Source organism: Micromesistius poutassou, assembly GCF_964030765.1.
Source record: "Micromesistius poutassou genome assembly, chromosome: 12".
Classification (NCBI taxonomy): domain Eukaryota; kingdom Metazoa; phylum Chordata; class Actinopteri; order Gadiformes; family Gadidae; genus Micromesistius; species Micromesistius poutassou.
Window position 1 is genome coordinate 7,886,404 of NC_140282.1, and position 102,500 is coordinate 7,988,903.

General features: G+C 48.3%; 4 protein-coding genes across 5 annotated transcripts; all 4 read left to right on the forward strand.

Moving 5' to 3' along the window:
• The first annotated feature begins 20,548 nt into the window (after positions 1–20,548).
• tcf12 (transcription factor 12) lies at positions 20,549–37,875 on the forward strand. Its single transcript, XM_084476280.1, has 14 exons — positions 20,549–20,688; positions 25,339–25,438; positions 25,835–25,974; positions 26,245–26,383; positions 26,508–26,578; positions 28,874–29,012; positions 31,208–31,281; positions 31,840–31,911; positions 32,441–32,632; positions 33,890–33,989; positions 34,095–34,242; positions 34,756–34,991; positions 35,491–35,609; positions 36,052–37,875. Exons 1-13 carry the CDS (start codon positions 20,620–20,622, stop codon positions 35,598–35,600), a joined length of 1,590 nt encoding a protein of 529 aa, XP_084332406.1. The 5' UTR covers positions 20,549–20,619; the 3' UTR covers positions 35,601–35,609; positions 36,052–37,875.
• A 3,435-nt stretch (positions 37,876–41,310) lies between these two features.
• Positions 41,311–69,555, forward strand: cgnl1 (cingulin-like 1). The gene is made up of 19 exons (XM_084475993.1): positions 41,311–41,476; positions 43,699–45,395; positions 45,588–45,682; positions 47,162–47,270; positions 47,478–47,582; positions 48,460–48,587; positions 49,148–49,289; positions 50,184–50,396; positions 57,412–57,618; positions 58,067–58,171; positions 58,602–58,754; positions 59,429–59,599; positions 62,464–62,625; positions 63,137–63,226; positions 65,159–65,242; positions 65,868–65,992; positions 66,977–67,085; positions 67,554–67,717; positions 68,342–69,555. Exons 2-19 carry the CDS (start codon positions 43,749–43,751, stop codon positions 68,496–68,498), a joined length of 3,966 nt encoding a protein of 1,321 aa, XP_084332119.1. The 5' UTR covers positions 41,311–41,476; positions 43,699–43,748; the 3' UTR covers positions 68,499–69,555.
• A 3,409-nt stretch (positions 69,556–72,964) lies between these two features.
• Positions 72,965–85,223, forward strand: myzap (myocardial zonula adherens protein). Of its 2 annotated transcripts, none has more exons than XM_084476448.1 (14): positions 72,965–73,308; positions 74,188–74,262; positions 77,367–77,459; positions 78,330–78,500; positions 79,065–79,157; positions 80,072–80,185; positions 80,288–80,440; positions 81,479–81,604; positions 82,325–82,453; positions 83,031–83,125; positions 83,222–83,327; positions 83,497–83,580; positions 83,807–83,913; positions 84,022–85,223. In XM_084476448.1, exons 1-14 carry the CDS (start codon positions 73,240–73,242, stop codon positions 84,437–84,439), a joined length of 1,833 nt encoding a protein of 610 aa, XP_084332574.1. In that variant the 5' UTR covers positions 72,965–73,239; the 3' UTR covers positions 84,440–85,223. The 2 variants fall into 2 exon arrangements, with proteins under 2 accessions (XP_084332574.1, XP_084332575.1); XM_084476449.1 differs by having other exon boundaries at positions 83,852–83,913.
• A 981-nt stretch (positions 85,224–86,204) lies between these two features.
• polr2m (RNA polymerase II subunit M) lies at positions 86,205–88,908 on the forward strand. The gene is made up of 4 exons (XM_084475746.1): positions 86,205–86,462; positions 87,210–87,743; positions 87,914–88,139; positions 88,595–88,908. Exons 1-4 carry the CDS (start codon positions 86,353–86,355, stop codon positions 88,736–88,738), a joined length of 1,014 nt encoding a protein of 337 aa, XP_084331872.1. The 5' UTR covers positions 86,205–86,352; the 3' UTR covers positions 88,739–88,908.
• Positions 88,909–102,500: the final 13,592 nt, after the last annotated feature.

A 102,500-nucleotide genomic window follows, 5' to 3' on the forward strand; every position in this document is an offset into this window, starting at 1 on the left:
CGAGTATTAACCCGTTAATCTCTGAAAGCTTCTGGTTCTGCCAGCTAGCGCGCTGCTCTGCCCCAGTTAAGATAATCCCTGATGGTGTCGTTCATGGGCAGGAAGGGAAAATTAACTATCAACAAAAATAGTTAAAAATGATAAATATGTAGTCACTCGACTTCTATTTCTGTATATCCCACTTCTATCTTCTTACTATGTAGAAGTGAGTTCCAGTTGGACTGGTCCTGTTGTGTGTGTGAGTAGTGGACTGACTGGCCTCTCTCTCCTGTGACAGGATTGGATGAGAGGAGCAGCCATGCCTGGACCCCTGGGGGTCCGTCCAGCCCTGAGAACCAGCCCTCCAGGGTGAGACTGTTAATGCACTACACTACACTACACCACACATCACACAAGCTGCCCCTCTAAAGAGGGCTAGCCTGTGACAGTTTATTACAGTGAATGGTTTACTATATCAATACCATTGTGTTCATGATATAATTAATGATAATTAATTCATGATATGTTATTGATGATGTATATAAATAATAATATTTAAGATTGTTTATTATATATTTATAAATGACAGATTCCTATAATCTAAATAGGATTCTAAAGGGCGATGAATGTGCATGTTTTTAGGAACGCTAAACCCTCAGTGTGTCTGTGACTTTGTGCGCTGCAGTTCATTGGATCATCGGGTGTGAAATTATGTCGTTGTCGACCGACCGGGTGTAAACATCACATCACAGCGTGTGTGTCTCTCGTGTGTTTGTGCTCCGTTCTGCCTCGGATGAATTTCATTTCATGTCAGTCTCCTGTCATTTTCCATCACGGCTGCAGAGTGTCAGCGCGGCAGTGAGCTGCGGTACCTTGTTTGTGTCTCCGTGCCCTTCCCCGGTGCACGGCTACAGGCTACGGCCGCCCCCCCCCACCCCCCCCCCCCCCCTCCACTCTGAGCTAAAGACGGGGACACTTGAGATGTCTTCGCTCGGGGTCCAGACACCAGTGTGCTGGTGACATTGCCAGTGAGAAGACAGCTGTTTCCCTCTGAATATAATAAGACAAGGAAATGTGCACGCCCGCACTCGTGCACGCTCCGCACTCGTGCACGCTCGCCCTCGTCCACGTACACTGTCGTGCACGCTCGACACTCGTGCACGCCAACGCTTCAGAGCTACGGACTTGATTCACATTCATAATGTGTCGTTATGTTTCAATCTGTATGTTGGAGGCAAATTTGGTCACAATAATTCTACAGAGATATCTCCAATTCTTTCCCAAGAGAGGTGATTGGTTTCCTAGAGAGGTGATTGGTTCCCTAGAGAGGTGATTGGTTCCCTAGAGAGGTGATTGGCTGAGGGTCTGATGGGGTGCACCTCACAGCCTATCAGGGGGAGGGGACCCCTCAGCCAAGCGTCTCCAGACCTCTGTGCTTGTTTAAGCAGGGGGGCTGCGAGGGTGTGGCCCCCGACCCCCTGCCCCCCCTCCCTGTGACCTTGGCTGGCTGCCAGCCGCTGCATCCTGGACGGCTGTGGCTGCAGGCCAGCGGCTGACAGCCAGTGCTGGGCCGACCCCCGCAGCACACACACACACACACACACACACACACACACACACACACACACACACACACACACACACACACACACACACACTCGCATATTCATCATAACCACATCGTGTTCTCTGAGCTGCCACGCACCCCCCCCCCCCCCCCTCACCTGGGAAACCACGGCAACAGATAAAGAGCTGACATCGTGGCCCGTTGTGGGCGGGGCCAGCCGCTCCACGCCTGCGTGCACACGCCTCTGCGCTGTCACACAGGCCGACGGTTGACTTCTTTACACACCCTGCTCCACCCTGCTCCCTGGAGTCGTGTGTGTGTGTGTGAGAGAGAGTCAGAGTGTGTGTATTTGAGTTTGAAAGAAATGGACAGACACACAGGAATGGAGAGAGACTGACCCTGAATGTATCCATGCCATTGTATGTGTGTGTGTGTGTGTGTGTGTGTGTGTGTGTGTGTGTGTGTGTGTGTGTGTGTGTACAAATCCGGGTACAATAGGGAATCTGGTAGGATTCCCAGACACAGCGCACAGACATTCTTCTTGATTTATAGGAAAGATTGATAATACAATATCTCTGCTACAGAAGGTCTAGTGATGTTCCATGTCCGTCCAAATTGTGTGTCGATTGAACTGATATATTCCACATATGCTGAAAACGTTTCAGTGGTTGAGTCTTAATGTTGTTCTAGTCTTGGCTTCACAGCAACAGAATAATGTTTTTGAAGGACTTCTGTACGGTATGTTGCCTTGTCGTCTATTGATGCTCTTTATAGCCAATGAGGCTGTTGTATCCCTCCATTAGCGGGCACCTGACCCCCCCCTGCCCTGTGCTCCGCCCCCAGGGGTTCACCGGGGCTCCTCATTACGCCGATCAGCTGAGTGGCAGTCGGCCGGCGCCCCTCCCCGCGCCCGCCGCGACACCTCCCACCAGCTCCAGCAGAACGGGTAAGCAGATCATTCCTGTCACTGCACCCTCCACGCCCGTAGCCGTGGAGATACGTTTAAAAATACACCTGCTACAACCCCCCTAACCCCCCTAACCCCCCCCCCCCCCATGCATCTGGAGGGAGCTCCGCAGCGGCGCTGGTGATACTCCATCAACCCCCGCCTGGTCTCCTCTCATAACCCCCGGCCTCTGACACAATGCCTCTCCCCCCACCTTAGAATTCAATTAAAACCTGAAAGGCAGAACAGCTTCCAGGCGTCCCTGATGTCGTGAGAAGCCTCGTAAGGCAGACGATTAATACCTTTTTCTTTAGTTGTGCAATTTCTGTTGAATTCACCTAATATTTTAATGTAATCATCTTGTGATCATCTTAACAATAGATGTGTGTGTATTTGGCACCATTTAAATGTATTTGACATCACATGTGTTGCTCTGAGCTCGTCTCCTGATGCTCTATGGGGACCATGTGAGGTCACTGCTTTCATCCTCAGTGGATCAGACACAATTGTGTGATTTTTTTTTTTTTTATTACACTTTATGCGTTTGATTTCTATGTTTTATGCTGCATATGCGGGAAACATGTTCTGTTGGTCTGTGTTTGATTGCAGTGTTTGTTGTTCTTTCCTGCTTTGTGATTCATCAATTAGACGGTTTGGCTTCAACCTCAGAACTACTTTATGAGTAATGTCTGAGAGCAGTGTGGCTGAGGGTCGCCAGTGAAGAATAGGATTCAGCCTCACTGCTAATGGTGCCATCTCCGGGGGGAGGGGGGGGGCCGCGACATCAGCCAAACTGGCAGTGGAGCCCGCAGGCTCCCCCTTGATCTCCACTGGTCTTACTAGTCATACTGGTCCCACTTCATCAGGCTGGCCTCTGCGATGGGGACTGGCAGGTGTCTGCAGAGTGATCTATGTTAACAGCGCACTATAACGCCGTCTCCCTCGCTGACAGCCGGGTCGACCCCTCAGATCCACCTCTCACGTGTTGGAGAGCGACTGATGCTCTGCACTCGGTCTGTTCATCCTCAGCCTGCACATGCTCTTGTTTTACAGATCAATGTTCTGGTACGATTTATAGCTTTGATCTCAGTCCTGTGTGTTGGTTCTCACTGGTTTATCCTCCAAAACAGTGTAGATTTAGTCTGTCAATAAATAGTCGCCAAATTCATTGCCATGCTAAAATAAAATGCTCTGAAATGTCAGAAAGGTGCATTTCCAATTCGATAAAGCATTCGATTCAGCACTAAAGCTGTATTAAGAGTGAAGCCATGTTTTCCTCTCTTGGTGTCGGGTTATTTTAGTTCATTGTTGTGCAGACGCGTTCCTGATGTCCTGATGAGGGAACGCCGAGCGCTGATACTGAGGGGATAGTTTGTAGCAGCAGCGTTTTGGGAATCAAGTGAATGTTCTGAAGAGTCCTTCTGTCCGCTGGTTTCAAGGACGTGTGATAAAAACTACACGCTGTGACACAAAGACCTCAGGTCACAGCTTAGAACACTTCTCCTCCAGCATCTGACCATCCCCCAGTGAGGCATTATTATCATAATGCAAGGCTTATACCATGCATAATTATCAACACCAGGACCAAAGGAGTCAGCTTTTACTCAGGAACTGAATGTTGGTGTCACTTCCAATAATAACCAATAATAACCAATAATCCAATAACAAACAATAAAGCATGTCAATAAAACAATGACATGTTACTTGCTTCTTTTCTGTGAAAGGTAATCTGTTTTTGAGAAATTAAATTCCACCCTGATAAATGACGATAGTGTCATCATAGTATTTTGTTAAGTCTGTTAACATGGAGCATCTCCGAGATGCACTTCTAGTTCTTTGCACGAGAAAATAATCCATATTCTCTCCTGCCTATTTGTCTGCCGTTGTCCCCCTAAGCCGGACTACGGATTACAGACTCCCACATCACACGGCCCCTGGCGTGTTTTAAGTGGTGCGGTTGTGCCGTGCTAATGCCCGGTCCCCTGGGGGCCCCCCCGACCGGTGGGGGCCGGGGCCAGGTGCTGCTCAGGTGTGGAGGCTCTCCCTGCAGTGCGGTTCACAGATGCTGCCAAAGCTGCTCCCACTTTACTCATTCACATCCTCCCACTCAGACATACACACACACACAGACACACACACACACACACACACACTCAGACACTCGTGAAGACATACCACCGCACACAAGTGCGTTGGCTGGTCTCAGCACTACAGCAGGATGCACTATCAGTTGGCTTATGTTAATCAAGTCTTTTTCATGGGTCACATGATCATTTGTTCTTTTAAGCGGTGGTGATCTTTAAGTCAGGAGGAGGAGGAGTCAGCATGACCGAGTGGCCTGGTGTGTGTAGTGTAGTGTAGTGTTTGTAGTGCAGTGTAGTGTAGTGTGGTGTGTGTGTGTAGTGTAGTGTGTGTAGTGTAGTGTAGTGTAGTGTAGTGTAGTGAGTGTAGTGTAGGGTGTGTAGTGTAGTGTAGTGTGTGTGGTGCAGTGTGTGTAGTGTGTGTACTGTGTGTGGTGCAGCGTGTGTAGTGTAGTGCTGTGTGTATAGTGTAGTGTAGTGTGTGTGTGGTGCTGTGGTCGTGGCCGGTCATTATGCAGAGCTGCAGGGTGCTCTTATCTGCAACTGTGCTCATGGGAGCGTGCAGACGGGCTGAAAGGCTACAAATCCCTTTTCTCCTCCCTCACACCCACCACGTCTCCCCGTTCCTGGGGCTCCCCCAGCTCCACGCTGCCCTACCCACACTCCCAGTATTCTACTGGTGAGGCTGCCCAGCTGCACTGGATCAGCTAGGGTGGGGCTTTGGGTCTTTAAGACGCAAACGAGAGCAGGGGATTGGCTAAGGTGTGGTGACATCATAGAGAGACTTATTTTTAATAGACCTCTGAAGAATAAGTCCCGCCTCCGATGCTCCGGTTCCCTCGGTCAAACGTCTATGGGGAATAACATGGGGTTTATGAATGATCATACATAACAAACTCTGTAGGTGACGAAGAAGTAAAAGCTGCGTCACATTTTGAACTACACACATTTTCCATCTAGTTTCCACTGGGATTTTGTCGGTGCCGTTAAAATAGCATTTATAATCGTTTACTACTTTTACGACAATCCAAAAAGCCATTCGAAACTAGATGGAAAATGTGTGTAGTTCAAAACGTGACACAGCTTTTACTTCTCCGCCACCTACAGAGTTTGTTATGTATGATCATTCATAAACCCCATGTTATTTCCCATAGACGTTTGACCGAGGGAACCGGAGGCGGGGCTTATTATTCAGAGGTCTATAGAGGAGTTTGAGTCACCATCTGGTCGGTGTTTCAGCCAAGAAGTCCAAATAAATACACTGGGCTCGGTGAAGGAACTAAAGTGAGATGTTAATTTGAATATGTTAGAATTTCAGACCGTGGACACCCTCATTAGCCTCAACACTGAACCATGGTGACTGCTTTAATTGATTGATTGCATGAATCTTTGATTGGTGATAAAGTATCAAATTAATAGCCAAGCTCATTAACTGCTCATTAATCGCCTGAAGATGACATAATAGTACACATTTATAGCTGATTGATCAGTTTCTACATTCAGATTATTACTATTTAACATTAAATATATATATATTTTTTTTTAATTGGACTGCATTTTATTCTCAAGCATTACATGCAAGGATTTGAGTTTTGAATTAATTGAGCTTGTTTAATGTGTTCACTTCACACGCCCACTGTTCAGTCTGTTCACTGTTCAGTCTGTTCACTGTTCAGTCTGTTCACTGTTCAGTCTGTTCACTGTACAGTCTGTTCACTGTTCAGTCTGTTCACTGTACAGTCTGTTCACTGTTCAGTCTGTTCACTGTACAGTCTGTCCACTGTTCAGTCTGTCCACTGTTCAGTCTGTTCAGTCTGTTCACTGTTCAGTCTGTTCACTGTTCAGTCTGTTCACTGTACAGTCTGTTGACTGTTCAGTCTGTTCAGTCTGTCCACTGTTCAGTCTGTTCACTGTACAGTCTGTTCACTGTTCAGTCTGTTCACTGTACAGTCTGTTGACTGTTCAGTCTGTTCAGTCTGTTCAGTCTGTTCAGTCTGTTCACTGTTCAGTCTGTTCACTGTTCAGTCTGTTCACTGTTCAGTCTGTTCAGTCTGTTCAGTCTGTTCACTGTTCAGTCTGTTCACTGTTCAGTCTGTTCACTGTTCAGTCTGTTCAGTCTGTTCAGTCTGTTCACTGTACAGTCTGTTCACTGTTCAGTCTGTTCACTGTTCAGTCTGTTCAGTCTGTTCAGTCTGTTCACTGTTCAGTCTGTCCACTGTTCAATCTGTTGACTGTTCAGTCTGTTCAGTCTGTCCACTGTTCAGTCTGTTGACTGTTCAGTCTGTTCAGTCTGTCCACTGTTCAGTCTGTCCACTGTTCAGTCTGTTCAGTCTGTCCACTGTTCAGTCTGTCCACTGTTCAGTCTGTTCAGTCTGTCCACTGTTCAGTCTGTCCCCGGCGCCGTGGGGAAGCACTTCTTAACCCAGCAGCCGAACTGGGCTGGACTGGGACCAGTTCCCCTGAACCCTCGCCTTCTACAGCCCGTCACCATTGCACCATTGCCCGTCCCAGTACAGTGGTCCCAGTACACTGGTCCCAGTACAGTGGTCCCAGTACTCCCAGTACAGTGGTCCCAGTACTCCCAGTACACTGGTCCCAGTACAGTGGTCCCAGTACACTGGTCCCAGTACACTGGTCAGTGGTCCCAGTACTCCCAGTACAGTGGTCCCAGTACACTGGTCAGTGGTCCCAGTACTCCCAGTACACTAGTCCCAGTACACTGGTCAGTGGTCCCAGTACTCCCAGTACAGTGGTCCCAGTACAGCGCTCCACTCTACATGGCGGAGGGGGGGGGGGGCTACGTTTGTGACTATGAAGTCGTCAGCCATGAACCGGTGAGTCTGGAGACGGTGGTCTCTCTCAGGTCCTCAGGGGCCCATTGATTGGTGGCCGTGTGTGTGTGCCTGATAGACTGTGAAATGGTGTGTTGGCGGCGCTGTGGCCCACCTGCGTCCCTGGAGGTGATGGATGGCTCCGGTCACGGGCACCGCTCCCATCTGCTCGGCGGTAATGCCTTTCCTCTGAACGTGTAAACAGCGACAGTAGAAGAAGAGTTAGGCAAAGAGAAGGTCAGGGCCGCGTTACAAGACGTTCCCCGCCCTGACCCCCGGTCCACCACGAGCTCTGGGATGAACCGCACAAGGAGACACTGACCATCCGGAGAGTTGGCGCCTTTCATTTAATCTGAAGGACAACGGCAGAGTTTAGTATAAACGTGCTTTCAAACACATGGTCAGTCCTCAGCCTTCAGCCCTCCTAGTCTAACGTCTCCTGTTCTGTTCTGCTCATACCGGCCCCTCTCTCGTCTCGTTCTCCTGCCTAATGACGGCTCCATCGTGGGGAATTAGAGGACGGTTTCATCACTGACGTACCGGTCGGGGAAACAAAGGAGGAGATCAAAATGCAAATAGGAACTCATTATCATTTGTGTTTAGAGTGAATAATCGTCAGTGCTGCTGACACAGCGGTAAACAGTGTTTGAGGTCCGTGGTTGGAGTGTGGAAGAGGCGTGTTTCCAGGCTGTGTCGTTGTCTGTCCACCTGTCTCCCTGTGCCTGCCGGGTCCGTCTGTCCATCCCATGTCGGCAGGGGTTTCTGGACAGTGAGTTTGGTGTGTTCTCTGCTGTCCAACACTGATCCAACCCCCGCACGCGGCCCAGTCGGTCTTTATACACCTGGCAGACGCATCAAAGGGCTTCAGAAGCACGGTGAGCACACACACTTGAGGGAAGCATTTTGAGGAGACGGTGGTTATGAGCCAAGGAGTTGAGTGAGTGGGCGTGTGTCTCTGCTAGACAGCAACGTGCGTTGATGTCAACAGTTTACTTCTAAAGAAACCCACATTTGTCGTTTATAACAGTCTGTTTTTGGAACCTTGACAAATGGCTCATATTTCAGATATATGCACACTGATTATTTCTTGTTTCTAATGAAGCTAATGGCACAACAGGCACAAACCTAGCAGACGTTTACAGTCTTCCTCCTTCATCTGTTCCCAGCTTGTTGACTCAGAGAAGGGGCTTCTCTTTGTGGCTGAGGCGTCCACTAATTGGCTCTTCTCGTGGCGGTGGCACTGACTGCCTCCCTGGAGACACTCGGGTCACTACCCCTCACATTAGTACCGACATAGAATCACCACACATAGAATCACCACACATAGAATCACCACACATAGAATCACCACACATAGAATAACCACACATAGCTGAGACATCAATATCAATTCAAGACATGCATGGCATCTATATGCCATATACATATGCCATATACAGGCCGTATATGTATATATATATATATATATATATATATATATATATATATATATATATATATATACATTTATGAATCAAAATGGGAAACAGACTAAAACGATTGTCACAGACACCCCCTTTGTTCACTGCAGCTTTCAGTGGGCATCAGGACACCATCAGTAAAGGGGCATTTGGCAACAACAAAAAAAGCTCAAATAAGAGTGAGCTGCTCATTCCCCAGGGGGTCTTTCCTCCCCGGGGGGTGTCTCCTCCTCAGGTGTTAGTGATGCTTTCTGGACCTGAGGCGTGTAGGATTGTGTTGGTGGTCTTCAGGCTTCAGGGTATGGGAGACTCAGGATCAGCTGATCAGCTGAGAGTGTGAAAGGGTGAATTCCTGAGCACCACTCTGCCCTGGTGGGATGTGAAACAACAGGTGGTCCTCCATTATTCACGGCAGACACAGTGAGTGGGAGGAAACATGCTGATGATTCATGTTGCCAGTCTTGACCAGACCTTTCAGTTATGAGGTCCTGTGAGAAGATCCGATTTACACTGAACCGACCTCCGGTAATTACATTTCACAAGGATGATGTGTGTAACATTTCAACCAAATGGTGCAAATGCTGACTGCGTTTACACCATTTGTGTAAGCCTGAATGTGTAAGCCTGCCATTGCGCCGCCTGGCTAATGACACCATTGTTTCATGTAATGTTGCATTCTATTGTGCAATTCAAATGAAAAAGGAGTTATGGCTGATTGGGTGTAGGACCACCTCTAGGCCTTCATGGTTTGTTTTTTTACACATCTAAATGGTGAAACATCGGTCTAGGTGTAAAAGGTAGCTCATATCCAGTTTGTCTTAAACCACGACATTCAAGGAACTGACACGGTTCAGCATTAGCTGAAGCGCTAACTTGCTAAATATATATAGCGCCACTTTCTTGCCAATATGACTTTGTCGTTTCAGAAGCATTTCACAGTGTATATCTTTGCATGTTCAAAGTTAAATTTCTCTAGTTAGCAATTACCATCTCTCAGGATGTTGAGACAATGAGGCTGGAGTGGAACCATTCTAAACCAGCAGGAAAACACAAGGATCTTTGTTGCAGAACCCCAAATGAATGCATTAGTAAATCAATCTCTGGAATATATAATATAAGTCATTGATATGATATATTCCAGAGATTGATTTACTAATGGAATAGTAACAGTAGGTCATTGTTAGGAACAACACAATACCGTTCCCTGTTTTTAGGACTTTTGGGGAGGATTGTTGCATCAAAGTTCTTGTTGATGGAACGCCGAGCGGCCTCTCACCTGACTGAGTCTCCTGAGACGCAGCCAGCAGATGCAGCCGCCTGTTCTGCTGCAGGACTGCACAGATAAGCACTTGTGAATCTGTGAGACCAGCCCCGCGCTCACCTGTGCACGTGGAGGCGACGCTCAGATCAGTCATTGTGCGACAAAATATCCAGACTGTGCAAGTTTTTAACTCACTAAAAATATTTACCTTTTCCCGAGAGTAAACAGAATTTAGTTGCAATGCTTGTGTCTGCGCCTCTAATGTTTTGAAGTCTGACAAAACATAATGTACGAGGTTGGGAAAGTTGTTCATCATGGTGGGAGCGCCGCGTTCATCTCTCTGCTGTTTGTTGGTTTTCCAGAGGGGTAAACCGCTGAGTGGGGATATTGTTGAGGATGATTCATGGCCTTTATTTGTCAGTTTTTTCATTTTTTCCCGCTTTTCTTTTCCCCGCCTGAATGCCTCTTTGTGAACAAGTCCACACGCGACATGTGATGGATGAGCTGCCCACGGATCTCTCTATTAGTGGGGAGGATTCATTCTGTTACATATCGATGTAGTCTACTGTGTATTACTGCAAATAAGTACCGTACTTCTTGCTATCTATACTCGTAGGGGAACATGTTGTTCTCTAGGTGTTTTTAAAATAGTTTTTCTGCTGGGTGCTGGTTTCTGTTTGCCTCCGGTAACATTGCCTTTATTCTATAGAGCTAAACTGCAGCGATAACTTTTTTAGTTTAGTATCGTTAATAAAGTTAGAGATTAATCTATTTTATGAGAAATAACACACACCTAACATGTTGTGTTATCAAATCAGAAAACAGCATTTTAACAGCATTAACATAACATAGGCCCTGTTTACACCAGAGATAAATCTAGGCTCTGCAACCGGTTTGGAATTATGATTATGTCTGGATTCAGAATCTGCTCTTTTTACACGATGGCAGCACGCGCTCATCAGCATCTCCTCGCTGTGCACACCGGGGCGGCCCACTTACAGGGCTTTGGATCACCGCAAATCAGGAGTCTGAACAGAGAATAACGCTTGTGTAAACAAGGCGATAGCTATTGACCTGATGATACCTGATATCTCTGTGGCCTTATGTCCTGTGTTTGATGTGTGTGCAGGTAGAGCAGAGAGGGCCGTGGGTCCGGGCTACGGGAGGGAGGCCGTCGGGTCTGGCTGTCAGGTGAGTTGGGGAGATTGTGAGACCTCTGACGCCTGAGGCGATAAGAGAACACAGTACTACACGAGTACATCATCACACCCTTCATTAACCTCCGGATCTATGCAACCTCTACGGATATATATATGGTTAGAAAAAGAAAGTCGATAGAAATAGCAAAGAAAGCAACCCAGAGCCTGAGGGGCACAGCCCGGTTTGGTGAATCAAGTCGTCTCATTGTATAGTTTGAAAATGGCCCTGATTGTTATACTGTTTACCATGCTGATTAATGATTGATTGATTGTTTGCTAATCTAACTTTAATTATCTTGTATAATGTATAATTACATTATATTTATATCTTATGTAACGTTTTTTACTAGCAGTTTTATCCTTGTATGATTTCGAATTTCTGTCTTTGTGTTTTCTTCTCGTAGTCAATCTTGCGATCCAGTGTTGGAACGCGTCCTACGGCAGTGAAGTCGCCGGCTCCATTCCCCTCGTTCACAGCAGCCAATCAGAGACGGCGCTCACTTCCAGAGCCTATCGGTAACGGCCTCTTCACAATCAATATACTAACTCCCTAACTAAGAGACGTCTACAGTGAACAGACCGTTGTCTATGATGTTCAAGTACATAACCCTGCTGTAATCCTCCAAGGTTGTAGTATTTGAATCTTATGCAGGTTGTTTTATGTGTAGTACCAGTCAGAGCAGATGAGTCCTCCTAATGTGTTACAGACTGTGTTACCCTAAAGAGTGGCTTCATTAAAGATGCACTCAAAGCTCAGCTCAGTGACTAAGGCTTGCATCAATGTGTGCATAATGTATTAAAAAAGCAGATAAAATATATCCATACTACTTCAAATGTTTAAAACCTCAACATCTTACTCAGTCATCATACCACACTCGAGAGTATACCCTAACTCACTGCTTCATGTTGCTGTACCTGTTTTAATATATACTATTAAATCTGCAGCCTGGTGGTGGTGAGTGGTTGTCTTTGATGTGTCTCGTTGTATCCAGTAACACGATGTTGTGTGTGGGTTCCCAACATGTTTGTTGTCCTGCTGCCTTTATCCCACCGCTGTGTGACCTGAGCTCTTTTATCTCCACAGACCCGCTGCACACAAAGAAGGTCCGCAAGGTCCCGCCCGGCCTGCCTTCCTCTGTGAGTGGACAACATCTGCTTCTCATAGCAAGAGATTCCTCTGCTCTGTCACACACACACAGCACAGACACACAGACACACAGACACACAAACACACAAACACACTGACGATGAAGCATCTCACTGTCTCACACTCAGATGACTGTCTCTGTCTCTCTGTCTGCTGTGTTTGTTCAAAGGATTGGGCCAGCTCTATGTATTTACACATAATGTATATTTAGTGTAAGCTGTGAGCATGTGTGCGTGTTTGTGTTAAATGTGTGTGTTTAATACAGTCAGTAGTGTGCGTGTTTAACACAGTCAGTTGTGTGTGTGTTTAACACAGTCAGTAGTGTGTGTGTTTAACACAGTCAGTAGTGTGCATGTTTAACACAGTCAGTAGTGTGCGTGTGCCATACGTGTGTGTGTACATGAGGTGATGGATCTCCAGCCCTGTCACTGCGCCCCCCCGCCGGGCCTCTCTGGGGGGGTGGGGGGGGGCTCAGAGCTGTCACTGTGGATCCCCTCTCCTGCTTGTTTGATGTTTAATTAGTCATTATGCTGCCCAACAGGGCGCAGACAGAGATTAATAGCGGAGTGTCTCCACGTCTATTGGAGCCGGTCCCAGCGGAGCATGAGGCATTAGGATGCAGAGAGAGGAGCTCAGCTTGCACCCGCTTGGACCTCGATGGGGGGGTGGCGTTAATATACATAAATCACCACGTCAGACGGTCATTGTTGGGTTAGCAACGGTTCTTTCTGTCAGCTCTTAACTTAAGGATGGCGAGTGGTTCTCTTTCATCCCTGTAATAAGAAGCAACATGTTAGTGGTTCTCTCTTACATCCCTGTAATAAGAAGCAACATGTTAGTGGTTCTCTCTTTCATCCCTGTAATAAGAAGCAACATGTTAGTGGTTCTCTTTGGTCCCTGTAATAAGAAGCAACATGTTAGTGGTTCTGTGCGGACTGGAGCCAGCGTTGTGGTTCTGTGTGGGCTGGAGCCAGCGTTGTGGTTCTGTGTGGGCTGGAGCCAGCGTTGCGGTTCTGTGTGGGCTGGAGCCAGCGTTGTTCTGTAGGATCACTGCGAGCTGTGGTTGTTGGGATGTGATCCAACACGCAGCGGACTGGAGGACATGGAGAGGCTGGGGCGCGTGGCTCTGGTTTAGTTTCTCCTTCTACTCCGAGTGTCCGTGTGCACGAGAGTCTGAGTCTGCCGGCTCTATGAAGTGAGTCGCTGCCTCCCCCTCACATCAGGGAGATGAGGAGGGGGGAGGAGGGGGAGGGATGGACCAGGAGGGGGGAGGGATGAGGAGGGGGGAGGAGGGATGGACCAGGAGGGGGGAGGGAGGAGGGGAGGAGGAGGAGGGGGGAGGAGGAGGAGGAGGTGGGAGGAGGGGAGGAGGAGGGAGGAGGGGGGAGGGATGGACCAGGAGGGGGGAGGAGGGAGGAGGGGAGGAGGAGGGAGGAAGGGGGAGGATGAGGAGGGGGAGGGGGGAGGGATGGACCAGAACGGAGGAGTGATGGAGGAGGGGGGAGGAGGAGAAGAGGGGAGGAGGAGGAGGAGGGGGAGAGTAGGAGAGGAGGGGAGGGAAGGGATGGACCAGGAGGGGGGAGGAGGAGGAGGAGGAGGGGAGGAGGGGAGGAGGAGGAGGAGGAGGAGGGGTGCATCAGGAGGAGGAGGGAGGAGGAGGAGGAGGAGGGGTGCATCAGGAGGGGTGGGGCGCTGTCCGGTGGCCCAGCTCTTTGTTGTGTAAATGTGCGTTAGTCTTTTATTTGTCACTACTTAACACACGGCCGCAGGTGTGGCTCTGAAACTCATAACCACACAATCAGCAGTGCGTTGTGTAGCTGTGGGGGGGCGGGGGGGGCTGGAGGAAACACACGTCCCTCGTATCCCCGCGCCGCTCAGCACGGGGGGTTGAACACACTTGGACTTTGATCCTATAAAAGAAAGATGAAGATGGTGATGATAAGGGGGAGAACAGAAGCAGTGCAGGAAGTAGAAGACAATAGAGACTGTCAGCCATAGGGGAGTGGGAGGGCGTCTGGCGGCAGGCGGAGGTGGGAGGTGGTGGTTCTGAGGGAGTGGTGGGAGGTGGTGGGAGGTGGTGGTTCTGAGGGAGTGGTGGGAGGTGGTGGTTCTGAGGGAGTGGTGTGAGGTGGTTGTTCTGAGGGAGTGGTGTGAGGTGGTGGTTCTGAGGGAGTGATGTGAGGTGCTGGTTCTGAGGGAGTGGTGTGAGGTGCTGGTTCTGAGGGAGTGGTGGTGATGGGAAGTGTCATGAACTGTTCCTAGCGCTGAGGGCTCTGCCAAGGGCCTCTCAGTGGTGCTGATTGTCCGGGTTTCTCTCTGGTTTTTCCCGAGACTGTGCGCTGGTGGCGGTGTTTGTGCTGCAGGTCACGCTCACGCGTTGTGAAGCCGTCAGCTGAAAGCGTTCATGTCGCTGGTGCTGACAGCGGAGGTAGGGGCGTTTACAGCGGAGGTAGGGGCGTTTACAGCGGAGGTAGGGGCGTTTACAGCGGAGGTAGGGGCGTTTACAGCGGAGGTAGGGGCGTTTACAGCAGAGGTAGGGGCGTTGTGAGGAGGGTGGAGGCTGAGGAGGACTGAGGCTGAGGAGGCCTGGATGCTGAGGAGGACTGAAGGCTGAGGAGGCCTGAAGTCTGAGGAGGCCTGAAGGCTGAGGAGGCTTGAGGCTGAGGAGGACTGAAGTCTGAGGAGGCCTGAAGGCTGAGGAGGCTTGAGGCTGAGGAGGCCTGGAGCCTCAGAGCAGCTGGAGGAGGCTGAAGCCCAGAGCTGAGAGGTTCAGGCTGCAGATGCGGCTGAAAGCCTTCTGCTGGTGTCAGCACCTCCGCCTCGCCACAGGCCTGAAAAGCTGCTTGATTAAAAATACATTTATAACAAAATGCTTCCTATCTTCATTTCTACCCCTGAGAGTATTTTGTATTCATGTTTTTCAACCTCCAATCTCCACTTTTTTTTTTCGTTCCCTAAGCTCTTCTTCCTCCTCAGTCTAAAAATACTTAAATCAGATGGGTAGTATGAGTTGCAAATGTGTGTGTGTGCGTGTGCGTGTGTGTGTGTGTGTGTGTGTGTGTGTGTGTGTGTGTGTGTGTATGTGTGTGTGCCAAAGCGTGTGTGTGTGTCTGTGTGTGTGTGCTAACGTGTGTGTGTGTGTGTGTGTCCTACATGAAGGAATCTAATCTAAATGTTTATGGAGGCACATCCTCTGTGCATGGAGCCTCTGACACTGCAGTCTCCATGTGAAGGCTATCTGGAGGGGCCAGCTGGTGATTGCAAACATTTAAATGTTTATAAGCCTTTTCACCTCATAGACAAACCTTTTCTAAACGTACATCCACATGTATACACCACACGTTCACATTCACATGTCCACACACATCCTAGCACAAACACACCCTCATGGTCTCACTCTACTTGTACATTCATCGTTGTTCATACCTCATTTTATCATGATTGTTTGTCATTTACATTAATCTGGTTTTAACTTGAATTTGTCTCCAAAAAACGCGGTAATTGATCTGATGTCTTGGGGAACTCGTTCATATACCGGCTTTGAAAAGATGGTTCACAGTGGGACAGATATCACAGCATCATCATGAGTAGAATGTGATTTGTTTCCTGATTTAGTGGCCGTTCCCTGATTTTGTGGGCATTCCCTGATTTTGTGGGCGTTCCCTGATTTTTTGGGTTGGCCATTCAACTGATTGACAGGCTTGATTGACAGGCCTTAATCTGTTGAATGAGTTGGAGTTGGCTCTCTCGTGTGAAGCTCTCTGTGCGTGACCTCAGATGAATGGGTGCTTGTGATTGGTTGGGTGGATGGCTCCGGGCCTGTGAACTGGGCAGTGCCCACAGGATGAGTTCATGTAGCTTCTCAGGAGGCCCCTGCTTACCCAAAGCTAAGGGCTGATAGCTGACCATGTCTATTGATAAGGTCAGCTCTGATAGCAGCTGATCATGTCCATTGATACGGTCGGCTCTCTGGACGGCTGCAGAGTGGAGCAGAGATGGAGGGTTGTTGGGAATGTGAGGAGATGTGGGACAAGGGTTCAAGTCTTATGCGTGTGTCTGCATGCGTGTATTGGAATCTATATTTTAGTGTGACACTACACTCGGATATATTTCGGGAGCACAATAGCTCTTGTTCTCAGGATGAGGCTGGTTGTGTGTGTCTGTGTGTGTGTGTCTGTTTGTGTGTGTGTGTGTGTGTGTGTGTGTGTGCGCGTGTGTGTGTGTGTGTGTGGGATTGCGCTTCAGGGATTTCCAAAGCAGTATCTCAGTGTGCGGTGGTGGATTGTGTGTGCATGACCAAAAGGATTGACATTAGCTTTGTGACAGATCACATCAGACAACATCAGCTCTGGTGCTCACGGTTCCAAGACAGAGAGAGCCGGCCTGGGGCAGAGGCTCAGAGCCGGGCGGACGGGTGACATTCAGAGGAGAGGAGGAGGAGGAGACAGACTGCTCACTGACTCCTTGTGGCTCACGCCCTCACACTGATGATCTCTGCTCCTCTCTTTCTCCCTGGTTGTCATGGTTAACAGGTATTTAAGCAGACTTTGAAAAATATGCTTGCAGTTAAGTTAGACTTTTGTCTTTTTGGTCGAAGAGAAGCAGAGGTTGATGTGTTGGTTAAATGTGTTTGTGTTTGTAACGGCCATTTGATTCCTTCCGTCATTCATTCCTAAATGGGTAAAATGATATGTTGTCTCATTGTGAGTTTACAAGTCAGTCTGATTTGTGAGAGTAACTCCAATACTACACCACTATACCAGCAGTACGGTCAGGACTTATAGTCCTCAACGTTTCTGTTTCTTTCCTTTCAACTAATGAGATACTATTATCATTATTAATATTGTAGTGGCTTAGGCATTGATGAAGCTGAGGCAGGCAAATTTAACATCTGATTTAAATAACATTTACCCCAAAGAGGGCATAACCGGAATGAGCAGTCTAATAAAAAAATGGAAAATGTATTTATTTGTCTTAGTAAACGTGACTCTGAAGTTATCCATATGTAGTCGAGTTAATCCGGTTTCCTGATTATTAAACTTCTGAATGTATCATCTTCAGTCTCTTATTATTCTCCAATCATTTTGAGTAATACTCAAAATGCCATCAATATATTGTTTTTCAAATAAAACCCGAATTATAAGTGTTTTTCTTATAAACAATAATTCTCCTTCTAAATGTGTGCTGCCACAGGCTACACTTATTTTCAATAGCTGGCTATATTGAAAATGTCAAAAAACAATTATATTTTATTATTATTTCCATTACATGCAACAATCAAATCATTTTTATGATGCCTGGATTGCATTCAGGGCTGTTTGGGCGACCTGTGATACGATTCTTTATTAAAGGATCCATGCTGATGTCTCGTGATCCTTTTTTCATCACCATGTGCAGATTGCAAAGCAGACCTAACCATCTTTGGATTATTTTTTAAGAATATTAAATATATCTTCATATTCAGACGTCCTTCGTGAGCCTGGCTCTGGTGTTCAGCTCTGGCTGTGAACCAGACTCAACACTCTTACAGGATTCTAATTCTGGCGTTGTGAAGTCACACCAACAAACGCTATTGTTGTTGGTTCTTTGGGACGTCTGAACGCTCAGCCAGTTTAAGGAACTGGTTCGGACGGAGCGTTGGTGAGTAGACTGTTGCTCTGCCTGTTCTGCCAGCCTGGTCCGTCCCTCCGGGGGCGAGGCTGAGAGGGGGGGGTCATGAATTAGTATTTTGTACCGCAAAACAATTCCCATTCCTCGCACTTCCTGCGAGCTGTGAGTTTGGCAGGTAACAGAAGTCCCAGGAGCCAAGGATAACTAGAACATAACAGGAGTCACAACAACAAGGACAAGAACAGAAACGGGACGAATCTTACGAAACACTATTCAAAACATTAACGGAAACCGTTATCCCTCCTTCAGAAGTCCCTCCCTCTCTCTCAGTTGGCGCCTCTAAACCCATGTCACTCTGTTTTCTAAATGAATATTCACGAGCAAGCTAGAACCGTCTCCATTTTAAATCTATTAATGTGATAACAAAAAGGGTTGATCTCCAGCCGGGACCGTCCCTGGGAAACGGGCGTGTCTAGTAAGTGCGTCGGCTCCCCAGAGATAGGCCAATCACACGGCTGATGAGCTAGGCTCGCCTGCTCTGACTGGGAGGACCCTGACAGAGTCGTGGACACCGCTACATCTCTGCCTGAGAGTGGGGGTGGTTTTCATGCTTTGGGTTTCAGAAACGCTCCTCTGCCTCAGATCCTGGTTACAGGGAGGCCCGCCAGAGGCCTGACCCCCCCCCATCTGCTGAGGGGAACACCTTAAAACACAGTAGAACGTAGAAATGCTCTAACATAGAAATGCACTGATGAACTCATAACTTATTTCTGCCCTGGTGTAAATGGTTCCTGGATCGCTTGTGTTCATGGCATTAAGGCAGTCTTGATTTGAGACTGTTAGGATTCCAAACACAATCCGTCCACAATCACTACGGTGATGGCTGTTCTAGAACGTCTCATCCTAGTGACTGGGAGCTGGAAGGAAGTATGCTTTAATGCATGACTGCTGTAGCTCACAGCCTTCATCCCTCTGGTTATCTGTTCGGCAAATGGGACGATTTGCGTGAACATTGTTGCATCTCTGTGCTTTCGTGTATGTGTCAGCAATACTTTTGGAATGACGTGATCGCCTTTTGCATTGCCAGTACCCCTTAGTCCAACTGTTTTGTTCTACAAACATGTTTGGTGCTGAGATTAACATTGAACGACTTATTGCCTTTGAAATGTGTGCGACAATATCCAAACCTGAACATCATTTTCTGTACCCAAAAACATGCTGTGGTTTCTATTTCTATACATAGCAAATAATATAGTTGCACTTTATTTAATCAATTCATTTCCCGTCTGGGATTGTTTAAGGATTTTCAAACATACTTCTATCATCAATATCCCCTGGAGCATCAACGCCAGGACTGAAATTATATCAACATGTATATTTCATCTCTTGGCGAAGTTTGAAAGACTTGCAGAGAGGAAGGGTGGATAAATAACTAAAAACACACTAAAGTGCTCCTCTTAAAAAGCGTGGCTGGGAGCTTTCATCTGCGTCTAACAATAATCCTCTCATTGCGTGTGTGGGCCTGTGATTGGTCAAGGAAGCCTCCGAGAGCAGACATGAAAGGCTGCGGCCCGACTCTGCAGAGTGCTCTCTGCATCAGACGGACTGGGCTTCTGCCCTGCTCTCACCATCCCTCACCTCCTCCACCATCACAGGGGGAACACAAGGCCCCGGGCCGGCTGCTGGGGACCGGTCAGCTGTGTGTGCGTTGCCCCGTGTGTGAGGGCGCACCCACTGGCTTTAGAGAACATCCTTTTCCTATTGGGTGTCATCAGGGCGAGCTCTAAGCAGCTGTTACACGCCAGACTTTTCTGTTTACTTCCTCTGCTCTGGATTCCTCTCTTTTTTTTGGGGGGGGGGAATTGTTTGTTATGTTTTATAAACACACTCTTGTTGGTCTGTCTTTGTCTTCATTCTACAGCCGTTCTCTGGCCGTGCAACGTAACCATGCAGTACTTATCCATGCAAAGGTTCCCTCTGCTAATTGTCATATGGAAACAGGGTTGTTTCCATATTCAGTCGTTCGTTTGAATATTCAAAGATAGATGTCTGGATTGCTACAGCAATGCCTACGCACTCCTCTGATTATTACAGGAAGAACGTTTGAGTTTGGATCCTATTTTGGCCAGCAGGCTCATGTCCTAGTTTGTTTTGTCTTTGCCATTTTTTTACTTTCTATATTTTTTGGGCTGTCCTAAATCTGCTCACGCGTTTGTTTTCTGTCCCGCCCTTTTCCCTTTATACTCTCTAGCTCCACCCCCGTCTCCCCAGTTCTCCCCCCGCCTCCCTCAGCACTCTGAGGGCGGACTGTACCACAGCAGCCAAGCCCCCCCCCCCCCCCCCCCCCCCCCTGCTCCGGTCCACCCTTGTGATTGGCGTGCAGTGGTTCAGTCCTGCTTTGCATAAGTTCCCTGTGAGCGGTCGGTGTGTCGGTCGGGGCTGGAGAATCATTAGTCCCTGCTGAACGGCTGGATGTACGTCTAGGGAGCAGACCAGCGCTGTGCTCAGACAGGACTCAGTGTGAGAGTCCAGGCTAGAATGCATTGTGCCTACCCGCTCCCAGGAATGGGCAGCAACTCCTTGATGTATTACTACAACGGCAAATCGGTGAGTTACCCCTCTGTGAGTGTGGTGGTTAGAGGGGGACAGGAGAAGACAAAAGTGTGCAGCTATGTGTGTGTGTGTGTGTGTGTGTGTGTGTGTGTGTGCGCGCGCGTGCGTGTGTGTGTGCGTGTGCGTGTGCGTCCATGTGCGTGTGCGTGTGTGTGTGTCTGTGTGTGCGTGCGTGCGTGTGTGTGTGTGTGTGCGTGCGTGTGTGTGCGTGTGGCTGTCTGTGTGTCTGTGTGTGTGTGTGTGTCTGTGTGTATCGTGATACTTGTGACAACTTGTGACAGCCATGTTCAGCTTCAGTATCTCAGAATGAAGTTATTTCAGCACCCAGCACTGTACCACTGTGGGTTCTACCGTAGCCTCTGCATGTGGCTAGACTCTAGAAACACGTCCGTGTTGTTTCCTTATTCTCATAAATATTCTCTTAAGTGTGTCAGTGAGTGGAAAAAGGTTCCATTCTCAGGCAGCTGTGAATGTGTTTGTATTGGCTGTTTGGTTCGGCTCGGAGATGGATTGAAATAATAACAAGTGGGCGCCTGGAAGTGATTAAGGGAGAGCGAGCGCCTGGTGAGGATAGACTTCCCTGTTTGCTGATTGAGCTCCAAGCACCAGTGTGAACCAGTGTGAACGCGGCTCCATCTGGTCCTCGTCACACCGCCGTGTACGAGCCGCGGGGAGCCCGGCGGGCTGGGTGAACTTTTCAGTTACAACCTATTGCATTTTATTTTGTGTGTTTATTAAGTGATATTTTTTGTGGAAGTTTCTGTGACTGAATGCAGACTAGTATGTGTGTGTGTGTGTGTGTGTGTGTGTGTGTGTGTGTGTGTGTGTGTGTGTGTGTGTGTGTGTGTGTGTGTGTAACACGTCATTTTATTAATTTGGATCGTGATTAGTGCTCTGTAGTAAGTTGCAAAATGCAATTAAGTTTCATACTTTTCTGTAATTTTTGACCAAATGTATTCATCAATCTTTAGTTTGCACTGCACATTTGAGGGCATATGGATAAACATAGTTACAACTCTCTGATCCAAACAAGTTCCTAAAAGTAGACACGAAAACCCAAACTCAAACCAAGCTAAGGGATTTTGTGATTGTTTTTGCAATAAAGAAAGTGATGGTAAAGCAGAGTGCTGAGGCTCTGAGCCTCTGGGGCTGGAGGTTCATGTGGCCCTCAGCCTCTGGAGGTTCATGTGGCCCTCAGCCTCTGGAGGTTCATATTGGCCCTCAGCCTCTGGAGGTTCATGTGGCCCTCAGCCTCTGGAGGTTCATGTTGACCCTCAGCCTCTGGAGGTTCATATTGGCCCTCAGCCTCTGGAGGTTCATGTGGCCCTCAGCCTGTGAGTGGTGACTGAGGGCCAGAGGAAGTGATCAGTGTGATCAGTTCCTCTGGCCTGGGCCGGGCAGAGGAACTGATCGGACTGATCAATTTATGGGACCTTCACCGGGTTTTAGTTTGAAGAGTTTTACTGGCGTGCATGTGAGTCCTCACGTGCATGTGAGTCCTCACGTGCACGTAAGTCCTCACATGCACGCACACATGCACACGCAGTCTCCTCCCATGATAAGAACATTTCAACAATATTCCTTTGTGTCATTCTATCTATTCATACTGATGTTGTAGCCTCTCATTTAGGATTTTTTATTGGTTATTATTATATCACCTTTTAATAATTATTCATATTCATATTTGCAAGTATTTTGCATTTATATGGCAATGTTACAGCAGTATATAATTATACACGAAACAGTTTTATTTGCAATCAGATATCATCACAACACTAAACCTTTGTTCCATGAAGTTGGAGATCCGGATATATTGAAGACAGAACCGAGCTTAGCACAGTTTGGTTTTGTTGCCGTCTGTGGCATGTTGAACTACAACGCAATATCATAACAACAATCTCATATTTATGGTTTTATTATGTGTCGCTATTGTGATGGGAGTCTGTAGGTGATCAGATACATTTCTCTTTTACAAAATCGAAATGTTTCGATTTTCAATTTGTTATTCAAACAAACATAATCAATTTTAAAATATAATATAATATCTCAGCAACCATATCTAAAAAAAATCAACCATATCAAAATCTCATCATGTGAGATCATGTGTGTACGCTATAGGGGCTCTGATCCCAGAGATCATGTGTGTATGCTAAAGGAGCTCTGATCCCAGAAATCATGTGTGTACACTGTCTTTGTAGTCTGTGATTGACGGCGCTTTAATGAAGGTCCTCACAGAGGGGTGAAGGGGGCGTCTCCTCAGAGGCCGCTGGCATTGGGCTCGAGACCCGTTCAGGGATGGTTTATTAACTGACTGGTTTATTAACGCCCTGCCTGGTTAGCCTCCGCTCTAACCTCCGGGCCACATTCTGCTCGACGCGGGGCCCCAGGTGGGGAATGCTCCCGGGAGAGGCCAACTTCGGAGCCCCATGGAGGTGGGCTGAAAACCCTGGTCCCATGGGCACCAAGAACCCCCCACAACACCCAGAACACCCAGAACATCCACAACACCCAGAACACCCACAACACCCTGACCACCCAGAACACCCTGACCCGACGGGACCCCTGCCCCCCCCACAGTACCTTAATCAGACGTGGTCTGTGGACGGTCGTCTGGAGGACTTTGTGCTGCAGGGGAATCTGGGGCACACCTGAGGCGGCCATTTTAGTGGTGGTGATTCAGCATTCATGAAGTGACAGTCCTCACACGGCCCGGCCTCTAGAACCGTGTCCTACCTCTAGAGCCGTGTCCTACCTCTAGAGCTGTGTCCTACCTCTAGAGCCGTGTCCGGCCTCTAGAGCTGTGTCCGGCCTCTAGAGCCGTGTCCTACCTCTAGAGCCGTGTCCTACCTCTAGAGCTGTGCCCGGCCTCTAGAGCCGTGTTCGGGCCGGGCCGAGGTCACGACGTTTCTTGTTGGCGGTTCAGGCACAGTGACTGTATATCAGGTCTGACAGCAGCCAGAGCGTCTGGTTCCTGTCTGGCCTTGGTTAGCGCGACATGATTACAGGATAAATCCTGTCTGTCACATGGAGGCTCTTCAAATTCTCCGTTCTGTTCCTCTGGACGTGGTTCTCTGGACGTGGTTCTCTGGTTCTCTGCTCGTGGTTCTCTGGTTCTCTGCTCTTGGTTCTCTAGTTCTTTGGTTCTCTGGTCGTGGTTCTCTAGTTCTTTGGTTCTCTGGTTCTCTGCTCGTGGTTCTCTAGTTCTTTGGTTCTCTGGTCGTGGTTCTCTAGTTCTTTGGTTCTCTGGTTCTCTGCTCATGGTTCTCTATTTCTTTGGTTCTCTGGTTCTCTGGTTGTGGTTCTCTAGTTCTCTGGTTCTCTGGTTCTCTAGTTCTTTGGTTCTCTGGTTCTCTGGTCATGGTTCTCTAGTTCTCTGGTTCTCAGGTTCTCTGGTTCTCTGCTCACGGTTCTCTAGTTCTCTGGTTCTCTGGTTCTCTGGTCGTGGTTCTCTGGTTCTCTAGTTCTCTGGTTCTCTGGTTCTCTAGTTATCTGGTTCTCTGGTTCTTTGGTCGTAGTTCTCTAGTTCTCTGGTTCTCTGGTCGTGTTTCTCTAGTTCTCTGGTTCTCTGGTTCTTTGGTTCTCTGGTTCTCTGGTCGTGGTTCTCTGGTTCTCTGGTTCTCTAGTTCTCTGGTTCTCTGGTTCTTTGGTTCTCTAGTTCTCTGGTTCTCTGGTTCTTTGGTTGTAGTTCTCTGGTTCTCTGGTCGTGGTTCTCTAGTTCTCTGGTTCTCTGGTTCTCTGGTTCTTTGGTTCTCTGGTTCTCTCTCTGCCTCCTCATCTGGAGTGGATGAAGTCAGAGCAGCGCTGGTGTCCTCGGGTCTGTTTGATCTGTCTGCCTGGCACACACACACACACACACAAGTACATACACACAAGTACACACACACACACACACACACACACACACACACACACACAGCTGTCCAGCAGCATGTCTGATGCTCCTTCACTCTTCCCAGATCCTGTGGAGGAAAATGAAGAAAAGTCGAGCTGGCTTTAAGTCTTTTAGTGTTTTAGTAAAAAAACATTCAGATTTGACATCAAATGACACAATTGAAAGCAGGTAAGCTGCGAGGAGAATGTTCAAACACGGGTTCAAACGTCTGAAGAGCCCAGTTTGATGTTCCTTCCTACTCTTGCTTAATGACGAGTTCCTGTATTTAACATCCTTCTGCAACAGCTTGTTGACTAAACACCATCTGACTCCGAGCACTGAGCTACGCTGAGATGCAAATACCTCCAGTGATCCCTGTTCCCCAAACGCACTCGTTGTCATCTGAGCTCTAATTCATGGGCTGGATCCATCGTCGACTCATCTGTGTGGAATGCTATTTGCATGCTTTATCTGGTGGATAGAGATGGGAGTGAACAAGAGATAAGATAGTATTCATAATCGCAGATGGAAGATGAGGGTGTCACGATGGAAAGTACAAACAGAAATACTTATGGAAAATATCTCTTCTAGCAGTGTACACTAGAGTAGTAGCGATGTAAATACATGTGATGCTTCTAATTAAATAATCAGCTGGAGAGGAAAGGAGGACGAATTAAAAGTGTTCATCCCTAACTTGGTTCAGCGCCGCCCTCGCCATAAAGGACGTTGGGAACTGAATGCGTCGTGTTCGTTTGTCCTGTGTCCTCTGGCAGGTGTACGCGCCGTCCCCCAGCTCTGAGGACTTCACCCGGGACCCCCCGTCCTACTCGCCCCCCAAGCCCTCCGCCAACATGTTCGCTAGCACTTTCTTTGGTAAGTTTTTCAGTAAAGGTTTTAAAAGAAACATAGCCAACTCTCTGTTTGAGCTACCACTTGAATTGTGTCACTAAGCAGATACAACATTGAGTCCTCAAAGGGAAGTGTCCCAAAGTATTGATGTCATGAGATCAACAGCCCATTGAGGAGGAGATAATGGGATTTTAAATGTTTCTGTTGTTGTTTCAATCTGATATGACTACAACGGGATCAGTTTTAAGGCTGTATGCGTACAGCAGTGCCACCTAGCTGGAACTGTAAGCTCAATTGTTCCGAACACAATCCACACCGGGCGGTACCTCAGTGTGGATCCAGGCCTGGCTCGGTGAGAACCGGCCTCACAGAGCCTCGTCTGGGGGCTCTCCTGACTGACCTGCTGCTGTGTAACTCCAGACGGGACCCCCAGCTCCTCTGACCCGTGGACCCCGTCCAGTGGGATGGGCCAGACCTACGGAGGCCTGCTGGGAGGATCCTCGTCTCACATGCAGCAGTCCAGCGGCGGCTACAACCACCTCCACGCCCAGGAGCGTCTGGTAAGAGCCCAGGAACACCGAGAGGAACATGAGGGAGAGCTTCCTTTGGCATGTGGCTCAGGAGGTGGAGCGGGTCGGCTGGTGACTGGAAGGTCGCTGGTTCGATCCCTGGCTCCTCCTAGCAGAGTGTGGAGGTGTCCCTGAGCGAGACGCCCTCACCCTGACTGCTCCTGACCCGCTGGCTGTCGCCCTGCTCTCAAGGCACCTTGAACTGTTCCAATGTACAGAGAGAGTCCTCGGTGGATTACAAATCGACTTTTATTTTTCCAGAACTATCCGCCCCATCCGGTCTCCCCGGACATCAGCGGCGGCCTCCCTCCCATGTCCAGCTTCCACCGCGGCCACGCCTCGCCGTTCCTCACCGCCGGCCACGCCCCGCCCCGCAGCCCGGCCGCCGGGGCACTGATGGGTACGTGGTCACCGGCGTCCAGCGCGCTGGTTCAACGATGATTCGCTCTGTATTGGTAGAGGAGGTGAGACAGGTCGGTCTGCATGTGGTGAACCCTTCTCCAACCACCTGTCTGTCTCCTCAGCCGCTGCCAATCAGGGCGGAGCCACTGGAGGATCGCAGACCGGAGACGCCCTCGGCAAAGCTTTAGCCTCGGTGAGCCATGCCCCTCAGTGAGCCACGCCCCTCAGTCAGCCATGCCCCTCAGTCAGCCACGCCCCTCAGTCAGCCACGCCCCTCAGTCACCCCCACAGTCCCTCACCCCCACAGTCCCTCACCCCCACAGTCACCCTCTCCTTCAGCCTTTACACCAGCTAATACAATACAACATCTTTATATTAATTTTTACTTCTATATACCATACAATTCAATGCAATAGTACCATGACTTATTATTTGCATATTTTTAAATGTTTTAACTTATGTTAGTCTGAGCAGCATTTCTGATTCCCAACTAGGAGAAGGTTACAGGGAATAGGTTTTGCTTTGTTAAACCTACGGCACTAAAACGACTACATAAAAAGACATGAATATTATATATGTTGATTGTTGCTGACGCAGTAATAGAAGTACACTTCCGCAGAAGAATTAAATGTGTTGGGCCACAGTGATGGAGCTGTAGGCCAACAGAGGACTACACAGGTTGTGAATCACGGCTGCAGAACACCCGGGAACCAGGTTCCTCCGAGGACAGTCCGTCTTCAGAGAGTCATCCCAGCCCTATCTCCAGGCTCTTGTGTAACGTGTATTTTCCTCTCCTGCCCCCGGAGAGCACAGCCCCGCTCTACAGAAGGTGATCTCTGCAGTCACATGGGGAATTAAGTGCTCCGCTGAATGCTGATTAAAGACGGAGCCCAGAGGATATGTTGAGGTTGCTTTTTGGCCTAAGCCTGGATAATTGTGGGCTTAATCTGAGTCTATTCAAGAAAGGGAATCGTACATTCAGAACGCTCCTAAAGCCTTCCTATCCACCAGGTCTTGAGTGATCCAGATTTATTTATGTATGAACTCTTGAAGATACATCGTTGTTTCTCTCTCTCGCCATTTGGACCAACTGACCAACATTAAGGACAACCAAAGGAGGACTATATCTGTTAAACACTCTTGGTGGTCGGGCTAAACTCCCCATATTTATTTTAAGTACATAATCATTCTGGAAGAATCTCCTCATCATTTAGAAATATGACGACATGTGGGACAAATCAATGCCTGCATGAACCTCGATGGAGACCAGAGCATTAAAACACTGGACCAATCAATATGTCTGAAATGGAAGGAGGATTGTTGATTATAACAAATTAAGTCTTTTTGTATTCGCCGACTAGATTCGATTAGCATGACAAAGCTGTGTGAGGCGGCCCCGGTCAGGCTAGGGCTGGGCCGGTCGGGGGGAGAGGCCCCAAAGGCCCCGGGGCCCCAGAGGCCCCAGGGCCCCAGGCCGCTGGGGTCCGGCCCCACGCACCCCCCTTTGTGTGGCCTTTGTTCGCCTCCTTTCTGAATTAGCCGTGCTGATTGGCCGCCTGCTGTCTGTGGGACCACAGACCCTGACAGGCAGGAGTGGGTCCATGACGGCGGACGCGTCGCGCTTCAGTCCGACTGCAGCTGCACCGGTCAGGGAGAGCGGACCGTAGCCCATCGCGTGGTTTCCGTAAATTACTTTTGGCTTTTGTTCATTTGGGGGTTTGTTCTTATTTGGCGGCGTTGGTTGGGCTCGGACAATCCCCCGTACCTTGTGGAGTGGATAGCGCTGTGCTTTCTGTAATATGTTTGTTACATTCTGAATTCACTATCCCCCCCCCTCCCCGTGTTCAGCAAACATTCAGCCTCAGTCCCACAGCTGATTGAAACACCAAAGCCCAGAGATCAGGACCGTATGAGGAGATTATTGATGATGATTTTCACTCAATCCTCCCCGCAGAACTCAGATGGTTTCCTGCAAGCTCAGTTTGACCGTAGGTTAGTGGTCTTAAGACTCTGGTTCTCAGAGATATCTTCCATTCTGACACCACCTCCTCTATTTGAAGATGTGTCCCGTTTTGAAGTCTTTGTTTGGTTTGGTTTGATAATCCCGCTCCCTCCAGTTCCCCTGTTCTTATGACAGACATGTCATCCTCAAACGACGATATCAGCATCAGTGCAGCAGATAAACTCCTCTCCTAACCCTCCTCCCTCCTCCTCTCCTCACCCTCCTCCTCTCCTCTCCTCTCCTCACCCTCCTCCTCTCCTTTCCTCACCCTCCTCCTCTCCTCCCCCTCCCCCTCTTCTCACTCTCCTCCTCTCCTCTCCTCCTCCCCTCCTCCTCTCCTCCTCTCCTCTCCTCTCCTCCTCTCCTCCCCTCCTCCTCTCCTCTCCTCTCCTCTCCTCTACTCTCCTCTCCTCTCCTCTCCTCTCCTCTCCTCCTCTCCTCCTCTCCTCTCCTCACCCTCCGGTCCTGTGCCCTCCCTCCCTCCAGATCTACTCTCCTGACCACACCAGCAGCAGCTTCCCCTCCAACCCCTCATCCCCGGGGGGCTCCCCCAGGCCCCTCTCGGTGGGAGACGGCTCCGTGGACCCGGCGCTGACTGCTGCCCCGCCCTCCTCTGGACGAGCAGGTAGGAGGGCCGCTTCTAACACCGTATACACCATACACACTCACGGCTCCATGTAGGGGCTCGGTGTTACCAGGACCAAAACAAAGGTATTCCAATTGGTGGCGGGTCAGTCGTCAGTCGTCAGCATCCCACTACCGACCCGCCTGCAGGAGCTAGTCTCTCTCTCTGGGAGAGACTAACGTCATGCTAGTTTCTCCTGTCATGGAGAGACTAGCTACATGCTAGAGACAGTATGTTGCTAGTCTCTCCAAGACAGGAGAGACTAGCATAAAGTTAGTCTCTCCCGTCTGGTTTTCTCAAACACCGTCTGTCACTCGGTTACACCAAAGAACGGGAGGACAGATTGATAGTGACAAAGGTAATATTTGGTAGACACGCGATCCTTATACAATCGTTCCAGCATGTTGCAGTTCATAACTGAAACCTAATAAATACCATCATATGATATTATTTTTCCTCTTCACTGTATCCTGATCCAAGGAAAATGTTCCTGTTGCAGTATTCAGTGGTCATGGAGGCTTCGTATGACAGGGCTTAATGAGTGTCATCAGTGAGAGGGTCTCCTCTACCAGTTCAACCAATGAGAACATGAGCAGTCATTACACCAATGAGAGGGTCTCCTGTACTAGTTCAACCAATGAGAGCATGAGCAGTCATTACACCAATGAGAGGGTCTCCTGTACTAGTTCAACCAATGAGACCATGAGCAGTCATTACACCAATGAGAGGGTCTCCTCTACTAGTTCAACCAATGAGAGAGCATGAGCATTCATTATACACATACTGTCCGAGGAAATGCAGAATTAGGGAGCGGTTGGTATTTTCTGTTGGCAGTCATGCCCACGAATGTGTGAAGATATTCCGGCAGCAGCTGTCTGTCTGCGTAGCTCTTCCTCAGCTGTCGTTCCCGGCCCACCCGACTAGGGAGCGTTCAGCCTGGAAAGGCTTCCCGTTTCCACCCCGTTTTAAAGGGTTCGGCAGAGATGTCAGTTATTTACAGTTTCAGACGTTGCTAAGCTAAGCTACTACAACACTGAGCTACTACAACACTAAGCTAAGCTACTACAACACTGAGCTACAACACTAAGCTAAGCTACTACAACACTGAGCTACTACAACACTAAGCTAAGCTAATACAACACTAAGCTAAGCTACCTCAACACTAAGCTAAGCTGCTATAACACTAAGCTAAGCTACCTCAACACTAAGCTAAGCTACTATAACACTAAGCTAAGCTACTATAACACTGAGCTAAGCTACTATAACACTAAGCTAAGCTACTACAACACTGAGCTAAGATACTATAACACTAAGCTAAGCTACTATAACACTGAGCTAAGCTACCTCAACACTGAGCTAAGATACTATAACACTAAGCTAAGCTACTATAACACTAAGCTAAGCTACTATAACACTGAGCTAAGATACTATAACACTAAGCTAAGCTACTATAACACTGAGCTAAGCTACTATAACACTAAGCTAAGCTACTATACAACTGCAAGTCAATGGATGAGGCTAACACTAATAAACAGATATCTAGGCGTATCCCTTTCACTTATTTATTTTTTACAGTACAGAGTACAGGGGTTGTCTGGTGAGGATGATCTCAGATCCCAACGTCTCCACAAAACAAGTGGCACGTTTCTCCCAGCAGCCATGTTGTTGATAACTGACTCCCAGCAGTGGGAAACTACAGGCACTACAGCCACTTCCCCTGTCCTGCAAAGCAACGTTCAATATCCGGTTATTAATGATTTATTTTAGATTAAACATTAAACATAATTGCTTACATTTGATAGAATAAAAGGTTAAATCATAAAACAAGTGTAGGGATTAGATGGGAGACGTGTAGACTTCGTTTGGTTGTAGTTTTTGCCAGGACGTAGGCTGGGTTTGGCAGCTCTCCGCCGTAATGGGAAGCAGATGGAGTGGAGAGAACGGCCTTCAGCTGGAGAGAGAGACCCACACGCTGCCTGCATGCATACGTCCAGTCAGGCTGCGTGTGTGTGGTGGATAAAGAGGATACACGCTCGGGCAATCTGTTGTTGTTTTATTCATATTATTTCACCCCAATGTTCATATTTACATTCCGTGACGTTAGGCCTTGCTGACAATGAAACGTATCTAGTAAACCAACAGATAATCAGTCCTGTGATAGAATCTCTCATTGGCATTCTTCCTGTGCTCATCAGGTAACAACCAATGGCCTCGTGCCGGTGGACAGACTCCTCCCTCCCCGGGCTACGACACCTCCATCCACTCACTGGTAAGGCCACCCCACTGTCCTTGCCTTGTCTCTGCTCTAGTGCGCTGTGGGTTATTATGGGCTGCTCACTGTAAGTCCCCATGGAGAGCAGACGGATAGCGTTACAGGAAGTCCTGTCAGAGGCCAGGCGAGCTGCGCTGAATAATACCTGCCTCTGGTGCGGGACCAGCCATCTGTCCCCCGGCCCCTGGGCCGCTGTCCGGCTGACAGCGTCGGGGTGGGATGCAGGATAGAGCGGGACTGGGTAGTCAGTGAATGGGGGGAATTGGCAGCTGTCGCACTGAGCCACCGTTCCGGGAAATCCTGTGCTGCTCTGCAACGGGAGCCGTGGTCGGGAGGACATGCACGCATGCACCCGTCACTCCCCACAGCCCACAGCCCCCGCAGGGTCCGCTAGGGGGTTGGTGCTCTGTTCAACACAACCCTGTGTCACCAACATATGAGTCACTAAAGGTGAAGGGGTCCCCTGGTCTGTGCACGCATCTTGACTGAAGCTGAACCACAGCGTTGATCGATGTGGTTCCTAGTGACCGTTCTCCTTCCTATTCCTCATGACAGAAGAACCGAGTGCATCAGCAGCTGCATGAACACCTTCAGGACGCCATGTCCTTCTTAAAGGACGTCTGTGAGGTACAGACCCAGCCTCACACCCTGTCTCACACTCACCCCTCACACCCTGTCTTACCCTCACCCCTCACACACACACCCTGTCTCACACTCACCCCTCAGACCCCCCTCATACACCCTGTCTCTCCTCTCATCCTCGCCTCCTTGTTTCTGAGTCTCATGCTTGGCAGCCCATGTCTCCCCTTTCTCCCCTGTCTCTCTTTTGATGGTTGCTATTTTTATTTTGCCGTCTTGGCTTTGCCATCTTCACCATCTTGTCCACGATTATGAGTTTTTTTCTGTGTTTCAAGAATGCAGAGAGGGGGGTAGAATTTATGTAATGTAGTTATTTAGAGGCAAAGACTAATTGTTGATTTTGATATTCTTAAAACACGCTGAAATGGCTCCCTGTTCTAGTGTTTGTTTGCCTCTGCTTAGCTCTTGCTCGCGTGCTGCTCGCTCAGCCCCTTCATGCTCACAGGTATTAACCTGTTTGTCTCCCTGTCTCTCTCCCCCTCCCCACCGTCACTCCTCCCTCCCCCGGCGGTCCCAGTCCCGGATGGAGGACCGTCTGGACCGGCTGGACGATGCAATCCTGGTCCTGAGGAACCATGCTGTGGGCTCCACCGCCAGTCTGCCCGGCGACATACACAGCCTGCTGGGTCAGGCTCACAACGGGCCAATCGCGGCCCTCGGAGCCACCTTTCCTCCCTCGTCATTGGTTCCCGGGCGAACGGCTGCGGTGGTAGGAACACATTCGCTCACGCAGACGATGTTTAGGAAATTGCAGGTTTCCAGGAGTTTAAACGTTCCACATCAGAAGGTCTTGAAATATGGATGGTTGTTTTGACTGGTCTTGGACGCGTCGCCAGCGACAGCCACCTGCTCCCAGCCGGTCAGCAGGACATTTTCCACACAGAGCCGTTCAATTCACGACCACATAGTTTCCAGACGTGTAATGTGCTGGCTGTAGACTCCAGTATCCACCAGAGAGAGAAATGAGGAAACCAGACCAAATGGAGTGAAGTTAGTCGGTCTGGAAAGAGTTTTGTTCTCTCCTCTTGGGTATAAAGGAATATATAGTCTCTTGGAAATAAGGCTTTCCCCCCGAGCCTGTAAAGAGGCTCACAAAGAGCACAGATGTGCAGTGAAGCTGGGGTGAGACGTGTGTATGGGGACGCTTAGTGAAGCTGGGGTGAGACGTGTGTATGGGGATGTTTCATCATCTGAGCTGTTATTGCACAAATTGTAGCAGCTTTATTTTAAACTGGCTTAGATAAAACCAAAGTCCTATTTATTCATTGGTCTGTTCTGAGCTTTCATAAGATCTCCCTTACCTATTGCAATACTCTTTGCAATATTCTATCACAGTTTTAGATACAGGATCTTAGATGGCTCTCACACCATACCCGTGGCCCTTTATTCGATTATCGATGAAGATGTGTGTGTGTGGAGGGGGAGGGAGACGTCAGACTTAAGACGGGGGAATCTCACTGAACACTTCCTGTGTGGGAGAAGTTCCCTCAGCTCCACCGGACACAACTCCCCTCATTCCCTCATCCCCCTGTCAGACCTCCGGAGGTCCTGATGGGTGGGAGTGAGGGAGAATCCCCCCCCTCCCACACTGAAGTCCTCAGCTGGAGTGAGAAACAGGGCCTTACACTCCATGAGAAAAGAGAAAGAATCCCACACACACGCACACACACACGCACACACACAAACACACACACACACACACTCTCTCTGTCTCTCTCTCTCTCTCTCTCACTCTCTCTCTCTCACTCACGCACTCACTCACTCACTCACACACACACTCCTAGCTCTCCTCTACGTCGTTGATCCACATCCCGACACGTAGAGACTACGACTCCACGAGTTCTTCATCAGTCGTCTCGTCATCACACCGCTGTGGCCGATCTAACGGATGTGATTGGCCTGATTGGGATCAAGCCTGAGGAGAAGTGTTGAGGGGCAGCGTGTCATGACGTCTCTCTCCCTCCAGGGGGCGCCCCACCGAGACGAGGCCATGGCCCACGCAGGGCTGGGGGGGGGCGGCTCCACCTCCACTGCCGAGCTGAACCACACGCTGGAGACCTTCAGAGGTAGGACCCGTCAGAGCCCTCTGACACCTGACAGGTTGTTCTGTGGATGGACCAACAGGACGGGATAACTAAGTAAGAGTTGGTGTATTTTGTCTTCGCTCAAAGGCCTCGCGTCGAGCCTGGCCGGACACCTGAAGACGGAGAACCACGACCTCGACGAGATGCAGGAGAACCAATCGGAAGACGACGTCCGGTCAGAGGACGACAGCGACAGGAGGGACGTGAAGACGCCCAGAGGTGGAACCCGAACGAGGTGAGGCTCAGAGAGACGGAACCCAGAGAGACAGACCCCAGAGAGACAGACCCCAGAGAGACAGACCCCAGAGAGACAGAGCCCAGGGGGGGAACCCGCACCAGGTGAGGCTCAGCTACTAGGCCGCTACTGAGGCAGCATGTGGCTCAGGAAGTAGAGCGGGTTGGCTGGTAACCTTCCGGTCGCTGGTTCGATCCCCGGCTCCTCCTCGAGTGTGGAGGTGTCCCTGAGCGAGACGCCTCACCCTGACTGCTCCTGACCTGCTGGGTGTCGCCCTGCGTGGCTGACTCTGCCGTCGGTGTGTGAATGTGTGCATGAATGGGTGAATGACGTGTGCGGCAGTATTGTACAGCGCTTTGAGCAGCCACTGGTTAGAAAAGCGCAGTACAAATGCAGTCCGTACTCCAACATGGTTCACCACCACGCAGCGGGGACTCCAACCCCCGGCTTTGGAAGGCGAGCGCTCTAAAGCGGCTGACACCCGCACTAACGCCTCCCCCCTCCCCTCCGCAGCAGCATCAACGAGGGTGACGAGGACCTGACCCCGGAGCAGAAGGCAGAGCGCGAGCGCGAGCGGCGCATGGCCAACAACGCCCGGGAGCGCCTGCGCGTGCGGGACATCAACGAGGCGTTCAAGGAGCTGGGCCGCATGTGCCAGCTGCACCTGAAGAGCGAGAAGCCGCAGACCAAGCTGCTCATCCTGCACCAGGCCGTGGCCGTCATCCTCAGCCTGGAGCAGCAGGTCCGAGGTCAGCGTCCGGGGAGCCATCCTCCTCATACCTCTCGCCCTTTGGGTTCCACCGTGTCTAACTGAAGTGCTTGTCCACCTCCCCAACAAGAAGCAATGGTCACATCAGGCATTGTGGGAAATATTTTTTCTTCTGTTGGCGAAAATGTGGCATCGGTGTTTGTCGACATTCCCTAATTGGGTGCTGGTGTTTGTTTAGGCAGTAGGAACGCTTTAGATCAAACTAAATGAGTCAGGGATGAAACAGATGTATCATAATATTAGCGCCATGTGGTTCAGGAGGTAGAGCGGCTTGGCTGGTAACCAGAAGGTTGCTGGTTCGATCCCCGACTCCTCCTAGCTGAGTGTGGAGGTGTCCCTGAGCGAGACGCCTCACCCTGACTGCTCCTGACCCGCTGGCTGTTGCCCTGCATGGCTGACTCCGCCGTCGGTGTGTGAATGTGTGCGTGAATGGGTGAATGTGAGGCAGTGTTGTAAATGTGTGTTTCCTGTGCCGACAGAGAGGAACCTGAACCCTAAAGCGGCCTGCCTGAAGAGGAGGGAGGGGGAGAAGATGTCCGGGCTCCACGCCAGCCTCATCGACGCCTCCAACCCCATGGGCCACCTCTGAGGAGCCACGGTACGCCCTGTTCACCACCTCAGTCCTCAGGTCTCACTCCAGTCCTCAGGTCTCACTCCAGTCCTCAGGTCTCACTCCAGTCCTCAGGTCTCCCCTCAGTCCTCAGGTCTCCCCTCAGTCCTCAGGTCTCACTCCAGTCCTCAGGTCTCACTCCAGTCTCACTCTGGTCGTACTGTATCCACACCTAATGACTCTGCAGCCAGCGCGGGGTTCGGATGTCACTGGTTCTGCTAATTGAGTGAAGCCTGCAAGTCCAGTAGCAATCAGAGCCAGACCCTGGGATGTGGTCTCAAGGTGATCAGTGTGAACAGATTCTGATCTGGACTGTCCAGAGGAGACAAATAGCTCATCCTACGTGATTGGATAATACAACTTACTGTATGGAAACATAAACCTTGTGCATATTTTCCATTGTTTTTTATTGTTCTTATCTTGATTCCAGATCATATGACCCAGTGGATTTCTGTGGGATAGAGGCGGAGACCGGTCGAGGACTGACAGCTTGTGACAACCAATAGGAGGAGACAGACCACTTAAGGCAACACTACAAGAATGACACAATTTGATCCTCTGACTTGAGAAGAACCAGGAATCCCTTCCTCGTGACACCAGCTGGTGTCTAACGGCGACTGTCTGCCGATGAGCAGCAGTTCAGCTTGCACCGTTCGGTCTGAATGAAGCCCTTTGCTCCGGAACAATCAGAGACTGACGCGGTCTTCTCCAGAGCTTCGGGAGATCGCCTTGTGCCTAAAGTGTAGTTGATGAATGCATTGTAACAGCAACTGTTTATTTTTGTTCATTTTTTTCTATTTATGGTGTAACTGAATGACATAATGTACGTCCAAAGGGAACGTTGAGTTGTGGTCATCTAGGCTTTGCAGTTAATTTACAGTTTGCCAACGTCACGAGTTACACTGAACGCTTTTAACACCTTGATCCAAATCATTCAAATTAATTTATTGGCTAGTTTAAGAGTGAGATTAGGCTCATATTAGCGACCCCTATGGTAAAAGATTATATTTATTTTTATATTTTATTCATTCCACAATTAAGCACATCGACAAACCAAAACGATGCCAATCTGTGTCTGTGTGTCATTAGTCTCCAAAAAAACAAATCAGACTTCAGATGATCTTCTGCAGTGGGAATCAGACCAGCTCAGATCTCGGTGAACAGGGTGTTTCACTTTCATTTTCTTCAAATGTGTTTCGACCAATCGTGATGTGGGGATCTGTGTTACATGAAAGAGGTCTTTACTGGGAACAGCCAGACCGGCGGAACCACAACAAGGGTGATGTGGCGAAGCATTCATCTCCAGAAGGACTGATGACTCAAACCATATCAGCGTCTTCCCACTGAATCCGTCCTTCTCCCTCTGCAGCCGAGAGGGAACTCAAACTCGGCCAGCAGTCGTAAACGTTTTTCTCGTAGTCGGTGGGAGGTCAGGCCAAATGTCTCAACATCCTGAGTCTAAGTGTCTGTAAAGGTTTAAAGTCAAACCTGGCTGGTAGACTGGCCACTGTAGAAAAACATTTGTTCAAATCGTCTTGTCAACCCTCATGCGTGCGTTGGCGAATGAGTTCATCTTCAGAAGAATTCATTCTGCAGTGAAAACGTAGGCCCAAATAAGGCGTGACTGTTGTGGTCATGAAAACTATTAAAGCCGACTAAAGAAAATCAGACTAAAGTTAGTTTTACTGTAATGTCAACCTATCTTTTTCACTCAGAGTTGGTGATGAAAACCATTTGCTCTTTTTTGTGTCTCAAACAAAAGACGATGGGACTCTGTACCGTTGCTCATTGGCCATTTAGGGTTTCATATGCACTGCTTCGCTGATGGTTGGTCCATGGTCCTTGATGACTGGTTCAGCTGGAACGCTGCAGTGACAAACGAAGACCATGCAATCTCCTGGCCTGATCAACGTATTGCAAAGATTTCTGTTTGCAGCTCAAAATATAAGAAATCACTATCCACGTTCAACTGGTTCATTTATCTCGGGTTTCATCATTTAATGTTCAGGTGGTTTTATAGGATATGTTTTTATTTTAGAAGTTATAATGTAGAAAGTGAAATGAAATACATTTTAGCCGGACCCGTCATTTGACATATGCTGTGTAGTATATCAATATGCACAGCATATAGAAATATTTCTTTATATATAGAAACAATAATATTGGCACAGGCACAGGAAACACAGTTCACCTTAACGCTAGTTTCAGAGTACAGACGCCTTCAGCAGCAGTTAGTTCAGTACGTTTATTGATTATTAGTGTGGTTGTCCGGTGGGGGGGAGGACTCTGAGGGAGGGGGTCTCCCCTCTCTAGACCCAGAGGAGGAGAGAGAAGGGGGAGACGGGAGGGGGAGGAATACTACGACTAATACTTCTACAAACTCAGACTCAAACTCAGACATATCTTTAAGACATTGGTCATGCTTATACTTTTTTGTTATCAGTGTGCATGCTTTATGGTTTTATTTTGTACATTATAATCCATGTATTTCTTTGTAGATGGTTTATCATATTTTACACGTTAAACAACACTGCCACATCCAGAACGACTGATTGGACTACAAGAGTTTTCCGATTGTATTTTTTTGTTTAAAAAAATAATTGTGTAATGTCTGAGAGGCGTTTGTCTTCATTTCAGTATTCATTAATTATCATATTAACGTTGGCCTTGATTGGGGACATTGTGTATGCCACGCATTGCTTCCAGCCTCTATGTTGACATGATTTCCTCTGCTCCTCTGTACGTTACTTGCTGCAGTATTTGCAGATACTTTCCCTTGTATATATGAAACATGAAAATTCAAAAGAAAAAAAAAATTGGCTTATTTTTCACTGTAGCTATAGTCTTTTTATACAATAATACTGTAAGAATATTTCTTCAATTATAAATATAACTCTTTCTAGATTTTTTTAAATCAAAAATTTTGAGTAAAAAGTTTCTTACTTTATTTTACTATATTAGATAGTAAACAAAACAACCACATACATTGGTGACTTTACCATATCCTGTTCATTGTGTTCAGATATTATATCTTACAAACCACAAAAGTGCAGTCTAGTAGTTCAGGGCATTGTGTGGGAGCCAAAAAATCCTCAAGTCATCGATGGATGAAAGAAGAAAGGAGTTGTTGATACAGCAGCAGAAGAATTTGCTTTTTTCTGTCCCTTAAAACAGAAAATACACTAAATGTATATAACATTTATGTTGCAATAAATGTACCATCTTTTTTAAGCTTAATTGTGCGTTCATTTATTTCCCTGAAAGCAGCACCACATCCTCTGCAGTATAATTATTCTCTCCACATCTTTATTCAGAGTCAGACGGTCTGGTGGGGTACAAGCCTGTCTGGATTCTGGTTATCTCCTTATAATATCTTCATATATATTCAAGCTCATGAACAGTTTAGTATTTGATGAGTATTTTTGGATTGAAAACTACACCTGATTTATGTTCTTGCCTATATTTGTCTTCCAAATGTATCTGTGTGTGTGTGTGTGTGTGTGTGTGTGTGTGTGTGTGTGTGTGTGTGTGTGTGTGCACACGTGTGCCAATATACAATAATAATACCGTCAACATTATTTTGTTGCACATGCCTGAGCTCCCTCCGTCCTGACAATCCAATCCCCGTTTCACTGACTCCAGCGGTCGTACACAACGTGCTGCAGTGAGCTCGGTAATGAAATGTAAATCATAATCATCATATTTTAATGCTCAAGATTGTGTGTGTGTGTGTGTGTGTGTGTGTGTCTGTTTGTCTGTGTGTGTGTGTGTGTGTGTGTGTGTGTGTGTTGTGAGTGTATCTGTGTGTGTGTGTGTGTGTGTGTGTGTGTGTGTGTGTGTGTGTGTGTATGTACATGTGTTTATGTTTGTGTGAGTGAGTGTGTGTGTGTTGTGAGTGTATCTGTGTGTGTGTGTGTGTGTGTGTGTGTGTGTGTGTGTGTGTGTGTGTGTGTGTGTGTCTGTTTGTCTGTGTGTGTGTGTGTGTGTGTGTGTGTGTGTGTGTGTGAGTGCGTACGTCTGTGTGAGTGTGTGTGTCACTAGGGGAGGGACCAGCGGTCTGGGAGCCTGTCTCCCTGTGTGTCCGTCTGTCTCTGTGTGGGTCTGCTGACAGACAGCTTCTGGCTTGTCTGCTTGAGCTGTCACAGACGGCCTTCTGCTATGCAGAGAATCCCTCCTCACTGTGCAGCGTGTACTGGACTACTGGTGCATTCTCCGCTCAAATACGTAGTCTTTAGTTTGCTGTTTGTTTCAGCTCATGTTTCATCTTTGTTTACAGACCCTGTTGTTATTAATAGGATTATTTTAATTCCTATTAATTATTATTGTTATTAATAGGAATCCACAGGAATCCCGCTTCAAGGTCGATGCAGGCTCATGGTTCTGTCTGGGCTTTTAACATGAGGGAAAAATATGAATTATGAAGCGAAAAGTCTCTGGATCACGACTCCTCCTCATTCATGTTCACTTCTCTGATGCAGTTATTATCTGCCCAGGTCAGAGAGTGCTCCCTACTGAGCATGCTCAGTAGCTATGGTCCCAGTCGCGGCGCCTCGTTGGAGAACAGAGCCTCTATTGTGTGTTTCTGTAATGTAACTCAGAGCCAGAGAGCTGTGATTAACGCTGGGCTGCTGTACTGCAGTCTGAACAGCAGTGGTCACACTTTAACACACAGATCAGCTGGAGCTCAGAGGACGAGCCAGTCCAACGTGAAGCCGCTCACCACAAGAAGAAGAAGATGATGATGATGATGATGATGATGATGGTGATGATGATGATGATGATGATGATGATGATGATGATGATGATGTTTAATTGAAGCCTCTATTCCAAGGTGTGGCAGAAGGTGAAATGTTTCAAATTAATTGAAATTGTAATCTTGGGGAGATATGCTGTATGCAAACAAAAGTCAAAGTGGTAATTCTTAAAGGACTTGGAGATGAATTATGAGTGAGTGATTAAAAGTTATTGATGAGTTATTTTTTATTTAGTTTAATTCTGTTGCATTTAGGAAAATGTTAGTTCTAGCATTGTATTTGAACTGTTTAATGTTATCTTTCTGTAAATTGTAAGTGTTTTTTTCGTCTTTATGTTAAGCCGATAACATAGAAGCAGACTATGATATTACTCAATATTGTTGGAATGAGAAGGGCTGATTCATATTTCAGCACGTTTCCCGTCTACCACCTACAGAAGATCTGAACTATTGCAATTCACAACCAAAATCCAATTAGTTAGTTTCCTGATTAAGTTACTTTCTGCTACTTGTATGTTCAGTGCCTCTGCCAAAACATGTGACAGACAATTTCCAGACAACATTTTGAAATCTACTGATTTCCATAATCCCAATCCACCAGGCCTGCTCTGGTAAACAACGATTGCCCCATCCACTAGATGACGCTCTCGGTTTTAAAAGAGAATCAAAACGTCAACGCCAAGACAACCGTTGTCAAACGGGTCAGATTTAACCCCGCATGTAATTGAGGTCGTTAGGGCTTTTTTAATCACATGTTAGTGAGTCGTCCCAAACTAAAAAGGCCTCACCCAAGCGGGTGTAGAAGTGTAAACACTTGTCATGTGAAAGGTTGTGGATCACTGAAGTGTTGGAAGTTCACAGGAGGGGCGGGGTCTGGTCCCAGGAGGGGCGGGGTCTGGTTGAGGAGGCGGGGTTTCGCGTCTCATCCGCGGAGTCCGGAGGAACTTGTGAACTCCCGCAGTAAACAAGACGCTGATTAAGAGCTGATTTACACTATTCCCTGGTGCAGGGTATGCTGGTTCACTAAACTATCTGTTATGTGCCGAGATACCCTTTTGGAAACCATTCTTATTTGCACACACTGAACAAGTGGACGACGCTGGTGAGTAAAAGTTTTCATTGTAGTGAGATGATTTAATAACGCTGTGACCGCGTCTCCTAAACCCGGCGGATCCACTCATACTAACGATCAGTTTAACTCTAGTCCTTATACTATAGAGTTGTGCCACTTTGTATCCAGTCGGGGTAAGGTTTTGTGTTCCACCTGTTGCAGAGCAGAGCGCCGCCGTCCATCAGATCAGATCTGATCTCAGGCTGAGTGGGTGGAGCTGGAGGTCACACGTTACAAATGAACTCCTTATTATCTGATAGATTCTATTACCGTCTGATTCTAGTGACCGATAGTCTACTTATTGACCACTGCAACAGTTGGACTCGCTGAGTGAAACGGTCCCCGTTTATTTATTTATTTGAACATCAAAGTCTGAGCCTGGCGAGCTGAGCAGGGCGATAACAGACCTGGGCTCTATAGGGCTCTACTCTGGGCTCTATTCTATTCTATACTCTATCTCTACTTTGGGCTCTACTCTGGGCTCTACTCTATCTCTACTGGGCTCTACTCTGAGTTCTAGGGCTCTACTCTGGGCTCTACTCTACGCTGGGCTCTAGGGCTCTACTCTGGGCTCCACTCTATCTCTACTGGGCTCTACTCTGGGCTCTAGGGCTTTACTCTGGGCTCTATAGGGCTCTACTCTACCCTGGGCTCTATAGGGCTCTACTCCGGGCTCTAGGGCTCTACTCTGGGCTCTATAGGGCTCTACTCTACTCTGGGCTCTACTCTGGGCTCTATGGCTCTACTCTGGGCTCTATAGGGCTCTACTTTGGGCTCTATAGGGCTCTACTCTACTCTGGGCTCTAGGGCTCTACTCTGGGCTATATAGGGCTCTACTTTGGGCTCTATAGGGCTCTACTCCGGGCTCTAGGGCTCTACTCTGGGCTCCAGAGGGCTCTACTCTGGGCTCTAGGGCTCTACTCTGGGCTCTACTCTACTCTGGGCTCTACTCTACTCTGGGCTCTACTCTGGGCTCTACTCTGGGCTCTACTCTACTCTGGGCTCTACTCTGGTCTCTACTCTACTCAGGGCTCTACTCTTCACTCTACTGGACTCTACTCTGGGTAGAGTTCTTTCCCTGGTGGGTAGTGTGTCCTCCTGTCCAGTGACTCAGACCAGGAGGTCAGACAGACAGCGGGCCTCACCTCCACGTCACATGGGACGGGCCAATGGGGTGTCTTCCCTCCTCAGAACAGTCGATCAATCCACTGTTTCTGTATTTCCTGTTTGAAAGGAGACATTCCGACGGTGTAATTGTACCTTAAGTACGTACGGCAGCATTAGATGAAAGGCAGCAGCATTTCTGCAAGGCAGGAAACGTGTGATGGCCTATTGTCCTGTGAACATTGTTGACTTTTGTTTTTGATACGCTGTGACCATATCCACCTCTGCTCTCTGCACTATCACTGTGACTTTAGGAGCCAGTCAAATAACACATTTTCCTTGATAACAAACGTTGACATTATATGGCAACAACGCAGTTCTAATAAATGTGTCAAAGTTAACGTTTGGGTTTTGAGCTGTTAGTCTTCTCCTGTTTGCAGTCTTAGTGGATTTATACTTCTCTCTTTGTTTAGGGGCTACACATGATGGTTTTATTTAGTTAAAACACACACTCACGTATACACACACACACACAGTGCTCACGTACACACACACACACACACACACACACACACACACACACACACACACACACACACACAGTGCTCACGTACACACACAGTGCTCACGTACACACCCCTGAACTATTGAGATACGACAATGTCGTTAATCTCTTAATTTGCACTAAGCTATGTTTTCTGTGTGGTTCCCAGCTGCAAAAGCTGCAAATGACATGTTCCTAAACTTTGAAACCACTCACCTATACTCTACTATGTTAACTATAAACAGTCATTTACTGAGGCTATATCTGTTATCCACGGGTTTGACCATACCTAGTCCAGCGTATCTTAAGAAGAACGTGTGGTCGGTGGCTGAAGTCAGTGAAGCTGACTGTATATATCTTATACTCGTGTATCTTCCCTCACTCTGAATGCGCTCCAAATACATTCAGCTGATGATAGAGTGTCCTTAGATAAAATAATAATAAAAAATAACAATTATACTTTTTGTAACTTAATTCAAGTGGAAGGCTTTGTGACCGGTTGTTCATCATCATCAGTGTCTCTTAGTGATGGCTGAACTCACTTTGGGTTCATCTTTTTCTACAGAGTTGGGACAGGATTGTGGGAGAAGGATCTCTCGTCCTCCTGTCTTCCTGATGGAGTCGTACAGACGGACTGGCCTTCAACAAGGTGGACTCCCGCACACCTACACCCAGCCCGGCCGCACCCCACGGGCCCCCAGGAACGCGGCGGGCTCCTACGGCCTCAGCATCAGGGTGCAGGGCATAGATGGCCACCCCTACGTGGTCCTCAACAACCAGGACCGCGGCGTATCCAACGGCAACGGCTACGGAGAGGCGGAGGAGTCCTTCATTGATAACTACCACGAGTACGACTTCCGAGGCGGGAAAGAGGGCGGCTCTGGCGGCCCCTTCAAGGAGTTCCGCTCCCAGAAGCAGACGCACTACAGCGACCCACCGGCGGCGCCGGCCGACCCTCAGGGAAGGAAGCCTGCCTCCAGCCTGCTCAACTTCCAGAAGCATCCGGAGATCCTGCAGCCGTACCACCCGGAGAACAACTCCCTCGGCCTGGATGGATTCCAGAGTCTGCCCGCGCGCCCTCACTCCCTGGCGGGCCCCGGGGCCCAACGCGAGGGCTCCTCCACCAAGTCCCCTTCCCCGGTCGGCCCTCACGCCCGGTCGCCGTCCAGCCCCGGCCCGGATGATGGCCCTGCACGTCCCACGCAAACCCCACACTCATCCAGGAGCCGGACGGAGGCCCCCGCTACAGCCCAGACCAAACCGGCGGGGCCCCAGCCTGCGGCTCAGCCCCCGACGGCTCCGTCTCAAACGGCACCGGGGGCCCCTCGGTCCAGACCCCAGAGCTCGTCTCAGTCCAGGTCTTCTTCTGACCCCCGCGCTCCGAGCCCGCCCAGCCACCCCCCTCCCCCGCCCCCCTCCGCCGGGCCCATCCAGGAGCCCAACCCGAGCCGGCCCCCCGGGGCCGTCAGCAGCGCCGAGTCCACCCTGGAGCGGGGCCGCCCGGGGCCCGACGTGCTCCCCATCCGCAGGACGGACTCCAGCGGGCCCGTCCTGCAGACCTCCTCCCGCTCCCGTACCTCCTCGTCCTCCTCCTCGGCGGCGGCGGGCCCCCGGGCCCTGCTGGACGAGCAGTTTGAGGCGCTGTACTCGGACACCATCAACCGCCACCAGAACCGCCGCTACATCCCCTTCCTGCCCGGCTCGGGCAGAGACATCGACACGGGCTCCATCCCCGGTGTGGACGAGCTCATCGAGAAGTTTGACGGCAAAGACGGGAGCCCCCCGCGGAGGGGCCGTGCCGGGCGGCGGAACCGCATCAACGTGGAGGACAGGAAGCGCTCGCGCAGCGTGGACAGCGCCATGCCCTTCTCCTCGCGGGACAGCTCGGAGTACATGGAGCGCTTCAGCCAGCAGCGCGGCACCTCCATGGAGCACGTCCTCAGACCCTCCCAGCTGCGGAGGACCACCGGCTCCCAGGACTCCTGGGTCTCCGTGGTGGACGGCAAGCCCAGCTCCAGGCCCTCGTCTTCGTATGGCCTCAGCGCCCCCACCTCCCCGCAGAACACCGTGTCCAAAGGGTCGGGCTCCATCCAGGGCTACACCAGGGCGCCCGGCCGCTCCTCCAGCGCTCTGTCACTGAAAAGTAATGAAAATGGAGACGGGTCCTCTCCCCTCGGAAAGAGTTCGCCAAACGTGACAATGCCTCTTTCAAAGGCTTCGTCCAGTGCAGGCGAGCAGCCAGGCGCGGGGGCAGGAGTTCAGGTACGTGCAAGGTTTTTCTCCTTGGTTCACACATTGTTCAGATCTTTTTTTAGGCTTGTTTGACAATGCATTCCCACATTGTCCCACATTCCGTTGATTCACATTATAATTAAGCCTCTCCTTAGAACATAAACAATCTTCAGTCGATCAGTTCCTGTGTCACACCCACTCTACCCATTTCCTGTTCTCCAGGTGACACCTGATCTTCTGAAAGGCCAGCAAGAGATTTCACAGCAAACCCACGAAGAAACGGCCAAGCAGATTTTGTATAATTACCTGAAGGATGGGTACGTTTCACGCTCTATGTTCACGGTCATATTATGTCACTTCTTCAGCGTGATTGTGCTGTGTACGTGGTGATGGTTAGATGATGTGGACAGACTAGGCCTGTTTCATGATGGACTCAGGGGCCCACACACAGCTGGGCTACATGATGGAGGGGCTCAGAATGTTCTGACCCCTGACCCCAACCTCATCCAGTAATATGATAGCGTTACATTCCTACCACTCATCTTATCCCAAGGGATGATGGGGGATACAATATCACGTTTATTATCTCAATAAGGTAATAATAATAATTTAATAAATTAAAGAAACACATATTTATTAGGTGCAGTAATTGCATTTCACCCGAGTCAATATTGAAAAAAAACATCAATTTTGCTCTAAATGTTAACCCTTCAATCATTAATAATGTTTGAATGACTATTGTCTTCCATTTAACCTGAACATAGCGTTTTAAACCTCATATATTATTCTGTAAAGTGAACCTTCCCAGCCTGAGGTTTTTCTTATCCCAGCTCCAGTGTTTTGGATAAAGTGAAGGTATGTGCCCTCCCCTCCCACGGAGGGTGTGAACCGGCAGCTGTCTTGAGTTTGTTCCCCAGTGGAGCTGATCCACTCCTCCCTTCATGTCCACAAACTTCTGTTTCATGCAACACGCTCACGGCCTGACAGAGAAGAGCAGGTTGGATTCAACAGAACGAATCAAGCATCGGTAATCCATCCAGGAAACACTCTCTCCTAGATTAAGGCTGGACTGTACTCACCAGAACGGGGCAACGACCAGAGGAAGAGCATACAATCTACTAATGATTGATACTTTATGCTTTCCACTGGTAATGTTGACTTCAAATCAATAGCTCGAGCAACAGATGGGCGGCGGGCTCAGTCGTTGTGAGCGACTGCGCAGCAGGAAGAGGCTCTCGGTGTGTCACACCAGAGGTCAGGGGTCAGGGACAGGGAAAAGAAACGCAGCTGGATGAGCAAGAAGACAAACAGTGGAGAGTCCTGGGTTAGGCTGCTTCAACAATGGAACTCATACAATACAAAAAAAACACTCCTAGTTCCTCCTAGTTCATTTTTGTTGTGGTTTGGGGGATTCCCCTTCCGTGAAACATAAATATGACATCTGCTATTCATATCTGTTGACAAATGTGTCAACGTTGTGTGTGTTGGAGTTTGGTGGATTCTGAGCTACAGGGCCGTTGAGTCTCTGCCCACCTCCCCCTCCGGTACCTCTGAGTGAGGCGCTGCTGTAATGAGGGCCAGTGTGTTGCAATGTGACACATCAAAGCCCTGCTATCCGTCCGCTCCGACCAATGGCCTCCCCTGTTCCCGAGCACCGGGACAACCCGCGCAGACGGACTGCCCACTCAAAGGGCTTCATAACAGCTCATTAGAAGTGTGTGTGTGTGTGTGTGTGTGTGTGTGTGTGTGTGTGTGTGTGTGTGTGTGTGTGTGTGTGTGTGTGTGTGTGTGTGTAGATGTAGTGACACTGATGACACCACCAAGAGGAAGGTGAACCTGGTGTTTGAGAAGATCCAGACGCTGAAGTCCCGGGCGTCGGGCAGCGTCCAGGTGGACGGCCACCAGGTGAGCGGAGCGGTGATCGTGTTGTAGGACTCTCTAGAAACTCAATCTCTGAAGGGACTTTTATAGCCTTCTGATTTTCAGGCATAAAGCTCTCTGGCAGTGTTTGAGTCTCTTCTCAGCAGTGCATAGGATTGAGAAGGTTTCCGAGGCGTTGTGATGTGTAGTATCTGTGGAGGACTGGGGGTCATGTGACTGTGTGTTCCCCAGCCGTCAGTGGACGCGGCTGCTCAGACACGGGCTCTACAGGAGCAGAAAGAAATGCTGGAGAAGGAAATATTGGACACGAAACAGAAGCTTGAGGAACAGTCCAAGGTAATACTCTAATATTGTTTTGGTTTTTTTATGGTTTTGTGGTTTCCAGTAAACATTTTGTTCATTTCGGATTGTGGGAAGCTACACAGAATATAAACGCACAAGTAATAATTATTAGAACAATGAAAACAACGTGTTTCTATTGGTCTGTGTGTTTCCTCATGTCTCTACTCTGTCTCCTCATGTCTCTACTCTGTCTCTACTCTGTCTCCTCATGTCTCTACTCTATCCCCTCATGTCTCTACTGTGTCTCTACTCTGTCTCCTCATGTCTCTACTGTGTCCCTACTCTGTCTCCTCATGTCTCTACTGTGTCCCTACTCTGTCTCCTCATGTCTCTACTCTATCCCCTCATGTCTCTACTGTGTCTCTACTCTGTCTCCTCATGTCTCTACTCTATCCCCTCATGTCTCTACTGTGTCTACTCTGTCTCCTCATGTCTCTACTCTGTCTCTACTCTGTCTCCTCATGTCTCTACTCTATCCCCTCATGTCTATACTGTGTTTCTACTGTGTCTCTACTCTGTCTCCTCATGTCTCTACTCTATCCCCTCATGTCTATACTGTGTTTCTACTGTGTCTCTACTCTGTCTCCTCATGTCTCTACTCTATCCCCTCATGTCTATACTGTGTTTCTACTGTGTCTCTACTGTGTCTCCTCATGTCTCTACTGTGTCTCCTCATGTCTCTACTCTGTCTCTACTCTGTTTCCTCATGTCTCTACTGTGTCTCTACTCTGTTTCCTCATGTCTCTACTCTGTCTCTACTCTGTTTCCTCATGTCTCTACTCTGTCTCTACTCTGTTTCCTCATGTCTCTACTGTGTCTCTACTGTGTCTCCTCATGTCTCTACTGTGTCTCTACTGTGTCTCCCCATCAGAAGAGTCGTCTGGACTCTGAGAAGATCGGGTCGGGTCTGAAGGAGCTGCAGCAGCGTGACGTTGAGCGTTCTCGTCTCAACACCAAGCTGACCAAGACGGAAGCGGACCTCCAGACCACGCTAGAGGAGTGAGTGGTCCGCTGGAACCTCAGCGTGCATCCGTACCCTCATGTACGGATCACTGTGGTCCTCCTCACAGCTGTGTGTGCACTCTTCCTGGGCCTGCGTTGTCATTTCCTCACTTTGAATTATGTCACCAATAGCTCACTATTAATTGATTGTGTTACTTCACAATCAACATAATCAATGAACTTGTTGGAAACCGGTAATGATTCATGATGAATGATCATTTAGTGTTCATCCTAGACGATGTAATATGCTGACAAAGAACTACCTTGATGATGATGATGATGATTATGATGAAGACCTGTTTGTGGTCCCTACTCAGAATCGCCCTCGGTGGGATTGTCTTAATGATGTGTCTGTAATGTTTCCTTGTCTGTATGCCCGGTCCCCTGGCCTACAGCTAGAGTTAAGACATACGCTGGTCCAACATGAGTAACATGAGACGCTCTGTTCTTTTTAAACGGGTATTAGGTTATGAGAACTGGAGCTGTGTGTGAAATATGTTGAGTCTGATGCTTCCCTTTCGGACATTCCTTACTGTGAGTGTGTGTCGATGTGACAGGCTGTTCCAGGTGAAGATGGAGAGAGAGAAGTACCAGAGCGAGATACGAGACCTGCAGGATCAGCTGTCAGAAATGCACGATGAGCTGGACTCCGCCAAGAAGTCTGCTGCTGCTGACGGGGAGAAAGATGCTCTGATGACGGTACATCAGCCACGAACGATGGAAGACTGCACACAATGACACTCAAAGCTTTACCCAGAGCATTAGTCAGCTCATAGGCCCTGTTTAGTAATGTGCCTTGTGTACAGCACAAGGCAGTCACTACTGTCTTTGCATGGTCATACGTAGTTCAGAGAGATCCTTGATATGCTCCCGCACGTACAGGTCGGACCAGTACTGCAGTACCAGTTCACATCGCTTTGGTTAATCATGCAAATCATGTTTGAAATTAGAATTCATACAACCGTCTCACATAAGAACAAGTGCAAAGCACAGTTATGTTTGTGAGGCTTGTTTCATTGGTTGACGAGTTGCACATTACGTGACAACGCTTCCATGGGACATTCTTTCTAGACAAGAACCTCAGGGCAGATCCATCTGGACTGACTGTGGTGTTTGAAGGGTTGTCTGTCTCTCATTCATCCGCCCCCACCGGTTTAGACGGAGAGTTTATCTCTCTCAGACGTTTTGAGGTCAGATCATTCAGAACGTGTTTAATCTGGGCCACAGTGGGCTACGTAGAGAGCAGGGTTCCTACCGGCGACTCATTTAGCCAAAGCACAACCGGAAAAGATTCTACGATTCTTCTACCAACTCTGAACTCGTTATTAGTGAAACAACTTGAATACAGATCATTCAAATAAATCTGTCATGGAAATGTACAATATTGCAAGAAATCTACTGAAGACTTGCAATGTTGTACATTTCCATGACATGTTTTTATAGTAATATTGTACATATTGTACAGTCCTTGGTGGTTACTACCCCCCAGACCCCTCCCACAGACTCATCGCCAGCCCTGTCCCAACGATCGTTCACTCCGAGTCGGTTTCTATCTCCTGTGTTCACTCTCTCTGTGCGGCCGTTCTCCTCCAGGACCTGATGGAGCTGAGAACAGAGCTGCAGGAGCACCTCCTGGCCCGGGAGGAGCTGGAGGAGATGCTGAGGAGGAGGGAGAGGGAGCTGACGGCCCTGAAGGGAGCACTGAAGGAGGAGGTGGCCTCCCACGACCAGGAGGTGGACAAGCTGAAGGAGCAGAACCAGAAGGAGATCAGCCGGCTGCAGGCCAGCCTGGAGGAGGCTCAGCAGGTAGTCCTCAGCCTGCTCTGTCTGTGTTCTCCTCCACACCTCACTCCTCCTCCCTCCCTCCCTCCCTCCATCCCTCCCCCGTCCTGCTCCACACCCTGCGGGGCGGGGGAGATAAGGCAGGGCCCGGGGGGCCGCAGGGCCCAGGGGCCGTAGGCTGTTTGTTTCCATTCAAAGCTCCGCCGTTGGGAGGCTTTGAAGTGAGCCATGAGGAACGGAGAACAGCGCTCTAGCTTTATTTCTGTAAGGGTTTTATTCAGAGTTCATGTTTAAGTAGCCTTCATTTTAAGGTAAATGATGGAAGGGAAAGTGGAGTTATTCCAAATCTCAACCTTTTTTCTTTATATTTTAAAGTTGTATTTGAAAACGACTAGATTCTGAGGCTTCCCACTGGAAGTCCCCTTTGTCCCCGGCTTCCTACGGAGCTGGTGGGGGTCCGTGGAGCAAAACATCTACACAAGGAACCTGTGAGGTCATTTCCTCTCCCAGAACACGGTCTGGTCCGCCAGCGGGGGTAGAAGAGTCTGTGAGGTCATTTCCTCTTCCAGGTCCCCCAGTGGGGGGAGGTGGGGGGGGGGTCTCAATGCTTTGTGAACAGGTTACAGGATGACCTCATTGTTTGGCTCATTTGGTATTGGTCTTTAGTTTTAGTCCTGGGTTATTGTTCTTTGACCTGTTATCGGCTGTTCCACTATCATTTGAGGTACTATATTTGAAATGTCCCACAGTTGCCTGTAGAGACGAGACGTGGTGTGACAACGACCAACAGTACAAAACAATGTTTGTCTTCATGCAAATCCAGATGTAATATTTTCAAACTTTGCAGACTCAAAGTCAATAAACGAGAGTAAGCAAACGATGCCCTAATTTTACAAGCTTGTGAATCCGCTCAAACTGCGAGCTGAGATTAAGACGCAGAGCGCTGTGTCGTCTCTGGGAACAGGCAGGAAGTGTTGTATTGGAGACACAGCCCTCCTGCTCTGGAAGGACGTATGCTGCTCAATCCAGGTGCTCAATAGTGATCGGTGATCGTTAATTATGCCTGGGAAGCATTGTGACTTAACAAGCTCAGCACACAGGTTAGCGGTCGACAACACATGTGAAGTCACATGAGGGGGGGGGGGGGTCACATGTCTCTCAGACACCGCCTGCCTCTGCCCTCACCACGCCTTCATGCAAAATGTGTTTTTTGAATGAAAAGGGTTCATTCATTTGTTCTACATTTTTATTTTATGTAAATGGTGTGAATGATCTATTTTCTAGTCGTTTAGCAGTTTTAGACTTTTATCAAAAGTGACTTACAAGTTAGTTTATCAAAGTATAATAACAGTTTGAGTGCTTCCTAGTTTACATCCTAGTTTCAAAAGAACAAGCGGTCAGAGAGAAGAGTAGCTTTTGGAATCCAAAATACAAAGCGAGTCATTTTATATTTATATTAATAGTACAGTAGTTTTTAGTATAGTATATTTATAGTATAGTGTTCGTAGTGGTAGTGTGATCAAAGCGATGAGGGAGGTGACTCGACGAATGAATGAAGACTAAACTGTGCTGTTAGACAGTTCAATGTGTCGCCTCTTTTGGCAGCAGCGATGTACCTGCTGAGAATGCACAGACAGAGAGAATGACAGAGAGGGCATGTATGGAAGTAGAGCAGGCCATGGCTTTGTGTGTGTGGCTTTAATTGGAGGAGCAGGCCATGTCTAATCTAATGAGCGGCCGGGTCTGTGGGGGGGGGGGGGCAGGGTGAGTGTGGGGTACACTCAGCAGAAGATGAATGATGAGTTTGTCTCTCACAATACACGCAGCGGGGGCCAGGACACCCTGACTAAGTGGGTCAGTGTGTCGCTGAGGGGGAACGCCGGGCCGGCCAGAGCAGGGACCCCGTGTTTCTGCCTAAATGGAACGGTCCATCGTGGTTTGGGTTGGGTGTTTTTATCCATCGGAATTTCATAAACATTGCAAAACGTTGCAAGCTGTCCTTTATTTTCGTTGACCCTTGCGTGGGTGCATTCTTTATATTTCAAAAGATAGTTTCATTTGAATGGTGTAGATTGGATTGTTTATTAAACTGTGATTCTCCGGAATACGCAGAATGTGTGAAGGCAATCTTTGGGGCGGTAGAGATAAGTGTTGCCTCTCTGCAGGAATGCTGCGAGCGGAGAATGTGCTCTGTGCAGCTCATGTTCCAGGGAGGCTGAGTTCCACCGTGTTAACCTGGAGTGCAGATCTCTCCCGCGCTCCTCCAAGGGGAGGCTCTGTTTCCTTTTGCAATCCTTCAAAACTTTAGTCACTCTTTCCTGTGTCCTTATTTATTACAAAAGAAACATCCGATGCCTTTACAATTCCATTCCGTTATCGTGTTCTCAGGTTGTTTATCCACGAGACATTAACTATGACCCTCCACTCACCTTATCTACTGCCTGGCTGTATTCTAAACCAACCACAGAACGTCTCAACAGCCCCGCCCCTCTGCTTGTCCTTCAGAGGTCGTGTGATGGTGCTCAGAGGTCATGTGATGGCGCTCAGAGGTCATGTGATGGTGCTCAGAGGTCAGAGGTCATGTGATGGTGCTCAGAGGTCGTGTGTCTGATAGTGTGGTCCTGATGTCGCGGCGCGGTGCTGATCTAGCGGGCGGCTGGCAGGAACAGGAAGGAAGTGCTGGGACACAGGAAGTGTTGTGGAAAGAAGAGGATGAAGGGAAGCCACTCCGTCAGAAAGAGAGCAGAGAACTAAACCTGGTGTCAACAGCTCTGGTTGAGTTAAGTACTGGTGTATGTGGGAAAGTAGGTGAACATTGTTTTGGAGATGTTTTCATCATGAGTTTGCATATAAAGGCAGAAAGTGGAGGGTTTAATGCCCGGTCAGGGACATGGAAGTGAGAAAGCTGAGGTTACATCTGACACGGATTGTGTTGAACAGTGCATGAAGAAACTGTTGGGTCTCAACAGCACGAGGTACCAGGGAGTTTAGGACTGGTTTCAAAATGATGCAACTTTACTCATCCTTATCCATCTAGATATCCAGTTTTAGATATGGAAAGCTTTTAAAACACATACACACACGCATACGCACATGCATACACACGCATACATACCTTTTGATGAGAGCAAGGTATTCAAATAGTTTCTATGGTGTCATACTTCTAGTGAAAGACGCAGGTCTCATATAACTTCATCTCCTTGGATATGAATCGGGAACTGGTGAACTTTCTGTGATGTCGATTTATCCCTAGCAACTGGAGGCTTGTTATTACCGTAGAGTAGTCGGAGCAGTTGTGGTATGCTTTGTCCAAAGTGTTGAGCGTGCTCCTCCGATCATCTGATAACACGCAGGAAACGTCTGTTGTTCTCTGTGACCATGGCAACCTGATCGTTACACACATTCAGCTGTGTTATTATTTGGGATTTAATCAAAACAACACCACAAAGTCCTTGGAGTGCATTCTAGTCATAAAACAATACTTCATATTGATCCAGTTGCAAACAGAGGCAGCCGCTAGCTAGCCCAGCTAGGTAGCCCAGCATGCAATTTCTTGCCAAATAAGTGCCTTGCACAGCTATAATATATTTATTTGACCTTAAGTCCATTCAGCCTTGTTCAGTAGCATTTAACCCTTCCGTCCTCCCTCTGGCCGCTGGTAGGTGAAGTCATGGTTAATGTTGTTGCAGCTGGTCTGAGGGATATCCTGTGTTCTGAGCATCCTGCTCTGTGAGGTGGAGCTGGAACTCAGAACACCAGGCCCATTGTCTCTCTGGAAAGGGACGATGGAGCTCACTTTGTTCTGCTCTTGGAAAATGAGAAGTTCTGTTGTAGCATTAATATGATAAGTTCCCATCATGTTCTGGAAATTTGTCAAGGGGACAATAAATATTTATTACTTGATTATTAAATGAAGCCAATGCATCAATAGTCCATGCTTTCCATCCTGAAAATGAACAATATTATGTGTGTAAGAGCCAAGAGGGAGCAGAACACAGACTGACACTGGTCAGCATGCTGGATGTCTGTCGCTGAATGCGTGCAGCATAATTTGCTCTAAGCTTAACGTTAAACTCCCTTGGTGTTGCTTTGCGTGTGTGAGTTTGGCAGTGAATGGGTCCTGGGGACCCATGGCGTTGATTTTTCATGAAGCATTTATGCTGAACTTTAAAGACATCGTGAGTTAATGAGTAACTGTAGGTAAACATTTCAGAGTACAGAAAAAGCCAGAACTAAAGTACTCTAGTACTACTAGTTTTAAGAAGAAAAGAGTTGGTGTCATTAGTAATCTTTTGAACAGAAATAATAATGCATTTTTTTGTTATATTGATTTTATTCTGATATCAATTATTTAATGCTTTTTTCCACACATGTCAATGGTAAATGGGTGATCCATACATTTTAAGCTGATAAAGGCTATCTTGTATCAAGTTGCCGCGAGATTAAGTATGATGCAGGTAGGCTGGTAGAGTCCTTGTGGCAGTACGGTGGTAGACTGGTTTAACTCAGACTCAAGGTGACCTTAGTGCACTGACTCAGACTCAAGGTGACTTTAGTGCACTGACTCAGACTCAAGGTGACCTTGGTGCACTGACTCAGACTCAAGGTGACCTTGGTGCACTGACTCAGACTCAAGGTGACCTTGGTGCACTGACTCAAGGTGACCTTAGTGCACTGACTCAGACTCAAGGCAACCTTAGTGCACTGACTCAAGGTGACCTTGGTTCACTGACTCAGACTCAAGGTGACCTTAGTGCACTGACTCAAGGTGACCTTGGTGCACTGATTCAGACTCAAGGTGACCTTAGTGCACTGACTCAAGGTGACCTTGGTGCACTGACTCAAGGTGACCTTAGTGCACTGACTCAAGGTGACCTTAGTGCACTGACTCAGACTCAAGGTGACCTTGGTTCACTGACTCAAGGTGACCTTGGTGCACTGACTCAGACTCAAGGTGACCTTGGTGCACTGACTCAGACTCAAGGTGACATTGGTGTACTGACTCACTGTCTGGGGTTTAGAGAGGCAATCTTTGTAAATGTATCTCCATATTCAAAACTATTTATTCCTCTCATCCAATTGTTTATATTAATAAATGCTCTGTTTGTTTGTCACAAATGGTCACAAATATACAGTTGGACGTGTATGCATTTTTTGCTGCTTTAGTTTAAACGATTGTAGTACATATCCTGTGCTATTGTGCTATAGTTCCTCTGCACTAAATATCAGTATCAAATGGCTATCTTTACACTTGTGACAGTTGTCCAAGCTGTGAACCCTGAGCTGTGTGACTCTGTTATGGTTATGGGGGCTTTATAATGAGGGCCGTTTAACCCTGACTTGACATGAATGGAGTGGATATCTCGTGGCTGTAGGACTTCATCTGGAAGTTCAGAACCTATCTTGATTCAAAACCGGCTCTGATAATGCATTCTTGCAAACAATGTTATCGCTACATTCCTTTTTGAGAATCCATTTAGTTTTCATGCTTGGGTAAGTTCACTCATTCATGACCACAAGAGTAAACATATGTCAATGTCAATGTCAATGTCACATATGTCGCATATGTCACACATATGCAAGTTATTTAATTCATTGCTCTGTTCAAATGTTCTTTGTTTTCTGCATATGGGAGCATATCCAACCATTAATCTGATCTGTTACAAAGAAATGCAACATGTTTTCTTGATGATTCACACTTCCTGGAAGCATGCCTTTGACTTTATGATGTTGTAGGTCTGCACTACAACAACATCAGTTGTTGTAGGGCAGACCATTTGAAGATCAGTCTTCAACTGATCAATCAGAGATTCTCTATATTTGCTCATGCCGTGTTAGTTTTTCATATTCTTGTATGATTATATTAACATTACAAATATTTAATCTCCCATTGTCAGGCGACTTACAGAAAACGAACATTGCATGCTACACTGCATTAGGTACACAAAACTGTGTTTATCTTGGTATGATACGCATGGTTTTGTAATGAAGAAAGTGTTTGCCCATGGTTCAGTCTTGGTTCTAAACGCTCGCTGGCTTGGGGAACCACTCGGTGTGGAATAGTTTCAGCCCCCAGCTGGCTTCTAGAGCAGTGAATAAGGTAAGGTATTTCAGTAGTTAGTTTAATGTTTTGTAGTAATAAATAACTCTGACATAGAAAATAAAAAAGTGTTTAATATGTTTGAGAGGGGTTTTTTCCGTCATGACTTAAGGTTTCTGCTTTTGAACTGAAGATTGAGTTCGGGCTGTCTGCTGGGTTAATGGTCTGGCACTGTGGTGGATCTCATGCCTACCCTTTAACTCTCAGAGGTTAAAGGCTAGGCATGCATACAGGAAACTGCATAGCCGGCTGTATAGCATTCCACCTCGTTCCTGATATTCTTGTTTGAGCGAACGCAACAGATCCTCCTGTTGAGAGAGACCGTGTTGTGTTGTCAGTGTTGATACCCACTATGTGCGTTGTTGTGTGTTACTGTATGGATTCCTTGCGTTCCTCTGATCTCGGTTCTCCTGCTGCTGTTTCAGTCTCTCAACGCTGAAGCAGTCACCGTTTGTAAATCTAAAGGACTGCGGCATTCCTCTCGGCACTGTCACTGTCCCTGTACTCTGAGCAAGGCAGCACACTAGTGTTCTGTAAGATTGACATTTAGAATTACATTTAGGGCATTTAGCGACGCTTTTATCCAAAGCGACTTACAATAAGTACATTTGTCAGAAGAACGATGGGGGGGACATTATGGTAATACTAAACACAGCACCAGTGTGGAGTACAGAGGAGCCCAGTAGCATCGTCATCCTATTGGCTAAAGCACGTGAAGCAGAGGCTCACTCCTCCACAGTGTTCTCCTCTTTCTCATCATGCTCCACAACATGCTCCCTGTCCCTCTGTCTGTCCCTCTGTCTATCCCGCTGTCCCTCTGTCTGTCCCCCTGTCCCTCCGTCTGTCCCTCCGTCTGTCCCTCCGTCTGTCCCTCCTGAGCCCTGTGTCTCCTCTGTCCTGAGCCCTGTGTCTGCTCTGTCCTTGTCTCCTCTCCTCTAGGGCCATGCGGTGGTGGTGCGGGAGAGGGCCCAGCTGGAGGCGGCTCGGGGGGCTGCGGAGCAGAAGGCCGGGGGCCTGACCCAGGACGCGGCGAGGTCCCACATGCGGGCCCAGGAGCTGGAGGCCCAGGTGGGCCGCCTGACCCGAGGGCTGGACGAGGCCCGGCAGCAGGAGACCCGGCTGGGCGACAGGGTGGTCCGGCTGGAGGTGAGCTGGCTCTGGAGCAGCAGGGCGGCACTCGTTAGACCAGCCGGTGGTTCGTTAGACCAGCCGGTGGTTCGTTAGACCAGCCGGTGGTTCGTTAGACCAGCCGGTGGTTCGTTAGACCAGCCGGTGGCTCTCGAGACCAGCCGGTGGTTCGTTAGACCAGCCGGTGGCTCTCGAGACCAGCCGGTGGTTCGTTAGACCAGCCGGTGGCTCTCGAGACCAGCCGGTGGTTCGTGAGACCAGCCGGTGGTTCGTGAGACCAGCCGGTGGTTCGTGAGACCAGCCGGTGGTTCGTGAGACCAGCCGGTGGTTCGTGAGACCAGCCGGTGGTTCGTTAGACCAGCCGGTGGATCGTTAGACCAGCCGGTGGTTCGTTAGACTAGCCGGTGGATTGTTAGAGTGAGCCGGTGGTTCGTTAGACGTGGGTCTGACTCTCTGTTGGTTGCAGAGGGACAAGAAGCACCTGGAGGAGTCTCTGGCGGAGGTGAAGGAGCAGGAGGAGGAGATGTCGCGCGCCAACCGGGCGCTGAGCACGCGCTGCGACGACGTACAGGTGGGCTGACAGGACGCTGCTTAGTGTTTAAGAAATGGATTCCTTGAAGGACAATCAATGGTGGCTTAGCCTTTGGTTTAATCGATCATGTTCACGGGAATAATGCTTGGGAATGAAAGCCTCTTCATAGATAGAGCGTGTATGTTCAGGACAGTCACACATAAAAGGATAAAAACTATTTTGGTGTAAAACCAAAACATGTTCCCAGGCTATTAAATCTATTAAACGTCTTTCAGTTGTAGAGAGGAACAGGGGGCGGTCTAGATCTCTATCTGTAGGAGTACGATTATTAAGGGATCTTGTGATATCGTCACAGAGATTACTGGGATGTGCGTTGGATAAGATCCTCATTTCCACGGCAACTTGTGAGCGACCGAACAAACTTCTAAAGAGCGGCAGAGCTGACCAGTCCTGACCGGTTCCTCCACAGAGGAACCTGAGCAAGCTGAGCCTGGAGCACGGCGAGCTGGAGGAGAGGCTGGCTGAGGAGCGGCTCCAGAAGGAGCAGTTCAAGACCACCAAGAACGAGATCGAGGACGAGAGGAGGCTGCTGGACCGCACGGTGGAGAAGCTGCAGAAGGAGGTGAGAGGAGCGCGCTGCAGATGGGTGTGATGCAGGCGGCAGGTGTCTGCTGGGTGATCACATGGAGGCCAAGGCGTGACGGGTGTGGGTGTGGCTGAGGGCTAGACGAGACGAACAGTGAGGAATGTATTAGTAATGTGTTATTATGAGTAGTAATTACTCGAGTAATATAAGTCGCGGCGTCCAACAATAGGAATGTTCTCAGCAGGGCATTGTAATTATGTCGCTTTTTAAGTTCCTCTGGTTTGTAAACTGGAATGGAACGGGATGACAGCAGCTCAGGAGGTAGAGCGGGTTGACTGGTCACCGGAAGGTTGGTAGTTCGATCCCCAGCTCCTCCTAGCTACGTACTGTCGCCCCATTCCATTCCAGTTTACAAACCAGATGAATGCGAGTGTGGAGGTGTCCCTGAGCAAGACGCCTCACCCTGACTGCTCCCCACCACGACTCCGCCGTCTGTGTGTGAATGTGTGAATCAATAGTAGTAAGTCGCTTTTGATAAAAGAGTCAGTAGAAATGTTTCACAGACCAGCTATCAATTATCAGGACAACACCTTCAAAAGTGTTCATAAGTGAGTTCCCACACACAGCTACATTGAGTGTCTGAGCTCCCCTCCCAGAGTCTCCTGTCCGTTCTGTGCTCACGCGTTGGTCCTCTGCGTGGGTCCGTTCAGATGAACGAGATCGTGGACGCGTCGCAGTCGTCCACCCAGGAGCTGCAGGAGCAGATCGACCTCTACAAGGAGAAGAACCGCCGCGAGCTGGCGGAGCTGCAGCGGCAGCTGAGGGAGCGCGGCGCGGAGCTGGAGCGGGCGCAGGGCGCCGCCCGGGGCCTGCAGGAGGAGGTGGGTCTCACCACCGCACCCGTCTCACCACCGCACCCGTCTCACCACCGCACCCATCTGACCATCACACCTGTCTGAGCTGTCGTACTGTCACACCCGTATCACCATCACACCCGTCTCACCATCACACCCGTGACCCGTCTCACCACCGCCCCCGTCTCACCACCGCACCCGTCTGACCTGTCGTAGTGTCACTCAGACCGGGTGTTAAGGAAAGGAGACAGGATTAGTGAGTCCCTCTAGAGGACAGGCCAAGGTCGTCTGACAGGCCTTTGTTGAACCACAAGTGGTTCCTGCTCCACTCCTGCTCTGTAATGGCGTCACTGAGAGATGGGTGCTCACTCCTCTCTACACACCCCACCACACTAATAGACATTTAAAGTATTTTCAGAATTATTTATAGAAAGTACAGTGCAGCATTCAAGACATGCTGCTACTAATGCTAAGAAGTACTAATAGTTTGTGCTAACATTGAGTTGTAAAGTATTTAAATAGTTTGAGATACGGGTGTATAAGTAGGCTTATAGTGAGACCCTTTATAATCCCCCAGTGACCTCTCTCCGCTTACCACAATAATATTATTTAAAATTCAGCGGCTGAGTTGAACCCACCCCTGGCCCCACTCTGTTTCCAATTGAGCGGTTTAACCTTGTCTGCTCTCAGGAATGCCAGGAATGTTTGGCTCAACAAAGAAGCCAACGTGAATCATTCGTCCTTAAGGGGTGCGGCGGATGCGTAGAGTTTCACATCGATTTAAACATATGCGATTTTTAATGATCCCTACAGATGAGATGTCTGTTCGTCTGTTTAAATGCAGCTAACAAGACATCTAGAAGAGTTGCCTTCCTTAAAAAGTAGGCGTCCAAAATGAGGAATAGGTATTAGATTAAAGATTAAACAAGATATGGGGGCGACAGAAAGTTTGATCTGATCCTGTGAGCGGAGGTTTGGGAGATCTTTGTTTTGGCCGTTAAAATCCTAATGAAAACCAAAGTGTTAATGTTCCACTGAGTCTGTCGTATTTTCTACTAATGTATAACCAGGATTTGGATCTGCATGTAATATTTCTACCTCTACTTCCCACCCTAGTAACAGTATCTTGGTCACATTTAACTCATTTAAGATATGTTAAAAAGTCAAGCAATTGAAAGAATTAGTGAATTATAAAAAGGGTTGTCCAGTAAGCCTGTCCAATAAGCGGTACCTCTGCGTGGATGTGGCGTGCAGCGTCCCTGTGTGGGATCTTGTACGACAGCAGCCTCCACACTGGTGTGATGTATGGACGGTGACCAGCTGCAGTCAGGAAAGGCCGGATTACATTGTTGTGATGTCATTGTTGTGAGAGCTGCATTGGCTCTTTCAACATCCTCCTCCGCTCGTACCCTGACCATCTTAACGACCCCCCCCCACCCCCCTGCCCCATGCTGGGTCGGGTCGGGTCGTTCATGCACCCCCCCCCCCCCCCCCCCCCCTCCCCCTCTCTGCGTTTGGCAGACTTCACATGTTTTGGCTACAAACTGCTGGTTAGCGATGCAACAGCTTTCCCTGCCTCACAGTGTTTCACTTCTCATTAGTGCTGGAGTTAGTTTAACATGAAATGCTATATTATTAATCTCAATACATGCGACATGATTAGTGGAGTGAATCTGAGTCATGAAGACAAACGATGCAGCTGGAGACGCGCGGTTAATGAGGTGGAGGAACGGGAGAGGGGATTCCCAGGTTCTGTAGCAGATGGGAATGCCGGTCATCTGCTATCCTACTTACAGAATTATATCCGTTCTAGTTTCCGATAACTCTCTAACTAAGTATTAACCGTTTAGTGTTCCAGAGAGTGTGATGTATGGCATGACACTTTTGGAATTGCCAATTATTCTTTCTTGTTGGGGAAGCCAGCATAAGCGATCCATTTGTGTGGCTCCGCATTAGCCGGTGAGGGGGCTGGTTCCAGCTGTTGGGGGCATCACGTCGTGAGGCCTGGGGGTATTCTGGGCCTGATGGCTTCATTAGTCGCTGTAGAGAGGGTAGACTCACTGTGTCATCACTTCTCAGAGCAGTAAAACAGAACGCATACAAAACAACATCAATCTGAAAGCCTGGTCAGTCATTTGGTATTTCAGTGTACCGTCTTTAGTGATATTTATGGATAATTATTATTATTCTAATGATAATGGTTATGACTGTGACACTCTGAAGTCTAGATTCATGACTGGAGAATATGTGCAGTAAAATGTACAACTCAGGTTCCTTGAGCTGAAACAGGTGGCGTGTGTGTGTGTTGTGTAGCTGAACACAGTGCAGTGTGTGTGTGTTGTGTAGCTAAACCCATGTGTGTGTGTTTGTTGTGTAGCTAAACCTGTGTGTGTGTGTATGTGTGTGTGTGTGTGTGTTTGTTGTGCAGCTGGACCAGGTGGCGTGTGTTTGTTGTGTAGCTAAACCCATGTGTGTGTGTGTTTGTTGTGTAGTTATACCCATGTGTGTGTGTTTGTTGTGTAACTAAACCCATGTGTGTGCGTTTGTTGTGTCGCTAAACCCATGTGTGTGTGTGTGTGTGTTTGTTGTGTAGTTAAACCCATGTGTGTGTGTGTGTTGTGTAGCTAAACCCATCTGTGTGTGTTTGTTGTGTAGTTAAACCCATGTGTGTGCGTTTGTTGTGTAGTTAAACCCATGTGTGTGCGTTTGTTGTGTAGTTAAACCCATGTGTGTGCGTTTGTTGTGTAGTTAAACCCGTGTGTGTGTGTGTGTGTGTGTGTGTGTGTGTGTGTGTGTGTGTGTGTGTGTGTGTGTGTGTGTGTGTGTGTGTGTGTGTGTGTGTGTGTGTGTGTGTGTGTGTGTGTGTGTGTGTGTGTGTGTGTGTGTGTCAGCTGCGCCGCCGGGTGGAGGAGCTGCAGCAGAGCCAGCGGGAGCGGGATGAGGCGGTGCTCCTGCAGACCGCTCTGGAGCGGAGCGTCCAGGAGCTGGAGGCCGCCGCCCAGAGCAGCGCCCACTCCAAGGAGGACAAGAACCGCCACCTCAAGCTCATGGAGGTACGACCCCTGGGGTCCTCAGGGGAGCAGGGTCTCTGTGGAGCGTTGAGGTGAACTAGAAACCACTGATGTGTAGGAAGAATGGATTTAACACAGAGGAAGTGGGTTATGTTTGTTGTCGTCAATTGAAACCGGATATTCAAGTCCCATCTCAGAGCCGCTAGGAATATAAATAATACTCTGTCTCAATCTTGGAAACCAAGAAACAATCTACACACATGAAATTATATTTAATCTGTAAAGTGGTTCTATGTGGAGGGCCCTAACCCTCTGGTCTCCTCCCTGTGACCCTAACCCTGACCTCTGGTCTCCTCCCTGTGACCCTAACCCTGACCTCTGGTCTCCTCCCTGTGACCCTAACCCTGACCTCTGGTCTCCTCCCTGTGACCCTAACCCTGACCTCTGGTCTCCTCCCTGTGACCCTAACCCTGACCTCTGGTCTCCTCCCTGTGACCCTAACCCTGACCTCTGGTCTCCTCCCTGTGACCCTAACCCTGACCTCTGGTCTCAGGAGAGGATCGTGCAGCTGGAGCAGGACCTGGACGAGGAGCGGCAGAGCGGAGACCAGCTGATGGACCGCATCGACCGCGGGCGAGACCAGGTCTGACGCTCCCCTTAACCAGACCTCACTCCCCTCCACTCTGAGGTCCATACCCCTCCATGAGGTCCATACCCCTCCATGTTGAGGTCCATACTTTCACTTCATCCTCAGGTCCTCGTTCCTCCCCAGCACTAACCCTCGCCTGCTCAGACGTCTCATTTCCACCGGCTACACAACACATTAAGTTGTGTGGTGGTGTGTGGTGGTGTGTGGTGGTGTGTGTTGGTGTGTTGGTGTGTGTTGGTGTGTGTTTTTGTGGTGGTGTGTGCGTTGGTCCGGGCTGGGCTACATCTGTGTGGATGTTCTTTGTCCTGCTCCAGAGAAAGTGCTCTACTTATTGCATTGTAAGATAATCTTGCGCAATCACGCGGGGCTGATGTCGTGCCAGTGTGGTGTCCCACCGTTGACTCACTCCAGGCCTCGGACGGGAAAAAAGATAATTTCTGCCAAGAGGTGCATGTGGTCCAATGTCTCCGGTGGGCAGTCGGCTGGGTTCAGATGAAAGCGATACTCTTCAGGGTGTTCCGTCTTATCAAAAACCGAATGCCGTGTCTACTAAGCGAGCTTGTCCCTAGCGAGGGATTACAAGCGCTACAAAAGAGGGTTTGGTCCTGTTTCATCTGTACTGCCTACAGGTTCTGGAAGACGTTGTTTTTTGGTCTTGTAAATGTGTCCCTGTTTGTGTTGTTTTAGTTTTGTGTTTGAACGATAAGATGGAAAGTGAACACACATGGCGCATATTTTCTAGAATGCTGAATTATTAATAAAGGGTACAATGTTCAATTCTGGATCTATCAAAAATACACACATTACAATGTCCAACCAAACTCAAAATGAGTACAGAGTATTAATGGAAGGGGGCCTGGACCCGGGTTCTAAGTCCTCCTCAAAGGGTTCCCCTTCTAGAAACCGCTGGCAGACAGATAAAAGTAGCATTGTGACAGAGCCATTGGTTCAGCATGAGGCTGGTGCCGGTCTCCACGGCAACAGTGGAGCGTGCGCGTGCGCGCGCGCGTGTGTGTGTGTGTGTGTGTGTGTGTGTGTGTGTGTGTGTGTGTGTGTGTGTGTGTGTGTGTGTGTGTGTGTGTGTGTGTGTGTGTGTGTGTGTGTGTGTGTGTGTGTGTGTGTGTGTGTGTGTGTGTGGGTGGTGGTGGGGGGGGGGGGGGGCAGCACACCTGCGTCTCCCTTGGCTCCAGGTGTGTCTCTCCTGTCTAAATGAGAGTAATCTCCCCTCCTCTCTCACAGAGCACATTAGTTTTGCTGTATGTTCCAGTCTGCTGATTCAGCTCCCGCAGCCCCCCGCTGCCTCCCCCGGTTATGGGGGCCATCCTTCATCAGAGCAGCCCCCTGTCAGCCGCTAATTGGCATAAAATATCACCGGCCCCGGGCCCCCGGCCCACAGAGAACCGCAGAGAACCGCCGCCGTATCGATTAGGTTCCTCCACGCCTCTCCGGCTCCTCTGCGGTGGAACCAGTTCACCGGTTCAGTCTGTGAACTGGTTCTCTGTGAAATGATTCAACGTTTGTTGATGGAAACGTTTCATTTGTTTAGTTCCTAAGTTCAGCCTTGAGGCCTTGTTATGTTTACACATCAACAATTTAAGTGTACTGTCTTGAGATGGATCTTTGCACGTTTAAAAAACGTGCAAAACGCTGAAATATTGGCGTGTTTTTCCGTCTTGACTAAAACATGTCATTAAGTATTATTATGTAAATATTTGAATATAATTACTATTATTATATTTAATAATAGTATCACACACACACGCTGTCTGAGGGTGGGGCCCTCAGACTGCGTGTGTGCGGGGCCCTGGCGGGGCCCTCAGACTGGGTGTGTGAGGGGCCCTCAGACTGCGTGTGTGTGGGGCCCTGGTGGGGCCCTCAGACTGCGTGCGGGGCCCTAGCGCTGACGGGGTCTGCGCTGTGTGACAGGTGGAGCAGATGAGGAGTGAACTCCTGCAGGAGCGCTCCAGCCGTCAGGACCTGGAGTGTGACAAGATGACTCTGGAGAGACAGGTACACACACTACACACACCGGTACACACACCGGTACACACACCACTACACACACTGGTACACACACCACTACACACACTGGTACACACACTACACACGGGTACACACACACACCGTACACACACCACTACACACACCATACACACACACCACTACACACAGCGTACACACACCGTTCACACACACCGTACACACACCGTACACACACCACTACACACACTGGTACACACACTACACACGGGTACACACACACACCATACACACACCACTACACACACCGTACACACACACCACTACACACAGCGTACACACACACACAGTACACACACCACTACACACACTGGTACACACACCGTACACACACCACTACACACACCGGTACACACACCACTACACGGATCATCCATCCATTCATTCATTCATTCATTCATTCATATATTCATCCTCTCTTGTTGTCTATTAATTTCCCTCTGAACTCATCATATCACTCTCTTTGTTTCTACCCTGAGCTCCTCCATGCACCTGAGACAAGGCATAACCTGTCTGTGTGTGTGTGTGTGTGTGTGTGTGTGTGTGTGTGTGTGTGTGTGTGTGTGTGTGTGTGTGTGTGTGTGTGTGTGTCCAGAACAAGGACCTGAGGAGCCGCGTCTCTCACCTGGAGGGCTCCCAGAAGACCAACCAGGAGGGCGTGGTCTCCCAGCTGGAGGGCCGCGTGGGGGAGCTGGAGGAGAGGCTGGAGGGGGAGGAGAGGTGAGGGGGGGCTAGAGGGGGAGGAGAGGTGAGGGGGGGTGAGGGGGAGGAGAGGTGAGGGGGGGGGGAAGAGGTGGGGGGGGGGGGGGGGAGAGGGGAGGGGGGGAGAGGTGGGAGAGGTGAGGAGGGGGAGGAGCAGTGAGGGGGGGGCTGGAGGGGGAGGAGAGGAGAGGAGAGGGGGAGGGGAGAGGACCGCTCTGTGTGGGGGGGGGGGTCTGGGATGTGTAACGGGGGGTGGTAAAACCACTGCCACAGTGGAGTGATATCAGGAGAGAAAGTCACTCCTCTCGCACTCCGCTTTCACTGCTCACTCCCCTCTCACTCTGTGAGCTCTCACTCCTCTCTCACTCCTCTCTGAGCTCTCACTCCTCACTGAGCTCTCACTCCTCTCTGAGATCTCACTCCTCTCTGAGCTCTCACTCCTCTCTGAGCTCTCACTCCTCGCTGGGCTCTCACTCCTCTCTGAGCTCTCACTCCCCTCTCTCTGAGCTCTCACTCCTCTCTGAGCTCTCACTCTACCCGGTGCCTTGTGCTCCACCCGTCAGACAGAGGTTCAGTTGTTGCTCTCTCAGCTCCTGGTGAACCGGCTGGACGCGCTCTGCAGTCTGGTCTGTTGATGACCCGTGGTTACCGTGGTTACCTGATTACTGGTGTCCTCTCATTGTTCACGTGTGATTATGTGGATGAAGACGGTTAAGACAGGGCTGTGGAAGCCTGTGTTTAGTCACTCGTCAGGCCGTCTGGCCGGCCAATGAGACGAGACGTCAGGCTGCGTCTCCGTGGGACACCTTACCAACACCTACTTAATCCAATTAAGCCCAATTAATTATATTGTGTTAAACAATTCCCTGTGTGTGTGTGTGTGTGTGTGTGTGTGTGTGTGTGTGTGTGTGTGTGTGTGTGTGTGTGTGTGTGTGTGTGTGTGTGTGTGTGTGTGTGTGTGTGTGTGTGTGTGTGTGTGTGTGTGTGTGTGTGTGTGTGCAGGGAGCGGGCTAACCTGCAGCAGGCGAACCGCCGGCTGGAGAGGAAGCTGAAGGAGATGGTGATGAGCGTAGAGGAAGAGCAGCACGGCCTACAGGACCAGAGGGACCAGGTAACACACACACACACACACACACACACCTACAAATACACACACACGCACACACACCTACAAATACACACGCACACACACACACACACACACACACACCTACAAATACACACACACGCACACACACCTACAAATACACACGCACACACACACACACATGCACACACACCTACAAATACACACACACACAGACACATTCAGAGACAGACAGACAGACAGACACACACACATTCAGAGACACACACCTACACTTACACAACAACACACCTACACACAAAAGAAAATTAGTGACATCCTTAGCTGTAGTGGGTCCCAAACCATTGTTGTGTGTGTGTGTGTGTGTGTGTGTGTCCCTGACCATCGCTGTGTGTGTGTGTGTGTGTGTGTCCCTGACCATCGCTGTGTGTGTGTGTGTCCGCTGTGTGTCTCTGACCCTCGCTGTGTGTGTGTCTGTGTGTGCCCGTCCAGCTGAACCTGCGTCTGAAGGCCCTGAAGCGGCAGATGGACGCGGCGGAGGAGGAGATGGACCGCCTGGAGCACGGCAAGAAGAAGCTGCAGCGCGAGCTGGACGAGCAGCAGGAGGTCAACGAGCAGCTGAGCACCCAGCTGAAGACACTACGCAGCGAGATGAGGTACACACACACACACACACACACACACACACACACACACACACACACACACACACACACACACACACACACACACACACACACACACACACACACACGTACACACACACACACACACGACCCAGCTGAAGACGCTACGCAGCGAGATGAGGTACACACACACTCACATGACCCAGCTGAAGGCGCTGTGAGGTACGCACGCACACACGCATTCCCACATGCACTCTCACATTCCATCTGCTGATGAGGTCCGTACACACACTCACACACACTCACACGTGCACGCACATCCCATCCGCTGATGGGAGCATCGTTGCGGTTCGAGACGGTGTGCATGTAAATATTTTGCCGTTTAGAGGGAAATCATGTGGCTGTATCCTCCTTCTCTCTCGCTCTTTCTCTTTCTCTTTCTCTCTGTCTCTGTCTCCCTAACTCACACACACTCACTTTTATCGTTCCCATTCACATAAACACACTATCTCTCTCACTCACTCACTCCCTCACTCTCTCTGCAACACACTCTCATCCAAACTGTCCGTCACACACACACACACACACACACACACACACATTCTCTCTCCCACACTCACTCTTGCTCTCTCGTCCGTTCCCCGCTCTCGTAAGGCGTAAGACCACCTCCGCTCCGCTGCTGACCGCCATGGATGATGATGACGATGACGATGATGACGTCAGCACCGACGGAGAGACCTACTTCAGCTCCTCGTCGGTGTACAAGCGCTCCTCCAGCCAGGACAACATCATGTCCACCTTTGCCTTGTGAGAAGCCCTTCTGAAACAAGCCTTTAAACATCCCGTTTATAACACAATCCAACCAACAAGGATCACAGAGTTCTGTTTCAATAAGTCGTTGGAGGAAACACAAACATGCAAAGCATCCGTCCTAATCTTTGATAAGTCAACCATTATACCTTTGAAGGAAACGTCCAGATTGGCCCGAACTCTAATGCACTGTAAATGTAGTTTCACTTTTATGTCCCTCCAAAATGTCTGAAGTTGCATACTCTAGAAATGGTTTTGATATTATCTCGCTCAAAAATTCCCATATAGATATATATTTACTTTTGTAATCAATGATGATCAACTCTGATTATATTAACAAGGGCTCGGACACTTCAGCCTGTTCAGCCAAAAACATATTTATTCAGGTTGGACTATATCAACAGGCTGTCATATTTTTTTGTTTTTGGGGGAAAGGGGATTTAAATGAGGGACTCTATTCAGCGTATTCTATTTTATATCCGATGTTCCCTATAGCTCCTTTTTACCAGGCTTGTTACTCATTTACAGTCTGAGATGTTTCAGTATTCGTTCATCATGCGTTTAATTAAAAGCGCTCTGAATATGTAATATTATATTGCAGTTGTCAATTTAGTTTTACAGACGCTTATTTTAGTTTTCTTGTGTTTTCTGTGATCTTCTTGATATCTTCAGAATCATTGTTTCAGGCTCAGACAAAATGGCTGTCATAACAAACAGCATGTGACATTTTCCTTGACACAGTGTTATTTACATATATATCAATAGATATTCTACATGCTCTTTTTTTGGTCAACATCATATGAATATGATTGTACATTGCTGTATGTTGCGCAGAATGCCTGTTATTTGTGATCTGTCTGCAGTTCCACAGAGCATCAATACACACTCTCCTGGATACACAATCCAGGAGAGTGTATTTGTATTTTTTGGACAATCAATGTTTTGCTTCTGTGGTGATTTGCACTCTGTTTCCTTGAGAGTGGATTGAGAATCCTCCCCTGTCGTTCTGTTTCTTTAGAAACATCAGCTAACTAAAATAAAGTGACCAATATCTCCTGCCTCTTTGTCTTAGTCTATATGTTATTACTGAAACTATTTTGGATCTTCATTGTACAATTAGGTAAATGGTGTAAGCTAGTTAGTGTGGTTGCAAAGCAAGCCACACTATTGTAATCTTGTTTGATCATGTTCTGAAATCATTTCTACATTTAACTCTCCAACCATTTTCCTGAAACATGTCAATATGAATCCTGTAGTTCACCACTTACATGTTAAAGGCACGTGTATATATAAGGCCTACTGTGATCTAGATAACTCCAGATACACTTCTATATATATGCACCACTAGGCTGTGATTGTGTGTTCTCACAGGAGATGTTCGTTAGAGAAAACGCTTTCCAGCTGAGCAGAAAGCTGAGCGGGGGAGTCTTATCCTGGCTGACAGCTGGAGGTCCATTGTTCTAGGGACAGGGCGCCTGTTGACTGGGTACAAATCAACCTTCTGAATGCAGGGTCTACAGGGGCTGCTCTTTGTCATGGAGCCGACAGTCAGGGCTCAGGGGGAGCAGCAAGAGTCTGTCTGTGCTTAAGACTGATCCTTCATGTTGTGTCTCCCATGACTGCTCGGCAGTGAGGATAGTATGAAGACCTAGGCATGGGTGACTATTGCAGATATTTTTATTTGGTACACAATAAAAGTACTTAAGTGAAAGAAAGTGGCTAGTCTTTGGCATGAATGACTACACCGAGGGCGTTGTTCTTCATACTTCCACAGAGCTCTTGAACAGTGGACGTTGGCTTTGAAACGTGAGAGACGCTAACGTGAACAGGGCTGGGTATCTAACGTCCAGTCGCATTCGACGCTCTGCTGCCCCCTTGTGGTAGACATGAAACGGTTTCTAAATGTACGTCTAATTATTCACAAAATATGGAATATAAATGTTCCCTATAGTTTAGATATCATATTCGGAGATAGAATTTTTTTTTTTTGAAGATCACCACCAAGCATTGGACTTATGAAGGTTAAAATCGTACACACACCAGACACACACACAGGTGTCCTTTCTGCTGGCTAAGGATTAGGTTTTATGCCGACTTTCACATGGTTTGTTTTGATACATTTCCATGCGTTCACGACATTTTATTCTCATGACATCTCAATGAGCATATTTTCATGTTTGTAAATCAACGTCAGCTATTTTATGCAAAACCAAACCCAAACAGAACAGTAAAACGTGCTAATAATGTTTCCTTACTCACACTAGGTCGTGACCGCCAACGAGTCTGTCACTCAGCAAGGTGATTGACAGACTAGATCATTTCAAGCCAGACCAAAAGTCAAACCACATACTATAGCTTCTCATGATGGCAGCACACAAGACTTGCTGTTGTAGTTGATGACAGCAGCACTAGGATTATCCTCAGTATTCTACTACTCTAGTCAACGTAAACTGAAGTCAAGATCTGTATGTCTTCACTGGACACTGACAATATGACACCTAGTGATTCATGATGCATTGAAACGTCCGTGTGTAGGTGTAGGTGAACATCTATCTGTATTAAGAAGAGTGTGTACATGTATGTGAACATCTATCTGTGTTAATAACAGTGTGTAGGTGTAGGAGAACATCTGTGTTAATAAAAGTGAGTACATGTATGTGAACATCTATCTGTGTTAATAAGAGTGTGTACATGTATGTGAACATCTATCTCTGTTAATAACAGTGTGTAGGTGTAGGAGAACATCTGTGTTAATAACAGTGTGTACATGTATGTGAACATCTATCTGTGTTAATAAGAGTGTGTACATGTATGTGAACATACTGTACGTGTTAATCACCATGTGTAGGTGAACCTGTGTGTTAATCACAGTGTGTAGGTGAACCTGTGTGTTAATCACAGTGTGTAGGTGAACCTGTGTGTTAATCAGTGTGTAGGTGAACCTGTGTGTTTACGCCCAGTGAGTTTCAACACATGTGATTCCATACACTGGAAATCTGGTCCTTCCTGTCGGACCAGCTGAGTGAAAACCCGGCTGGTGGAATGGAGTTCCTCCAACACACGATGCAGAGCGAGATTAGGATCAGCGGCGGACCTCATCCTAACAATAGGACGACTTGATGAGCGTAATAACAGGCAGCTCTCGGCCTAACGAGCCTTTGATTGGTCAACATCGGGTCTGGACGGAGGCCAGCGTGTGGAGGATTACAAGTCCATAACCTCACCCCGTTTGTTTGATATTTAGTCACTTATTAACCACGGAGACCAATGGCCCGCAAAGTTACTCATGTTGACGTGTTCTCATGTTGACGTTTTCTCATGACGTGCTCTCTATGTTAATACTGACCTGTCTGCTTCTGGTTTCTATTGGTCGGGAGGGGCCGGAGATCCACACTGGAATGTGATCTGTCTGCCAGCGCTGCTCAATGCAACGGTGATCGTACTGCCCTGTTCACACACACACACACACACACACACACACACACACACACACACACACACACACACACACACACACACACACATACATATGTATATCTGCCAGTCTGCTGCAGCTCTCTCAGTGTGGGCTGTAGCAGCAGCTGTACTGTAGTCTCCTTCGTGTGTAAAGGGGGAATAAACACGGGCTGGAGAGACAATGTGCTCCCGGTCTCCTTCCTCTGCCATTGTTCCTCTGCTCTTAGTTTCACCCAGCTCTATTAATAATTCATTAGCCGCGCTGCACAGCCCTGGAGCTCTGGCCCTGGGCCTTCAAACCCTGTTTAATATCAACACCACTTGTTGACATTTCCCTTGTTTACCATAAACAGAACTCAGAGGAAAAGGCCCATGTTCCCACAAGGAAGAATACCAGCATGGCTGGTGGTGGAAGTTAAAGTAGGACTCTGGACCCGATGTAGGGGACCTAAGGGGCTTCTACTGCTACTGCTACTTCTACTGCTACTTCTACTGCTACTTCTACTGCTACTTCTACTGCTACTACTACTGCTAATTCTACTTCTACTGCTACTACTACTTCTACTGTTACTGCTACTGCTACTACTACTGCTACTTCTACCGCTACTCCTACTTCTACTGCTACTTCTCCTCCTCCTCCCCCCCCCCCCCCCCCCCCCCTCCCCCCCTCCGTGGGCCACTGCCCGGCCACAAAGGGCTGGCTCTGCTGAGGGCTCGGTGAGCAACAGGTGAAATGTGGCCTGACAGGTCTGATGGGAGGCTCTGTGTGTGTGTGTGTGTGTGTGTGTGTGTGTGTGTGTGTGTGTGTGTGTGTGTGTGTGTGTGTGTGTGTGTGAGAGTGAAACAAACAGAGAGAGAGAACGAGAGCGAGAGAGCGAGGTGGGGAGGGAGGAAGGGAGGGGGAAGGGAGGGAGGCAGGGAGGGAAAAGAGGCGGGGTGTTTCCAGTCAGACTGAGTGACAGACCTGTCAACCAGGTGGCTCACAGACACTCGGTGGAGGGATACTCGGTCCACACACGACTCAGCTCTCTCTCTCTCTCTCTCTCTCTCTCTCTCACTCACTGGAATGGGACTGTAGCTCGCCCTTTGGCCGCTCTCACTCAAACCTCGGGGCCTCCTGCCGGACGCCCGTCGCGGACCCCCACCCCCCCCCCCCCCCCCCCGGCCGAGGACCAGATGTCGGCGGCTCGCGGAGGCTAGGCAGACTCAGGAAGCAGAGGGCGGGGCCTGTGAGGCCGGGCCTGTGAGGCCCAGAGAGGAGCAGCGCGGCGGGGACACGGACAGACATGAGGCGCTACGGCTCGCCTGGACGGGGCTCCACCACCACCACGGAGGACGGCTCGCCCCCCGGAGAGGTGAGGACACACACACACGCACGCACGCACACACGCACACACAGACAGACAGACAGACAGACAGACAGACAGACATATTATATCTACACACACACACACACACACACACACACACACACATATATTTATATATATATATATATATATACACACACAAACACACATATATATACACACACACACAGCCTGTATATATGTATTTATATATAAATGCATATATACACATAGACACATATAGATTTACACTCACAATCTCATACTCCCACACCCACATACACATATGTGGGTGTGTGTGTGTGTGTGTTTGTGTGCATGTTTATCTATATGTTGGTGTCTATATATATATATCGCACACATGCACATATAGATTTACACAGACACATAGTGTATATGCACACAGGCACACATAAATATATACAAACACACACACATATATATAAATACACACACACACACTGTATGGTACAGTGTACTTTAGTATTGAAGCTGTGCTGCAGTCAGTCCACAGCCAGACCAGCCTCCTCTAAGTGTTTGCTCTGTGATGTCGTGGGCCGGGCTTTTGATTTGATAAGCTCACGCTAAGAGAAACACGTTTCTGCAATGAGTCCAGCACTTACATACACATAACAATAACTCTGAGCTGCAATAGGAAATGAGCAACTTTAGCAGCAAAAATAATGAAAAATGTGCACAATCCGTTTGTTGAGATACGGCTGAGGGTTGTTAACCAATAACTGATGTGTTAGATAGACGTGTTCTTGGTTAACAATTCACCTACACATTGTTTGCTGTACTGTTATGTATTCTGGAATCAGGGCGGGGACGCACACTGTCACACTCTGATTAATTTACTGTATAGAGTTTTTGTTTTTGTCCTAGAGGAGAATTAGACGTCTCAGACTCACGCTACACGCTGTCGACGATGGAACAGGAGAGCCCAAAACTACAAACCCTGTGAGTAGACGCTCTGAATGAGGACCTTCATCGCTCCATCAAACCTATGCTTTAATTCAGGTTTATTTAACCTTGATTTAACCAGATGAGACTTGTTAGTGTGAATGCTGGAGCATTCACACTCTAAATATCGAAATCTTTATTATTCTTATTTTTATTCTGTCAATACTTTGGCATTCTTCTCCTTCTTCATATTTTCAGCTACAGAAACCATTCAAATATCAAAATGTTCAAGACAGAAAAATAAAACAATTCATCAGGTTTACAAAGAGACAACAACAGGAACCTCTGGTGTACAAATCTGTTTAAAGTACACGTGAAACTGACTAAAACTGTCAAGTTCCAAGTCCTTTAGAATTTAAACAATTTGTAAATCCTCCCCTAGAGAGGTCCATACAGAGCAGCGTGCTAAAGCCTTTAAAGATGGCACACTAAAAATGTCTTTATAGGGCCCAAGACGGATATTATACATACTCATTTACGTTTAAGAAGATTAAAGATTTAAAAGCCCACCAATAGTCTCAGGTCCAGGGAAGGTTAGAATGTGTAGAATATAAGATGTGGTAAAAGTGCTTGGATTGTGAATTGCTGATACAGGACATGTAAGTAAACATAAAATGAAAATGTTAAAGGCAGTGATATTCAGGGTATTGTTATCTTGACCGGTTATGTAATAATAGATGGGTGTGTGCATTTTCACAGCTGTCTCTTATTTCAGTTTCCACATTTCACGTCCAGATGGACTGTTTTAAATGTCTTGAGACCACTAGTTCGACGTGTAAGAGATGCCTCAGAGTCGCCCCTTATTCAAGCAAGATATGTTTTTGCATTTCACGCAGTGCTCACACCCCATGACACATTTGTTTGTGGTTTGACTTTCTGTCAACATAACGGCTGGCAGCTGAACAACATCAACACAGGCTGTTTGTTGAGGCCTTTGTTGGTTTGGTACCGAGCCACCAGCAGCGTCTTGCCCACAGCGCCCGTCCTGCCCCAGCCATCCTAGGCACACACTGCAGGCTGGGAGCTGTTTGTCAGAGGTGGTTCACCTCACACTGTGTTTGAGCTGGAGTTCTGCGGGGGAGAGAGGGAGCTTTAGGGGTTTGACAGTCCAATCCGGTCAACAACAAAGATAGTGGCCCAGATAGACACGTTCTCTGTACCTTGGCCTGCGTTATGTCAGCCGATAGCACGACTCTCTGGGAGGGTGTGGCCCTGACGTCAGGGGAACTCGACCAGAGAGCCGCCTGCTTACGGTCTCATGAAGCAACGCTGACGATCGGTTAGTTAAGAATGAAGGCAACGTAACGTGTATGTAAATGTACAGCAAGTCCTGAGAAGGCTGCTTTGTATATGATATACATCATAAAGTTAGGTTAGCATTATTCATGCAAACCGAATGCAAATGTGCTATTTCATAATGAATAGCTGATGCCTGATGGGGACTGCAGATGCAAATTAGCCTAAGGCTAACTCTGGTGCAATGCATCAAATGTTTACATTTATGTTTTCAATTGCACATGGTCCCTTTCAAATCAAATCAAATCAAATAATAAATAATAATATATTTGTTAATAATCACTTCATGGGGTGTATCACAAATCATAGGTTTATTAAAAAAACCACAAAAATATTCCAGATCCTATAAAATAAATAATGTTGAGGTAATCAGACGTCTGCAAGGTTTCCAAGCCGCTTGTCAGCATGTGATATTCAGACATAATGCCAAACCCTCTAAGTTAAATAAATAACGTGCTTAATGAGTATGACATCTTTGGAGCGTGGAACATAACGTTGTACACACGGCTGTATAGACACCACATCTAAGTCAGCCTTCGTCAGCTGTATGATCAAAGGAAGGGAGATATAGGTCAAATTAAAGGATTCAAACAATCACAACTTCCTCTCCAGTAGGAACTGAAGCAGCGTTGAACTAGGCGTTGTGTAATCGGACACTCCAAGCACCACCCCGTTTAAGGTCCATGACCTATACGATGTGAAGGATTTCTAAACCTCTGGAAGTGGTGGGAACTGAGGCTTAGAAAGGGTGTTGTGGAGGCTGCCTTGGGATTTGTATTTCATTCTTACAATGTGTAACATGGGTGATGGTGTCTGAAAGAAATAAGACGCAGATAGCAACCTGTGCTGTGATGATGTCGCCGGATCTGTCATTAGACGGATCACATCAATATGTTTATTCATATTTATAATCCAAACGTCACAAGCTTCTGGATTAATTAGAATATCCACGTCAAGACAAGGTGTAAAATGTCCTCTAATACCCTGTCCTGAATCCAGCCATCCTAGGTGTTATAAGCTGATCTGTATAAAGATCCTGACATTCTCCAACTAAGGGAGTGGTTGTTAGGAGCTAGGACCATCAGATGGTCCTAAGCGGTTAGGCTTAGGGTTAGGGTTAGGGTTAGGGTTAGGGTTAGGGTTAGGCTTAGGGTTAGGCTTAGGCTTAGGGTTAGGGTTAGGCTTAGGGTTAGGGTTAGGCTTAGGGTTAGGGTTAGGGTTAGGTTCATCTCTGTAGCTCAGCGGCTGGACCAGAGGCCAGGCTGCGTCCGGAGGTATTCCTCTCTGATAAGGCGCTGGGCTCCGTCCATCAGGACACTGGGGTCTTTGTTCTGGCTCCTGTCTCCTCGTACCTCATTGGATACCTCGTCAGACGGGCAGTGAGGGTGGGAGAGACGCGGCCCTGGGGGTGAAAAGTCTCTTTGTTCAAACTTTAATGAAGATCTTATTTGCTCCTGAGTTTTACACGATGGATTAGATTAGATGCCGGGTGAGTCTATCTCTAAAAGCCTAATTCTACTGATACTCAAACACAGAGCATGCTGTTTAGTTTTTTTTTCCAGTTTTCAAGTAAATACCCCAAATGATAAGCCTCCAATGTCATGTGATATTTACACAGAATAGGCCGTGTTTGAGATGACTGTTATGTACCACAATGTTTGAAGTGAATCTGTACACCCTCTCAGGACAACCTCAGGCAAAAACAGCCTCGTCAAACGCACACTTCCATAAAAACCGCCGAGTCAAACGCACACTTCCTACACATTAAACCGGAGGGGGTTTCTCTTTGTCTTTTTTTCCCACAGGATGCGAAGGAAGCGCTGGCCAATGGGGAGGGGAAGAAGAAGAACGGACTGGTCCACCGAGCGCGGCCGGTGGGCCGGGAGGCCCCGGAGCAGGTAGAGCGCCCCCGCCGCCCCCCCCACTCCCCACTCCCCCCCACCCAGCCACTGCCCCCCCCGCGGCCACACCTCTGATATTGAGGGGGGAACTCCTCTGAGATCCTCGTCTCGTCTCTTTACACGTCTGTGGGGACAAGGCTGGTTGTGTATTATGCACTCTGTCACCTCACTGCACACGCAGACACACAGACACACACAAAGGAATTCTGTAGTCCTGTTGATGAGAACATTCTGTCCATGTCATACATGTTCATGTACATAGAGTAGGTTACATAACATGGCGATATAAACGTAAACACAATGCAGTGATGCATCGGCCACTATATTGTTTTTACTCACTGGACCAAATATCAACTTATTTTCACCTACATTGATTGGTAGGTATTGATCCTATAGATTACGTCAGCGCACACTCCTCTACCCTCCGCGTTCACTGCCTCTCAACGTGAGCTGAGCTCTGTCTGCCTGCACTGGCCCCCGGCGAGGAGAGAGGCAAATGCCTGCGTACGCTAGAAGCTCTGGAAGTACTGGGTTACAGAAACCTGACACTGCCTCCCTCTCTCTCTCTCTGCACCCTGCACCTCCCCGCACCTCCCCGCACCTCCCTGCACCTCCCTGCACCTCCCCGCATCACCCCGCTCACTCCTTCAGTTCAGGTTCCGGTTCTCCACCTCATATTCCCGAGCTCCGATGGCCGAGGTGCCTGGGAGAGTCATGAGCATGACGCGGTCCCCCATATATCTATAGATCTGTTTATATTATATAGGATTCCCACGCAGAACGTTGACCACAGAAGCAGCGGGTCATGTGACCGTCCCGGTGAGTGAGTGTGGCTGCCACGGTAACCCAATCCCTCTCTCGCCTCAGCACCTGAGGGCCCCAGCCAATGGCAGCGGGCCCCCGGAGAGCCCGGCGCAGCAGGACGGGCCCAAGGTGTACGGCGTGGTGCAGAGGACGGGCTCCGACCGCACGCAGGAAGTGATGGCGCGGCAGTGGTCGGCCAATCACCTCCAGGACGAGATGAAATACATCAAGGAGGTGAGTGGAGAGACAGACAGCAGGACGCACGTCACGGCGATAAGGGGTCAGTGGGGGGGAGACGAGCACACACACACACACACACACACACACACACACACACCCCTCAGCTGGGATTAGAATGATCATGATTTCATTTCTTTATCTGCATGGATAATGCAGAGAGGTCATTATTAATTATTACAGGTTTAAAAGAGGTTGCGGATGTGCTGCGTCTTCAGGGGTTCTAGCCAAGGCTTGTTTGCGACCCCGTTCCCCAGTTGGGCTTCTCTACGTTTCTACATGTAAAGTTATTAAACGTTGATTAATGTCAGTATTCATCGTCAGCTCCAGTGTGAGGTGGAGCTGAGAGTGGATGGACACTAAGATAGGCCACGGATGAACTCCTGTGTCTGTGCCCCCCTCTGTCCCCAAGCTGATGAACTCTGTGTCCCCCTCTGTCTCTCTCTGTCTCTCTCTGTCCCCCTCTCTCTCTCTGTCTCTCTCTGTCCCCCTCTGTCTCTCTCTCTCTCTCTGTCTCTCTCTGTCCCCCTCTGTCTCTCTCTGTCTCTCTCTGTCCCCCAGGTCAGGGACTCTCTGGAGAAGGTCAGAGAACGGATGTACGGGCAGTTCGGAGGAATGCAGCAGTCCATGCAGAAGCTCTCGCAGGAGATGAGGGTGAGGACTCAGGGTTAACTCAGGGTTAATGAATACATGAATACCTCTGTTAACACGAATACCATTAGTAATTGGTTACTAGACCATTAGTTAATGCGTATTACATTAACTAATGTTAACGAATGGGTCATTAATGAACCATTGTTAGGGGTGTAACAAAAACCGATTTGAATCGGAAAATCGATTTTGATTTAAAAGATGCAAATCTTCTGAATCAAACTGAATTGAATCGTTCCATTTTAAAAATGTATCTTTCCTGAATCGTACCCCATGTATCGAGATACGCATCGAATCGTCTTTTATTGGAGAGATGCACACCCCTAAGAAATACACTTCTTCTCTAGTCTTTGATAAATCTTTTTGAAGGAAATGCCACATTTACAAGTTAATTCATTTTGTGAAATGATTGTCTACTTTCAACAAGAAATCCATTGCATCATACCCTCTCGAATTGAGCCATGCCACATCGAATCGAATCGAAATCCTTCTGAATCGAACTGAATCGAATCGTTCTATTTTAAAAATTGATCGTTCCTGAATCGTATCGTACCCCATGTATCGAGATACGCATCGAAACGTCTTTTATTGGAGAGATGCACACCCCTAACCATTGTACTGTATGTGTATATATGTGAATGCATATACTGAGTGTGTGTGTGTGTGTGTGTGTGTGTATGTGTGTGTGTGTGTGTGTGTGTGTGTGTGTGTGTGTATCTATGTGCGTGTGTGTGTATATCTATATGTGTATGTGTTAGCATGTGTATATATGTGTGTGTGTGTGTGTGCGTATGTGTGTGTGTGTGTGTATATCTATATGTGTGCGTATGTGTGTGTATATCTATGTGTGTGTGTGTGTGTGTGTGTATATCTATGTGTGTGTGTATGATAAAGTGTCCATCCTGTCGTCTGTCCAGATGGCCAACTCCCACCGCCGGACTCTGGAGTCTGAGGTGCGCGTGCGGACCAGCGCCATGGACAGCTTCGACCAGATGAACGGCTCGCTCATCTCCGCCAACCTGGACCTGCAGGTACCGACGGGGGCCCTCTCTGCACTCAGGCTGCTCCACGGGACCCCCAGGGGCCCCGGGGCGGGGGGCACACAGTGACTAACGAGGCGGTCTCCCCTCCAGAAATCACTGCTGGAGAACTGCCAGACGCGCGTGGACATGAGGGAGGAGGTGAAGACGCTGCGCTGCGGCCGGTCGGAGGTGGAGGCTCGGCTCCAGGAGAGGGACCGCCAGCTGGCCGCGCTGACGGCCCAGAACCACACACTGAGGCTACAGGTCAGGCCGGCGCACACTCACTGACGTGTACACAACCACAGACACACACATGCAACACACACACGTAAACACACTCACTGACGTGTACACAACCACAGACACACACACGCAACACACACACGTAAACACACTCACTGACGTGTACACAACCACAGACACACACACACACACACAACACACACACACGTAAACACACTCACTGAAGTGTACACAACCACAGACACACACACACACACACACACACACACAACACACACACGTAAACACACTCACTGAAGTGTACACAACCACAGACACACACACACACACAACACACACACACGTAAACACACTCACTGAAGTGTACACAACCACAGACACACACACACACACACACACACAACACACACACGTAAACACACTCACTGAAGTGTACACAACCACAGACACACACACGCAACACACACATAAACACACTCACTGAAGTGTACGCAATCACAGACACACATAGACACACGCGCACACACTCGGACACACACAGGCACACACACAAAGACATACACACAAAAACAAACATACACACACACACATACACACACACCCACTCAAGCATATGCAATCACAGAAACACAAACACATACACACACACATGCACAAACACACACACACAGACACATGGGTACACACACACATACACAGACACACACACACACACACACACACACACACACACACACACACTTCAAACATTGACATAACGGAGTCCCTACCACTATTATATGACAGTAGAAGACCGATACTATTCGATCGCTATAGAGATAATATTTTATACCGGAAGTATTTCTGTCAGGGATATCTTTGCGGTGAGTAGTATCGTCTGAAGTGGCCGTATAAAGCCTGTCAGGAATGCCAATTGTGATAAAGCACTTTACAAACATACCAGACTTTATGCTTGACTTGAAAAGAATAACTAGCATTCCTGTTTCTCTTGCTAGTGATTCCTCTCCAGGAATCACTGTGGCAGGACTATACGAGCGATGCTGTGGTTTGTTCTTCCAGGTGGAGGCGACGGAGGAAGCCCGCAGCCTGGTGGTGCAGGAGGTCTCCACCCGGCTCCGGAGAGAATACGACGAGAGGCTGATGGAGGAGCAGAAGAAACACAGAGAGGAGATTGAAAAGCTGCAGGTCTGCATTCCTTCTGTCACTGCTCCTCCTTTACTCACACAGATACTGGAGAGAAGGCAGAGAAGACAGATACCAGGGGAGATACAACCCCGGGAGATACCAGGGGTTGTATTTGGCTAAAATATGTATAATATAAAGATTAGATTCTATTGATGTGTTACATTAACATCACATTTACATTTAGGGCATTCAGTAGTCGCTTTTATCCAAAGCGACTTACAATAAGTACATTTGTCAGAAGAAGAGAAACAACAATATATCTCTGTCAGTACAGTAAGGATGTTCATAGAACCAAGTGCCAAGCTCTAACCATCACTAGGTTAACCCATTCCCTGTATACACTAACCATCACTAGGTTAACCCATTCCTCGTATACACTAACCATCACTAGGTTAACCCATTCCTCGTATACAACACAGATATCTAGGATAAGACACTACACAATGATTGAAAAGTACTGTTTTTAAGTGCAAGAATGTACAACATACAATAAGTACATACATTACGTGCCAGGACGTACAACATACAGTAAGTGTGTAAGAGGGGTGTGGGGGTGGTGTATGCAGAGTCTAGGTGAACTCTGAACACGTGTTCCTGGTGAAATGCCTCGGCGGATGTGCTCTGCCACGTCAAGGAATCACAAAGTTGCTCCTAACATCTTTTTGTGATTCCAACTCATGCGCACGTCTGAAAGCCCTTCTTGTTGTCCTTCCTGCTCAGGCCCAGATCGACGAGTACATCGGACGGCTGGAGGAGACGGAGACCACGAGCCGCCGTGCCCAGGCCCAGCTGGCCGAACGCGACCAGAGGATCAGCGAGCTGGAACGCCTCCTGGACTGCATGGGACAGGTAGGGCTCTGACCCCCCTGGCTCTCTGACCCCCCTGGCTCTCTGACACCCCCCTGGCTCTCTGACACCCCCCTGGCTCTCTGACACCCCCCTGGCTCTCTGACCCCCCCCCTTGGCTCTCTGACCCCCCCTGGAGGACCACTCAGACACACAGACAGCACATGATCTCAAATGACAGAATGATGCGTGGATGACGTGTCGTGTTGCGACTGGATGCCTGGACACTCCTTAGGGTTCACCGGCCAGCCCCCCGTCACCCATTTAAAATGTTATGCCTGTCTGTCTGTCTGTCTGTCTGTCTGTCTGTATGTATGTATGTACAGTATGTGTGTGTATGTGTGTGTGTGTGTGTGTGTGTGTGTGTGTGTGTGTGTGTGTGTGTGTGTGTGTGTGTGTGTGTGTGTCAATGATGCACTCCTGACCATCCCTGGAAGGAGGGATCCCCTGATCTGAAGGAGGGATCCCCAACTCTGCGGTCCTTCTCTAGATTTCTTCCTTGCCATCATAAATCTACGGCCTGTTGAGCCCTTTGAAAAGCCCCCTTCAGAACTGAATTGAGATCTCCTTCTTATCGTAGGAGAAGAGCCAGCTCCAACAGAAACTAAAGCAGTGTGAACAGCGCCTCCGCCTGTTGGAGCTCACTGACCAGACGGACTCCAGTACGACACAGAGGTACCCCGAGAGATCAGGATCCCCACCACACTGGGTTTGAGTCGCTGTTAATCTGGGTAAAATATGTACTGAGTCCTAACTGATCACTTCACTTAGATCCAAAAGTCTGGAGCACGAAGCGGCAGACCTCCGGGAGAGGATCAAACATCTGAACGACATGGTGTTCTGCCAGCAGAGGAAGGTCAAAGGAATGATCGAGGAGGTGAGACAGACGGACAGACGCTGTCTCTGCATTGTTTTACTCCAACCTGCGTCCGAGTGTCACACAGTAGAAATAATGAGCGTACCTCAGAGGATACTTAAATGATGTGCGTCACTCTATTCGCTCATGCAATGTAATAACGAATATTCTCTTTTTATAAAATGCAAAGGTTCAATCGCTCCGCACTAAGATCGCACAGAAGGACGTTTTCATCTCAGAACTTCTGGACAGGATTGCCATCGTGGAGTGTGAGGTAAGGCGGCAGGCGGCAGGCGGCCCGTCTCGTCTCAGGGTTGTGGGGCTCTTGCTTTACGACTTGATTGGAGTTGAAGTGTTGGAGCTTTCAGCAAACGTCTGTGTCATTTCTGTGTGGAGGTTTACTGTACCTATCGATTCACTTTTCACACCGGATGTCAGCAACACCTGAATCCTTTGCATGATCTGAACTGAACCCGTTCTTTCCTCTTTTCTTTTCCTAGAATAATGAGTTAGACGACAACCTGAAGTATTTTATGTCTGTGCAGAATAGGGCAAGTGATAAACTCCAAACCAGGGAGGTTGGAGTGGGCTGTGATTTGCCCTCTAGGTAAGAAGTTAAGCCAAAACAACAGCAACATGTTTACCCAATAGAGAGAGAGAGAGAGAGATCTGCTGGGACAGATTCTCATTCTATGACCGAACCGTGCGTCCACAGGAATGAACCCCAAGGCGTACCTGGCGGGCACCCCCTCCAGTCAGAGCCCATAGACTTCCAGAGGCCGCATCGTTCGGGCCCCTATTCGAGCAGCTCTAGCCCACCCAGGACCCCCCCGGCTGGCCCCCTGCCCCCCAGTAGACTGGAGAGTAGTCTACTGAAATACACTCCGCTCCAGTACAGCCGCTACCTGCAGGCCAGCACTGGTACGCCCCCCAGCGTGGCCACGGGCACACAGGCCTCAGACTCCGAGGGCCCGACCGGCGATGAGGCCGGCTCTACGGGCCCCTCGAATGGCCCCGGTCCCGCCGACGCCGGCCCCCCAGCCCTGTCTCCCTCGGCGAGACCCCCCTCTCAGATCTACACCCCCTTCATGAGACTCATGGAGATTACCGCAAACATCAAGATCGACCAGTGACCTCCACCTCCTCGCGTCAGGCTCGTGGACATTGCCAAATAAAAAGAAGGGATGTATATTTCTGATTTGAAAAGATAATTTGTTTTGCATTTTGGGTGTAGAAAGGGAAAATAAATCAAATTGATGTGATGAAGGGGTCAAATGCTGGTACGGTATTGTAAATGAAGTTACTATGTAGGAGAAGCCTTTTATTGAAGTGAAATAACTCTCCCTGTTCTGCAGTGTTACTGTAGCTGTATATAGTCTCGGCACTGTAAATCAAAGGTTGTTAATAATACTGCTGGTTTGTACTTTATTTTGTTTACGGTGTGGTCCGCCTGGAAGACTCATAGAAGGATTGGGATCATAAGGAACAAGGTCAAACCATTCCTCTGCATTTTCCTCTACTTTTGTATTTGCACCCGATAAATGAAGTGGAATATTTGGTTATTTTTTAAATTGCATATTTATTACAATGTTTGATGTTGAACATGGGTGGTAGAAATGTATCCGTTGTTTCACCAGTTTATTAACTAATGACCTATGGTGCATTTGAATGATGGAATATGCGTATACATTTGTATATATAGAACTTCCTGAACCGATACAATATGCGAGGTGTTTTCTATCAAGTGTAGAATCAGCTATGCCTCCATCAATGCATATCAAACTGCAAATACAACATGAAGCCATATATATTTTGAAAATAAATATTATTTATGTTCTCTATTGTTATTCTGGTCAATTTAATAATCTGGGTCCTTTGATGGAACTGACATACCTACATTTTTACTACATTTATTTTTAGCTGACATAATATTTACCTAAATGTTTTTAATTTTTATTAATGCCATTGAAAGTATTACCATGACAACAAATGTTTATCTGAGTAATTCAACTTTCACAATGAGTAAATTAATATTAATAAAACAATTGCTCTTATGTTATGAAAAAATTCGCCTATTCGCCACCTGCTTTTGAAATTAATTCTGAGTCACATAAATGGATTTGCCCCTTAAAATTCCTAAAAACTGAATGTATCTGGGAATGCCATGAGTTGATGCAAAATAATACATTTTATAAATTATATAGAAGCTTTTTATAAGAGAATAATGTTACAAACAGATACACAAACAGAGTAAAAATGGAATTAAAACTTAAAATGGTCGCTAGGTGGTAGTGTACTTGACAAAATAGAAGAGAAAAACTGGTTGGTCGAAATCAAATTGCATTTTATCAGAATATAAAGTGTTTCTTCTTAAATTGGTGCATATGACTTACATATTATATTATCTTTATTTATTCGGTACTTGAATCTAGAGTGAGGAAGACGCATTCGCCGGTAGGGGGCAGTGACGCACCATAAGGAGGTACATTCTCCTGGTCGCCGGTAGGGGGCGGTGACGCATCATAATAGTGTGCATCCCCCTGGTCGCCGGTAGGGGGCGGTGACGCATCATAATAGTGTGCATTTCCCTGGTCGCCAGTAGGGGACGGTGACGCACCATAAGGAGGTGCATTCTCCTGGTCGCCGGTAGTGGGCGGTGACGCACCATAATAGTGTGCATTTCCCTGGTCGCCGGTAGGGGGCGGTGGCGCACCATAAGGAGGTGCATTCTCCTGGTCGCCGGTAGGGGGTGGTGACGCACCATAAGGAGGTGCATTATCCTGGCCGCCGGTAGGGGGCGGTGACGCAGCATAAGGAGGTGCATTCTCCTGGTCGCCGGTAGGGGCGGTAGGACACCATAAGGAGGGTTAGCAGGGAAAAAGAAGACGAAGAAGGCAATGACCCGGTGGCGGTAGCGCCATAATAAACATGTCGAGTTACTAAGTCCACACAGAGCATGATCTAAAGCTGGATAAATGAAACAATAAACATGTTTCGTAGACTGTTTGTACGTCCTCTGTTCTCCAGGTAGTACAGCTCACCAGATATGCGTTCATCGCGGCCAGAGAGCCAGGGCCAGGTGGGAGATCTGAGGAGCAAGACCAGAGAGGAACTCCAGGAGCTCCTGGTGCGACAGGAGCACATCTTATCCAACAGGTAGGAGACCTTATGATCAATAACATCTATAACATCTTATCAAACAGGTAAGAGACCTTATGATCAATAACATCTGATCAAACAGGGAGGAGACCCTGATCTATGATCAATAACATCTGATCAAACAGGGAGGAGACCTTATGATCAATAACATCTGATCAAACAGGGAGGAGACCCTGATCTATGATCAATAACATCTGATCAAACAGGGAGGAGACGTTATGATCAATAACATCTGATCAAACAGGTAGGAGACACTATGATCAATAACATCTGATCAAACAGGGAGGAGACCTTATGATCAATAACATCTGATCAAACAGGTAGGAAGTAGACTAAAGTCTCAGTTTAAGGTCGAGGTCAATAAGCTATGGATGCACTGTAGTCGTCTACAGGGCTGTCCGGTATGGGCTGCATGTGACTGTCACTGCTGTACGTTGTGTTCATGACAGCCTACTGTCCAGGAGATGGAAATACTCTTATTTCATCACACTGATTCATGTTACTGTTATGACAAAGCCCTTACACACGTCGTCTACCGAATACCCAGACTGTGAACGCATTTTGCATCTGACACGGTGAAACCACCGTGAGATTCAGTCCTCCTCCTCCCTTCATATCGCACGTCACCGTGACAGCTGACAGCTGCCTCCGCGTGCCTCCGGAACGCTCCAACTGGACTCACTCCTAAACGTTGTGGTGGTGGTGAGTGAATAATGAGGTGACGGCAGACTGCTCTGTTTCCAGGCGGTTCCTCCGCAGTCTTCCGGACGGAGGGAGGAAGATCTCCGACTTTGCTGAGAGAGTTCGCCTCGCCGTCAGCGACCGCGACGGGGAGGAGCAGAAACCACGCCTGCTGCTTTCTGTGGGGACAGACCTACAGTCCAAGTACCAGCAGGCCGTCTCTCAGCGACAGCATGGGGGCAACGCCAGCGCTGGGGTCTCCTCTCAGCGCCAGCCAGCTAGGGGTGCTGCTGCCAGAGAGATGGACGTGTCTCACTCTGATCACTCCAGAGTGACCGCTGGACCTGAGCCCACGCCTGTGGCCGGGCTGGACTCCAGCAGAGAGAGGGCCCTTATACAGGCCCTGGAGAATGTCTCGCTGTCGGAGCCGTCGGGCAGCAGGGCGCCCCCGGGGGCCCCGGAGGCCCCGAGGAGTGACGCAGAGAGAGGCGACGTGTTCCTCAGAACGCAGCCGCACACCAAACCCAACTACCTGGAGGTCCTGGTGAGGACGGAGAGGACGTCTGGCGACCGCAGGCAGAGATTCAAACCAAATCAGTGAGTCGTTTTTTGGGCAATATTCATCTGGATATTGGATATTGGATTTGGGTTCATAGCCTCCAGTATGTTTAGAACCATGATGAACCATCATCCTTATACGTTTATGCCGTTGATGGTGTATGGCTCTGATCAATCAGGGGACATTCATATTCATGTCTTGATTTCAGCCTTAACCCCAGAGCGGAGCATCACTCCTCGTCAGAGTCCCTGTCAGGTGATCACTCTCCAGGACGGGCGTCGCCCCTCTCCGCAGAGGCCCGGAAGGAAAGGGACCGGAAGCACCTCGATGACATCACGGCTGCTAGGCAACCCCTCCTCCACCACAGCCCCGCCCAGCTCCTCTCCCTGGAGGAGTCGGCCGCGCTGCTGGAGGACCAGGCCAGGAAACACCAGGTGGGCGTCTTCATCAGTACACAGGACAGGGGGTGGATGCCTATACATAGACACGCACGCACACACACACACACACACACACACACACACACACACACACACACACACACACACACACACACACACACACACACACACACACACACACACTGAGCTTATCAAATACAAAAACCCAGTTTGTTCACAGACTAGAGCATCAGAAACGGTCCTCGATGCATTTCAGATCAATGCCATTTCTTTGCAAAACCGAAAACCGCATTCGGTACAGTTCCATGATTCTTTATTGCTTTATTAACATGTGGAGAAAGGGCACCAGATAATAATAATAATAACTTTATTTATATAGCACCTTTCAAAACAAAGTGCTTATAATGGCGATCAATGTGACAGACCTCAGACTGTCTCTCCTGGTTCATATTGATGTGACAGACCTCAGACTGTCTCTCTCTTTTCAGGAGCTCCAGTCCAGGATAGCGAGTCAGAAGCTGAGTGAATCCCTGAAGGTCTCCATGGGAAGCTTCGTCCCTGAGACCGGACCCAAGGCTGCCTACAGAGAGGTCCCCCACGATGACGACCAGCCCTCTTCAGAAGAGGACTAGCCTACAGAGAGGTCCCCCATGATGAAGAGGACTAGCCGACAGAGTGGTCCTCCTCTTCAGAAGAGGACTAGCCTACAGAAAGGTCCCCCACGCTGAAGACCAGGACTAGTACCTGAGTGGGATTAAGACCTCTGTGCCTTGTGTGTCTCCAGGCTTCTGGTTCTGCGTTGGATGTACCCCCCCCCCCCCCCCCCCCCCCCCCAGTTTTATCCGAGGCTGTGGGAGATAGATTGTGAACTCAGGTGATGAATCAGGACCAGCTCGTTAACTCGGTCACGTCCTGCTCAGTCTCAGCTCATTTGCAAAAAAAATAATTCAAACTCAAAATGTATTGTTGTGTTTCACATACACCATGACAGATGACATATGACATATGATATATGCCATGATATGATATGAAATGCTTGCTAAACATTCTGGAAAGGATTTTTATTTAATAAATAATATTGGTAAAAATAATCTGTTCTCTTTGAATGCAATCGTATAGTTATTGTGATTTTAAAATTGCAAACTATAAAATCAACAATTTGATACCATACTAACATGCCCCGAAGCAGATTTTGATGTTTTGTTTCAGCACATTAATAACTGTGCCAGCAGTTGTGTTCAGATATGACAATTCCTGTGTCAGATAATGAAGCGTTCAATAAAATAATCTAATTTTGTAAAGATTCCTTCTGTGAGAAATTATTTGACATTCATCTACATTAATGTTCACCAAAGCTCTAGTTTTTAAATCAAGTATTTTAGGTTTTCAATTGAGATTTGTTTTGCTGAAAGTCACTGAATTGCAACAAATACAAATGATCTAGTCTGGCCCTATATTCTGTTTATTGGATACTCAATACCATATATTTAATGTATGTTCATATTTACTAACTCAGCTGAATCTATCATTGTTTTTAAAGATGGTCACAAATATAACCAACACCTTTGTTTATGTACAAATACATGTTTGCTTTGTGTAACCGTTTTCAAGTAATGGCCAAGTAATAGTTTAATACGAAAGTGAGTAAATATTGGTTTCATGTGAACCAGTATCTTCCAGTATCCAGTATATTTATTTAGTCTTCATCGGTTATCTTTTAAGCCTTGACTCAGACATGTCTGAATTCTTTCCCAATGTTATCGAAGAAGCAATCTGTGAGCCACTTGATAAGATTATCAGGGGGTCGTGAAACATGGAAGCTGAGACATCTGGATCGGGTTTAGAGCGTGTGGACACGAGGAGACGAGGAGAGGGCAGAAGAGTGATGCGACTCCAGACCACTTCTCCGGTGTGCTGGTGTACAGTAGATAAGACGCGCTGTGACGTTCTGCTCCCCACACCATCACTGCCGCTCCTCTATTGACTTGGCTCAGTGCTTCTTTATTGGGTTTTTAGCAGAAGGCCCAAAGAGGAATTTTAATTAGTTTGAAGAGAGCGAGGAGGGCTGTGGGGACTGGGGGCGACTCCATCTGGCCGCTGATGCTCCTGATAACCTTTGGTAATTGTTGCTGAAACATCGGTGGGAAGAAAGAAAAAAAACATCTGGCTGCTTTAAGAACAGACCGAGGAGAAGTGGCTCAGTGTGGCTGATTCCTACGCATTCAGACACCTGATTTTAGAACGCATTCCCCCTGAATGCTTTCAATGATTTGTATAGCTTTTAACACTCCTACTTGCTTTATTTCTTTCCTCTCAGATTGTTTTGCAGCATTTAAAACTCTAACTGATCACCTCTGTTGTGAAATATGTTTCTTCCTCAATGGTCTCTGAAGAAGAAGATGGGAGTCCAGACAGACTCTGTCGCTCTGATAATAAATATGAGCTATCTTCCTGGTACTGGTATTAATTAAGGCACAAGCAGCACTACACATAAATATGGAGACTGTTACCAATTATGAGGCCCATTCGGTTGCTGTAGCTCACCATAATGAAGGGAAGCTTGGACCAGCGACTGCTGAATAGTCGTTTAATGGAGAGAAGTTATTCGGCGAGTTTGTGCAGCCAGGGCCTCAAATTAATATTGTTCTCCCCGAGTAGTCTGCAAGTGATTTGCTCCGACTCCTGAGGCCAAAATCACACATCTCGAGGGAGCAGAAATAATTTGGTGTTCGGAGGGGGAAAATAGTAGTGATTTCATAACCTGTTCTTCAAAGACAAGTCGACTCTGGGTTACCTTAAATATGTGATGTGTAGACTGGCATTTAGAACAATTGTGTCTCCCTAGAATCATTGCATGATGTCTGTGTCCGTGTTGGAGACTGAGGTCATGCTGTTCCCGCCTCTTTCATGTTTTGTGTTATTTTAAAAGGGGATGTACTGGGATGGACTCAGTCCTTCGCTGAATCATCTGAATTCAGGGAAGGCGACGCACACCCTGATACAAAACTATGATGCACTACACTAATACATCGATGGTGTTTATTGTATTAATAAAAAAAGAAACAAAAAGTAAAGTCTGACTCACACTGGGCTGGTTCCGTGAAAAGTTGAAGTTTTTCTCCGGGAAATGGAGGTGTTGTTATTTTGGGCGCGTCTCCAGTCCCCCGCAGACCTTAATTGGATTAGGAGGATTAAGTCATGAAAATGGATGGATGGATTTTGACCAGTTTGACTGTTTGCCTACTTTTCAAGTTAACATAAAATCAAGTGAACTTTAACTGCCCAACGCTTAATGCTCACGGTTGCTGAAAGTGAAATAAAAGCAAAGGGTAAACCATATGGTGGATAATATCATCCATCTACCCAGATAAAAAAGGCGTCTCTTGTAGTAACAACAATTGGACAGTGGAGGGCAGTAATGCATCTACAGTACACACATTCTCTCTCTGCTTGCATAGTATTTCCAGTGGGCCCATACTCATATTATGGCTCCATAAAGAAGTATTTTATTGTTTATATTTCATTATAACATATATTTCGTTTTTGTGTGAAACTTGAATATCTAATAAATTAATTCATAAACGCGAAAATATTAGCAAAGTGAAATGGAATCTACCAGTGAATGTGTTCTAATCTGAAATAGGTTTGTGTGAATGCACTACTCTTACTGACGCAGCCGCGGCAGATGTGCCACTGGAACAGAAATCCCCCGATGCGTCCGAGCAGCACTGACTCACAACACAAACCTTTAAACACTATTTGGTATGAACACTATGTCGAGCAGGAAACTCCCACCATTTCGACTTGGAACGCCTCGCAATGGCCACCCTGTGGCCGAAAGAAACGAAACAAAACAGAAAGAGAATAGGAGGAGAAGGTAGGGAGACAGAGGGGAGGAGGGGGGAGACGGAGGGGAGGAGGGGGGAGGAGGAGGGTGGAGACGGAGGGGGAACATGGTTTGTGATGCGCGCCTCGGGCCAAGAAGCTGCCACGGCCTCCATAGCCGCCCCACGTCCGGGCTGGCAGCGCATTGAGCGGGCCGTTTTAGGGGCCTGTCAGGGGCCCATCACATCCAGGACGCGTCTCGGTGGGGGTGTGGAGGGGCTGCCAGGGCACGGCGGGGGAGGGGGGGGGGGGGGGTCCGGGTCCTCCCGCACAGCCGCTGGCTCATAATGAGCAGAAGAAACTCCCGTTCTCGCGTCCACTTCCAACAATGCACTTTTTCACACAACTTTTATTTTATAGATATTTCGTTGGAAAGAAACCCCAAACTGTGGGCTGGAGGTTGTATGTGTGTACATTCAATCAGTTTAACACGTCACACATTTAAGTGTTCTTAAAGGCACAATTAGACCAAGGTTGTGAAATACTATAGTTGTTCTGTTCAATGTTACATGAATATGTAGCAGTATAAAATGAAAACATAAAGCATATGACCCCGGTTACATTGTACTAAAGTAGTAGTACTAAATATATGATATATATGAATAAACATGGGAATTTATGTGTTTACATGGAATATACGTAAAGTTCTGGAAGCAGTGGTTCAGTGAAGTGTAGGTCTTAGTGGTATCTGGTATCCTAGGAGGTGGAAAGTAAAGAAAATATGCAAGAATGATCATGAAGTGATCAGTCAAACCTTGGTGTGTGGGGGGGGGGGGGGGGGGGGGGGGACTCCATCGTAGGTCCTTGTCATTTGTAAGTGAGATTGTGTTTATTCGTTTTGCGTCAGATACAGCGGTGTCCTGCCTGGGGCTCTGTGTTGTACTACAGCGGTTGTAAAACAGTTTGTGAAAGAAAAAAATGAGGCAATCCTGCTTTGTCCAACAATTATGGGGCCTCGGTATGGAATCGCTGGCTTGTTTATATGCTGTAATGTTGTGCTCATGCCAAGCTCTCTCTGAGCCCCAGGCCAGGTGTTTTTGATTGCAGTTTGGTTTCTATTTTTTGTGCATGGAGCACAGAGTCAGCAACACAATGTGATGGCTGGCAGCACGGAGGAGACGGATCAGGAGACTCTGGGAGAAACGGGTGGAGGCCCGACACCTCCAAAGAAAACAGGCTTTGTAGACGCGGGGAAACTAATATTTGTTATTGTGTGCGTTGTTATCACCACATGAGTGAGATTTAAATGGATTTTCATTTAACGATACGATTTGGCAGCAATAAACCAACTCTGCAAATGAGCAGTGGTCAAACATGCGTTGTATAACAAAGAGGAGGTTGTTGCTCACACCCACTGCTAAGCCCAGCCAGATGCTCGGAACAGAACTATGAACACGGAAAACGTAATTAGTTGTGTATCGCTCCAAACAGATAAAACGATAGTATTCTCACATAAAGCCCCAGACGTTCCTACTTGATGCTCATGTGTCGGCTCTTCCAATGAAATATAGGAACTGTACAGTTTGTGGTTCTGGGACCGGACAACAACGTCCGCTGGACTCGTTTCTAATGTGGTTTTCTGTCTAAGACCTCCTGGTTAAAATGTTGCTGTATAAAATCATTCAAGTATCTGTCAAGTCTTCTATTGTTTTCTCTTTCTCTCTTCTAGGAAACCAAAGTTGTTTGTTGAAATAATAAGACACAGTTTTGACATTTATGTGGAAACATCTGCGTAAAATAGAAAGGCATAGATCAACTAATGGTCCGATCAAACGTCAAACCCTGCGGACTCAGGCTCCAGTATGAAAGACATCCTAACATCAGGCTGATTCATGAGAGATGTGTCATGTGGTCAGAGAACCACAACCCTGTCATCACGGAATCACAAGAGAGAGTGAGTGGAGTGGGGTTGAGGTTGAGTGTCGTCGGATATGGTTGGGTGGGGTTGGGTTTGGTGGTGGGGTTGGGTTGGGTGGTGGGGTTGGGTAGGGTTGAGGTGGGGTGGGGTTGAGGTGGGTTGGGTGGTGTTGAGGTGGGTTGGGTAGGGTTGAGGTGGAGTGGGGTGGGGTTGGGTGTTGAGGTGGGGTTGGGTTGGGGAAGCCATTGAAGGAGCTGTCCTCTCTCTGGTTCCTCTCTGGTTCCTCTCTCTGGTTCCTCTCTGGTTCCTCTCTCTGGTTCCTCTCTCTGGTTCCTCTCTGGTTCCTCTCTGGTTTCTCTCTGGTTCCTCTCTCTGGTTCCTCTCTCTGGTTCCTCTCTGGTTCCTCTCTGGTTCCTCTCTCTGGTTCCTCTCCGGTTCCTCTCTCTGGTTCCTCTCTCTGGTTCCTCTCTGGTTCCTCTCTCTGGTTCCTCTCTGGTTCCTCTCTCTGGTTCCTCTCTCTGGTTCCTCTCTGGTTCCTCTCTCTGGTTCCTCTCTGGTTCCTCTCTCTGGTTCCTCTCTCTGGTTCCTCTCTGGTTCCTCTCTCTGGTTCCTCTCTGGTTCCTCTCTCTGGTTCCTCTCTCTGGTTCCTCTCTGGTTCCTCTCTCTGGTTCCTCTCTGGTTCCTCTCTCTGGTTCCTCTCTCTGGTTCCTCTCTGGTTCCTCTCTCTGGTTCCTCTCTGGTTCCTCTCTCTAGTTGCGGTGCTCAGATGGTTCCGCTGAGTTCTCCCCCGGCTCCTACAGGTGCAGCGGCCATAAAGAGCAGCGCTGCTCTGTGTGTGTGTGTGTGTGTGTGTGTCTGTGTCTGTGTGTGTGTGTGTGTGTGTGTATGTGTGTGTATGTGTGTGTATGTCTGAATGTGCATGCATACCTAAGTGTATGTGCGTGTGTGTGTGTGTGTGTGTGTGTGCTAATGTGTGCGTGCATTTGTGTGTGCATGCGCGTTTGTATGTGTTTACATGCATGTGTGAGTGCATATGTATGTTCATGTGTACCTGCGTATGTGCACGTGCATATGTGTGTGTATGTGCATGTGTATGTGTGTGTATGGCCTGTTTGACGTGGTTCAGGGCGTGGCGCCGGGGGTGGGGGGCGTGGCTCCGGGGTGGGGGGCGTGGCTCCGGGGGTGTCGTGGACAGGAAGCACATGACCTGATGGGGCGAGGTCTGATTGGACGAGGCCTCCGGGGCTGATGGGTAATCTGAACCCTCCCACCTTCCTGTCTTCAGAACATACTGTAATGAAGCGTTATTGAATACGTCTTTATCTCCAAGTACATCTCAACGGTATCACGCAGTTGGAGAAGATAATATGAACTATGAAGGCTCCAGACTTCAGGATTCTCACTGCACACCGGGTACACTGTCTGTGTGTGTGTGTGTGTGTGTGTGTGTGTGTGTGTGTGTGTGTGTGTGTGTGTGTGTCTGTATGCGCTCTCGCACACAGACACACACACACACACACACACACACACACACACACACACACATCCATACACACAGGCACACACACATGCACATGCATACACACAAACCCACAAGCATGCACTCGGCACATAAACACACATTAGACACACACACAAATGGACACGCACACACACACATGCTGAGCCCACACGTGCACACCGACATCACACACCGCACTACACCCTGACAGATATTTGGTGAATGAGATAGCTGACATGCTTTGGTGCAGGAAGAAAGTAAGCATTTCATGTTTGTTTTGAAGTGGTCTGCTCTGCTCTCTGACACACCCTCGCTCTAAGTTAACATGCCCTGCCAAATAATGAGCCCTGCTCTGTGCTTTGATCCTGTGGGGTCGATAATAGACGTGAGGTCTACCTGGGGACCTGGACGCTAGAGGGACGCCGTGTTCCACTCAGAGTCCGTCCTTCGTCTTGGCAGGAGAATGACATTCAAGACCTGTGGGTTAGAACAAGGACGTTCCGTCTGAGCAGCAGCGGCCTGGAGGGCTGGTTCACGTCCCCGCCTCCACGGTGGAGGACAACTGGAATGTTAATGGTTGTGTTGGTTCTACTGATTCTTTGGTTTATTGTTTGGGAATTCATCGTGGACTGATTTGTCATTATGGGGGGACATCGTTGTGTTTGAGACGTCCATAGTGTTTCTTTAAATTAGCCTTGGGTACACAATATTTATCTTGGTTTAGGGTTTTACAGTTCTAACACTCTCTTGAGGGCTCTCACAATGGCCGAATATCACCAACATCAAATCCCATAATGCATTCTGATGCATGGTACATGGAAGTATTAAGGTTATTTTTGACTCATTCAAGTCTTTTACAGGAGTCTGTGGTGTGTGAGTGGGAACTTACAGTTTTTACTCTCTGGAACTTTCATTTAAAAAATACTTTTTAGATGCTGTGTAGCTCATCATGTTAGGTTTACCAGCTATCACATTCGCTCTCCCTCGTTTGAGGAAAATGGATGAGGAAATCTGTTGGAGGAATCCTAACCATCTCAAGTGCCACTCGGGGTTTACATGGTGAGTAAACAAACTTTAAACTGAAGATATTTCCCAATGTTCCTTCGCTGTGAGAATCCAACCAGAAGGTATTTACTGTTATTTACTGTCTGGAGAAGATGCTACCGCTTAGCTTTCCTTCAGGCTGAACAGAGACGTTCCTGCCAGAGTTGGTCAATATATATCAGTATTATATTGTCTTGTTGTTTCAGATTGTTACATCGAACCCTGAAGGGCATTGGGTACATCCCATAATAACAATCATTTCAGACATCAAATGTCTTTAGACTTGTTATGATTAAACACTTTCATAAATCACCTTACGCAACTCTTCTGTAAAACTGAACCTGAGGACGTGATGGAGGAGTTGACGTATCTTCACTATCATCCTGCCCACACAGTACCCCATACAACATGAGGTACCTCACCCTGCTTTGGATGAACCTGTTTCTGTGTGAGCTCCGTGTGCTGCTGGGAAACCATGGACGGACTGATGGACTCCAGATCGCCTGGCAGCGCCCGGGTTGAGCTGGAGGACAACCAGACGTTGTGCTGTTCAACCCGGAGAGGCAGGTATAGGCCCGACACGCAAACGCAGCAGAACACACACAGGCCTCCTCCACCGGCTGGCAGCAGCAGCTCAGGAGGTAGGGCGGGTTGGCTGGTAACCGGAAGGTTGCTAGTTCGATGCGTGGTCGACTCCGCCGTCGGTGTGTGAATGTTTGAATGAATGGTTGTAAGTCACTTTGGATAAAAGCGTCAGCAGAAATCCCCTAAACGTAAATGTCTGGAGTGGCGGTTTTAGACCCGGGCCGAGGGCGGAGTCCCGGCTCCAGCGTGGTCTTCTTAAACCCCGCGGCGTGGCCTCTGCTCCTCGCCGGCATCACGGAGATCTACTTAAGCAGCGTTTAGGCCTAAAACACAACAGAAAGGCAACAAGGGGGAAACCTGGCAGGGAGAGAAGGAAACAGCTGGGCCGGCCTCTGTGGCCCGCGGTCCTCAGTGATTTGTCTTCGACGCTGACACCTGCAAGCCATTTCAGCAGGATTTACAGGCTCAGGACGGCCGCTGGGGACCAGGCAAACTGTTTTCACAGCAAACGAGGTGGAACCCTGTGTTGTTAGTTGTTGGTCCGACTCGGTCCGGAATTTGCAGCTCTTTTGAAAACAAGGAGAGGATGATGTGCTTTAATGTTCAAAACATGATGTCTAAGGACAAGCGGATGAGCAGGATGGATGAGACATGTGTGCCTGTTTTAGCGGGTGAGTTCATATGGTGTGAGAGGAGAGAGAGAGAGAGAGTGAGGGTGGAGAGGGAGAGAGAGGTTGGGGATAGAGAGAGGGTGGGAGAGGGAGGAGAGGGAGGGGGAGGGTGGGTTAGAAAGATAGAGATTGGCAGGGGGGAGGGAGAGAGCAGGAGAAAGAGCGAGGGGGAAAGAGGGAGGGGGGAGAGATGGATGGAGAGATTTAGATGGGGAGGAGAGAGGGAGGAAGAGAAAAGGGAGAGAGGGGGAGGGAGAGAGAGAAAGAGAGCAAAACTCAAAGACAATTAGTTTAGGGAGCTTGGGACAGGATATGGAGTTCACGTAGATGATCATTAGCAGGAACTCAAAGGGAGGAGCGGACCACCATTCACCAGCTCAGAGCCCAGCTGCTGCTGCACCACGTGGATCATCGCTGTCACAGCTTTTCTCTCAAATCGGTGGATATGAACTGCGTTCTGACGGCGACAGAGCAACGAACTACTCGGCGTCTGAAGCAGCGGGTTCCGCGCTGTCTGTCACTAATACCAATGAAGTGTGGGAACGTGGGAGCGATGGAGTGAACTAAAATGCACTGAGAGACAGAAGCAGCTCCATCTCTCAGAGTGTCATGGTGACACTTGTTTAAATGTCTGACCAGAAGAAAAAAGAGCTTCACAGAGTATTGATTTCACTAAGGTTCCCCCTTACTATTGTTGGGTGGGTTTCTGTTTGTGGGATTTGTTATTTATTGTGGATGAAAGGGACTTCATACTGCATGATATAACATGAGCAGAGCAGAGGAGAGAAGAGGAGAGGAGAGGAGGAGAGGAAAGGAAAGGAGAGGAGAGGAGAGGAGAGGATAGGATGAGACGAGAGGAGAGGAAAGGAGAGAGGGGAGGAGGAGGGGAGGAGAGGAGAGGAGAGGAGAGGTGAGGGAGGGAAAGGAGAGGAGGAGAGGAGAGGAGAAAAAAGAAGAGAAGAGGTAGCATATGGTGCATATGATCTTCCATCCTTTGGAAATATATTTGGAGTATCAGGGTTTTATTAAGAAACAGCCTCGCCCATCTCCACTCTACCTCTGACCTCTAGATTACAGGTGGAGAGCGGGCTGTAATGGGCTCCATGTTTTAGAAATCCGGTCTCTGCGTTGTCTTTCATCTTTGGCCATCCAGCTCTCCTTCCAGCCTGGAGAAAGAAACCCAACTTGCCAGAATAGAAAACTAAACCTAATAACCGACTTCCTCTCATATTTGCTCGACGGTGCCATTTGCACCCTCCCCATGTTTCCATGGCCACAGCATTCCTGAAAACCGTACATATCAGTTGGAATATCACTAAATGATTCCCATCTGGAGTATATTAATACAAATTTCCTTGTTGTCCCGTTTAAATAATTCTGGGCGTATTGTGGACTTGATTGTGAACATTTGAATCAAATGTGTTTGTGTTTAATGCCAGATAAGGAACAACTATTCGAAGGGGAAATAAATGGGGAGGGAGTATATCTAATCACGCATTGTTATCGCTGTTTCACCGTGTTTCACATTTCCTCTGTTTATCACCTGTAATTGGTTGGTGTGTTGGAATTACCAGAATGGTGAAGGTTTGTTATTGTGATCATCCTAGAAAATCAGGACAAAGAAACACTTTCCAAACCTTTATCTCCCTGTTAGGACTTTAGTAACTCTGTCCTCGCCGTATTTCCCTTCAACAGCAACGTTGCACCCGCTCTCTTTGGAGTGATCCTCGACTTCTCAAGCTAAGATTCACCCAGAAAATATAAAACCCTTAAAGTTGACCTCAGCTAAGACAGCTCTTCTCCTACTCTTATTACTTTAGCTTCTTTTTGGCCACTCTCTCCACTCTTTTATTCTGCGTTATATTATTCATATTTGCCGTCTCTCCCTGAGTGTCTCGGTTGGCACGGCCGGGCCTCCCCCTCCTGTCTCCGCTGCTCCTTTGTCCGCGACCACACAGAGGGACGTCATGTCGGAGGCACATCCTGCTGGGTGGGCTGGCTGCGGGGGAATGCAGGCTGACAGGATCAGGCCTCAACAGCCGGCGGGGGTAATGCGTGTGGACAGTGTAAACCCCGTCTTTTGGAGATCTGTAGGGAAAGCAGCGCTGGGCCTTTCTGCAGGAACAAGGCGCTCCTCCTGAGCCCTATGGGAGCCCACGGCCGCCCCTATGCGTGGACCCTCCGGCACCTTCACACTCATTAGGGCGTCCTAATCCGGGCCATCCTAAAGAATATTCATCAGGTACAACAAAAAGAGAAGGAGAAATGCAAAGCGGAATACACAACCAGGGGCCGTGGTGATTGGAGATGTTTGTGTGCTCAAACGGAGGTTTGTGCGTTGGAACGTCTGCGTCTTGTGTAACCTGGCAGCGTTGTGACTCGCAGGATCTAGTCACTCCATGTGAAGTCCCAGGGAGTGATGTGTAATCAAACATTTAGGCTGCTGTGAAAACCTGTGCTAAGTAGCACGCCAAACCACCCATAATTACCTTGTAGCATTTAGCACATACTTAACAAAACAAATGGTCTGGGGAGAGAGAGAGAGAGAGAGTGAGAGAGAGAGAGAGTGTCAGTGTGTGTGTGTGTGTGTGTGTGTGTGTGTGTGTGTGTGTGTGTGTGCTTGCCAGTGCATGTGTGTGTGTGTGTGTGTGTGTGTGTGTGTGTGTGTGTGTGTGTGTGTGTGTGTGTGTGTGTGTGTGTGTGTGTGTGTGTGCTTGTGCTTGCCAGTGCGTGTGTGTGTGTGTGTGTGTGAGTGTTTGTTTATGTTGGGGTTGGTTTGTGTGTGTGCTTGCACATAACTGTGTATATTCATGAGCTGAGGGGATGTGTGTGTGTGTGTGTGTGTGTGTGTGATGTCCACTGGTGCTGGATCTCATCAAGGCTGGGGGGCTGCAGAGAGAAGTGGTCAGCGGTGTCATCAGAGCCCTGGGTCCTCAGAGAGCAGCCTGGGTCCTCAGAGAGCAGCCTGGTCCTCAGAGAGCAGCCTGGGTCCTCAGAGAGCAGCCTGGTCCTCAGAGAGCAGCCTGGTCCTCAGAGAGCAGCCTGGTCCTCAGAGAGCAGCCTGGTCCTCAGAGAGCAGCCTGGCAGGCTGGTGAAGCCTGGTAGGCTGGGTTAGGCCGGCTGTTTGTTTGGCTTTCCTATCTCGTCTTGGCGGCCTTTCCAACAAGACTCTGCTGTTCCCCACTGAGGTGTGGTCCCCCTCTTCGCTCTGCTTCTGCTCTTCTTCAGAACAGAAATCTGATGCAATGCAACTTTTGAGTATTTTTATTTTTCTTAAACAGATATATTCAGTTCAGTTTTGATTAAATCTATTCTATAAAAACTTTATATAGATAGATAGATATATAGATAGATAGATATAGAGAGACAGAGATAGATAGAATAATAGATAGATCAATCTATGGATGGATAAATAAATGGACAGTAGTTTAACATTAACCAGCCGTCGTTAAGATGACAACAACAGACTCAATCAGAGTGTGAGTCAGCACTAAGTGTTCCTGGCTGCCTGACACTTTCCAAAGGCCGTGTGGGACACAGAAGGCTCTGGAACGGTGGGACAAAGGAGAAGACGTTGATCTCTCAGGACCAGTTCTGCTCTCTCCACACTGTTTTGTGTGCTTAAAGGAAATGAGTTGATCCACTTGAACAGACTGCGCTAAGCCCCGCCTTCCAGCAGACCGTGTGGTGTGTGTGTGTGTGTGTGTGTGTGTGTATTGGTGTGTGTGTATGTGTTGGTGTGTGTATGTGTTGGTGTGTGTGTGTGTGTGTGTGTGTGTGTGTGTGTGTGTGTGTGTGTGTGTGTGTGTGTGTGGCTGTGTGACTGTGTGTGTGTGTGTGTGTATGTGTGTGTGTGTGTCCATGAATCAAATGATTTGTAATATCTACATAAAGTATTATTTAGTACTGAGATGGGCGTCTTCCCTACACCAGTAGAGCACAGAGGACAGGTGTGTGTGTCTGTGTGTGTGTGTGTGTGTGTGTGTGTGTGTGTGTGTGTGTGTCTTCACGTCTCCTCAACACTACCTTAACTTTAACTTACAGTATCACAACTTCATTCTAGTGCTTCAATAAAGCAATCCAGCTGCATAAACACGTTACAGAATGTGTGAAACCCAGAGCAGGGAGAGCGTCTTTAGCTCGCCCAGGATAACGCTGTCTGCTCTCCAGGACAATAAATCATTTCACACCAGGGCTCCAACGACCCTCCGCCGCACTATTTGTCACCTTGTGGGGCGGCCCCATGCCGGTGGAGGTGTTGCTGCGTGGCAGAGTGTCCATTACAGCGAGGGTGAGATCCCCCAAATGGCTGGAGGCCCGGGGAGGAGAGAGAGGAAGGGCCCTATTGGGGGGCCGGGGAGGAGAGAGAGGAAGGGCCCTATTGGGGGGCCGGGGAGGAGAGAGAGGAAGGGCCCTATTGGGGGGCTGGGGACAACACAGCGACGTCAGCACAGTGACATACACACTGGCACGCACACACCGGCGCAAACATACAAACACACACACACTGACACACACACACACACACACACACCAGCACACACACACACACCGGCACACACACACACACCGGTGCAAACACACACACACCGGCACAAACACACACACACACACTGACACACACACACACACACACACACTGGCACACACACACACACACACACCGGCACACACACATACACCGACATACAAACCGACATACACACGCACACACACACTCACATGCACACACACACACACACACACACACACACACACACGTGTTGGTCTCTGGTACCTGAGAGATAACGCATTGAGCTGTGATCCGAACGCATCCTGGCTTTGGGCAGAAGACTCTGATCTCGGCTCTC

Excerpts from the sequence above, each read along its gene's own strand:
- tcf12 (XM_084476280.1), top strand. The coding sequence starts at position 20,620 with ATGCATTGTGCCTACCCGCTCCCAGGAATGGGCAGCAACTCCTTGATG. Across the intron at positions 25,439-25,834 it reads GTTCGCTAGCACTTTCTTTG|ACGGGACCCCCAGCTCCTCT; the intron begins GTAAGTTTTTCA and ends GTGTAACTCCAG. Across the intron at positions 34,243-34,755 it reads AGAGGTGGAACCCGAACGAG|CAGCATCAACGAGGGTGACG; the intron begins GTGAGGCTCAGA and ends TCCCCTCCGCAG.
- cgnl1 (XM_084475993.1), top strand. The coding sequence starts at position 43,749 with ATGGAGTCGTACAGACGGACTGGCCTTCAACAAGGTGGACTCCCGCAC. Across the intron at positions 47,271-47,477 it reads TCCAGGTGGACGGCCACCAG|CCGTCAGTGGACGCGGCTGC; the intron begins GTGAGCGGAGCG and ends TGTGTTCCCCAG. Across the intron at positions 65,243-65,867 it reads AGATGACTCTGGAGAGACAG|AACAAGGACCTGAGGAGCCG; the intron begins GTACACACACTA and ends GTGTGTGTCCAG.
- myzap (XM_084476448.1), top strand. The coding sequence starts at position 73,240 with ATGAGGCGCTACGGCTCGCCTGGACGGGGCTCCACCACCACCACGGAG. Across the intron at positions 77,460-78,329 it reads GCCGGGAGGCCCCGGAGCAG|CACCTGAGGGCCCCAGCCAA; the intron begins GTAGAGCGCCCC and ends CTCTCGCCTCAG. Across the intron at positions 83,328-83,496 it reads TCAAAGGAATGATCGAGGAG|GTTCAATCGCTCCGCACTAA; the intron begins GTGAGACAGACG and ends TAAAATGCAAAG.
- polr2m (XM_084475746.1), top strand. The coding sequence starts at position 86,353 with ATGCGTTCATCGCGGCCAGAGAGCCAGGGCCAGGTGGGAGATCTGAGG. Across the intron at positions 86,463-87,209 it reads GAGCACATCTTATCCAACAG|GCGGTTCCTCCGCAGTCTTC; the intron begins GTAGGAGACCTT and ends CTCTGTTTCCAG. Across the intron at positions 87,744-87,913 it reads CAGAGATTCAAACCAAATCA|CCTTAACCCCAGAGCGGAGC; the intron begins GTGAGTCGTTTT and ends TCTTGATTTCAG.